We start from the raw sequence: 134,204 nt of genomic DNA, 5'->3' as shown, positions 1-134,204 counted from the left end.
GCCTCACTACTGTATATAGCCACGCTACTGTTATAGCCTCACTACTGTATATAGCCTCGCTACTGTATATAGCCTCGCTACTGTTATAGTCTCACTAATGTATATAGCCTCACTACTGTATATAGCCTCGCTACTGTTATAGCCTCACTACTGTATATAGCCTCGCTACTGTATATAGCCTCGCTACTGTTATAGCCTCACTACTGTATATAGCCTCGCTACTGTATATAGCCTCGCTACTGTTATAGCCTCACTACTGTATATAGCCTCGCTACTGTATATAGCCTCACTACTGTATATAGCCTCGCTACTGTATATAGCCTCACTACTGTATATAGCTTCGCTACTGTTATAGCCTCACTACTGTATATAGACTTGCTACTGTTATAGCCTCGCTACTGTATATAGCCTCGCTACTGTATATAGCCTCGCTAATGTTATAGCCTCACTGTTCAGTGCGTGATGACTTAGTTCAGTGCGCGATGACGTAGTTCAGTGCGCGATGACGTAGTTCAGTGCGCGATGACGTAGTTCAGTGCGCGATGACGTAGTTCAGTGCGCGATGACGTAGTTCAGTGCGCGATGACGTAGTTCAGTGCGCGATGACGTAGTTCAGTGTTGTTGCCATCCTGTATCTGTCCCGCTGTTCTGATGTTCGGATGTACTGATCGTGTGCAAGTCTTGTTACACGTGGTCTGCCACTGTGCGGATGGTTAGCTGTCCGTCCTGTCTCCCTGTAGCACTGTTGTAGGCGTCTCACAGTACAGACATTGCAATTTATTCCCTGGCCACATCTGCAGTCCTCATGAATCCTTGCAGCATGCCTAACAGGCTGAGTACACCACTAATTTATGAAAGTTGCAATTCCAATACAAAGTCAATAGAAGAAAAGGCCTGGAAGGAAGAGAGATGACTAGAAACGATTCGGTTGAACGTTTTATGTATGGATGAATTGGCGGAGTAGAGGACCTTGTGTATTTCAGGTAAAATAACAACTCGATGTTTATATCCCAGGACAAATTAGCTAGCAACAGCAAGCTAGCTAAATAGGACAAATTAGCTAGCTAAAGTGCCATACATGTTTAATGCTTTTCGACCTGTCCCCAAATTAATATAATTGGTTCAGAGTTTGTTTTGATATTTTAACCTACATGTTGTGATCGCATTTGGTGTGGGGTGACAAAATAAATTTATGCACGATGGCGCACACGCGCAGCCATTTTGGGTTCCATGTAAGGCACGTTCATCCAGATGAGCAGAGACTCTGGTCATCTTTCTTTTGGTGTTTTTCAGAATCAGTAGAAAGGCCTCTTTAGTGTCCTAAGTTTTCATAACTGTGACCTTAATTGCCTACCATCTGTAAGCTGTTAGTGTCTTAATGTCCCTTCCACAGGTGCATGTTCATTGATTGTTTATGGTACGTTGAACAAGCATGGGAAACAGAGTTTAAACCCTTTACAATGAAGATCTGAGAAGTTATTTGGATTTTTACGAATTATCTTTGAAAGACAGGGTCCTGAAAAAGGGGTTCTTTTTTTGCTGAGTTTATATGAAAAGTTATTATATCAATATTTGAGCATAAAGTCGTTTACACTGCCATTTCTCTCATAACTAATTTCACCGACATAAATAGATCCTACCATGTCAAGCGAACAAATGTTTCCCTTTTTTCATGTATTTTAAAAAAATATTATAATTATAATTATTTGTAGTATTTACAATTTAAAAAATCAAACGAATAAATTATCTGTCGGCCTGTATAAAATTGTACCGACACTTCCTCTTTCCATCACAGCTGTCGTGATTTTGTTTTAATAAGGTATAACTTTACTAGCAAAAAAACTCTGTGCGGAAACGTGGTTAGAGTTACAATTTGGGACATGCCGCAAGACAAACTGCAATGCAGTTAAACATGGTTTATAGCAATAAACCAGCATTGAACTAGATTATTTATAACGAGAAATTAGCCTACGCTAATTTGAGATGAAATAGGAATATTTGTCTTTATTTGATAAATATGAGTTATTCCAATGTTTACATAAAAAATACATACGACACTAAATCTGTCATCTACCCCCGCCAATCAAACTATGATCCAACCTCTTGCGCATAGGTGATTGGAGGATCTAGAAGAAAGGGCAGGTGCCTTTGAAAGTCCCAACATGATCAGTGGTGTACGTTGCGATAGCAGGCGACTCATGGGACCGAAGCAACCCCTTCCAAGTACCAACACTCTACATCAGGTATTTATTTATATACCAAGATAATTTAGAGGTATATAGCCTAATGTGTGTAGGCCTACTACATGTACATTACCTATTCATTACCACTTTAATAATAATAAGTGTGAACTACATGTAATTGTAATTGTGAACTACATGTACATGTAATTGAACTACATTTTGCAGTAGCTTGGTGGTAGTTGAACTAAATTCAAATATAAGTAGTGTTTCCAGTAGTTAACTTTTGTTGTCAAGTAGCAGTGTAGCTAACTAGGATACTGGAACTATGCACTACTTTTCATGCACAAATAAAATCTGGATGAAGTAGGCAATCATTTCCTTTCTTTTTTTGGCGTCAGACCTGCCTATTTTTTCTGTTTAATATGCTAAATTACACATTCTGTTTACATATGACCTCAAAGTGTCTTGCAATTTGTAGTCTATGACATTACAGATTTACAAAGGATAACTTTTCCCCAAAGTAGTTTGGATGTAGTGAACTACTTTTTCAAAGTAACTTTAGTTAGCTAAAATATACATTTTTAACAAGGGTAGCTTTATTTTCGTGTGAAATCATTTGTAGCTTGGTAAACTATATTTTTAGTGTAGCTTCCCCAACACTGATAAAAACTGTAAATGTATTGGTTATTTTTCCCAAAAGGAAAAATGCTTCATAAATTAAACGGAGAATTGCTCTGTCTCGATGATGGCATTCTAAAAAATATGTAAGGCATAATCAATGAGGGGCTATGCATTCTATATGGAAAATAATGAACAAAATGGAAGGTGTGTTCCACAATGCACTACCGGATATACCGTGCTGATATACTGTGCATTATACGGAAATGATGCATGCTGTAAAATGCCCTTTAAGCCAATCAGAAACTAGTATTTAACAATGCCATGGTATAAATCGTGGTTATCACACGACTCCATCAAACCGGGTTGTTGTATTGTAGGTAATGCAAAGGGAAACCTGTTTGAATGCATGTTAAAAGCGAGCAACCCATGTGTTGAAATGCTATGGTGAGTGAAATGATTGGTGTATTTCTTTTCAGAGTTTCACTTTTCTGGGTGCCAAGTGCAGTAAGCCAAAATGAAGAACCTCAAGACAAAATTGAAGAGGAATGAGGTAGGAGTTGGAGAATCTCTCTTACCATCCAACCATCCAACCATGCACTGATATCTACAATACACTGAGTCAGATTACATTTAGAGTTTGGAGGTGTATTCATGTGCAGTAAAACTTCTTACTCAAACTTTCTTTGAACCTGGTATTGATTGCTATGTGTGGTGCTAGGCTCTTCTCAGGTGGCTAATTGTGTGTAGGTCCCCGTGCTGACAGACGGTGTGTGTGTGGGTATCACTGAGCAGTATTACTGAGCAGCAGGAGAGCAGGCCAATCTGCTGTAACCAGAGCTCTTGTCACGGTTTTCATGTGGTGAAGGAGAGTCGGACCAAACTGCAGCGTGTATATTGCGATCCATGTTTAATCACACAACGTAACACGAATCCAAAACACAAACTCTACAAAACAATAAACGTAATGAAAACCGAAACAGCCTAAACTGGTGCAAACTAACACAGAATAAGGACGTCAAGACACTCAGGACAATCACCCACGACAAACTCAAAGAATATGGCTGCCTAAATATGGCTCCCAATCAGAGACAACGATAAGCACCTGCCTCTGATTGAGAACCACTCCAGACAGCCATAGACTTTGCTAGATAACCCCACTAGCTACAATCCCAAATACAGACACACCAAAACCCCAAGACAAAACACACCACAATACAAAAACTCCATGCCACACCCTGGCCTGACCCAATACATGAAGAAAAACACAAAATACTTAGACCAGGGCGTGACAGAACCCCCCCCTAAGGTGCGGACTCCTGAACGCACCTCAAAACAATAGGGAGGGTCCGGGTGGGCGTCTGTCCATGGTGGCGGCTCCGGCGCGGGACTTGGAACCCACTCAGTCAATGTCTTAGTCCCCTCTCCTCGCGTCCCTGGATAGACCACCCTCGCCGCCGACCATGGCCTAGTAGTCCTCACCCAGAACCCCACTGGACTGAGGAGCAGATCGGGACCGAAGGACAGCTCGGGAGTGAGAGAAAGCTCGGGAGTGAGAGAAAGCTCGGGAGTGAGAGAAAGCTCGGGAGTGAGAGAAAGCTCAGGCAGGTTGATGGATCTACCAGATCCTGTCTTGCTGGTGGTTCCGGCAGATCCTGGCTGACTGGCGAATCCTGGCTGACTAGCAGATCTGGCAGATCCTGGCCGACTGGCGGATCCTGGCCGACTGGCGGATCCTGGCCGACGGGCGGATCCTGGCCGACGGGCGGATCCTGGCCGACGGGCGGATCCTGGCCGACTGGCGGAGCCTGGCGGATCCTGGCCAACTGGCGGATCCTGGCCGACTGGCGGATCCTGGCAGATCCTGGCCGACGGGCACTTCTGGCGGATCCTGGCAGACTGGTGGATCCTGGCTGACTGGTGGATCTAACTGATCCTGACAGACTGGCGACGCTGGGCAGACTGGCGGCGCTGGGCTGAGGGGCTCTGGCGCCTCTGGGCTGAGGGGCTCTGGCGCCGGACAGGCGGGAGGCTCCGGCAGCGGCGCCGGACAGGCGGGAGGCTCCGGCAGCGCAGGAGAGGAGAAAGGCTCCGACAGCGCAGGAGAGGCGAGGCGCACTGTAGGCCTGATGCGTGGTGCTGGCACTGGTGGTACTGGGCCGAGGACACGCACAGGAAACCTGGTGCGGGGAGGTGCTACCGGAGGGCTGGGGTGTGGAGGTGGTACTGGATAGACCGGACCGTGCAGGCGCACTGGAGCTCTTGAGCACCGAGCCTGCCCAACCTTACCTGGTTGAATACTCTCGGTCGCGCTGCCAGTGCGGCGAAGTGGAATAGCCCGTACTGGGCTATGTAGGCGAACCGGAGACAACGAGCTCAAGGCTGGTGCCATGTAAGCCGGCCCAAGGAGACGCACTGGGGACCAGATGCGTATAGCCGGCTTCATGGCATTTAGCTCGACGCTCAGTCTAGCCCGGCCGATACGCGGAGCTGGCATATACCGCACCGGGCTATGCACCCGCACTGGGGACACCGTGCACACCACTGCATAACACGGTGCCTGCCCGGTCTCTCTAGCCCCCCGGTAAGCACAGGGAGTTTGCGCAGGTCTCCTACCTGGCGTTGCCATACTCCCTGTAAGCCCCACCCCCAAGACATTTTTGGGGCTGATTCCCAGGCTCCCGTCCACGCCGTCGTGCTTGCTTTGCCAAACTCACTCTCCTGTAACCTTCCGCGCACTGCTCCATCGAATCCCAGGCGGGCTCCAGCACTCTCCCTGGGTCGACTGCCCACCTGTCTATCTCCTCCCAAGAAGTATAGTCCATACTGTACTCCTCTTTGGGCTGCTCCTGTTTCCTATTCTCCTGCTGCACCTTTGGGCGGCTACACTCCCCTGGTTTAGCCCAGGGTCCTCTCCCGTCAAGGATTTCCTCCCATGTCCAGAAATCCTTAATACACAGCTCCTCTTTGGGCTGCTCCTGCCTGTCGACACGCTGCTTGGTCCGTTTACAGTGGGTGATTCTGTCACGGTTTTCATGTGGTGAAGGAGAGTCGGACCAAACTGCAGCGTGTATATTGCAATCTATGTTTAATCACACAACGTAATACGAATCCAAAACACAAACTCTACAAAACAATAAACGTAATGAAAACCGAAACAGCCTAAACTGGTGCAAACTAACACAGACTAAGGACGTCAAGAAACTCAGGACAATCACCCACGACAAACTCAAAGAATATGGCTGCCTAAATATGGTTCCCAATCAGAGACAACGATAAGCACCTGCCTCTGATTGAGAACCACTCCAGACAGCCATAGACTTTGCTAGATAACCCCACTAGCTACAATCCCAAATACATACACACCAAAACCCCAAGACAAAACACACCACAATACAAAAACTCCATGCCACACCCTGGCCTGACCCAATACATGAAGAAAAACACAACATACTTAGACCAGGGCGTGACAGCTCTCAGGTAGCCTTTAATTATTCAACTCATACACACTCACACAAGAATCCTTATTTTCCTTCTGTCGTCACCATCTCATTATGCAGGTGGTTTTAATGTGACATGTGAGAGTGAAAATAAAGTAATCAATCCCAAGACAAGAATTCTGTACAAATGCTGTGTATATACTAATGTCTTAAATGTCTACGCAATGGAAGCTGGTTGCGATAGCTTTGTGTGGCTATGCTATACGTTATAGTACAGTTAGCTCTACTGTAAGCTCTGAGTAGAAATGTAACTCCTGTGTGCCTTGACCTGTTTTAGTGAGAGATCCCCATAGCCAGAGTGATATGACTGCTTTTCTGGGGTGTAGCTGAGAGAGAACAGTGTAAGTTATTAATTAATCAATCAATGACTTACACTCTCACTGGGAGGGATGCTCAGATTTAGAGACTGGAAGAGAGTGAGAGAGAAGGGGGTGGGGGAGGGAGAGAAGGGGGCTCACACACCATATTGAAGAACCCCTTTGGGTTCTAGGTAGAAGTCTTTTGAGTTCCATGTAGAACCCTTTGTGTGGAAAGGGTTCTACATGGAACCCAAATTAGTTCTACCTGGATCCAAAAGGGTTCTACTTAGAACCAAAAGGGGTTCTTCAAAGGGTTCTCCGGGCTATGGGGTCAGCCAAATAACCTCTTGATTTTAGATAGCAACTTTCTTTCTAAGAGTGCAGCTTATCATCCATCTTAATGTTTCTCACAATGTTGGTCACACACACACACACACACACACACACACACACACACACACACACACACACACACACACACACACACACACACACACACACACACACACACACACACACACACACACACACACACACACACACACACACACACACATAATCACACTATAGGGAATAGGACCAGCCTACTTTACTTGCTATTAATGTTGGTATACCCTGTCCTATTTTCTGCTAACTTAACCATTTGATACAACGTTGTACACTGTACAAAACATTAAGACCCCCCCCCACCCTCAGAACAGCCTCAATTTGTTGGGGCATGGACTCTTCAAGATGTTGAAAGTGTTCCACAGGGATAATGGCCCATCTTGACTACAATGCTTCCCACAGTTGTGTCAAGTTGATTGGATGTCCTTTGGGTCATGGACCATTCGTGCTACACACAGGAAACTGTTGAGTGTGAAAAACCCAGCCGCATTGTAGTTGTTGACACACACTGGTGTGCCTGGCACCTACTACTATACCCCGTTCAAAGACACTTAAACCTTTTGTCTTGCCCATTCACTCTCTGAATGGCACATATTCACAATCCATGTCTCAATTGTCACAAGGCTTAAAAATCTTCTCCCCTTCATCTACATTGATTGTGTTGCTGCCATGCTGTGTTGTTGTCTTAGGTCTCCCTTTATGTAGTGTTGTGATGTCTCTCTTGTTGTGATGTGTGTTTTGTTCTAAATTTTTACAGTTGAAGTCAGAAGTTTACATACACTTAGAGTCATTAAAACTCGTTTTTCAACCACTCCACAAATTTCTTGTTTACAAACTGTAGTTTTGGCAAGTCGGTTAGGACATCTACTTTGTGCATGACACAAGTAATTTTACCAACAATTGTTTACAGACAGATTATTTCACCACAATTCCAGTGGGTCAGAAGTTTACATACACTAAGTTGACTGTGCCTTTAAACAGTTTGGGAAATTCCAGAACATGACGTCATGGCTTTAGAAGCTTCTGATAGGCCAATTGACATCATTTGAGTCAATTGGAGGTGTACCTGTGGATGTATTTCAAGGCCTACCTTCAAACTCCGTGCCTCTTTGCTTGACATCATGGGAAAATCAAAATAAATCAGCCAAGACCTCAGAAAATAAATTGTAGACCTCCACAAGTCTGTTTCATCCTTGGGAGCAATTTACAAATGCCTGAAGGTACCACGTTCATCTGTACAAACAATAGTACGCAATTATAAACACCATGGGACCACGCAGCCTTCATACTGCTCAGGAAGGAGACACGTTCTGTCTCCTAGAGATGAACGTACTTTGGTGCGAGAGTGCAAATCAATCCCAGAACAACAGCAAAGGACCTTATGAAGATGCTGGAGGAAACGGTTACAAAAGTATCTATATCCACAGTAAAACGAGTCCTACATCGATATAACCTGAAAGGCCGCTCAGCAAGGAAGAAGCCACTGCGCCAAAACCGCCATAAAAAGCCAGACTACGATTTGCAACTGCACATGGGGACAAAGATCAGACTTTTTGGAGAAATGTCCTGTGGTCTGATGAAACAAAAATAGAACTGTTTGGCGGTAATGACCATCGTTATGTTTGGAGGAAAAAGGGGGAGGCTTGCAAGCCAAAGAACACCATCCCAACTGTGAAGAACGGGGGTGGCAGCATCATGTTTTGGGGGTGCTTTGCTGCAGGAGGGACTGGTGCACTTCACAAAATAGATGGCATCATGAGGATGTAAAATGATGTGGATATATTGAAGCAACATCTCAAGACATCAGTCAGGAAGTTACAGCAAATGGGTCTTCCAAATGGACAATGACCCCCAAGCATACTTCCAAAGTTGTGGCAAAATGGCTTAAGGACGACAAAGTCACAGTATTGGAGTGGCCATCACAAAGCCCTGTAAATGGCTGCCGTCCAGGTCAGATGAGAGATTATTCAGGATGTTATTATTCTATCAGCGTGTCCTCTCTGCCCTACCCTGGCACTACCAGCCAGCTCTGTTCTCCTCTTTCTGCTGAGCCTTCGTCTTCTCCAGAGAGAGAGAGAGCTGACTAGCCCAAATAGGACAGCACAGAGAGGGAGAGAGCTGACTAGCCCAAATAGGACAGCACAGAGAGGGAGAAAGCTGACTAGCCCAAATAGGACAGCACAGAGAGGGAGAGAGCTAACTAGCCCAAATAGGACAGCACAGAGAGGGAGAGAGCTGACTAGCCCAAATAGGACAGCACAGAGAGGGAGAGAGCTGACTAGCCCAAATAGGACAGCACAGAGAGGGAGAGAGCTGACTAGTCCAAATAGGACAGCACAGAGAGGTAGAGAGCTGACTAGCCCAAATAGGACAGCACAGAGAGGGAGAGAGCTGACTAGCCCAAATAGGACAGCACCGAGGGAGAGAGCTGACTAGCCCAAATAGGACAGCACAGAGGGAGAGAGCTGACTAGCCCAAATAGGACAGCACAGAGAGGGAGAGAGCTGACTAGTCCAAATAGGACAGCACAGAGAGGTAGAGAGCTGACTAGCCCAAATAGGACAGCACCGAGGGAGAGAGCTGACTAGCCCAAATAGGACAGCACAGAGGGAGAGAGCTGACTAGCCCAAATAGGACAGCACAGAGGGAGAGAGCTGACTAGCCCAAATAGGACAGCACAGAGGGAGAGAGCTGACTGAAACAAATGGATAGACTGTGAGAGGAGTGGGAAGAGAAGACAGTACTAGGCTGGGGTGTGAAATAAGAAGGGCACAGAAAGCGGGAGGTGGTGTGTGTGTGTGAGAGAGAGAGAGAGTGTGTGTGCCAGGTTGAGACTGTAGACTGAGTATGTAGGTCCCTGACAGCATTAACAGCAGTGCAGGAAGAGGGGAGGGTGTTTTGGCTGAAAGAGCAAAGCACTGCATATGGAGAACTACATTGCTGTGAGACTAGAGGGCTAGAGCAGTGAACTTCTGTTTGTACAGGGATGTATAGACTTCATGTTTATGTAGCATCATCATGACTCTCCTATCGTACATTTCTTCTGTTCTGGATTGTGCAAGTGGGTTATTGGTTGTCTGTGTATTTATACTGTGTATTTATGCTTTGTCATTTAGTGCTAAGTTGGTGTGCAACTCTGACTGTGTGTTTGAGGCTTGTGGGTAGTTGAGTAGTGTATGTTTGTGTGTGTCAGTATTTTGGTCAGACAGTGGACAGCTCTATGGATCGTCAGCTCTGAGCCTGATGAAGCGTTATTTCTGTCCTTGTTTCATCTTAATGGTGGTAGGTATCCCTCTCTGTTTGACCTGAGCTGTCTTTTCATTGTTCTTTCTCTCAAAGGGTTACTTTCTCTGGAAAAAAAAGTTGAAAGTGATTTTGTGCACTGTGTGTAATGTTACCATAAAAGCAAACAGATGGTACTGTGTGTCCGTGTTCATTTCACTTCGATGAGATACGCAGTATTAGATTTAGTAGTGTCTCATCTAGACCGACTGTATGGTTAGTCATCACTCAGACCTTTGTACAGTGTGTAATCAGATAGGGGGTCAGGGTCTACTCTGTATAGTACAGCATGTACAGTCATTTGGTTAGCTCTGATCAGCCCCAGGTTGTGACCGGGTTATGATCCGTCTGTCCCTGTCCCCTCAGAGCCAGGACTGGAGTAAGAGTGATGAGAGATTACTGCAGGCTGTAGGGCAAAGTAGCTGCTCTGATCGTGAAGAAGGGACTCTTCCCCACCAAACTGGATGCAGAGGGGAAGTCTGCGTAAGTACCAAACACTTAGGGCCAGTTTCCCTGACAGGTTAAGCCTAGTCTTGGACTAAGAAGTACTTTCAATGGAGAATCGTTATTGAACTTTCTTGTTAGTCTCGGACTAGGTTTAAATGTGTCCACGAAACGTCCCTTTATGTTCAAACCGTCAGTGAGAGAGGGTAACGAGTTTAAATATTTTCTACTTTCTTTGTTGTCATTATTAATGTTGATGATCTTCTTGTTGGTTATATTCATAACCAGTGTTATTCTCTTCCTGGTATGTTCCCCCTCTGTGTGTCTCAGGGTCATCTGGACTGTCTGGAGGTCATCCTGGCTCACGGGCCAGACATTAACGTGACAGATGGCTCAGGTGAGACGACAGTCTCATTCAGTGTCACGGATCGCCAAGGTAATGCTTTGTGGCTACAATTGGTCAGAACAAAATATTCAAAGTTTATTATCTCAATTATAACATGCTCTCTCGCAATTTGTTTTTGTTAACTCATTCATTCCCTCTCTCGCTTGGTGATGGCCTTATCAACTTCAAGGCTTCAGTGCCATTCACCTAGCAGCCAAGAACGGCCAGCCTGAGTGTCTGAAGAGACTAATACAGGTACAGCAGACAGACATAGTTAACATTACTATGATACATGGAAAATAAGGTATGCAGTTATCATACATTTTTGGTGAATACGTCTCATACTCCCACAGGAGAAACCACAGACAGCTTTGGTCCGAAAGCGTTGCATCACACAGGTATGCAATGCTCTAGCTATAATGCAATTGATTACAGGACCATCTGTGTAACACTGTAAACAACCCAACCTTTTAATACCTTCCATTTGTCTAGCTATGGTGTCTAGCTATGGTGTCTAGCTATGGTGTCTAGCTATCTTCTTGCGGCTGCTTGTCCTGCACTGAGACTCTGTGGGACTTTAAGGCCAGTCTGGATGCCCCGGATGGGGTAAGTGGCGTAGGCTTCAGACTGCCTCTGTACAGCAACAATCACCAAGCCAGGTCCTGGAGAACTACAGGATGTGCAGGGTTTTGTTACAGCCAAGCACTAAAATGAGATTCAATCAAACATGTTAAGCCATTGTGGTTTCGTCTATCTCAGGATGGGGTGACCCCGCTGATCCTAGGAGCCCAGATGAGCAGAGTGGAGCTGTGTGCTTTCCTGTTGGACAGAGGGGCCAACCCCAACATACAGGACAACCGGTGCAGGTAATTCAACATTAGAGTGACTTATGCAAGACAAACTGTGAACACAACTGAAAGGTCAAGTTCACTTTGTTTTTGTAAAGACATGTTAGGTGTCCAGACAATGTTTTTGCGATTTCACTTGGTTTTGAGAAACTTACCCCACCGGCAATATACTTCCTCATGCTCCTTCTGCTGTTGCAGGGGCAGAGAAACATGAACAAAGGCTCCATAAACCCAATACATTTCCGTAGTCGAACGTGAATGGGTTTTCTCGTTCCCATTGTGGTGGTACGGGAAAAGAGAAACAACGTACACGGAAATGTATCGCTCGAGTCCAACAAAATGGAATATACTGTTGCGGATAAAGTTTGGAATGACAAAATGTCATATGTACAACATCTAAAGACCTGTGTCACTATACTGAGAGTGTTGCCATTTCTAAAAGGATGTATTTGGGTGTTATGTTCAGGATTGATCTCTGCCCCTGAAACTGTAGAACGAGCACGAGGAAGTCTATCACTGCTGGGGTAAGTTTCTCGAAACCAAATGAAATTGCAAAAAAGGGTCTGGACACATTCCATTTGCATCAAACATAGAGATTTGGTGAAAAAAAGTATGTCCTGGTTTTTGTGTTGTAGGTCAGCCCTGATGCTGGCCTGGTTTTTGTGGTGTAGGTCAGCCCTGATGCTGGCCTGGTTTTTGTGGTGTAGGTCAGCCCTGATGCTGGCCTGGTTTTTGTGGTGTAGGTCAGCCCTGATGCTGGCCTGGTTTTTGTGGTGTAGGTCAGCCCTGATGCTGGCCTGGTTTTTGTGGTGTAGGTCAGCCCTGATGCTGGCCTGGTTTTTGTGGTGTAGGTCAGCCCTGATGCTGGCCTGGTTTTTGTGGTGTAGGTCAGCCCTGATGCTGGCCTGGTTTTTGTGGTGTAGGTCAGCCCTGATGCTGGCCTGGTTTTTGTGGTGTAGGTCAGCCCTGATGCTGGCCTGGTTTTTGTGGTGTAGGTCAGCCCTGATGCTGGCCTGTGAGAGTGACAGTGCAGAGACAGTGGAGGTGTTGCTAAGGGGGGGGGGCTAACCCACCGATGGCCGACGCCTTTGGACACGACGCAGCCCACTACGGCATAACCGCCGGCAACCAGCGCATCGCACAGCTTCTGCAGAACTGTCTTCCAGGTGACCCACGGTAACCTCCTGCTGACTGAAGCAGGGTTGGGCTCAATTCCTTTTAAATTTGGATTTTGTTGAGTTGGAACTTCAATCCATTTCTTGACTGAACTGACTTGAAATTAAATTGAGCGAAACCTTGCTCTGCTACCCTTTAGGCCCAGTCTGGGGCTCCATTCTGGGCCCTGGTAGAATGGTGGATATAATTATAATTGATAGAACAGACCACATTCCCTGCTGGTTATACCAGGGGCCATATTTGGTGTACAATTTCAAATGTTCAATTAATTAACATTGGCAACTACTACAACACTTTGTATGCTATTTAATGTACTGTACCAGAATCCATGGATCATAATCCTTTCTATCAGTGGTAATTCTATGGCCGAGTCTATGGCCCTACTCTGGTCCCCCAGGAAATGGCTGTAATGTGAGGAAGTGGATGAAGTAAAGGGGACAGCTGGGGGTAATTGTAAAAGCCTGAAACAGAGAGGCTTGCTGCACTTTTATCTTCAAACAAAGGCTTGGTGATTTACAAAAAACAGATGTGTGCTTCGTTTGAAATGGAGATGAATGGAAGCAGAGCAGTTCCTGAAATGTCTCTGATGTATCTGTGATATATGAGGACTCTTGTGTCTTACAGCTTACAGTAGGGCTGTGTGGTGTTATACTGACTGCTACGTTATACAGGAGGATTTTTATGAGCCGGTATGCTTCTTAGCTAGAACTACAGTGTGTATGTGCGTGTGTGTGCAAGTATTGAATCTCAATGGACCAGAGGTTAAAAAGATTTGCCTTTTGTCTCTCCCCATGCATACATAGCCGCTGAGGACAATGGCGAGGAGGTACCTGACGACTCAGCTTTTCATTTTCACTCACTACACATTCAGTACATGTGAAAACATAACACAAATATTTCTAGATTGTACGTAATAGAATTTACAACATAAGAAGGAACACCAACTTATTATCCCATTTTCAATCTACAACAACATCTTTTGAACAACAACAGCTGAAGTAACATCACACATTAAAAGCTAATTTCACAACGTTTTGGGCTACAGTACTGCCTGGCTTTGCTTTTGTCCTTGCTGCTATTTCTCTCCTGTTCCCCTGTTCCTTCTGCTTGTCTGTGTCTCCAGAGGCAGCCCCCACCTCCCCCTCTTCTGCCAGGGGGGACCACCACCTGCAAGAGGAAAGCCCCTCTTCCACCTCGCTCCCCTCCCCAGGTACGAGGCCAACTCCAGAGATGGATAAAATACTTTATATATGATTCTTACTAACTCTAACTTATGCTAGGCTGTGATGATCATAATCATACTTACTTTAATAACAATGTTCCAGGACTCTCCACCCCTACCTTCTCCTGCCCCCCAGAGCTATCCTCCCCCTGCCTCTCCCTCAGCTCAGTCTCTAGAGACACGGCACTCTAATCAGGCCAACCTCGTGAGTTACTTCCCCTGCCACGGCATACTGTATGCATAGCACCTAAGCATACAGGAGATAAAATAGGCTTATATTTATGGTATACAACACAACTCAATTCAAAGGATTCATCTTTAGATATCAATTTTGAAGAGCACTATTCATGACTAAAGTAACAGACGATACATACATTTACATTTAAGTCATTAGTGAATCACTATCTACTGCATTACATTTGAGACTGCTAATGAGTATGGTGCTGCTGTTTGACTGTGATACCACTGATATGCATTTCCTTGTGTGTGTCTGTGAGACGGAGAATGAGGTTTTTGAGGAGATCCGAAGGCTGTGTCTGGAAAGGGGGAGTCTGCTCCAGAAGATTAAAGGTCTGGAGCAGCAGCAGAACAGCGCACCCACTGCCTTGAAGGAGGTACTGCATGCACGGTTCATTTCCCAGCCTGAGATAAAGCTCAAACCCCCATTCCTTGGAAACTTCTCATATATCTGAAAGGATGTTAGAAATCTGGTAATAGCTGTACACTCACTGTCTCCCTGTGCTAGCTGACCCAGCTGAGAGAGTGTCTGGAACAGGCGGAGGCAGAGCGGGACAGGCTACAGACTGAGCTGGAGGAGCTGAAGGCAGGTCAGGTTATCGGAACCAGTGTGTGGGGGGAGAGAGGGAATGCTGCTGGCAAATTGTTACAGATGCCGTATCTTAATTTTTGTCTTAATTTTTGTCCCAGTTTCTTACAGCAGAAAAAATAATCCTGCAGCAACAGGAAATGTGAATTATTACGTATGTGGATTATAATGAATGGACATTGTTTGTAGGGCTTAATACATTCTTTGTTTGTGCAAATCGTGTCTGAAATAAGGAGGAAATTACAAACGTGGAAGCCTTTTTAAACCCCAAATACACTACAAGCTTGCAATTCCTGCAACAACAGGATGATCAGATTAAGATACGGCATTTGTATATTTGTTAAATGGACCAAATGTTGGATGGATGTATGGACTAGGTTGTAGAACCCTCATGAGTCATACATCATAACTAGATGAATTTCACTCAAATTCTACTGCCATGGTAATGGCTGATGTTTTGCAATATGTTTGACAAAATATGACATTGATTTACCCCGTATATCTTGAAGGTGTTGAGAAGCTGCTCTCCAGGCGGTCCAGAAAGTCTCCCTCTGCTCTGGAGGAGGCAAACTTCCCGAACTCCACCTCTCCTGGTCCTGCAGACCCAGACACTGTGGCTGAGCTATGCAGACAGGTGGATGAGCTGACCACACAGAACCAGGAGCTGGTCCTCAAAGTGCATGTAAGAACACAAACACACACACACACACACACACATACACGCCATCAGCTGATTCATTGATAAAATGGGGTTATCAAAAGGTCATCCAGACCCAGTCAGCAGATGATGATGGACTGGTTCAAGGATGGCTGAACAGCGTCAGATTGGACCGTTTGTCATATCACCACTTTATAGGTCTATGATGAAGCAGTACCTTGGTATAAATAGAATAATAGCATCACACAGAGACTTGGTGCAGGCTTTCTTCACTAACTGGGTCATGGTCTGTACAAGTAGACAGAATTAGGACAAAGGGTTACAGCCAATGTGTAGTGAAAAGTATAGTGAACAAAAATATGAAGGCAACATGCAACAATTTCAACGATTTTACTTAGCTACTTAGCTTAGCTTTTACTTAGCTACATATAAGGAAATAAGTCAATTCAAATAAATTCATTAGGCCCAAATCTATGAATTTCACATAATTGAACAGGGGCGCAGCCATTGGCCCACCCACTTGGGAGCCGGGTCCACCCACTGGCGAGCCAGGCCCAGCCAATCAGATTGAGTTTTTCCCTACAAAATAGCTTGATTACGGACAGAAATACTCCTCAGTTTCATCAGCTGTCCGGGTGGCTGGTCTCAGACGATCCCGCAGGTGAAGAAGCCGGATGTGGAGGTCCTGGGCTAGTGTGGTTAAACGTGGTCTGCCGTTGTGAGGCCCGTTGGACGTACTGCCAAATTGGGGGCAGTTTATAGTAGAGCAACAGCTCTGGTGGACGTTCCTGCAGTCAGCATGCCAATTGCACATTCCCTCAAGAATTGAGACATCTGTGGTATTGTGCTGTGTGACAAAATGGGTCATTTTAGAGTGGCCTTTTATTGTCCCCAGCACAAGGTGCACCTGTGTAATGAGCTGTTTAATCCGTTTCTAGATATGCCACACCTGTCAGGTGGAAGGATTATCTTGGTAAAGGAGAAATGCTCACTGACAGGGATGTAAACAAATTTGTGCACAACATTTGAGAGAAATAAGCTTTTTGTGTATATGGAACATCTTTTATTTTAGCTCATGAAACATGGGACCAACATTTTACATGTTGCGTTTCTATTTTTATTCCGTGTATTTAAACCCTGGCTTGCTGATGCTATTTATTGGCCATTGAGAGGCTTTGAACCCACTGGTCGCCCCCATATTGACACTCCCCAGTACGTAACAGTCCTCCATAGGCATGAATGGAATTCTACAGTATTTCAATTAAATGCTTAAAGGTCAAAATTACATTTGTTTTTTGTTGTTGTAGTGAGGACAGTAACACTAGTTATCTCTAAAAATTATACTTTCAGGGAAATGTTTTAATATATTTAGTATTTTTTTATTTGTATTAAGGTGTCTGCAATAGAATAAACATGGCAAAAACTAATGTAGATATTAATACATGCATTTCTATAGCTTCCTATTTTCTACAATGGTGAGGGCTTGCCAAGATGGAGGCACAGTGGCTTCAACACATTGCCTCCTATCAACCATCTAGTGTACTGTATATATAAATAATTGGTTATAACCAGGCTAACATTGGAAGGTTTGTCTGTGACTGTGTGTGAGGGGCAGCAAGGATGGTGGTACAGCACAAAAGCTAACTATGAAGCTGTCATGAAGGAAGAGGAGAGGAAGCAGTTCTGTGAATGTTGAATTGTGACATAAAAATAGGATGCTTGACTTATGAGACACATCACAACTGTTAGCGAAGAAAGAAACACCTTACTGATTATTTCTGTACTGTGATTTTGTGTGGTTTGCAGATGCTGGAGATGTTTGAGAAGGATGACCCTGACATGCAGACAACCGGCCCAGACTTTGTCCCCACGGCCCTGTATGACTGACTCAGGAGGGAGTTTGAAGCTCTACAGGAGCGCTACTCCCAGGCCCAGGCTTCATCTGAGGCCTCCAGCATGGCGGGAGAGGGGTAAGGATTATCACCTACAACACCAGCCCCACTGTATACCCTCTGGATAAGAGTATCTGCTAAATTACTAAAATGTCACATTTACATCACTCACTAAGGTTAGAGTTCAATTTGTAGAGGTGCCCTGGGGTGGACTACAGTAATATATTAACATGGACACCCCCAGAAGGCTTCAACAGTCCTATTTTAGACTCTTTAAGCCCACTAAAGAGTCAATATGTAATTTGAACCCTGCCAGCCACAGTAAACTGGAAACCACAAATCCTAAGGCTACATTCATTGTAGCTGGGGGTTTTAACAAAGCTAATCTGAAAACAAGACTCCTTAAATTCTAACAGCATATCGATTGTGCTACCAGGGCTGGTAAAAAACTGGATCATTGTTATTCTAACTTCTGCGACACAAATAAGGCCCTCCCCCGCCCTCCTTTTGGAAAAGCTGACCACGACTCCATTTTGTTGCTCCCAGCCTATAGACAGAGACTAAAACAGGAAGCTCCCGCGCTCAGGTCTGTTCAACGCTGGTCCGACCAATCTGATTCCACGCTTCAAGCTATCACGTGGATTGGGATATGTTCCGCATTGCGTCAAACAACAACATTGATGAATACACTGATTCGGTGAGCGAGTTTATTAGCAAGTGCATCGGCGATGTCTTACCCACAGCAACTATTAAAACATTCCCAAACCAGAAACCGTGGATTGATGGCAGCATTCGCGCGAACCACTGCTTTTAGCCAGGGCAAGGTGACCGGAAACATGACCGAATACAAACAGTGTAGCTATTCCCTCCGCATAGCAATCAAACAAGCTAAGCTTCAGTATAGAGACAAAGAAGAGTCACAATTCAACGGCTCAGACACAAGAGGTATGTGGCAGGGTCTACAGTCAATTACAAAAAGAAAACCAGCCCCGTCGCGGACCAGGATGTCTTGCTCCCAGACAGACTAAACAACTTCTTTGCTCGCTTTGAGGACAATACAGTGCCACTGACACGGCCCGCTACCAAAACCTGTGGACTCTCCTTCACTGCAGCCAACGTAAGTAAAACATTTAATCGTGTTAACCCTCGTAAAGGCGGCAGGCCCAGACGGCATCCCCAGCCGCGTCCTCAGAGCATGCACAGACCAGCTGGCTGGTGTGTTTACGGACATATTCAATCAATCCTTAACCCAGTCTGCTGTTGCCACATGCTTCAAGAGGGCCACCATTGTTCCTGTTCCCATGAAAGCTAAGGTAATTGAGCTGAACGACTTCCGTCATCATGAAGTGCTTTGAGAGACTAGTCAAGGATCACCTGCACCCTACCTGACACACTAGACCCACTCCAATTTGCTTACCGCCCAAATAGGTCAACAGACGAAGCAATCGCAACCACACTGCGCACTGCCCTAACCCATCTGGACAAGAGGAATACCTATGTGAGAATGCTGTTCATCGACTACAGCTCAGCATTTAACACCATAGTACACTCCAAACTCATCATCAAGCTCCCTGGACCCTGGGTCTCGACCCCGCCCTGTACAACTGGGTAATAGACTTCCTGACGGGCCGCCCCCAGGTGGTGAGGGTAGGTAACAACATCTCCACCCCGCTGATCCTCAACACTGGGGCCCCACAAGGATGCGTTCTGAGCCCTTTCCTGTACTCCCTGTTCACCCACGACTGCGTGACCATGCACGCCTCCAACTCAATCATCAAGTTTGCAGACGACACAACAGTGGTAAGCTTGATTACCAACAATGACGAGACGGCCTACAGGGAGAAGGTGAGGACCCTCGGAGTGTGGTGTCAGGAAAATAACCTCACACTCAACGTCAACAAAACAAAGGAGATGATCGTGGACTTCAGGTAACAGGAGAGGGAGCACCCCCCTATCCACATCGACGGGACAGTAGTGAAGAGGGTAGTAAGTTTTAAGTTCCTCTGCGTACACATCATGGACATACTGAATTGGTCCACCCACACAGACAGCGTGGTGAAGGCGCAGCAGCACCTCAGGAGGCTGAAGATAATTGACTTGTCACCAAAAGCACTCACAAACTTTTACAGATGCACAATCGAGAGCATCCTGTCAGGCTGTATCGCCGCCTGGTACGGCAACTGCTCCGCCCACAACCGTAAGGCTCTCCAGAGGGTAGTGAGGTCTGCACAACGCATCACTGGTGGCAAACTACCTGCCCTCCAGGACACCTACACCACCCGATTTCACAGGAAGGCCATAAAGATCATCAAGGACAATAACCACTCGAGCCACTGCCTGTTCACCCCGCTATCTATCATCCAGAAGGCGAGGTCACTACAGGTGCATCAAAGCAGGGATCGAGAGACTGAAAAACAGCTTCTATCTCAAGGCCATCAGACTGTTAAACAGCCACCACTAACATTGAGTGGCTGCTGCCAACATACTGACTCAACTCCAGCCACTTATTAATGGAAAAGGTTATGTAGAAATGTTATCACTAGCCACTTTAAACAATGCCACTTAATATAATGTTTACATATAATAATAATAATAATAATATAATAATAATAATAATAATAATAATAAATGCCATTTAGCAGACGCTTTTATCCAAAGCGACTTACAGTCATGTGTGCATACATTCTACGTATGGGTGGTCCCGGGGATCGAACCCACTACCCTGGCGTTACAAGCGCCATGCTCTACCAACTGAGCTACAGAAGGACCACATTACTCATCTGATATGTATATACTGTACTCTATACCATCTACTGCATCTTGCCATCTTTATGTAATACATGTATCACTAGCCACTTTAAACAATGGCAGTTTTATATGTTTCCCTACCCTACATTACTCATCTCATATGTATATACTGTACTCTATATCATCTACTGCATCTTACCTATGCCGTTCTGTACCATCACTCATTCAAATATTTTTATGTACATATTCTTTATCCCTTTACACTTGTGTGTATAAGGTAGTTGTTGTGAAATTGTTAGGTTAGATTACTCGTTGGTTATTACTGCATTGTCGGGAACTAGAAGCACAAGCATTTCGCTACACTGTCATTAACATCTGCTAACCATGTGTATGTGACAAATAAAATTTGATTTTATTGTAATTGAAGATTCTAACACAATATGCCAACCATAGGTAAGCCTCTCACTTCACTTCAGTTCTGATGTTTATTTTTTTCACCTCCAGGTGTGAGGAGACTGTGGAGGGAAGAGGAGAGGGAGAGACAGGGGCAGAGGAGAAGGAGGGGACAGAGGGGAAGGGGAAGGAGGTGACTGAGGATGAGAGCAGTGATGAGCTGAGGGAGAGGCTGTGTGGCAAGGAGGAGCAGCTGGCCCACTCCCAGTCTGAGCTGGAGAGGCAGCTGGCCCACTCCCAGTCTGAGCTGGAGGAGCTGAGAGAACAGGTGCACCTGGGGTATATTCTGGGGAACAGGCAGGGGGAATGGGGGGTGAGAGAGAGACCCCTCCCCAGGGGCAGCGGCGAGGTGGTGATCCTGGAGACTCAGCAGCTGAGAGAGAGGGTGAGGGAGCTGGAGGAGGCGCTGAAAGAGAGAGGGGGACAAGGAGAGGGACAGAGGGAGGAAGCGGGCCTGAGGGAGGTAGAGGGGGAGGGACAGAGGGAGGAAGCGGGCCTGAGGGAGGTAGAGGGGGAGGGACAGAGGGAGGAAGCGGGCCTGAGGGAGGTAGAGAGGGGGAGGGACAGAGGGAGGAAGCGGGCCTGAGGGAGGTAGTGGGGGAGGGACAGAGGGAGGAAGCGGGGGAGGGACAGAGGGAGGAAGTGGGCCTGAGGGAGGTAGAGGGGGAGGGACAGAGGGAGGAAGCTGGCCTGAGGTAGGTAGAGGGGGAGGGACAGAGGGAGGAAGCGGGCCTGAGGGAGGTAGAGGGGGAGGGACAGAGGGAGGGAGAGCGCAGAGGACAATGACACAGTCAAACAGCTGGGAAAGAAAGTGGAGGAACTACAAGCGGCCCTGGAAAAGAAAGGGACAGAAACAGAGTTTGAAAAGGAGGACAGAGGGGAGAGTGAGAGGGTGAGGAGCCTCAGGGAGAGGGTGAGCGAACTGGAGGCCACCCCGGCGGAGAGCAAAGAGTCAGGGAGAGCTGGGGGAAAGAGAGAGAGAGTGGTAGAGCCAGACCGAGAGGTGTTGCGTAGGCTCCAGAGCCGTGTGGTGGAGCTGGAGGGGAAGCTGAGGGACTGTGTTCCCCATTCGGAGTTGGACGAGGTGCAGGTGACCCTGGTCTGCAGTGTGAGCAGCTGGCCAGGGAGAGATCCGAGGCCAGCCTGAGACTGAACGAGGCCCAACTGGAGCTGGAGAGACTACGGCCAACCAGCCCCACACACTGTCAGGGAGATGAGGAAGAGAGGTCGGAAGGGTCAGAGCCCGCCATCACATCAGGTATGTTTTTCCCTGGTGTCAACCTGGTGTCCTGTTACTAATCAGGTTTCCATCAAACCATTTCATGCAGTTGAATTACCTTATGCATGAAAAAAGTAATGACCGGGCTGTTGGAAACCGGAAATCCCGGAACAATTTCATAATTGTCTGCAGATTTTTTTTAAATTCGACATTGTGGGTTCTTTTTATGTCTGTAAAATTGATTATGCAAAAAACATCGGAGGAAAAGCCTTTATGCAAAAATATTGATATAATAACCATCATATCGAAATAAAGTTGGAGTCACGCAATGATATGTTGTGACTCTGTTTATTGCAGTTTATTAGGCTACAGATGAAATGACCCCCCAAAATGATCTTGCTTTTATCCATAATAATCTCATCATGTAGACTAGCCTACCAGCTCTGTATCTGCAAGCTGTTGGCTAGAGCACTTGTTCCAAGACCAGAGTGCGCACGTTTGCCATTTAAGGTTTTTGTGGGAAAAAAAACCTTGGTAGAGTTGAAAATGCGATGGAATCCCATTTAACTTTATCCGCAAAAGTTAGTTTCATGTGCACTACTTTATCATGCACAGCCGTTTATCTGCAGCAAGTCAGTATGATGGAAACACATCTCTGCTGGGAAATATGCATGAAATCTGTCGTCAATTGGATGGAAACCTAGCTACTCCGCTATTATAATGTTCTCTGTCACTTATCATAAAATGTTGCTCTCTTTGGGGCATAAGGACAAGTGATTTTACTGTAGTTAATTACGGTGGTAAGCTGTAAATAACTACTTTATAACCATTCATTTACTTTCACTTCCAACTGGGCACACACTGGTTAAATCAACGTTGTTTCCACATTATTTCGAAGAAATTACATTGAACCAATGTGGAATAGATGTTGAATTAACATCTGACCCCAGTGGGTTCTGTCCAATCAGAGCTCTTTCTTAGCTTTGCGTGGTGATACTTCTCACCAATAAGAGCACTCTCTACTTCTGTGATATTTCTTCTCTAATATCAGTGCTCCCTGAGACGGGTGAGAGAGGAACTGGAGGTGGCTAGGCAGGAAGCAGCTCAGGCTCAGGACTGTCTGTGTGCGGAGCGTGAGGGTTGGTCTCAGGACACCCTGCACCTGAGACATGCAGTACCCTTGTCCCAACACACAGAGGCGCTGACGGCTCTGTCGGAGCAGCTGGCCCAGACAGCCCAGGAACTGCAGGCGGAGAGGGCTTTGCGATGCCACGCCCAGACAGAGACGGCCAGGCTGGATGCCCAACTACAGGCCACACAACAGGACCTTATACCCTGGGAGGAGCATGACAAAGTTAAGGTTAGCTTCAAATGGTATTCTAGCAAATGGCAAGAATGAGCTGTTAGACTCAAATCATACTATGTTGAGGTCCTAAGTGAATGGACATTAGGCTTTTATTTAAAAATCTACAAATTGTAGATAAAAAATCAAGGGGTTGTGCAATCAATATAATTTGGCACTAATAACAACCCTTCTGTCATCATGTATGACCCACAATCAATTACTGTAGCCTAAAAGTACTAGGAAAGCACCCTCACGTTGTGTTTGTTGTCCCTGCTGTGTGTCAGGCGGAGCTGCAGCGCTCCCTGCAGGCCAGTGAGAACAGTGCGGCGGAGGCCAAGGAGGCTTTGAGTGTGAAGGAGACAGAGCTGAGAGACCTGAGGTCCCAGAAGGCTGTGGAACAGGGCCTGGTGTCCAAGGAGGACCACGAGTCCCAGCGCCTCTCACTGCAGGCCGAGATCAACGCATTCACCGCCCAATTCAACAACCTCACACGCAAACACAAGAAGACTTGTTGTATTTGTTCCTGTTCACCAAAATACAGAGAATTGTAACAAAGTTCGAGACTGAAACCTTAACTCAAGAGTTAACCACAAGCCACATGTTACTGACTACACATTGGACTGATGTGCACCAGGGCTTCCTTTCTCCTAGCATTAGTTATGTGTGTGTTCTATACAGGATCTCCTTGCCACCTTTCCTTTCATGGCCATCGACGTGCTCTCCCTCCTCCACTTGTCTTTATCTCTCCTCACTCCCCCCTCTTTCCCTCTCTCCCCTGACTCCCTCCCAACAGGTGTTCCAGGTGCAGCGTGAGGCTCTGTTTAAGAGTGAGTGTCAGGTGGCCGAGGCTCAGCTTGCCACGGCGCAGCAGCAGCTGGCTGACCTGCAGGCCCAGTCCAGCCACGTCCAGGAGCTCCACAAAGACATCCAGGACTCCCAGGCCCTGGTCAAGGAGAAGGACCGCAAGGTAAGACTGAGACACAAATGATAGAAGTCAAATTTTGCGACAATGTCCTTTATTCAAAATCAACCCCTAGCCCCTCCCCCTTCGCCTGGCTACCCATCCACATCACTCTGGTCAAACACCACACCAACTAACATTTATTCTACATGATGAGTCTGGATTTGATCTCCTCCCTGACGACTTTTCAAATGCGAACACATTGAAACCATTCTGATTGATCCCTAAAAAAACGATGGGTTGGGCCAGAGCCTGAACACACGTGGGAAAGCGTTTCGTAAATAGAAATAGGCTTTGATACTCTGATTGGTTACAGACGATCCAATCGCTGATGACTTGTTTTGTACAACGCCCCTCACTTTTACGTCAGCAGAAACAGCTTCTACAGTTGCGGTCACAGACTGAATGTACAGTGCATTCGGAAAGTATTCAGACCCCTTGACCTTTTCCACATTTTGTTACGTTACAGCTTTATTCTAAAATGTATAAAATAATGTTTTCCCCTCATCAATCTACACACAATAACCCATAATGACAAAGCAAAAACAGTTTTTTAGACATTTATGCACATTTACTTAAGTAGTCAGACCCTTTACTCAGTACTTTGTTAAAGCACCTTTGGCAGTGATTCAAATCTTCTTGGGTATGACGCTACAAGGTTGGTACACCTGTATTTGGGGAGTTTCTCCAATTATTCTCTGCCGATCCTTTCCAGCTCTGTCAGGTTGGATGGGGAGCATCGCTGCACAGCTATTTTCAGGTGTCTAGAGATGCTTGATCGGGTTCAAGTCCAGGCTCTGGCTGGGCCACTCTAGAACATTCAGAGACTTGTCCCGAAGCCACTCCTGTGTTGTCTTGGCTGCCCCAATCTGTGGTCCTGAGCGCTCTGGAACAGATTTTCATCAAGGATCTCTCTGTACTTTACTCCATTCATCTTTTCCTCAATCCTGACTAGTCTCCCAGTCCCTGCTACTGAAAAACATCCCCATAGCATGATGCTGCCACCACCAAGCTTCACCGCAGGGAAGGTGCTATGTTTCCTCCAGACATGATGCTTGTCTTTCAGGCCAAAGAGTTCAATCTTGGTTTCATCAGACCAGAGAATCTTATTTCTCATGGTCTGAGAGTCTTTAGGTGCCTTTTGGCAAACTCCAAGCGGGCTGTCATGTGCCTTTTACTGAGGAGTGGCTTCAGTCTGGCCACTCTACCATAAAGGCCTGATTGGGGGAGTGCTGCAGAGATGGCTGTCTTTCTGGAAGTTTCTCCTGTCTCCCCAGAGGAACTCTGGAGCTCTGTTAGAGTGACCATCGGGTTCTTGGTCACCTTCCTGACCAAGGCTCTTCTCCCCCGATGGCTCAGTTTGGCCGGGCGGCCAGCTCTAGGAAGAGTCTTGGTGGTTCCAAACTTCTTCCATTTAAGAATGATGGAGGCCACTGTGTTCTTGGGGACCTTCAATGCTGCTCAAATGTTTTGCTACCTTTCCCCAGATCTGTGCCTCAACAAAATTCTGTCTGAGCTCTACGGCCAATTCCTTCAACCTCATGGCTTGGCAATTTTGTTTCTGGTGTCCTTTGACAGCTCTTTGTTCTTGGCCATAGTGGAGTTTGGAGTGTGACTGTTTGAGGTTGTGGGCAAGTGTCTTTTATACTGATAACAAGTTCAAACAGGTGCCATTAATACAGGTAACGAGTGGAGGACAGAGGAGTCTCTTAAAGAAGAAGTTACAGGTCTGTGAGAGCCAGAAATCTTGCTTGTTTGTAGGTGACCAAATACTTATTTTCCACCATAATTTGCAAATAAATTCATTAAAAATCCTACAATGTGATTTTCTGGATTTGTTTTTCTCATTTTGTCTGTCATAGTTGAAGTGTACCTATGATGGAAATTACAGGCCTCTCTCATCTTTTTAAGTGGGAGAACTTGCACAATTGGTGTCTGACTAAATATTTTTTGCCCCACTGTATATATAGAATGTATGATACTGCACAAGTCATTTGGGAGGAAAGATATGAAACACCAAGTGTTAAGGCACTGAACTATTTTTTATGGGTCTTAATTATCTTTACACTGAGTCATTTGTAGTAATGTAGTCTGCCTTCTGAGAGCACAGGCTCTGACCAGTGTGATATCTTCACACAGTAGGCATGGTAACACACAACTTGTGTAGGTATTCACTGACGAGCTATGTCTGTCCCATACAAACACTTTGACAAGCATATGGTTATTATTGAACACAATGATATTTGGAGTTCTACCCATGTATTTTGGCCAACTGTATATTCCCAATGTTGTGTTATGCAGACTTCCTGTGGATATTGATGGGACAGACACATTTTCAAGGTTGGTGTCTGGCTTGTACTGTATCTCTGAAGCATATTTCAATTCATGCAATCAGATATTTAACGCCTTCAGAATTAGGTCCTGAGATTACATATGAATAAATCATGAAGCTGCAGGCGCTACTGCTGCAGATGAACAGTTTATAAAAGTCCATTAAAGCATCCCAATGTCTGAGCAGCAAAGAACTGCATTCTGATAAAACCATTTAGTGATATTTTGCTGCTAGGAGTTTCTCACATATCATATACAATGTTCACATTTGTCCGTTTAAAGACACAGGGAACCCACATCATTCTGGGACTGCGTATGACATCAGCAGTATGAGACTCAGTATGAGGTGCAACATCATCATGCACTCAAAAATGATGCTTTCCTATGGAACAACTACTGTATGTGACTGTGACCTCATATTCCATCCTTGTGATTGGCTGAGCTGTTCCGAGGCATCGGTTAGCTTAATGACTGTATACTGAGAGTTCAGGTGGAGATGGTGGAAAGTTTGTCGGCACTGTCGGAGGCAGCCAGGTACTGCAGCCATGCCCTTGGGTCCTGGACAGAGGGAGTTGCCTGTGTCATCCTACCCCTGCGAAAGCTCTGATTCTGGGGATATGACAAAGTGAAGATCTTCCTCCCTGGGGTTATATGGACACACCTCTGACTCCTAGTAAAACAGGCAAAAATGGAAAACTTTCAAAGGATATCATTCAAACACATACTAAAGAACTAGACCAGCAGAACACTAAAATCTAGAACATAAACTTAAATTAAAACACTATAATGTATCAATAAACTGCCCACACTGAAACAAAGGTTATCACAAAACAGTAATTCAAATAGAACTAGGCAGTGCTGAGCACAATCACTTTGGGCTGTCATTTCTGTCTCTTACCATTCCAGAACGCTGTCCCCTCTTTCCTCCGGACCACCTGTTTGAGGTGCAGCTCGCTCTCGGCTGCCACGATGGGCAGCTCGTTCTTCAGGTGGTAGCTGATCAGGTGACTGATACTCTCAAACAGCATGTCTTTGGTTCGTACCTGGCAGTGACGAGGAGGAGTGGGCTAACAGATGTTAGTAGGTCACAAAGAGATGAAATGGCTACTTCCTGATGCATGTTAACAGGGATGCTACCACCACCATTTTTTTGCATTCAACAATGCTCATGCTAGGCTGTAGCTAAGTTTTTAAGAAATGCAAGTATCAGCTTTCTGGAGAAATTGCTAAGAGGGGTGCTACCACTATTATTCTTTAGTATGTTTTGTACTAGCACAACAATGCTAATGCTTGACTGTAGCTAAATAAACAAATTCACATTTCAGGTGACTGACACATAATTTCAGTAAACTATATAAAATGCCTTCGGAAAGTATTCAGACCACTTGACTTTTTCCATATTTTGTTACGTTACAGCCTTATTCTAAAATTGATTAAATACTCTTCATCAATCTACACACATTACCCCATAAAGACAAAGTGAAAACAGGTTGGTAGACATTTTTGCAAATGTATTAAATATATAAAAAACAGAATGATCTGATTTACATAAGTAGCCTTGAGTCTTCTGTATACTCTCCAGCCCCCTAGACCATCATTTCCCCATCCAATATTGTTTATCACTCAGCGATTATCACTCACCATTCCCTCTGGGTCGACCAGTAGCAGGTGTTTGGGCAGACCGCAGTGCATGCCTGTCAGGACGTACTGGCCTGGGTTGGTGGCACTGTCTCGTACAAGGAAGTCCCCGTCTCGGACCAGCAGTTTCTCAGCGTCCCGGCGGCTCATACGGCCATGGTACCAGGCCTCCCGCCGAAGCTGCTCCTCTGTGGGGGCGACAGGGGCACGACGCCGGGGTGGACTGGGCCACTGGTCCTCCAGTACACACACCCCACCGTTACCACCGGCCTCGTGCATCTTCAGAGCATCCTCAAAGGGTTCTGCAGAGAACCAGGAAGAGTGAGAACACATGCATGGCACACACACGGAACCTGTAACATGAATGACATCATCCATACATGCCAACCCAATTGCCCAGATACTCCCCACATCTTGAATAATAATGGTATCTCTATTGTTTCAGTGGCTGTGTTCAGCAGATGGGTAGATGTTGATGAGACTCACTCATGTCAAATATGTCTTTCTTGGGGCTGTCTGGCCCCCTGGCCCCCCTATGGCCCTCTGCTCCCTGCTCCAGGCCCTCCAGACTCTGGGTGTTCACATACAGGTGCTCTTCATAGTCCCTACTTCCCGGGGGATGGCCGTCTGCCCGCAGGTACCCATCTGATGTCAGACCTGTCAATCACAACTCAGTTTACTAACATACACAATTACCAATTACCAAAAGTATGTGGACAGATGAGTGGATTTGGCTATTTCAGCCACAACCGTTGCTGACAGGTGTAGAAATCGAGCACACAGCCATGCAATCTTCATGGGCCATTCTACAGCCAATGTTTGTCTTACTGAAGAGCTCAGTGAATTTCAATGTGGCACAGTCATAGGATGCCACCTTTCCAACAAGTCAGTTCGTCAAATTTCTGCCCTGCTAGAGCTGCCCCGGTCAACTTTAAGTGCTGTTATTGTGAAGTGGAAACATCAAGGTGCAACAACGGCTCAGTCACGAAGTGATAGGCCACACAAGCTCACAGAACGGAATCACAGAGTGCTGAAGCGCGTAAACATTGTCTGTCCTTGGTTGCAATATTCACTACAGAGTTCCAAACTGCCTCTGGAAGCAACGTCAGCACAAGGACTGTTCTTGGGGTTTCATTGGCAGCTGCACGGAAGCCTAAGATCAAGCGTCAACAGGAGTGGTGTAAAGGTCACCGCCATTGAACTCTGGAGCAGTGGAAACACGTTCTTTGGAGTGATGAATCACTCTTCACCATCTGGCAGTCCGGTGGACGAATCTGGTTTTAGGGGATGCCAGGAGAACACTACCTACCCCAATGCATACTGAAAACTGTAAAGTTTGGTGGAGGAGGAATAATGGTCTGGGGCTGTTTTCATGGTTGGGGCAAGGCCCCTTAGTTCCAGTGAAGGGAAATCTTAATGCTACAGCATATGACATTCTAGACAATTCTTTGCTTCCAGCTTTGTGGCAACAGTTTGAGGACGACCCTTTCCTGTTTCAGCATGACAATGCCCCCGTGCACAAAACGAGGTCCAAAACTAAATGGTTGGTCGGGATCGGTGTGGAAGAACTTGACTCACCTTCTCAGAGCCCTGACCCCATCGAGCATCATTGGGATGAATTGGAACGTCGACTGCGAGACAAGCCTAATCGCCTAACAACAGTGACCGACCTCACTAATGCTCTTGTGGCTGAATGGAAGCAAGTTCCAGCAGCAATGTTCCAAATTCTAGTCGAAAGCCTTCCAAGAAGAGTGGAGGCTGTTATAGCAGCAAAGAGTGGACCAACTCCATATTAATGCCCATGATTTTGGAATGAGATGTTTGACGAGCACATACTTTTGGCCATGTAGTGTATATACTTTGATGAAATTATATGAGAATGAAAATGCATTATTTACCCAACCATTATAATGCCTATGACTTGCATTATTGTGTTCTGCAGTACCATATCAGGCCACATGGTGTCTCACCTGAGCTGCCGTTGTTCTCAGTGTCCCAGTGAAGCTCGTAGCACAGCTGACCTGAGGGGTAGGACACCGTGTCTCTCCTGGCCGGAGAACCGATCTAAAAACAGATTCCACAAAATCTCATTAGCATTACGAATAGTAGACATGTGCTTCTTTATGACTCTTCAGACCACCTGTTAATAAATAGTTCCTCTCTTGCCTACATAATACACTTCTACAGACACCATATGTTTGAATCCTCAGTATAGACTGTAGGGTATAAGGAAGACTTTTCTCTCACCAATTAGGCAACCCAGAGGCCTGGTTTCTATCTCCTGTGATGTCTATCTCTTGTAACTATGTAGCAGGGTAGCCTGGTGGTTAGAATGTTGGACTAGTAACCGGAAGGTTGCAAGTTCAAACCCTCGAGCTGACAAGGTACAAATCTGTCATTCTGCCCCTGAACAGGCAGTTAACCCACTAGGCTGTCATTGAAAATAAGAATTTGTTCTTAACTGACTTGCCTAGTTAAATAAAGGTAAAATGAAATCTACAGTTATTGAGTTCACTGCTATTGTAAGCCCACAGCTCTCTCTTATATACATTATGGGGGAAAGGCAGGCAAGGTCATCAGTCGTGTGTCCACAGATACTTGATCAAAGGGTTTATGTAGGTAATCCTGGAGGCTGGGGAATCACCTGTGCTGCCTTGCTCTGTGGTTGGCTGTGGACGTGGCCCAGCAAGGTCGTACAAGGCCTCAGCCTCGAGTCCACCACTCCTCCAACAGGAGGCTCCTTCCCTGGGATGCTGTTGTAGTAGTCATGCTCTGAGGAGTCCTCGTCATCACCCCACGCCGAGTCCTCTGTCCTGATGTTCCTGAGGTGACACGGTTAGAATAGAGGTAATTGAATTTCCAAATGTGACAAGGAAAAGGGATCAGACACATCCTCCACAGCCGATAACATAAAACACTAGGTTTGAATGGTTATATTGTTGGTAGCAGGAGATACATTTGAATCAAGAGCAGAGCAGGTACAGTAGAGTTCTTCTGTCTACCAGGTGACACAGCGAAACACATTACACTTTGAATAACAGTTTTGATTTAATTGGGATCAAAACAGGATGATGGGCTGAAATCTGAGCGCAGCATATCACATTTCTAACACCTGACCGAGAGAAAAAAGGACGAGTTTCATATCGAGTTGAGTGTGTGTCAGTGTAAAATGCAAGTCAACGCTTTAAATAGGACACCATGCTTGCACTGTACCAATGTGTGCTAACCACATAGGATGAATACATTGTGTGTATTTAAGTATTTTTTTGTTGTTGTAGTGGGGACAGTAACATTAGTCATTAAAAAAAAATGACTTTAAAAGGTGCACTATGCAGAAAGTCGCTACGCCATTTCCTTGTTGCTAAAACTCTAATAGTTTGCCTAATTTCAGTTTGTGACAAAACTAGGAAGTATGGTGTAGAGAATCATTGTACCATCTAAACAGCTGTGAAATATCTTTTTCATAACCAAAAATATTGTATTTTCAGCTGTTTGAAGCTGGTGTACAAAACCAAATAAAAAATCGCAAAAACGAAACATAAGAATGGGAAGTGTAGAAATAGTAAACATAGAACAGATCTACCACTTCTTAGACTTGCTTTCAATGAGAATGACAGATCTCTAACTTACTATGTGAATTTGGTCAGGTCGCCCAAAAATACATATTGTTTTATAGGTTTTTCTATACTTTATTTTGTTTAGCTCACATAATCTAATTTAAAAGTATGCACAAAGGCTTCTGTAATAGAATAAACATGGCAAAAACTAATGTAGACATTAATACATGCATTTCTTTAGCTTCCTAACTATTTTCTACAATGGTGGAGGCACGGTGGCTTCAACACAGCGTGTCCTATCAGTCATCTATTGCAGGGTTTCTCAAACTTGGTCCTGAGTAACGTTTAGTTTTTTTGCTCTAGCACTACACAGCTAATTAAAATGACCAACTCATCATCAGGCTTGAGCTAGTGTATATATAAATCATTGGTCTCACCTCTCCATGGTGGGGATGGCTTTGGGAGGGCTGTGGAGGTACTGTTTAAACTGCAGTTCAAAGGCCTGGCCGATGGTACTGATGACATTCTGGGCGAGACCGTCACCACACTCCAGGATATGGCATGCTGAAGAGAACACAGTGGATGTGAGTGCTGCAACGCCCCTGTGAGCATAACAACTTATATTTTAAAGAATAGTTAGAAAACATCAATATCTTTAACTTAAACAACTGTTAGTGAACCATATTGTCAGTAAACTCTCATGTGTTTAATGCCAGGAAGAAACTGCATGGACGTATAATAGACATTATTTCTGTTTATGAAATACCTCTCTGATTGACTGGATCTTTGGCCACATAAGCAACATAATCCGGCGTGTCCTGCAACGGAGGGAAAAACCTCAATAAACTCTGATGAATTAGGATATAATTGAATAAGATGGTCACAGGATTGGAAAACGGGGAAAAGCAGCCAAGTCAGACATGCAGTCTACCAAGCGGCCCATTTCAACAAACAGACAGAGGAAAACAGGGAAAGCCTAAAGTGCACTTATGCTACAAACTCTCACCGTGTCTCCCCCAGAGGCAAAGGAGATGGACTCCATGGGATGGTGTGCTATCACCTGTGAAAGAGAGAGAGAAAGAAAGGAAGGTGCAGACTTTATATCAGTCCTTCACCACATCAATATCACATCTTCTACTAATCAGCTATCCTAAAACAGGAAGCTAAAAATATAGCAATTTATTGCTTTGTGTTGCACTACCCTGCTGTGAGCTAGCCAAAGCCAAGTGTGTGATATGAAGTGTGATAGCCCCCCACCCACACCCCACTTTGTCATTCCCTAGCTTTGTCATTCCCTAGCTTTGTCATTCCCTAGTTTTGTCATTCCCTAGCTTTGTCATTCCCTAGCTTTGTCATTCCCTAGCTTTGTCATTCCCTAGCTTTGTCATTCCCTAGCTTTGTCATTCCCTAGCTTTGCTATTCCCTAGCTTTGCTATTCCCTAGCTTTGCTATTCCCTAGCTTTGTCATTCCCTAGCTTTGTCATTCCCTAGCTTTGTCATTCCCTAGTTTTGTCATTCCCTAGCTTTGCCATTCCCTAGTTTTGCCATTCCCTAGTTTTGCCATTCCCTAGTTTTGCCATTCCCTAGTTTTGCCATTCCCTAGCTTTGTCATTCCCTAGCTTTGTCATTCCCTAGCTTTGTCATTCCCTAGGTTTAGCTGAACTGACGCGCCTGATCACACCTTTCATATCACAGACCTGGCATTAGCTAACCCAATTGGTCTCACCTCTCTGTGGTGGAGGAAGTTGAATGTCATCTACTGCATTTCTACACAATTGAAAAACTCTAAAATGCTATTTGGAGAACAACAAGAACAAACAAAAATGACCCCAGACATTAATTCTCACCGCAATAATGGGTTTAAATGTCAGTGGAAATGCATACACAATGTCAACCGCATCATAAAATGATGCATTTACTTGTGGAAAGGCCCATAACGTGCTATGTGAAATAGATGCATAACAAGTCACAACAAGGCCAACTTCAAATGCCGAGATCAATGTGAAAGTAACAGATTCATAAAACAGCTGGCCACGAGGCTTACTAGGCCGAGGTCAAATGCAGACATCAAATTGAAATCATTTGGTGCATTGCCTGAATGACCGGCCATGCAAACTGTCTGGCACGGTCTCTGCTCTTTGCCTTCTTCAAGATTAACTGAAATATTGTAGTAAGTTAAGGTGATTTTGTTAACCAAATGTGATAAAGAAGCATGATGCTACCCTTAAAACTGCTAAAACTCATATTTATGTTAAAACGTTTGGTAATTGGCTCATCTGACTACTACGTGCCGCCATCTTGATAACGTATCACCAATGACATCCTTGAATGGTTCGTCTGACAGGCAGCACGGATGACAATGCATGTTAGGAGCCTCAATGAGAATGCTTTCATTTTGACAACAATAAAAACACAGTATATGAAAATAAGACGGATTTGGACGAAAAGATCGCAAAGCAGTTGGTGAGAAAAGTCCTTAACTTCGGCTAACACAGTATGATCCGATGCCCAAGTCAAAACTACTAGTAATGTTTAACACAGCTAGACCTTACTCGCTGAATGAACACAAAAACATGTGCAAGTGGGTTTTTGACTGGACTACCCCGGCTTATTCGATGCTAGCTATCAACTTTGTTCTTGTGGGCATCATGCATTTAGCTAGCTTACACAATGTCAGGTAAAAGTAGATCCACTGACCATGTGAAAATCACTGTAATGTAGCCTACAGCTTAATGAGCTCAAAAATGTATGCAAGTGGATTTTTAACCAGATTATAAAGGCTTGTTAACATGATTGTGTGTATTTTGTTGTTTTTCCATCTGAAATTGGTAGTTTTAACTTTAAGTTTATTCACTTCTTTATCAGAGTCTTGTTTAAAAAAAAAGTAGGCACACTGACGCTCTACCATTCCCCTGACGTTGTTTCAATATGGCTGCGGCCACATCTCTCTAAGCTTGTGCTAGGCGCTCAAAAAACGTATAATAATATGTTCTAAAAGCACATTCTACAAGAAAACCTAACATCGACATGTAAAACAATGATGTAGGTTGATGTGAGTGTTTCAGTTCCACTTTAAAGTGAGAGGAGGGCATGCAGGCTAGACTGGCAGCTTCTCTCCAAGCTATGCTCTGCATGGTCATAAAGCCAGCCAACTAATACATTTTAATCGGGATTGGAATAACTTTGGTCTACTTTTTTGTAGCGACTGCCATACTCCAATGATGGCCCTGGGTGTGATATCCTGTGCTATGTTCTGTGGTTAGTTGTAGAGAGGGGATCCCTAACCTGTCGTGTCGTGGGGATGAGCAGGTTGAGGCCCTCTATAGAGATGTTGACAGCGATGCCCATACCAGCGAAGCGCAGGTTACTCTTCCCCATGATGGTCTGCAGGGCCTTGTTAATGTTCTTCAGCACAGGAGCACAGAGCTTGGGTTAGCATCACACACACACAAACTTAACTACAGTGTTGCATCAACATTTTGTTTCGCCCACCTTCTTCCTCCAGGCCCCCTTACTCCCAGGCACAGCTTCACACAGTCTGTTGATGGCCTCCCTGGGTGGGTGGAGAGGGAAAGAGGAGAGGCAAAGGGGTCACAATGACAACACACTAAGACGAGACAGTTACAGCCATACTGAATCCCATATCTCCCCCTTAACCATACCATTGAAGAGTTCTAGATCTGAGCATCATGGTAATATTTAAATCTTGCCCTTTGATAGTCTAGAAGAGCATCTTGCCATGTTGGATACACCTAGCCAATCCACTCAGATCTACTAAATAGGATATGGGCTAGGGGTCCATTTAGAATTCAGCATCAAGCAGCTACATGGGAAAATGTTGAAGAGTCTAACTGTACTCCTTCATCTTCAACCTATAGACAGCCTATGGGTGAAGTGGTTACGTAAGCTATAGAGAAAGCAGGTCAGTAGCCCCTCCCTCAGCCTCAGGTCAGAGGTCAGGGGTCACCAATCCATCTCACTTCAAAAATTTTGCCCAAACAACTACCTCTTTCCCTACTGTATTTAATTTATTTATTTATTTTGCTCCTTTGCACCCCATTATTTTTATTTCTACTTTGAACATTCTTCCATTGCAAATCTACTATTCCAGTGTTTCACTTGCTATATTGTATTTACTTTGCCACCATGGCCTTTTTTTCCCTTTACCTCCCTTATCTCACCTCATTTGCTCACATTGTTGTATATAGACTTATTTTTCTACTGTTTTATTGACTGTATGTTTGTTTTCCTTCATGTGTATCTCTGTGTCGTTGTATGTGTCGAACTGCTTTGCTTTATCTTGGCCAGGTCGCAATTGTAAATGAGAACTTGTTCTCAACTTGCCTACCTGGTTAATTAAAGGTGAAATAAATAAAATAAAATAAAAAGGTCACAGGGAGGTCCCTCAGATCAAAGCAGGACAGAAGATGTCTAATCTCAGTTTACACAAGGCTAACAGGAGGAACACTTAATATCAATATCCTATTCAGCAGAGTTCACATAAGCATATTCTCCCCAGTAAATTCTGTTTGGGTAAGGAACAAAAACATCTCAGCATGATTGATGTCTTGGTCTGAGGATTTATGGCCTCATTAGGCTCTATTCAATTTAGCCTTCATTTTCCTCTCCATTTATTCTCCTGATTCAGAAGCAATGGGAGAGCCACATTTTGTGGTGTACTACTGCAGTGTATTCTATGCCATTAGGCTGCTCTAACTGTGAGCATGGGCAGCCTTGGGGACTAATGAGTGATGATGTCTGATGATGTTGTCCCCTTGTGTGGTGGCAGAGATAGCTGGAACACAGGGTCTGTCAGGGGAGAGAGGGGACAGGTGGTGGCACCAGCTAGAGTCAAGGATCAGCGTCCATCTCCAGTAAAGGACTTTTAAGAGAGTTTTGGAAAACAGCATTTGCATGTGACTCAACTTGAGGCCTGGGAGAATAGCAGTGCATGGATCCTGGGCGTGAGTGTTTTGGTGCGTTAGTCTACAGTCTCTGTCCTGGCCAAGTACAGTCCCATTGGAGCATATTGGTCCAAAACCATGACACTGCATGACCTGTCAAAGAGGACATTCAGACTCATGCAGAAGCAACAAATAATCAGTGGTTTAATCTCCAGGCAGTCTTTGAAGTTGTTTCATGGGGAATGACAGGATTTTTGTTAAGCTGCCAATAACAAACGACTGCACAAAATACACAACAGGAAAAAAAACTAATAGAAGCGGAACAGGAGAAACAGGACAAACTCATTTCATTAAATTAATTAATTCGGAATGCATGGTTAAATGTAAACATCCCGAACTGTTCTTCAATATCCTTAAACAATAACGGTATAGTGTAAACAAATGTCATTCTGAAAGCAATGATAACTGAGCTCGTTACTAAATTATTCAAACGGAGCACTGGTAAGTTCATTATATCATAGATCTTGCCATAACACTGTCATAAATACATCCATCTTCAATCTCTGCTCTTTAAACCATATAAACATTATATTTCTCCCACTTCCTTCATCCTTGTTGTTTTACTCTGTCTCCCACAGACAGGCAGGGTAGAGTCCATGTGGACCACTGCAGCTCAGCTCTCCACAGTCATTAGCGAGCATCATCAATAATAGATCTCTCCATCACTCCATCTCTGCCTCTCCCCCAGCACTTAAGCCCTGTGTGTGTGTGGGCTCCGATTACTGACAATCGATCATGGAGGAGAGAAATATAGGGAGGGACTACACTGCTCCAACTCAGGCAAGGAGCCCCGCGCATACAGACACACAAACACACATGTGAGTGCCAACAGTCACACACACAGCAAAAGCTCACATGTGCCATTGACATGCATAAATGGCTCCGTCAAAATGTCACAGTATTCTGGGCCTTCTGCAGGAACTGTTTCCCTCTAGTGATATCATTACAGGGGAATGCAGGACTGGCATGCCTGTGAATCTCTACCTGATTTGGTATCAGTGTGACTTGTGTTTACCTTCTCCCTCTGCTCAGATTGGGTTCTACTGACTCATCACAAGCAGGACATTCTCAACTCTCGCTTACCTCGTCACCTGGGTCCGAGTGTTGAAGTCCAGCGATCGCATCGACTTCAACACCTCAATGCAGCCCATGTACTGCAAAGACAGAAAAACAACATACTTTATCACATGACAGATTTCCAACCCAGATGTATTCTTCTATAGATTCCTTTCCTCAATCCAATTAGAGGGTCGTTAATACATACAGTACTTTACAAGACAGGAACTGTCATGACCGCCCTTTTCACTGATACATGGCACTACGGCAATGGGTCACACACAGTGTGGCATGTATTTCCAGAATGGTTAACACATTACTGTATAGTATGAAACATATCTATACCATAGTACTAATACCCCATATAGTAACATAGTCTGAGGCCCAGTCATTTGCAGGCAGTGTTAGGGACGGGGTAATGGTCTGGTTAAGGTGGTAATAATGGGTATTAGATTAGGGAGCTGCAGCCTCAGAGGCCCCAAAGGAGTGTGTGTGTGTGTTTTGTGTGTGGGTGTGTGTTTGTTAGAGTGTGTGTCACGGGAGACCCAGGAAAGTGCTCTGGGAGAGGTTACTCCATCACCAGGGCTCCCCTGGAGTCTGTTATTAGTCACACTGAAACTCCCATCTACTACCAAAAAGACTATTATACATCATACGTATGCTACGTATACTAGGACATTAAATGGGCTGTATTATTGAACCATATTAGCATCGGAGTAACATAAACATCATAGATCTAAGCCAATTTAAATTATGTTTAAATAGGCCACATCTCCTTTAAAATCCTCTTCGGTCTATGCATCACAGAAAAAGACACATTTTGTCATTTTGTATTTAATTTGTCTTGATTAGCAATTGAAATCCATGGGTGTTGTCGTGGAAAGTATTAAAACAAATATTATTCAGATACCGGAGCTTGTGAATTCAATTAGACTTTTATTGCAGAGAACAACAAAAGCCGAGCACCTCCATGGAAGACTGCCTTCTCATTCTTAGTACTTGGCTTTTATACATTTTTACCTTTACATAACATCATCGCCCCATTTGCTTTGTTACATAGTTTCCATTCTCTTATTGGCTCAGATATTGGGGCATAGATTCTATTGGTGGCGTGGCATGCATACCCCTTAGCTAAAGTTTCTATCCAAAGGTCTTTACAAGTTCAGACCTACATTATGAACGTATGCTTAACTTGTGTGTGTCCAGTAGCCTTCACAAGATCAGATGGCCCAGACCAGTCACGTCTTGTTAGTTTACCTTGCCTCATCTACACAGATTCTGCTTATGTTCTGTTTTTTTACATGTCCAACGGTCCATGTTGATCCAGCTTGGACACTCACATAGGTTCAGCCTTCATTCTGCTTGCATATGTCTAATATTTAAGCTTATATTGATTATTCTTTCTACTTCAAAGAGAACAGTGTAGGTTACTGAAAACCATCCGATGTGTTTAGGTGTGACAGAGCCAGGGGCAGAGTGGATGTGGCGAATCTTTCTTTTCTAATTAAAAACATGCCTCTTATGACATGTCCTCTAGGTCTAAGTGGGACAACCACACCCACGCAAAACCAAACACCAATATAGACAACAGATAAATCAGCCGAGTGAACACACACACACACCACACACACACACACACACACTTACGCAGACACATTTGCATTACTGTGCTACTTTAAAGAGCACACCAAGTTGACTGTGCTTCCACTATACAGTATCAACCTGCTGTATGTACATTGAGTGTACAAAACATTAGCAACACCTGCTCTTTCCATGGCATAGACTGACCAAGTGAATACAGGTGAAAGCTATGATCCCTTATTGATGTCACCTGTTAAATCCACTTTAATCAGTGTAGATGAAGGGGAGGAGACAGGTGTGACATGATATTTAAGCCTTGAGACATGGATTGTGTATCTGTGCCATTCAGATGGTGAATGGGCAAGACAAAATATTTAAGTGCCTTTGAACTGGGTATGGTAGTAGGTGACAGGGGCACTGGTTTGTGTCAAGAACTGCAACACTGTTGGGTTTTTCATGCTCAACAGTTTACTGTGTGTCTCAAAAATGGTCCACCACTCAAAGGACATCCAGCCAACTTGACACAACTGTGGGAAGCATTGGAGTCAACATGGGCCAGCATCCCTGTGGAACTCTTTCCACACCTTGTAGAGCCCATGATGAATTGAGGCAACCTAATATTAAGAAGAACGTTCTTAATGTGTTGAACATTCAGTGTATGGGGTAGGTCTACTGTAGTCTCCTTCACTTTCACAGATGTAGGAGCTTAGCCAACCTATGCATCCTCATTTGACTCAAGCTCAATCAATGTCTTGTTACTGTATGTGAAGTTTGTCTGGATCTGTTGTTGTGGCTGGCTACTGCCAGGAACAAGGAAAGAAATAATCAGGCTAACTCCACTGCCTTAGAGCTAAACAAGCACCTAACCAGATTAGGAGACAGGGGAAGTCTTCCATCAGACAGACAGTCTCCTCCTCTCTGTCCTTTTCCCTCTCCTTCTCTCTAGCTTCTTCTCAATGCCTTCATTGTCACTCTCTCTCGGACGATACAATGTGCTTTCGAGCGCTCTACTCTACTTCTGCCCCCCCCCCCCCCCCCCGACATAATCTCTAATGCTCCCTTCCGGAAACCTGTGATGCAGCGTTTCCAAGAAACATTCCAGAGAAATTCTGAAAATGTGTCCTTCTTCTTAGCCAGCTCTCTTCCTCTGAAAGACACGCCATCTTTCGCTGTTGCCTTGCCTTGAAGGAAGTGACTGTCAACAGAGGGTATCTATCATATTACAGAGGCAAATTTGGTCCCTCTATCCAAGAACATCCTGTTCCAAGTCTCCAGCCAAAGTCGATCTAATATCTATGCTGTTGATGCTCGGCTCTCTAGATAGATGCAGGGAGATACTGGCTAGGGGCTCATGTTTCTAGGTGGAAAAGTTATACTGCACTGTCGCTACCTTACAGTCCAACCAAGGTGCAAGTCTTTTTTTCTTTTCGCTGAATAACTCTCTTAGTATTTCTCATGATGCAGTTTTACAGGTCAGGGTGGATGGATGGCAGCTGTGTGGGTTTGGTTTCAGAAGGCCTGCATTGCAATGGAATGGCTGTGGAAGAGGCAGATGAAGGGCCACCACACCACAGCTTCTGCCTCAGCTTGCCGGGGTGGTCGGCTGGCTGCAGGGACAGGGAGGAAGTGCCTGGGAGGAAATGTGCACCATGGTGTCTGTCTGTCTGCCTGCCTCTCTGCCTGTCTGTCTGCCTGTGTCTCCCTCCAGCAGAGAAGAGGGAAGACGATGTGGCATTCATCTCACTGCTGGCTTGCCTCTGACGCTAAACAGAATTGATCCTGGTCAGTCCCTGGATGGGAGACCAGATGCTGCTGGAAGTGGTGTTGGAGGGCCAGTAGGAGGCACTCTTTCCTCTGGTCTAAAAATAATATCCCAATGCCCCAGGGCAGTGAATGGGGACACTGCCCTGTGTAGGGTGCTGCCTTTCAGATGGGACGTTAAACGGTTGTCCTGACTCTCTATGGTCACTAAAGATGACATGGCACTTATTGGCACTTATTGTGTCACCTAATCATCCCCAGCTTCCAATTGGCTCATTCCTCCTCTCCCCTGTAACTATTCCCCAGGGCTGTAAATGAGAATGTGTTTTTTTTACCTGGTAAAATAAGAAAATAAAAAACAACAAGAAAAACAATGGCAGCAGCACATCTCTTCAGTCGAAGACTCAATCATGGACACTCTTACTGACAGTTGTGGCTGCTTTGCGTGATGTATTGTTGTCTCTACCTTCTTTCCCTTTGTGCTGTTGTCTGTGCCCAATAATGTTTGTACCCTGTTTTGTGCTGCTATCATGTTGTGCTGCAGCCATGTTGTGTTGCCACCATGCTGTGTTGTTGTCTTAGGTCTGTCTTTATGCAGTGTTGTCGTGATGTGTGTTTTGTCCAATATTTTTATTCTTATTTTTTATTTCATTTATTTAAATTTTTAATCCCAGCCCCCGTCCCCGCAGGACGCATTTTGCCTCTTGGTAGACTGTGATTGTAAATAACAATTTGTTCTTAACTGACTTGCCTAGTTAAATAAAGGTTAAATAAAAAATAAAATAAATATATAAAGATATAAAGATGGCATAGAGAAAAGCAGAGCGCAGCAGAAATCTGCTGTCATGCAGACAGTAATATATATATATATATATATATATATATATATATATATACACTATATATACACACTGCCATCTTATCTGCCTGGCTGGCTGCAGGGGCCATTTAAATAGTATTATAATGGTAGGCTACAGCAAACTGCTAATGAAAACTGGTGCAGGGCGTAACAGGAATGAAATATTTCCTATAATGCTCTTAGGTATTTTTTCTCCTTGCAGCATGCTTAGCTGCAGACTATGTTAGGCATGTGAGGAAAGCAGGATTAGAGTTGAGGGAAACCCCTGGCTGGGTGTTCTCTCTCTGCTGTCTGCTACTACGGATGGACTAGAATACCCTGCTATGTCACGCTAGTTCTTCCCCAGTACATGTGATGCAAATGACTGTGATTAAATGTAATTGAATATAGGAATGAATGGTGCCTGTGTGTAATGTAATTACAAAGCGTGCTTGGGCCTAGACTGGGCTAATAAAGAGCCATGTCGTTGTATTGAGGCTGGGGGGAGTAAAGGAGGGGGAGATCATTGACATTGACGTCAAACACTCTGCCTCGGATGTAACCCTTTGTGAGCCAAAGTCACCAGCTTAGACCAGGAAATGATATCAAAATATTTGTATATTTGCTTTTTTGCAAAATAACCGTTGTCACTGATTACGGCGATGTAATGTATGTCTGTCTGAAGTAACATGGCATCCAATCCTTCACTTAGGCGCAAACAATCAGGCTAATCACAAAACATCCCCCTCCCACACACACACTTCATTGAAACTAGAGATGAACCTCATTAAATTATTGTGCTTTGTTATGCACATTCTATTAATATAGATTCTGACTCACTCCACATATCACTCATTCACCACATGCAATATTTGTTGTTCAGTTTACGATTCCATTATCTATATTTCACTCAACTGACATCCACCCACTCGAAAGCCTGAAGGCTGACGCAGTCTCCCCAGCCCACTACATCACACCACATAAAGCAGAGAGAGCCATCTAACTCCTCAGCCTCCATACATTGGCTGCATAACACACTGCCCGGCATCCTAATGTCCCATTGTATCCAAGAGACACACTTCGCGGGGTTTATCATCTTAACATTCGGATATTATTTCCAAGGAAGTAGATGTCCCAATGTCATCTGCAAACAGGATATCTTTCTGACAGTGTTGTCTTATTAAAGCTTTACTCCGAAAGGGATATAAATGATTCACTGTTCTACAGGTTTGTTTGTAAACAACATAACAGGAACTGGGTGGAAAGCATCAACAAGCTGTCAAATTATCCCTGACAGATACAGTATTTAACAGCACGGAAAACGACCCTTAAAAAAATGCAATGCAGAAATGCTTTAATATACACAGAATTAAAATAATATGTGGGTAATGCGGAGAGCTGTAGAGGGACTGCATGCATGGTGACTCACCCTGACAATGTAGGAGGCCCCAGGGCCTGTGATATTCTTGTCTGGGTGCAGCCATCCCTGGGAGGGCTTGTGGATGAAGCTGCCCTTCTGGTTGAAGTCCTCCCCTCCCAGCCACATGCCCTCCACCCTGGTCCTGCGATTCATCCCTGTCCTGTGGCCCACAAGGCTTCCTGTGCCCTCTGCAGCCCCTGCTCCATGGCCCCCTGGACTGGCTGAGCGCATTGCAGATCTCTGCCTGCTGATGGCCTGTAGGGAACAGGGGGTGACACACACAGGGTCACAGGAGTTCAAAACAGCAGCCAGACTTGCCACGGGACCACTGGGGGCCGAAGGGCCACTGGGGCCGTGCAAGCCCTGCGATGAGGGGGCTGCAGTCTTGCCGGAGTCCTTGCTTGAGCTGGAGCTGGAGCTGGAGTTGGAGGGGCTCCTGCTCAGCAGAGTGTTGGAGAACTTCCACTGAGGCATCCTGGGGATGAGCATGCAGAAAGTGGTGGTGGCGTCCTGCTCCCCGTCCAGGCAGGGGGAATCGGCTAGGGCCGGGGCTGCGGAGGAGGACCCAGGGATGGACTCCAGAGGAGGCAGGGGGGGCAGCGGCAGGCTGGGGGCGGAGGAGAGGACCACAGGGGTGGCCACCACTTTGCCGCTCATGGCTAAGCTCTGCATCAGGTCGTCGGAGGAGGTCACAGAGGCGTTGCGAAAGCGGCCATACTTTGGCTTAAGTAGCATGCCCGGAGGAGCAGCCTGAAGCAAAGGCTGAGAGGGGTTGACAGAGGATGAGGGGAAGGGGAAAGGGGGAGGGGGAGAGGTGCAATGGAAGAGAGGGGGGGAAAAAATCTGCAAAATCTTCTGGAAAGAGCTGTATCCCCTGTCAATGTTGAGTGAGTACTGTCCAGTGCTCTCCCACTCACACACGCTCTCTCTCTCTCTCTCTCTCTCTCTCTCTCTCTCTCTCTCTCTCTCTCTCTCTCTCTCTCTCTCTCTCTCTCTCTCTCTCTCTCTCTCTCTCTCTCTCTGCCTCTCTGCATCTGAGCTTCTCCCTTGCTCTGGCTCGCTTGCACGCACCCCCACTCTCTCTCTCTCTGGGTGATGTCATTGTGTTATTGTTCGTTTATTAGCCCTGCCCAGCTGCTCTCAGCCAGCATTAGCTAACACATATCTGCCTGAGCCTCCCTCCTAGCGCGCACACACACACACACACACACACACGCACGTGCACACACACGCATGCGTACACACAATCAGTATCTATATGCAGCACATAGACACCAACATTATAATGTCCCCACATGTGGGAATGACAGAAAGATAGAGAATTTCCCATCATAAGACATACCTTAGGCAATGGCTGCAAAAGCAAAACATACATGAATGCAATTTTTAACAAAGACCATCAATTCATGATTAAGTGAAAGAGTCAATAATCTCTTAGCCACATAATAATAATTTAGCCACGTTAACATCACATTTATGGGACTGAATTGTGCTGCCAGTAAAATAAGACAAAACATCTGTGACATTGACAAAATGCAATGAATTATCAGTGGTTGTAAAGAAAAATGCCCACTGTACCTGAAGTCTTATGTCAAATCAAAATGTAATTTAATTTGCCACATGCTTTGTGAACAACAGACTACCAGTGAAATAGTTACTTGCAAATTATTTTCCAAAAATCCAGAGTTAAAGACAAAAAAAATAAAAAATAAATAGAAATTGTAACAGAGGTAATAAATACATAGTGAACAAATAACAATAACAAGTAAAAATTACATGTCTATATAGAGGGAGTACCAGTATCGAGTTGATGTGCAGGGTGCGGAGGTAATTGAGGTACAGTGCCTTGCGAAAGTATTTGGCCCCCTTGAACTTTGCAACCTTTTGCCACATTTCAGGCTTCAAACATAAAGATATAAAACTGTATTTTTTTGTGAAGAATCAACAACAAGTGGGACACAATCATGAAGTGGAACGACATTTATTGGATATTTCAAACTTTTTTAACAAATCAAAAACTGAAAAATTGGGCGTGCAAAATGATTCAGCCCCTTAAGTTAATACTTTGTAGCGCCACCTTTTGCTGCGATTACAGCTGTAAGTCGCTTGGGGTATGTCTCTATCAGTTTTGCACATCGAGAGACTGAATTTTTTTCCCATTCCTCCTTGCAAAACAGCTCAAGCTCAGTGAGGTTGGATGGAGAGCATTTGTGAACAGCAGTTTTCAGTTCTTTCCACAGATTCTCGATTGGATTCAAGTCTGAACTTTGACTTGGCCATTCTAACACCTTGATATGTTTATTTTTGAACAATTCCATTGTAGATTTTGCTTTATGTTTTGGATCATTGTCTTGTTGGAAGACAAATCTCCATCCCAGTCTCAGGTGTTTTGCAGACTCCATCAGGTTTTCTTCCAGAATGGTCGTGTATTTGGCTCCATCCATCTTCCCATCAATTTTAATGATCTTCCCTGTCCCTGCTGAAGAAAAGCAGGCCCAAACCATGATGCTGCCAACACCATGTTTGACAGTGGGGATGGTGTATTCAGGGTGATGAGCTGTGTTGCTTTTACGCCAAACATAACATTTTGCATTGTTGCCAAAAAGTTCAATTTTGGTTTCATCTGACCAGGGCACCTTCTTCCACATGTTTGGTGTGTCTCCCAGGTGGCTTGTGGCAAACTTTAAATTACACTTTTTATGGATATCTTTAAGAAATGGCTTTCTTCTTGCCACTCTTCCATAAAGGCTAGATTTGTGCAATATACGACTGATTGTTGTCCTATGGACAGAGTCTCCCACCTCATCTGTAGATCTCTGCAGTTCATCCAGAGTAATCATGGACCTCTTGGCTGCATCTCTGATCAGTCTTCTCCTTGTATGAGCTGAAAGTTTAGAGGGACGGCCAGGTCTTGGTAGATTTGCAGTGGTCTGATACTCCTTCCATTTCAATATTATCGCTTGCACAGTGCTCCTTGGGATGTTTAAAGCTTGGGAAATCGTTTTGTATCCAAATCCGGCTTTAAACTTCTTCACAACAGTATCTCGGACCTGCCTGGTGTGTTCCTTGTTCTTCATGATGCTCTCTGCGCTTTTAACGGACCTCTGAGACTATCACAGTGCAGGTGCATTTATACGGAGACTTGATTACACACAGGTGGATTGTATTTATCATCATTAGTCATTTAGGTCAACATTGGATCATTCAGAGATCCTCACTGAACTTCTGGAGAGAGTTTCGGCACTGAAAGTAAAGGGGCTGAATCATTTTGCACGCCCAATTTTTCAGTTTTTGATTTGTTAAAAAAAGTTTGAAATATCCAATAAATGTCGTTCCACTTCATGATTGTGTCCCACTTGTTGTTGATTCTTCACAAAAAATACAGTTTTATATCTTTATGTTTGAAGCCTGAAATGTGGCAAAAGGTCGCAAAGTTCAAGGGGGCCGAATACTTTCGCAAGGCACTGTAGCTATGTGCATATAGGTAGGGGTAAAGTCACGACAGGATCGATAAGACTGAGCTGTAGCAGCAGCATATGTGGAGCAGCAGCAGCGTGTGTGTGTGTGTGTGTGTGTGTGTGTGTGTGTGTGTGTGTGTGTGTGTGTGTGTGTGTGTGTGTGTGTGTGTGTGTGTGTGTGTGTGTGTGTGTGTGTGCGTGCGTGCGTGCGTGCGTGTGTGTGTGTCAGGAAGCATGTGTGCACATGTTGTGTGTGTGTGGGCGTATGCAGTGTGTGTGTGTGTGTGTGGCGTCAGTAAGCATGTGTGCACATGTTATGTGTGTGTGTGGGGGTATGCAGTGTGTGTGTGTATCAGTGTAAGTATATGTGAGTGTGTGGGTAGAGTCCAGTGTGTGTGTGTATCAGTGTAATATATGTGAGTGTGTGTGTGTGTATCAGTGTAAGTATATGTGAGTGTGTGTGTGTATCAGTGTAAGTATATGTGAGTGTGTGTGTATCAGTGTAAGTATATGTGAGTGTGTGGGTAGAGTCCAGTGTGCATAGAGAGTTAGTTATCTCTCTGCTCTCTACACTTCTGGTTCCATAGTGGGATGATGATGATGACTGAAAGCCTGAACTTGACTGAGCATCATAAACTCTTTGACAATCTTTTCTTGCCTTGAAACTGTCACAGTAAACAAATAACAGGAAGTACTCTTTTCCATTGTGTGGTTGGTATATTTGGGGTGGCAGGTAGCCTAGTGGTTAGAGCGTTGGGCCAGTAACTGAAAGGTTGCTAAATCAAATCCCCGAGCTGACAAGATAAAAATCTGCCCCAGAACAAGGAAGTTAACCCACTGTTCCTAGGCCATTGTAAATAAGAATTTGTTCTTAACTGACTTGCCTAGTTAAATAAAGGTATAAAAAAATATGTTCTGTGTGTAGGTGTTTACCCCCTTATGGTAAGGTTGTTAATCTATAACAACTAAAGGATACAATAATTCAGCAAGTGGTTCCTGCACTGCAACTAAAGGTCAACAATAGCTGAGAAGATGTGAAAACATCTGAGTAGAAATGAAGGTGCAGAAATGAACTTCTTCTAACTAGCTAAAATTGTAAACAATTCATTCAGATTGATTATATGAGTGGTGATGGGGAAATTTTGCCACAGTCATGTGACTCATCCAAATGGTGAAGTATAACATCCAATTTGCAAATGCACACATATTGATTCCATGTCCTAAAAACAGGCAAAATCTAACAAAGCTAGCATTGCAGCAATACTCAGAATTACTCCCAGCCCATGTGACCTCTCCTCCCATGTACCCCCCTTCCCCACCCCTCTCCCAAGAGCTATCCGCCATCTTCTAAAGGAGCCTGCAGGAGGAGACCAGACCTTTTAGCTCCCCACTCTAGTCCCCTCATATTCTCTCAATTTCAGGTTACCATGGGAGGGGGAGAGTAGTCTACAAAAACCCTGACAAAGTGGGTTAAGCCGGGATTTGTTCTGCTCATCTTTCTGGGAAACTTTGGTCACGGCAGAAAAACATGTTTCGTCACGCAGCAGACAATCAAACCCAATGTCATATTATCAGACACACAGGAAGTGGACTTAGGATGATAATTTAAATCTGAAACCATTCTACTCTGGAACACACAGGACTAATCAGCTCTAAACGGTCTAAAATAATGGATGAGAGACGCAAAGTATCAGGTATGAAGGTAAGACCCAGATGCAGACCACGTCAAATAAACAATAGTTTAATATCCCAAACAGGGGCAGGCAGAAGACATGACAATGCAGGCAGGGGTCAGAAACCAGAGGTGGCAACAGTACCAGGCGGCAGGCAGGCTCAGGGTAAGGCAGAGGTCGGTAGTCCAGATGGTGGCGAAGGTACAGGTCGGTAGGCTAGCTCAGGGTAAGGCAGAGGTCGGTAGTCCAGATGGTGGCGAAGGTACAGGTCGGTAGGCAGGCTCAGGGTAAGGCAGAGGTCGGTAGTCCAGATGGTGGCGAAGGTACAGGTCGGTAGGCAGGCTCAGGGTAAGGCAGAGGTCGGTAGTCCAGATGGTGGCGAAGGTACAGGTCGGTAGGCAGGCTCAGGGTAAGGCAGAGGTCGGTAGTCCAGATGGTGGCGAAGGTACAGGTCGGTAGGCAGGCTCAGGGTAAGGCAGAGGTCGGTAGTCCAGATGGTGGCGAAGGTACAGGTCAGTAGGCAGGCTCAGGGTAAGGCAGGAGTCTACTAAGCTGTATGGAACTTTTAAGGCACTAAACTGTCTCCATATATACTTATATACATATATACACCCCCCAAAAAAATCAACTGGTACCGGGGACCTTCAGATGAGTCTGTGGGCATCCTAGAGCAAAACAACTGACATGTATGTGTTTGTGAGAGTCTCACCTTTCCACAGATGGGTAATATTAGTGTGTAGTCCAAACTGTTTGGACGCCTCAGACAGAAGTTGGCAGATCGGCTGTACCGATTTCAGAGTTCCAAGACGCTTGTGGGGCACATAGAGCAAAACAGAGAACACCATTGTGTTCTCTTTCAATAGAGGGGTCATAATAGTTGTGGGCCAAACTGTTCGAACGCTACAGACAATTCTGTGAGAGGACTGATTTTTGGGCTGTCTGACAAATACCGCTCTAGCTCTGACACCTTTCACCGCAGATGCGGAAGTGCGACATCGGCAGATGCGGAAGTGCGACATCGGCAGACGCGGAAGTGCGACATCGGCAGACGCGGAAGTGCGACATCGGCAGACGCGGAAGTGCGACATCGGCAGACGCGGAAGTGCGACATCGGCAGACGCGGAAGTGCGACATCGGCAGACGCGGAAGTGCGACATCGGCAGACGCGGAAGTGCGACATCGGCAGACGCGGAAGTGCGACATCGGCAGACACGGAATTGTGACATCGGCAGACGCGGAAGTGCGACATCGGAAGATGCGGAAGTGCGACATCGGCAGATGAGGAAGTGCGACATCGGCAGATGAGGAAGTGCGACATCGGCAGATGTGAAAGTGTGACATCGGCAGATACGACAGCTGATGCTTAAAGTAAGATAGGGAGATATCTCCAGCTTCAGTGATTTTTGAAATTCATTCCAGTCATTGGCAGCAGAGAACTGGAAGGAAAGGCGACCAAAGTAAGTGTTGGCTTTGGGGATGACCAGTGAAATATACCAGCTGGAGCGCATGCTACGGGTGGGTGTTGCTATGGTGACCAGTGAGCTGAGATAAGGCGGGGCATTACCTAGGAAAGACTTACAGATGACCTGGAGCCAGTGGGTTTGGCAACGAATATGTACCCACCATACAGGTCTCAGTGGTGGGTAGTATATGGGCTTTGGTGACAAAAATGGATGGCACGGTGATAGACTACATCTAGTTTGTGGAGTAGAGTGTTTGGAGGCTATTTTGTAAATGACATCGCCGAAGTCAAGGATCGGTAGGAGAGTCAGTTTTACGAGGGTATGTTTGTCAGCATGAGTGAAGGAGGCTTTGTTGCGAAACAAGAAGCCGATTCTAGATTTAATTTTGTATTGGAGATGCTTAATGTGAGTCTGGAAGGAGAGTTTACAGTCTAACCAGATACCTAGGCATTTATAGTTGTCCACATATTCTAGGTCAGAACCTTCCAGAGTAGTGATGAAGAGTATGCATTTAATTTGACTAACATTTAAAAGCAGTTGGAGGCCATGGAAGGAGAGTTGTATGGTGTTGAGGCTCGTTTGGAGGTTTGTTAACACAGTGTCCAAAGAAGGGCCAGATATATACAGAATGGTGGGGTCTGCGTAGAGGTGGATCAGAGAATCACCAGCAGCAAGAGCAACATCATTGATATATACAGAGAAAAGAGTCGGCCTAAGAATTTAACCCTGTGGCACTGCCAGAGGTCCGGACAACAGGCCCTCCAATTTGACACACTGAACTCTATCTGAGAAGTAATTGGTGAACCAAGCGAGGCAGTCATTTGAGAAACCAAGGTTGTTGAGTCTGCCGATAAGAATGAGGTGATTGACAGAGTCGAAAGCCTTGGCCAGGTCGATGAAGACGGCTGTACAGTACTGTCTTTTATAGATGGTGTTTATATCATTTAGGACCTTGATCGTGGCTGAGGTGCATCCATGACCAAGCTCGGAAACCATAGTGGAGAAGGTACGGTGGGATTTGAAATGGTCGGTAATCTGTTTGTTAACTTTGAAAAGGGGGATGACCGTGGCAGCTTTCAAATCTTTGGGGATCTCAAATGATATGAAAGAGAGGTTGAACAGGCTACTATAGGGGTTGCAACAATTTCGGCGGATAATTTCAGAAAGAGAGGGTCCAGGTTGTTTAGCCCGGCTGATTTGTAGGGATCCAGATTTTGCAGCTCTTTCAGAACATCAGCTATCTGGATTTGGGTGAAGCACGGGGTGCAGAGCTGTTGGCCGGGGTTGAGGTAGCCAGGTGGAAAGCATGGCCAGCCATAGAAAAATGCTTATTGAAATGATTGATTATAGTAAATTTATCGGTGGTGACAGTGTTTCCTAGCCTCAGTGCAGTAAGCAGATGGGAGGAGGTGCTCTTATTCTCCATGGACTTTACAGTGTCCCAAAACTTTTTGGAATTAGTGCTAGAGGATGCAAATTTCTGTTTGAAAAAGCTAGCCTTAGCTTTCCTAACTGACTGTGTATATTGGTTCCTGACTTCCCTGAAAAGTTGCATATTGCGGGGTCTATTCGATGCTAATGTAGAACGCCACAGGATGTTTTTGTGCTAGTCAAGGGCAGTCAAGTCTGGGGTAAACCAAGGGCTATATCTGTTCTTTGTTCTACATTTTCTGAATGGGTCATGCTTATTTAAGGTGGTGAGCGACAGCTAACGGTTTAAGGTTAGGCTTTGTATCCAACCGTGATAGGAGAGCATGCCCTTACGAAGAAAAAAATTGAATTTTAATGTGATCACGTGAAGTGCTCCAAAAACACGTTACATGATTACATGTGAAGTGATTATTATTATTATGATTATGAGAAGTTAATGTGGTAATGTGATAACCTTAAACTATGCATGTGAAAATGTGATCACGTGAAGTGTTACAAAAACACTTGTTTTCGCATGTGAATTTTTACATGAACTCATTTCCACATGTTTTTTCTGTAAGGGTGTTAACATGAATGACCAAATAATTAACTGAATCGCCTATTATCTAGGTAGAGGGCAATCAACCAACTAAAACATGCCACCCACTCATTAAGGCAGAGCATGACTCCATGGCTAGCTCCTCACACTGTAATACACAAGGTCATTTGAGCTCAAATTTAATAAAGACACGAAATTAACCTGGTGACTTCCTCCAACAACCCAGACTCTGAGATGAAATACACAAATGTTGTTTTCCCCCACAATATATAACCTCAGTCAGCAGTAGTTCATCAGAGGACATTGTTTTGTTACTGCTGATGACATGGAAGCATAGTTCAAAATAGTTCAAATTTGACACGAATTGAAAAGGCAACACAGGGAACATTTGATTACAACGCAAAAGGTCACATATAAATGTCAAGAAATAGCTTGGTTCATTTGCAAGCAGGAGAAGTCATCTTTTTGCAGCAGTGGAAGTTGAAAAGTTTCAGTGCATCATAAAATTACTTGTGGTGACAAAAATGACAAATGCACGAGATTTGAAGTGTGCGTGCGCTGTGATTTTTAAAAGAGCAAACAAATACAATACACTGTACATGCTGTAAACATAAGTCCTTCTGAGGGAAGCAATAGACTCACCTATATCACAGACACTTGGAGAGCGGAGTGAAGGTGCCCTGACTTGAAACAGTAACCCAGCAAACTAAAACAATAAGGAAGTTCAGAGTACGTGAGAGAGCATACCAGCATTGTGAGAATAAGACCCTTCTGCTCCAAAAATGGCAACAAGCTACAGTTAACCCCACGTCTTATACACACACACACACACACACCACCTCCTAAACAACCAATCACATCACTTGCTTGTTTGTGGCATAGGGGAATTGAGAAGTTACTTATAAACCAGATGTCATCAATATGTAGGATGTGACTGATATAGAGAGAGTAGCCTCAGATCTTGTTGAACAGTATCAGAGGTAAATGCATACTATCTAGGCCTACTGCTACTTTGAGTTGGAGGAGAGTGAAAACAGGTGCCACAATATATAGCCAGAAGAATTTAAATCAATCAAAAAAGTTAGCAACATTTCAGACCATACAGGCTTATTTAAGGAAATGTAGGCTATTGTATATTGACCAGAAACCAGTCTTCTGTGAGAATACAAAAAGTGTGTGTAGACTTTTTAATACACATCAGACACAGTGAAAAACCTTTTCTGATCAAATTGAATACATCTGTATCTGTAATACTTAGTGTCTTTGGCAATGCAACTAATTTGTTTGCACTACAATACAAGGAGCTAATGTTCTCCTGGTTTTCAGTGTGCTGTGCCACTGCAATCAGCAGAAGAATAAGTCAAGCTGTGCATGCACTACATCTCATTAGCAACCATTACAGAGCCCAGAGATGTGATTACAACTAGCAAAAACACACTCTCTGGGAATGCTGTTTCCATGGAACTAATTCCACAAGGGAAACTACCACACACGGGGCCCGTGTAAACAACTGGAAGTCAGAAAATCAATCGATGTAACAGAGGTTTAAAACAGTTGTTACATTACATTTCTAAACAAGACAATGTGCATGTATAATGTCTCAAGTTAATATTATTGAATAAGTGATGGAGTGCAGAAGTAAGATTACAGTAGAATATGTGTTTATCCATCTCTCTCTCACTCACTCTCATATGTCACAGGAACAATGTGGTAGACCAACAAACCATTGACATTTAACAGTGTTATTTAGCAACTCAAAACAAACACACTGTTGACTGTATTGAAGAGTGTGATTGGTGATATCAGTGGAAAAACTAGGATTCCTTACATAGTCAATGTAGAAAACCCTTACAGTGCTCCTGGACATTTTCTCTCAGCCAGGTCTAACCCCCAAACTCTGGGACACCATTTCACTCTGCAGAGAGGAGAGGTGCTGGGGAATGCGCTTTCCATTGTTTACAGACACCCAACTTTCACACATCTGCTTCTGGCAAACTTTGTTGCTTGGGGCAACTCTCTCCTGACCTGTGTCTTGTGACCTGGTCAGCCAATCTGTGGCCTAGACAGCAGCAGGCAAACCCCAGCACAATCTCTGAACTCTTCAATTGCATTTTGGAGCCCAGGTTGAGCACTATCTGTGTAAACCCCTGGCTCCATATTACGGCTGGGTGATATATTGAACTAAATCAATTAATTAATTGCTATTTGCATTTGAGGTTTGGTCCAACAGAATTGGTCATATGGACACCAAAACACACTAAACACAATATTTTACTGTAATAGAGGAGAAGTTAACCTTTCTACCCATACCCTGTTTATGATCCAACTTCTCAAATTTTGAGCAGAGCAGACACTACTAAAACGGATGTACCAATGAACATCGATTCTGGAAAATGAATACTCAGTTTGTTGAGCGCGCATTACAGTACCACGTATCGCTAGCAGTATTTTTGTCCAAAAAATATTGTTATACTAGCTATGTTTTATAAATGTGCAATAAGCATAAAACCGTTATATTTCATTTTAATTTTAATTTTACCTTTATTTAACCAGGCAAGTCAGTTAAGAACATATTCTTATTTTCAATGACGGCCTGGGAACAGTGGGTTAACTGCCTGTTCAGGGGCAGAACGACAGATTTGTACCTTGTCAGCTCGGGGGTTTGAACTCGCAACCTTCTGGTTACTAGTCCAACGCACTAACCACTAGGCTACCCTGCCGCCCCGCCCCAATATAAGGAATTGGCAACTCCTTCTCATTCTGGTAGGCCACTTGATTTCAACATCTGAACAAACTGGACAGGCCAGCATGCTGTTCAAACAGTTGGAGATGGACAGAAGGTTGTGTGCATAACAATTGAACTGTTTTGCCTTGTTAGCTGAATTCAGAGCATGTGATTATACCTAAATCCAAGTTGGCTAAATCTTGAAATATATATATTTGCTGGCTACTCACTAGCACGTGGGCTTGTGCTTGAGAGAATGTTTATGAGATTTGTGTTTATTTTCTATAATGTAGTATTAGTGAATGCGCATTGTGCATGGTTCTGCATGGTTCTGGTTAAATTGGTGGTTCTGCATGGTTCTGGTTAAATTTGGTTAAATTGGTGGTTCTGCATGGTTCTGGTTAAATTTGTAACAAAAAGGGATTTTTTATAGGCTGACCTTAAAGCCAGATCAGTGATTATTGCAACAACAAAAAAGCAGGTACAACTATTTTGATAAAATAATTAAATTATTAGTGGGTCTTATGGTTGTGGAAGGCTTATATTCAGCCTAGGTATAATTTACCAAGCTCTGAATTCATTAGATTATTGCTGACTGTTTGAAATGCAATGTATTTGACCTTTAATTGTATAACAAAGCCTATTGAGAAAACATTTTTTTAAATGTAGATATTTTTTTATTTTACCTTTATTTTAACCAGGCAAGTCAGTTAAGACTCAGGGGTTTGAACTTGCAACCTTCCGGTTACTAGTCCACCGCTATAACCACTAGGCCAGCCAGTCCATTCGGAAAGTATTCAGACCCTTTGACTTTTTCCACATTTTGTTACGATACAGCCTTATTTTATTCTTCAATCTACACACAATACATCATAATGACAATGCGAAAACAGGTTTTTAGAAATTTTTGCAAAATTATTACAAATTAAAAACAGATACCTTATTTACATAAGTATTCAGATCAATGGCGGTCGGTGCTGTTTACTATTAGAAGGACGTTTTTTTTAAATGAGTATGGCCTTATTTCAATTAAAGCATATTGGATGACTGTCATTCATATTCCATTCACCCAGCTCAATGTAACATCGATAGGTTTAGGCTACTACATGATACTTGAATTTGCCCAGGTCGAGAGGCAAATTGGAGTAATCAACGTAACAGACAGTGGCACATTCAATACTGCCTTGCACACTCTTGCCTGCATCTAGCTGATCTGAGGAGTAATCATTAGTCCAAAGAGTTCCAAATCAAATCAAATTTTATTTGTCACATACACATGGTTAGCAGATGTTAATGCGAGTGTAGCAAAATGCTTGTGCTTCTAGTTCCGACAATGCAGTGATAACCAACAAGTAATCTAACTAACAATTCCAAAACTACTGTCTTATACACAGCGTAAGGGGGTAAAGAATATGTACATAAGGATATATGAATGAGTGATGGTACAGGGCAGCATACAGTAGATGGTATCGAGTACAGTATATACATATGAGATGAGTATGTAGACAAAGTAAACAAAGTGGCATAGTTACAGTTGCAAGACTGAACATTTCTATTGTACTAAACAGGGTAGGTCCATCCCCGTTTCACTATATTTCAGTCCTCTGTGATGTATATAAAGTGTAATATTGGGAGGAAACTTAAAATGCACGCACCCCTAAGGGGCCCCTGTGTTGAGGATCAACGTGGCAGATGTGTTATTACCTACCCTTACCACCTGGGGGCGGCCCGCCAGGAAGTCCAGGACTTTAAAGTACTAATTAAGTAGTTTTGGGGGGGTATCTGTACTTTACTTTACTATTTAGATTTTTGACAACTTTTACTTCACTACAGTTCAAAACAGTTATTTTTACTCCCATACATTTTCCCTGACACCCAAAAATACTCATTACATTTTGAATGTCCAGGCAGGACAGAAATATGGCCCAATTCATGCACATTTCAATATAATGCGTTGTCATCCCTACTACCTCTGATCTGGTGGACTCAGTAAACAGTGTTGGAGCGTTGGAGTGTTGGAGCGTGCCCGTCGGTTTTTAAATGAAATTTAAAAAAAGAAAATTGTGCAGTCAGATTTGCTAAATATAAGGAATTTGATTTATCGCATTTACTTGTTACTTTTACTCAAGTATGACAATTGCGTACTTTTTCCACCACTGTACATAAGTACATTTTAGGGTCTAGTAGGGCAGGAAAATCAGGGCCTGACTGGGCAGGGGTCTTTGAACTTATTCACTGGACTAGTTATCAAGGCACAAGGCGAGACCCAGATGCAGACACAGGAAGCAGATGATTGGAGTCTTACAATGTTAAATAATCCAAAGGGGTAGGCAAGAGAATGGTCGTGGACAGGCAAAATGTCGAACCAGATCAGAGTCCAGGAGGTACAGAGTGGCAGACAGGCTTGTGGTCAAGGCAGGCAGAATGGTCAGGCAGGCGGGTAAAGAGTCCAGAAATAGGACTGTCTAGAGCATATCGGACTGTTAGCTGAATAGGTCCATCGGCCAATTTCTTGGTCCACTATACCTATTTTGCCAATTGTACTGGGCACCTTTACTACACGGAATCCTACTAATCCATCACGGATTGGAAGATGGAACTGCCAAGGGGGGGCGGAGAGGCAATCTACTGCAGAGATAGCCTGCAGAGTTCTATCATACTATCCAGGTCTGTGCCCAAACAATTTGAGCTTCTACTTCTAAAAATCCACCTTTCCAGAAACAAGTCTCTCACTGTTGCCGCTTGCTATAGACCTCCCTCTGCCCCCAGCTGTGCCCTGGACACCATATGTGAATTTATTGCCCCCCCATCTATCTTCAGAGCTTGTGCTGCTAGGTGACCTAAACTGGGACATGCTTAACACCCCGACCATCCTACAATCTAAGCTTGATACCCTCAATCTCACACAAATGATCAATGAACCTACCAGGTACAACCCCAAATCCGTAAACACGGGCACCCTCATAGATATCATCCTAACCAACTTGCCCTCCAAATACACCTCTGCTGTCTTCAACCAAGATCTCAGCGATCACTGCCACATTGCCTGCATTTTTTTAAATATATTTTTTTATTTCACCTTTATTTAACCAGGTAGGCTAGTTGAGAACAAGTTCTCATTTGCAACTGTAGGCTATTTACCGATAGACTATATACAGCTGCAGCAATCGGTTAGCTGCTCAGATAGCATATGTTTGAAGTTGGTGAGGGAGATAAAAGTCTCCAACTTCAGCGATTTTTGCAATTAGTTCCAGTTACAGGCAGCAGAGAACTGTAACGAAAGGCGGCCAAATGAGGTGTTGGCTTTAGGGATGATCAGTGAGATACACCTGCTGGAGCGCGTGCTATGGGTGGGTGTTGCCATCGTGACCAATGAACTGAGATAAGGTGGAGCTTTACCTAGCATGGACTTGTAGATGACCTAGAGCCAGTGGGTCTGTCGACGAATATGTAGCTAGGGCCAGCCGACTAGAGCATACAGGTCGCAGTAGTGGGTGGTATAAGGTGCTTTAGTGACAAAACGGATGGCACTGTGATAAACTGCATCCAGTTTGCTGAGTATAATGTTGGAAGCTATTTTGTAGATGACATCACCGAAGTCGAAGATCGGTAGGATAGTCAGTTTTACTAGGGTAAGTTTGGCGGCGTGAGTGAAGGGGGCTTTGTTGCGGAATAGAAAGCCGACTCTAGATGTGATTTTCGATTGGAGATGTTTGATATGAGTCTGGAAGGAGAGTTTACAGTCTAGCCAGACACCTAGGTACTTATAGATGTCCACATATTCAAGGTCGGAACCATCCAGGGTGGTGATGCTGGTCAGGCGGGTGCAGGCAGCGGCCGGTTGAAAAGCATGCATTTGATTTTACTAGCGTTTAAGAGCAGTTGGAGGCCACGGAACGAGTGTTGTATGGCATTGAAGCTCGTTTGGAGGTTAGATAGCACAGTGTCCAAGGACGGGCCGGAAGTATATAGAATGGTGTCGTCTGCATAGGGGTGGATCAGGGAATCGCCCACAGCAAGAGCAACATCATTGATATATACAGAGAAAAGAGTCGGCCCGAGAATTGAACCCTGTGGCACCCCCATAGAGACTGCCAGAGGACCGGACAGCATGTCCTTCGATTTGACACACTGAACTCTGTCTGCAAAGTAGTTGGTGAACCAGGCACGGCAGTCATCAGAAAAACCGAGGCTACTGAGTCTACCGATAAGAATATGGTGATTGACAGAGTCGAAAGCCTTGGCAAGGTCGATGAAGACGGCTGCACAGTACTGTCTTGTATCGATGGCGGTTATGATATCGTTTAGTACCTTGAGCGTGGCTGAGGTGCACCCGTGACCGGCTCGGAAACCAGATTGCACAGCGGAGAAGGTACGGTGGGATTCGAGATGGTCAGTGACCTGTTTGTTGACTTGGCTTCCGAAGACCTTAGATAGGCAGGGCAGGATGGATATAGGTCTGTAACAGTTTGGGTCCAGGGTGTCTCCCCCTTTGAAGAGGGGGATGACTGCGGCAGCTTTCCAATCCTTGGGGATCTCAGACGATATGAAAGAGAGGTTGAACAGGCTGGTAATAGAGGTTGCGACAACGGCGGCGGATAGTTTCAGAAATAGAGGGTCCAGATTGTCAAGCCCAGCTGATTTGTACGGGTCCAGGTTTTGCAGCTCTTTCAGAACATCTGCTATCTGGATTTGGGTAAAGGAGAACCTGGAGAGGCTTGGGCGAGTAGCTGCAGGGGGGCGGAGCTGTTGGCCGAGGTTGGAGTAGCCAGGCGGAAGGCATGGCCAGCCGTTGAGAAATGCTTGTTGAAGTTTTCGATAATCATGTATTTATCTGTGGTGACCGTGTTACCTAGCCTCAGTGCAGTGGGCAGCTGGGAGGAGGTGCTCTTGTTCTCCATGGACTTCACAGTGTCCCATTTTGGGATGCAAATTTCTGCCTGAATAAGCTGGCCTTATCTTTCCCGACTGACTGCATGTATTGGTTCCTGACTTCCCTGAACAGTTACATGTCGCGGGGACTATTCGATGCTATTGCAGTCCGCCACAGGATGTTTTTGTGCTGGTCGAGGGCAGTCAGGTCTGGAGTGAACCAAGGGCTATATCTGTTCTTAGTTCTGCATTTTTTGAACGGAGCATGCTTATCTAAAATGGTGAGGAAGTTACTTTTAAAGAATGACCAGGCATCCTCAACTGACAGGATGAGGTCAATGTCCTTCCAGGATACCCGGGCCAGGTCGATTAGAAAGGCCTGCTCACAGAAGTGTTTTAGGGAGCATTTGACAGTGATGAGGGGTGGTCGTTTGACTGTGGCTCCGTAGCGGATACAGGCAATGAGGCAGTGATCGCTGAGATCCTGGTTGAAGACAGCGGAGGTGTATTTGGAGGGCCAGTTGGTCAGGATGACGTCTATGAGCGTGCCCTTGTTTACAGATTTAGTGTTGTACCTGGTGGGTTCCTTGATGATTTGTTTGAGATTGAGGGCATCTATCTTAGATTGTAGGACTGCTGGGGTGTTAAGCACATCCCAGTTTAGGTCACCTAACAGAACAAACTCTGAAGCTAGATGGGGGGCGATCAATTCACAAATGGTGTCCAGGGCACAACTGGGAGCTGAGGGGGGTCGGTAGCAGGCGGCAACAGTGAGAGACTTATTTATAAAATTAGTAGTTCGAACTGTTTGGGTATGGACCTGGAAGGTATGACATTACTTTGCAGGCTATCTCTGCAGTAGACTGCAACTCCTCCCCCTTTGGCAGTTCTATCTTGATGGAAAATGTTATAGTTGGGTATGGAAATCTCAGAATTTTTGGTGGCCTTCCTGAGCCAGGATTCAGACACGGCAAGGACATCAGGGTTAGCAGAGTGTGCTAAAGCAGTGAGTAAAACAAACTTAGGGAGGAGGCTTCTGATGTTGACATGCATGAAACCAAGGCTTTTAACTACACACAGAGCCTGAGTGCGGCTGGGGCCGACAGATAAAACATAAACAAGCAGATGTCACGAGTCCAACCGAGGATGGCTTCCCTTCCCGGTCGGGTGGCGCTCGGCGGTCGTCGTCACCGGCCTATTAGCTGCCACTGCGTTGGTGCAATTAAAGAGCACAGCATTGCACTCTCTGTCTCCTGCGTTTGACTCCACACCCACGACACCCGGAGCATTACAGAATCCCGCACCTAAAGACTGAATGGAGTCAGCAGGAGCAGCAGCCAACCCTCTCCCATCGATGGAGGAACGGGTTCACCATCACACCACCGTCCTCCATCGGATCGGATCCGCGATGGATCAAGTAATGGAGAGAATGGACTGATGGGAGAGGAGTGGTCTCCTCTCTCCACATTCGGCACCCCCGGCTCCGGACTCCCCATCTCCCAAGGGCTTATGATGGAGCGGCGGCGGGTTGCCAGGGTTTTTTGCTTCAGCTGGAGCTATACGTGGCCACCGTCAGACCCACTCCCTCGGGAGCGGAGAGGGTGAGTGTCCTCATCTCCTGCCTCACGGGTCGTGCTCTGGAGTGGGCGAATGCAGTCTGGAATGGCCCAGACTCAGCGCGGGAGCACTACCCAGAGTTTTCCAGAACGAATATTTCATCTCAGGCAGGAGAGGAGGCGCGCCCAGGATTACGCGCTGAAGTTCCGGACCTTGGCAGCAGGATCTGGGTGGAACGACAGAGCCCTTATTGACCACTACAGGTGTAGTCTCCGGGAGGACGTCCGCAGGGAGTTAGCGTGTCAGGACACCGCTCTGTCACTGGATGAGCTGATTGACATGTCTATTCGACTGGACAATTTGCTGGCTGCCCGCAGGCGTTCGGAGAGGGTTCTGTGCGATCCACCACCCAGCCCCTCCGCTCCCATTCTGATGGAGTTGGGAGGGGCTGTGCCGAGGGGTATCGGAGGACGAGGCCTTCCCTGCACCAACTGTGGTCGGAGAGGACACACGTCTGATCGGTGCTGGGGGGGTCCGTCTGGGAGTAGAGGTGGCAGGCGGAACGCTTCTCGATCACCCCAGGTGAGTCAGCATCAAACTCACCCAGAACCCCTTGTTGGCCACATGTTTGTCGTAACTTTTTTCCTTAACTTTTTTCCCTCTTCCCAGCATAGGGCGCTAGTCGATTCAGGCGCAGCTGGGAACTTTATGGATCGCGGACTCGCCCTTAAGTTAGGGGTTCCGCTTGTGCCGATAGATTCTCCCTTCCCCGTGCACTCCCTAGATCGCCGGCCATTAGGGTCAGGGATGGTCAGGGAGGCATACATACATGGCAGGTCAAGAAAAGTAATTGTATCTTGTCCACACTGCAAACTTAAGTTAAATAAGACAAACTTCAAAACATATTTATGAAGAAAGCATACACATTGCTTTGAAACAGTGTCCAAGGAAAGAGTTTTGGCATGCGAGTGCATTGATGTGAGAAATGGTGTATTTGCATTCGAAAAATACATTTTCTGGTCCAGCAACACCCATACATGCTGTGAAAAATACTTGGGCTAATTCAGTTCCAACTGTGTTCAAAACTGTTATGCATGCTGGAGTATAAAATGCTGTTGAATTGTACTTTTCCTTCACTTTCACATACACTGTGTTCACAGAAACATTGCTCAGATCTTGTCCCCTGGACCTTGGAGGACTTTTGGTGTGGATGATGTTCAGGTTGGATATTCCTTTAAATGATTCCACTGAACTGTACCATTTGATTGTCATTCCTGTATTGAAAATGGTACCTTGTTCACACCACAGGGCCTATCAAAGCAAGGTTTCTCAAACAACTGTGGGGTGTTTGTTTTGATGGTAATATGTTATTCAGTATATTATATTAGTCCTATTTTCTGTTATTTTCTGTTATTCTTGAGGGACTGTCTTTTACATCCTGAAATATATTCCTGGGCGGAGTGGTATTATTATTATTTACTATTATTATTGTTATCATAACCAACAAACTTAACAACCTATTATTTCTTAACTTACAGTATGCCCTGTACATTGCAATGGGAGCAGAGTGTGATTTCACTGAGGTATGTATAAATTATGAATTTCTCATCACTAGTGGATGTAATGTTCTTTGGGATCCCCGAATGTGTGATTTTCTTTTTCAAAGGAAAACATGCAGCATATTAGGTGATGGTGGTGCCTAGTTCTCCTGCAGAACTTTCCCATGCCGTAAGTATTGAACATTATAAAACCTTTCATTTGCATCCTTAAAATCACTTGTTTCACTGTAGCCAGACTGATCTGAAAATATATTTTCATATTGAATGTATGTAATATGTGTCATTCACTCACTAAGGTCTGAAGAAGTGAGGTTGAAAGATGGAAAAAGGGGTGGCGAAAACAAAACACACTACAGGTAGGAGGTGTCATATGATGAGTGGTATAGTCTTAAACCAATGTTTAAAGACTTAAACCCCCCCTCTCATATGATGAGTGGTATAGTCTTAAACCTATGTTTAAAGACTTAAACCCCCCCCTCATATGATGAGTGGTATAGTCTTAAACCTATGTTTAAAGACTTAAACCCACCACTCTCATATGATGAGTGGTATAGTCTTAAACCAATGTTTAAAGACTTAAACCCCCCCTCTCATATGATGAGTGGTATAGTCTTAAACCTATGTTTAAAGACTTAAACCCACCACTCTCATATGATGAGTGGCATAGTTGATTGATACATGGCAAGATATAAGTTGTGATGACTTGTTGAGAAGTTATAGATATCACTGAAAACCCTTTTAGTAATAGTGGCTTTTTTTGCATGGTGGTATTGTGAAAGTGGGGTGTAAATTTGACTTGATCATCAGGCACTACTCTTAATATTTATTCTTCCTTTTTCTTCAAGGAAGCAGATGTTCTTCTAAGGGACACCCTAGGGGCAGCAAGGTGGTGCGAACTCCAAACATTTTAAGGAACTGTTTCCCTCCCTAGTGTAATTGGGATGGAAGGGGAAGACCGCATTACAATACTTAAAGAACTATGGTTGTATGATGGTCTGGATGAAGAGGAAAATATTCTCCTCAAGGAACCATTCCTGTTACAGAGAAATTATGAGATGATCTATGTGGAGGCAGTTGACAACAAGAAAATGACTGTCTGCCTCTTGAGGAGCAGGAGTGAAGCCATTTTTGAGGAGTGGTCAAACCTTGAGTTTGTCTGCTGTTTTAATTGTTAATTGTGTTTTTAGTAAAGATGATGTAAAGTCACCCGAGTCTCTGATCTCTGTACTGGAGCTGGTATAACTTCATGTACAAAACACATTCAGCTTGTCAGTATGTCTATATGGTATAGTCTGTCTCCATTCTCATGAACAAAGTAAATAGCATAATAAATCAGGATAGGTAGTAACTATATATATATATATATGCTCAATTAAATAATATAAATACAAAGTTCTAATATTTATTAACACAATTTTAACAGTACATGACATACATCTGTACTGTCTCACTGCAACAATATCAGTAGCTTGTCTCAAATATAGCATGAAGCAAAAAGTCTTACATCTTCAAAAATGAAATAAGTTTGTGTTCAACATGTGCCTTGCGCAAACGTGTGTTTGAATTCAGTGTGTGACTGTCAAACTTGATGGACACAAAGTGGGCGGGGTCAAACGCCTGACCCCGCCCGCATTGACCCCGGCCCCGAATTGCACACTCCAGTCAGGGGTACTTGTTGGAGTTTTCCAAAAAACAGTAGGTTATTCTAGCTGGAATTGTTACTCTCCTGTCATGCAAAAAAATACTTCCATGGCAGATTCGGACGTGACTAAAATTACAGGTGTGGACTTTTGTGTTCGTACACATAATTACATTGCACGACCACCCCCAGTAAAACGAATCCCTTAGATTAGGGCTATATACTATTTTTTGTTACATTCAGGCATTTGACAACGAATATTCATGATTGTAGGACGAAAGAAGCACGACAAAATGGTCATTGACATTAACTCAACGAGCAAACCAATGGAAAAATCTCAAGTCTAATATTGTAAAAATAACTCACCATGTGTACAGCTGTCAAAATCAGAAGGTGGGGGCGGGGCGCCACGCATTTAGTTTGTTTTGCCCACGCGCGGCTTCACCAATCCCGGCTAAGAGAGGGACGGTTTGAGTTTAAAATTTGCCGACACACTGCAGATGACAATTTGTTTTGTGTTTATAAAAATCCAGCCAGCTTTCGCTTGTCAAAACGGACAGCTATCTGAGAATACAAAAATTTCTCCAGAATATTGTGTTATATACTTCTGTTCGATTAAACATGTCGAAGAAACAAATTTACTACTCTGACAAGTACACAGATGAAGCATTTGAGTACAGGTAAGTTAGGTTGAAGTTGTAACGTTAGCTACTACTGTACTGTAATACTGTTAACGTTAGCTAGTAAGCAAGCAAGCATGTTAACTTGCTTTGCTACGGAAAGCAAGTTCACCCAACTCCCCCGGTTGGTTAACTAGCCAACGTTAGCTTTAGCCATAATACTGTATTTGGCAGAATAATATTAATACTGTTATTATATTTGTTGGCTGGCAACTGAAGGCTGCGGGATTCATTTGTTTAGTGGGCTAGCGAACTGTATCATGTGACTTGGTTAACGACCGCTAACGTAAACTAATACTATCAGCTGGTGTTGCCACAACATGTTCAAAGTTATATGGCCTACTGGTGCTAGCTAACGTTACATCTACTAGTAAAGTACTTTCTAGTTAGTGACGTTAACTAGATAGCTACGTTAACTGGGTGAATTCAATGTCCCTTTCCTACACAGGCATGTTATGCTCCCGAAACAGTTATCAAAGCTGGTGCCCACTTCTCACTTGATGACAGAAGATGAATGGAGAGGTCTGGGGGTGCAGCAGAGCCAGGGCTGGATCCACTACATGATCCACAAGCCAGGTGAGTTATTGACCGAAAGTTAGCAATCCAGTCTCAACAAGGAATAACGTTTCATACAAAACACATATTTTCTAAAGCTTTTACCTATGTCTCAAGTCTTCTCATGATTGGTTATGAAAAGATACATCAGGAATTCCTGCTTTTCTGACATCCTCTTTCATACATAATTTAAATGTACTAGCTAGCTTTCTATTCTAGGCCATATATTGTATTGCCTATTACATTACTTTGCCCCACACCAATGACCTCTTTTCCCCAATCTTCAATGTTGTCCTGATCACATCCCTACATATGCAAAGCCATTGTTATGCCATCTGCATGTTTGAAAATAATAGCCATCTCTACTAGCTTGAAGTCAGTACTGAATTAGCTACTTTCTGTTTTACATCTAGAGCCGCATATATTGCTTTTCCGAAGACCTCTTCCAAAGGATTGAGTGGAAATCATCTTCAACATCCCTGAAAGCCACCTTAGTTGAATTGTATGGTCTTTGTTGACTTAACACATGGAGAGATGTACATCTTGTTTTGGTGTATAGAATAGACCCTTAAAGTTTTTATTTTATTTTTAATCCCTCCCCAAAATGTTGGAGGTATGATAGAAGCAGACTGAGTGTTGGAAGGCTCAGATGATAAGCAGTTCTGCTTTTATTGGTACATGGCAACAATATGGATATGGAATTTCTCATTCATTAGACTTTACAGAGCTTGAATAACACTTGCTACACTTTTATTGATGTTTACTTACTTGTCAATATGTTGGATTAATGAACAGTGGTCAAATAGTTTTCTTTCTTGAACGTGGAATATTTTATTCAAAATAATAATTTAGCATGTTCTGAAAATGTTTTTTATTTTGTCTGCTTTCCTCTGTGTATATATATTTGTATCAGACAGTATACATTTGGACTGAATAGTCACATTTTTGTTAATTCTAAACAACACTTGTTGCTGGACAGAACGTAAATAAAATATATTTCTTTACTTTCTGTGTGGAAGTTTGTGTTGTGTATCTAAATGTCTTTCATTTCATATTTAATATTAAGCCAGCACAGCAGTAGAAATGGTTCTCTATTGTCATCTCAAGTTCTTTGTTTTGCAGATGAATCCAACCTAGTCCCATATGACATAGGAACATAGTTGTGAGAAGTGCTTTTCAGTCAGCTACATTGACCACCAGTGGGGTGACAAATTCAGAGTGTCTGATGCCCAGAGAGAAGGCAGGAGCCCGGGGCTTGTGGACAGTCACCTTCTCAGGATTATGAGTTCCAGGGCCAGGCTTCAGAGTGGCATCGTTGGGAAAGCCATGGCGACCTAGCATGGAGAAAGCTGGTTGCCTGGGCAGGTAGACACTTGGATCTGTACTGTTGTATCTACCAGGGCCTGGGGTCTTGGCCAGGTCTTCTGAGGGACCCCCCTAATTTGCAGTGCCCTGACATGGTGTAGCTGGCACTGGCAGGCTTGGTGGGAACCTGGGGGCCCATGAGAGCAGGAAGACAGTACTTGTTGGGGGCAGGGACTGAGTCGATGGTACGGTAGCGAGTGCGGGAGCCCATAGTGTAGGATGGGGGTCTGCGCTGGGTGTTGCATGGAGGAGCATTCTCAGGGCTGTATGCCCCAGGTCCAGGAGTCTGGAAATGCCCTGCTAGTGGGAAAGCTGTATTTAGCTTTGGCTTTATGTGAACACGCAAGATTCATAAGTGGAATGCAGTAGATTCATTGTCAATTTAGAGATTTAGAGTGTATGCATATTTGTTGAGTGTTCATGAAATTCAGTTGCAACAGCTGACAGCAGAAGGCAAGGCTTGAGCTGTCACATCCAGTGTCTTGTTGCCATACTACTGTAAGTGGCTTAAACTGCCACACACAAGGTCCTTGTGTAATTAATTTCTCTTAAGAAAATCAACATTTTCACGTCTAGTAATGAGCTTTTGGTATTTGACCATATAAAAACAGTATTTTAATACAACTTTATAGGCACATTAAAACATGATCAGCTCTGAATTGAAAGTGTATTTACCTGAAGTTTGTGGGAACTTACTTGATGATCCTCTCACTCTGCCCAACATGGAGTATGCGGGGTTGCCATCCCTGCCGAAACGGGTGATTTTTGCATCAATGTAATACCGAGGCCCAGGACTGGAGTCAACACCATACACTGCACAACCAAACAAGAGAAACAATCAAATAACTGACATACAATACTGGTTAGAGCGTTGGGCCAGTAACTGAATGTTTGCTGGATCGAATCCCAGAGCTGACAAGGTTGTTCTGCCCCTGAGCCAGGCAGTTAATCCACTGTTCCCCGGGCGCCAAAGACATGGATGTTGATTATAGCAGCCCCTCGCACCTCTCTGATTCAGATCGGTTGGGTTAAATACGGAAGACACATTTCAGTTGAATGCATTTGTTTCTACTGACTAGGTATCCCCCTTTCCCTACTGTAGTAAGTTTGCCAGTATCCTAAGGACAGTGTCACATTTGGCTGATAAGTTGTATACTGTACTGTAGTAACAGGGTCCACAACTAGTGACAGGTATTTGTGGTGGTGTTTCCCCCCAGTGGCTTTACAGTTACATTACAACATTCAATATTCTCTTTCATGATCAACTAATACTAGTTGAGGTAGTTTTTTATTGACCATTAGAGTAGCGTGTCATGTTCAAATCTTGGGGGCTCTTTAGTGACTGCTGTAGCACTCACAGTTGTTGCTCATTCTGCCGTGGAATGAGTAAGCAGGGCTGGTTGGCTTGGTGAAGTCATGGCCGATGAAACCAATGGTTGGTGGCAGAGCGTAACGCCCCGGTCCTGGCCCTGTGGGGTAGATATTTTACACAATAGGTTGAAGACCTGTGTGTGCACATGGAAGGATTTGGGCTACTTCACACATATGACATTATATACATTATGGTGTAGTGATGAATAAGCTGAAAAGGTTCATAAAGACGTGCCTGAGGATATAAACGACATATTTACATCTGGCTGGTGTAAATTAGACATGCTAGATCATCCAAACAGCTGACTTTCACAGCCAGAGACAGTGCGGCACTAAGACACAACCTGGGAAATGACTTTTTTGGAAAGTTACATTTTTTGTTGTTGCACCAATTCTCTTGCACTAGCTCTATGCACACTCTACCAACACATTACACTGACACTCCACCAACGCACATAATATACACTCACACAAAACACACACTTTCACGTTATTTTATTGTGGTACTATTGCCTTATTTAGCCTTTTTTAAAACCTTTTTAACTGCATTGTTGGGAAATGGCTCGTTAGTAAGCAGTTCATGGTAGTCTACACCAGATGTATTCGGTGCATGTCCTTTTTCATTTTGAGTTGACATTACATCAGCATTCACATTTTCAGATGCCTGTGCACACTGCACAAGCAAAGTTACTATCTGCGAGTTCTGTCAAGTCCAAGCTCTGAGAAACAATCAACTCCTCCAGTCAGTGTCCCCTCTCTGACAGGATAATGCATTCAATTATTAGCTAGACATGTTATGTTTACATGTTACATTTACTCAATTCAGAATAGATGAGTGATCTATCTGTATTGAATAAGTACCGCAAAGGTTGTTCCATTCAGGAAGCTCACCTTTCTCTCTGCCAGCAATGATGGGGCGCTTTTTCACTTCCTCCCCCATGTTCAAATAAATGTATGGTCCTACAAAAACATCCTCCAAATCATTACACAAACTGCTCAATTCAATCAATAATAAGAGGGAATTTGACAATACACTATGTACAAAAACACAGGTAGGAAGCATACTACTGTAAATGTGGACACAAACAGGCTCCAGCAATGCATCATAGCCAGCAGGTTCCTCTCTCCTCCGTGTGGTAGAGGTGATCTTCTGTATCAGATGAATTCAAGCTCTCCACTCATCAGCATGGCCTTCCTTTATCCATCCATCATCTCCCAAGTCCTGAGTGAAATTCAGTTTGGAGTTCGCCTATTCAGTCATGCATACCTTAACAGCCTGCGCAGTTACACACTCCAAAATAAGAACCACTACCATCAAAGACCCATAAACATTTAGCCTCTTGGTTAGAAAAGCCCTTTAAAGGACCAAATGTTGGATCTCACACCAACTGTGTCCAACTAGTTCATCATCTCAGCCAGTTAAATAGTAGCTCAGCCAGAGGAGCTCAATCCGCTGGTGCTTAGAAACCATGTCATTACTTGGATTCACTCTAATGTAACAATATCTCCACAGAGCAATGCATGAAACCAAGATCCCCTCTCCCTCCTTTCTCTTTTCACTCGCTGTTCATCGCAGCGTGGAGGCAGAATATCACACTTCAACCATGCATACAGTTGCCAGGGCGACGTTCCAGGATATTCAGTCTCAGCAACCAGGCCTCCCGCATCGCTCAGTCAGCGAAGCGAGTGTTCTCTCTCTGTCCCTACAGTACCTTCCCCATTCATACAACAGACCTTCCACTCATACAGTACAGATCCCATTCACACTGTATATCAGAACTATCAGTGTCCCTTACAGAGATCAGCAAAGCCATGGAGTGAACAAATATTCTCCTTCTTGACATAGTGCAGTATATGGTAATACACTGAAAGCGAGAAAGACTATGCACATCATAAGACATGTAAGACACGTTATCTGACACTTTTCCACCACCACGCCTGTAGTTTGATCATAGGACTCATTGCCCTCTCAATAACCTCTACATTGAAACGACATATCCACGGGCTGTTTGGAACGTAGTCATTTTAAAACAGCAGCAGAAGAACACACTGAAAGATGCCAGAAGCTATACGGTAACTGACAATGTCGACAAGTGCCTTAACCATGGTCTGCCGAAAACAAACATTAAACATTTACAGGCTCTAACTCTCTCCTGGCTGCTGTTTAGGTAACCTGAGTGAGTTGTTAACAGGGACAAACACACGTTAGCCGCGCTGCACACAGCCATGCCAGGGGTCACAGTCACAGAGGGCATTCTGAAGGGCCACAGTGTTTGACAGTATCACAGCTCATTGCTTACAGGATGACAGGAAATTCTCCTCAGGCTAAACTACAGTTGCAAAGGAAATGTACCAACACAACTCCTTAATCACCAGGTCTGCTCCTCGTTTCCTATGTAACATATAGGCTATACATATAGGGAATAGAGTTACTGCTACCCGGGGAGAGATAGTAGCATGAAAAGTTAACTGCAAACAGAGACATGGATTGTATACAAAGTTTATTATTTTTCAAAAGCAATTGTATTGGAAATGGATATGGGGTTACACTGGTTTAAATATGGTAAATGTACAGTAATTCCAAACCTTTATTCTTGTTTTAGGATATCAAGAGTCAAAATTTAACAAAACAAAATAGCTTATGCACTGTACAATCAAATCCCTGTGTGTTCAACAGTAAGGAGACAGCTATACCTAAATATGACTTATTATGTGGAGATATTGCTAGCTTGGTAAAATATCTAGAATTGAGCTTATCTTAACGTCTAGTTTAAGGCTGCAGAAATGCAGTCTCGATCTTTAGCAGGTTAAACACCAAATAAGTATATAAAGATATCAACTGTACACCTCCGTGTTTGAGCTAAGGCTTCCTCTGAATAAGAATAATAGGTGCATCACATCTGGTTATTTTTGATGAATTAAATGAAGACATTGGTGTAGGTGACAGGACAAGAAGGCAATAGGGGGCGGCATTGGAACAAATAAAACAAAAGCTCTAGCTACAAATAAATACCACAGATAGAAAAAACAACAAAACATTTGTTTTAACTCAGGTGTAATTACAAACATAAATACTTGATTAGAGATTACAGAAAAACAATAAGGCACTACAGTGAATATCAAAGACGCTATGGTGTCAACTGGTGTCTAGGAGATATACAAGAGAGAAAAACAAAGAGGGCTAGAGGGGGACTAGCTTACCAAAACACACACACACACAACACACACACACACACACACACACACACACACACACACACACACACACACACACACACACACACACACACACACACACACACACACACACACACACACACACACACACACACACACACACACACACACACACACACACACACACACACAGCTTCCTTTCAGGCTGCAGTCCCCACTCTTCCTTCTCTCTCCATTCACTAACATATTCACAGACCATGTACAATTTGGAGATCTGGCTGGTGATGCCGTCAGGGGCAGTTTCTGTGGAGGAGAGGAGAACAGGACACTTAATAAGATCTCTGATAAGGTTCTTCATTGCAATCAGATAGATAGGTACAGATATGCTATCTTTGATGTAGAGGTATCTGAATACTCTTTGTTATTAGAGTGGATATAAACTGACACAGGTTTGAGGATACAAAGTCACAGTTGAGTTAATTTCAAGCCCTATTCACATTACCACAGTGTTAATGGTTCAAACCACAGGAGGTTGGTGGCAACTTAATTGGGGAGAATGGGCTCGTGGTAATGATTGGGGCGGAATCAATGGAATCGTATCAAATACAACAAACAGGTGATTGATGCCATTCCATTAGCACCGTTCTGAACATTATTATGAGCCACTCTTTCCTCAGCAGCCTCCTGTGGTTCAAACTCGGTGTTGTTGTTCATAGAGACAGAGAGGTGAGAGGGCCGTACCATCGCTCAGGGGGGTCCTTTGTGTCCAGTGTGGGTAACTGGATATCTGATGGACTCTCCTGCTCTCCCCCCTGCTCCCCTGCCTCCAGCTCCAAATGGTCCTCTCCCTCTGCAGGGAAGGGTTCTGGGTCATACTCATAGGAGTAGTAGGACACCTCAGCCATGGAACCCTGCTCTTCCTCGCCTACAACACAAGAAAGAGGAACAGAGAGAGAGAGAGAGTGACAGTGAGAGAGAGATGGAGGGCAGGTGGGATGGTGAGAAATATCCTTAGAAATAAGATGAGACAATTGTTCACAACAATTATTTTTATGAGAACACTAACATTGGCTAAAAAGTCAAGGGGCATAACAATGTTTCCACTGAGAATATCTACCAAAATAGTTAATTGTACAAGGTGACCAGTAGGGGTCACTATGTCCTAATGTTCAGCCTCATGTAAAGCACTGCATGCACACTGCTCCTTTAGAAAATCATACATTGCAGATGAATAAACACAATACACTCCATTTATTTTCATCAAAACAAGTGTGTTTTGTTGAATTAATCATGCCCTCAGCTCTGATGCCATTTCACCACTAAGGGACATGTCCACAGAGAAACTGATTCCAAAGCCTCAATGTTTTTACTAAAGCTGTTGAGAATGCTGTCAGATTCTTGGCACACAAAATCACATCCATCACAATCTACCTAACCTAAAGCTCAGTGGAGCTCAGCTCAACAACATTTATTAGCTCAGAAATACACAGCTGTTCATTGAGTGTAATAATCTGGTATGATACATGTTTTCTGTATGTGTGTACCGCAGTCCATTTTTAATGGCATTCCTGTGGTGAGGTCTTTTCCACTGTGAAGCATCAGTCTTTGTACTGAGGAGACCTTTGACCTTTGTGGAACTCCATTACAGCTACAGTGAGCTGCAGGCAGGGAACAAGTCAGCGCAGGCATAGGCCACATCAAATACACACACGCACGGAAGTACACACACATCGACGTGAGCCTACCCTACCACAGCCACGACTCCTGCTACAAACCAACATAAAGAGTGATACATCTTACCGGGAGTTCTGTAACAGCAAGTTATTTAAGCATGACATCTACGTGAACCCTGTGGTGGAGCAACAAATATCCCCTTCAAGCAAAACTATCCCCCCTAAGGAAAGCCTATTCTCCTGTTTATCAGAATGTGACAGTAGCCTGTCGATGTGATCTGCTGAGGCGTCAGTGCTCTACTTCCTCCTCTCCTCTACACGACTACAGACAGCTGGGGCAAGTCCCAACAGCTCCCAGCACACTGCAGGCAGACAGACTGATCAGACATGGAGGACAGGAGGGAAGGGAGGGCAGTGACTCTTTCATCTTCACCTCCAACTCTTCTACAACACAGATTTTTTTTATTTCACCTTTATTTAAACAGGTAGGCCAGTTGAGAACAAGTTCTCATTTACAACTGCGATCAATCTCTTTATACTTATTTGTATATATCCAGACAAGCAAGAAGAAGCCGACGCATGGTGGTGGACCTCACAGTGGGTATAGGTTATAGCAAACTACTGGAGGCAGTCTGTATGGGGATGCTCTCAGAGCGTTGCATGTCTGTAATCTGAGCTGGAGTAATCTCCAATCCCTCATACAATACAGATCCATGGATGTATGCAGATAGACATATTTACAGTGGGCACTAGAGGTCTGGTCTTCATCTGTCAGACTTGTATACAGTGTCTCGGAGTAGGAACGGAGCAGAGCAGTGCATGAACCTCCTCACATGCCTGCACGTCAACGCCAGCTTCACTCAGAGGTGAACTCTCCAGCTCTTGCCTTTGACTGGCACTCACACACACACACACACAGACTTCACAATCCTCACATACACACTCCTGCAGCCGGGAACAGCTGGCAACCAATGAGAGATGGGAAGATAGGGGTTAGAGCGGGGGTATAGAGGGGAGAGAAGAGGTGTGTGTTTTAACATGCACTGTATTTACCTGTGTGTATAGGCACAGGAGTTTGCTCAGGTTCCTCGCCTGTTGTGTTCTCTCTGTCCTCCGTGGTGGATTCCACTGTGTGAACAGACACAACACAATCACAACAAGCCAATGTTACACAGACCACGTACTGTACGGTTAGGGTAAAAGCATGATATACTGCTTATTTCCTAACCAGACATACACAAACAATGAGAAGGTCTAAATATGGATCCGGTCCTTTGATAATCTACTGTAAACTTGGCGCAGGCAGCCTCGTTTTCCCACACAGGTTTTGATATGTGCTTTTTCCCAATCCACTCCACAACAAGAAGGCTCCTTTATTGTTGGTTTGTGCGTCAGAAAGGAATGTGACAGGATTTTAAAAGGCCTGGACAAAAGCACTCTGTCATTTGGGGTTCCCTGTAATATAGTAGCGCTGGGCAGAGGGGGGAGAGAAGCTCTCCTCACAAACTTCACCCAGCAATCAACCTGCACCTGAACAGCTGTTACCACAGCCACACACACACACACACACACCTCACTCTTTCTTCTCCTCCTTGCGTGTGTGCGCGTGTGAGAGTATGTGCACGTGCATGTTGGGCTACCCTGCACCCTCTTCTCAGCACGTCCTCTCTTCAATTCCTCAAAGGGTGTTTCTCATAATCAAAACATTTTGGAGACATTTTTTCAGTGGATGTAATGTTTGACTATGAAGTATATTGTGTTTTTAGCTCTTCGAGGTGTGGTAGCTGACCGATAAATCAGAGCCACATGTGACCCTGGCTGGCAGAGACACTGGGAGGGGTTCAGAGCCTGGCATGCTAGTGTTAGGAGCAGCCAGTGGGTGTGGTGGCACAGCTGTAGCAGCTTTCATTTCAATCATTCAGAGGATGAATTGACATCAAACTCATGAATTGATTCATTGGCCATTACTGTCATTGAGGATTTGTCAACTCATCAACTGAATTTCAAATGGAATGGAGCCCATCCCTAGTAGAGTAGTCTTACTCTGAGGACACTGGGACATGGGCATTTGTTCTATGCGGGTCCCGTTGCGGCAGGCGAAGACCTCCATCTGACACTGGTTCTGGTAGAGATGTCCGTCTGAGCCACACACAGGCTCTCCGTCATAGCCACAGTCCCTGTAGCAGGTGCAACGCTCAAACTGCTCCTCCTCCAGACAGCCAAACACCTTGTTACATTGGTTCCCCTGGACAAAGCCTGGGTCAAAGGAAAAACACCGGACAGGAGAAATTATATATTTTTCAACTTTGGGGGATCTTGAACTTTTGCTTTTTTCTAACAATGTGTATCAACATTGTGTGACTTTAGTAGTGGAATGCAACCATAATTACTTCATAGTAAAATACACAGGACAAAAAAAATATATTCCAAACATGGGTCAGGCAAATAAAGAGATGACATCTTTCATAGGAGGGAAAGTGTTAGGAAAGAGAGAGAGAAAGATTATGTGTGTGAGAGGATGTGTGTTGATGAGCGCTGTTCCCCAGGGTCTGGGCATGGCCTTGGTTCCAGCTGCATGGGGGTCCCAGCCCCTCAGCCTCTCTCTCTCTCAGCCAAGCCAGCAAAACACAGCATCAACACAAACAGGGTCATCCACCCGTCACCACGGTGACAGGGGCAAACTTTGCCATTTGTTGTAGCAACATCGGTCCCCGCTAATGAGAGTGTGTGTGTATGTGTATGTGTCGCTGAAGCGGAAACACTCGGCACGATGACAACCAGGGCCAGTGGGCATTCCTGTGTGGGCCTGCTTTTCTGTTTCTTCTCTTCCCAACATCGGCCCGTGCCAATAACAGTTTAGGCACGACACACACGCTCTTTGAAAGTCAAGGGACAGGAAATGGAGGTTTACAGAGGAGCCCCGTCAGACACAAGTCACACCTTCACTTGCTCTCTCTCTCACTGCTTCATTAGCTGGGATAAATGGGGACGAACACAAAGAGAATGTGGTAGTTCCGTTAATGGACATACAGTAGTGTTGTAACTTTTACCTATCCACTGATTGGTTGAGCTCTCCACTTCGTTGCACGTGGTGCCGTCACACAGCTTGCGGGCCAGGGGACTGCTCTCGCTCACATTGTAAAAGCGGGTGGCTTCAAATGCTGTATAGCGAGAGAGAGACAGAAACACACAGCTTTGTAGGAGTAGTGGACAAGTCTCTCCACAAAACAACTCTGTACTTGCATTTTAAACCACAGACCAGAGAATTCCAATTTCCTCTGAGAGAAGGCTGTCAGTTAATCATCGTGAAGACGAAGGAGGGTTTTCTTGCTCGCAAAGTGAGGTGCTGTTGAAAATATTCATCACGTCAGAGGCACACCTGGTTCGTAGTAGTCGTACACCTTGACCGGAACAGGCGCTGTCTTGCCCATTATGTACTCCCTGACAGCCTGGAAGGCCACACATGTCATACACTGACTGGAGATCTGCGTTGTGGGACAAGCACAGAGACAGTGCAAACATGTAAAACAGTGAGAACTGATCACAGTACAGTACACCACAGATTACAATGGTGATATACCGGTATGGCTAACTCACCTCATCAAAGTAGAAGAGGACCTTCCTTCCATCCACTTCGTACCTCTTCAGACCAACCCTCTTGTCCAGCAGCAGCTTTATGATAGGAAAAGGGGGATGAACTACTCAAGAGTCCGACTCAATTCTAAGCTTTTCTGTTGTCTCACTGATGGCCAGTTAGAATTCTGGTGACCTTTCAGTCCAGTTGTAGGTAGGTCAAGCCAAGCCTGTTTACAAGGCAAAGGGAGGGAGCCAGCTTCCAATAACAGTACCTGTGTCGACTGTCTAAGAGGGAGTTTCTGTTTACTGGCTAAGGGGATAGGTGTTGTGGGAAGTATGGTTGGGGGGGGTAATTCCTCCCATAGGGCTCTCTAAAAGGTAGCAGTCCTACGGACAGATTAAGTTTATGAGGTGCTCAGCCTGAGCTGGCGCCACTGGGAAACACACACACACACGCACACGCACACGCACACGCACACGCACACACACACACACAGAGGGAGAGAGAGCTTGATAGTGTGTGTGTGTGTGTGTGTGTGTGTGTGTGTGTGTGTGTGTGTGTGTGTGTGTGTGTGTGTGTGTGTGTGTGTGTGTGTGTGTGTGTGTGTGTGTGTGTGTGTGTGTGTGTGTGTGTGTGTGTGTGTGTGTGTGGTAGGCTGTGTGTTGGCCGTGTTGTTTTCTCTCTTGACAATAACTATAATTATAGTAACAACTTGAAATGTATTCCATTCACTTTCTCTGAGCACTTAAAGTAACATAAAGTAGGTAGCATAGTGTGAAAGGCATTTTGCTCCATTCAGCTCAGCTCATTTTATGGATAAAAAGAGCAATAAAGGCCAAAGTATGTTGTATAAGGATTCCAAGTAACATCTATGAAAACAACAAGACATGACTGCATAAGCGAGGCTCCGTCTCATGATGTGAGGAATGCTGCTAGTCAGGGCAGCCAGGCAGTCGTACAGCAGGGAGGTGAGCAGGGCTGGCTCTGTAAAAGGAGCTTGTAAGCCACTTCAATATACAGGTCAGCACCGACTCCCTCAAATCTCAGGGACATAGTGTGTGAGTGTGTGTGTGTGTGTGTGAGTGGTTGTAAATCTGTCCCCCCAGGTAGGTAGGTCTTTATGAAGGTGGGTAGTTTGATTTTGGGGCCCATAACTCTGCAGAAATGAGGGAGACAAGTGTTTTGAAGAGGACCTGGGGAGATGACTTCAACTAACCTCTCACCCCCCTCTCTAAGATGTCTGCCATGCGTCCCTGGGTCCCTCTCCCCTGGCTCTCAGAGTGGGGTAGTTGGAATAAACAATGGCAACCCCCAGTGGCCCAGCCCTTCCCTGGTGGCTGGGTAATAGCCCCAGAGAGGGTCTGTGAGGGTTTGTGTTGGCTCCTTGTGGAGCCCCATAGAAACAGTAATGTCACTGGGCCATAGCTGGCCCTCATCCAGACACTGCAGTAAAAATACCCTCTCAATAGTGATTACCCCACTGCTGTATAAACAAACACACACACACCCAGTCACACACACACACAGTGCACAATTCCCAGTAACATTCAGCATGACCCCTATGTTTACAAGAGAAGCAGAGCGGATACTCAGTACAGTGGCGCAAATGTTTTGTCTATATCTGCCAAGAGTAGCAGCACAATGGCAGAGCCACTCAATGTCCTCCTCCGTTAATAAACACACGTCCACAAACACCTCTCTGAGACAGGGGAAGAAGCATGAGCAGCATAGGGGACTGAGCAAAACAGAAGGGGACTGATCAATTCCGCACTACACCTCTGAAATGGCCTTCATGGGGGGGGGGGGGATTGTTTTATTGTCACATACACAGTGAAATGTGTTGTATTAGGATCAGCCATAGTAGTACAGCAAATGTGTGTTAAGTACCTTGCTCAAGGGCACATCTACATACTGTCGGAATTCGCACAAGTGACCTTTCGGTTACTGGCCCAACGCTCGAACCGCTATGCTACATGCCGTCTGTCTGTATGACATTGTAATGTGAGTGTATGTTTATGTCCTACCCTCTCCAAACTTTCCACATCGGCACGGAAACCTGACAGCAGAGGGACCTCCAAGACAGCCATGTTGGAAGAACCTGTGTGGAGCCACCTGAAGAGAGAAAAATGCTAAGAGAGTTAGATGCTAAACTAAATACTATTAGAACTAGGCCAACCACCAGGCTAAACGCTAGCAGAACTAGGCCAAATGCCAGGATAAATGCTAGCAGAAATAGACCAACTACCAGGCTAGATGCTAGCAGATCTGGGCCAACTACCAGGCTAGATGCTAGCAGAACTAGGCCAACTACCAGGCTAAACTTTAGCCTAACTACCTAGCTAGTTAGGCTAAAAGGCTGCTGCAGTCTCTGCAGTACCTGGCGCAGGCTTCCAGGGTGATACGGTAGTCTAGGTCGTCTTGGTGGGCTGCGGGGTCTTCATCGTCGGTGGCAGCCCGGCGTTTGCGGCTCAGCTCCGAGCGGTTGTCGGAACGGGATCGCGAGCGAGGGCTGGCGTGGCGGGGGGAGGGCGGGGCTGGCGGGTGGCGCTCCTGCCTGGGCTCCTTCAGGTCCACCTTAAGCTGGAAGGCTGGCTTGGCCACGGGGTCAGGCACGTTGTAGGATACATCAATCTGAGGCGAGAACACAAGCAGAGCTTGGAGAGACAGAATTTATTCCTGATTCCAGAGGTAATAGAAAGTGCAGAGAACCTATGTTGTAGAGCTAGTACAGGCACACGCAAGCACACGCTCCTGCACATAGGTATGCATGTACACACACACTCTCTCTTTAATCATGCCTATCTTGTCATCTCATTACAGTCCAGGTGCTCCAGGCCTCAGGCACTGGCAGACTGGAGAGAGGGATGTGCTGAGGGAGGGAGAGGTGTGAAAGCTGGAAAAGTGGTGTATGTGTAGAGGTTTGCAGGAATGTGTGGATTGAGAAGGGGGACAGAGATAGGCTGAACCCTCTTAATTCTCCCATTTCTCCCTCTCTCCCCTCCCAGAGAACCTGAGCCCTAGGACCATGCCTTAGGACTACCTGGCCTGACGACTTCTTGCTGTCGCTGTCCCCGGTCCACCTGGTTGTGCTGCTGATCCACTTTCTGCCGTTTTGCCTGCGGCTATTGAACCCTGACCTGTTCACCGGACCTGCTACCTCATCCTGAACCTGCTGTTTCGACTCTCTCTCTCTCACCTGCTGTCTCGACCTCAATGTTCGGCTATGAAAAAGCCAACTGACATTTACTCCTGAGGTGCTGCCCTGATGCACCCTCTATAACCACTGTGATTATTATTTGACCCTGCTGGTCATCTATGAACATTTGAACATCTTGAAGAACGTTCTAGCCTTAATGGCCATGTACTCTTACAATCTCCACCGGCACAGCCAGAAGAGGACTGGCCTCCCCTCAGAGCCTGGTTCATCTCTAGGTTCCTCTCATGGATTGTGTATGTGTGCAATTCAGAGAGTGAATGGGCAAGACAAAAGATTGAAGTGCCTTTGAACGGGGTAAGGTAGTACACTATATGACAAAAAGTATCTGGACACCTGCTCGTCGAAAATCTCATTCTAAAATCATGGGCATTAATATGGTGTTGGTCCCCCCTTTGCTACTATAACAGTCTCCACTCTTCTGGGAAGGCTTTCCACTAAATGTTGGAACATTGCTGCAGGGATTTGCTTCCATTCATCCATGAGAGCATTAGTGAGGTCAGGCACTGTTGTTGGGCATTTAGGCCTGGCTTGCAGTCGGCTTTCCAATTCACCTAAAAGGTGTTCAATGGGGTTGAGGTCAGGGCTCTGTGCAGGCCAGTCAAGTTCCTCCACACCGATCTCGACAAACCATGTATGTAATGTCCTCGCTTTGTGCACGGGGGCATTGGAGCAGGTTGAGAGCTTCAAGTTCCTTGGTGTCCATATCACCAACAAACTAGAATGGTCCAAATATACCAAGACAGTCGACAAAGCCTATTCCCCCTCAGGAAACTAAAAATATTTGGCATGGGTCCTGAGATCCTCAAAAGGTTCTACAACTGCAACATTGAGAGCATCCTGACCGGTTGCATCACTGCCTGGTACGGTAACTCTTCGGCCTCCGACCGCAAGGCACTACAGAGGGTAGTGTGTACGGCCCAGTACATCACTGGGGCAAAGATGTCTGCCATCCAGGACCTCTACACCAGGCGGTGTCAGAGGAAGGCCCTAAAAATGGTCAAAGACCCCAGCCACCCCAGTCATAGATTGATCTCTCTACTACCGCATGGCAAGCGGTACCGGAGAGCCAAGTCTAGGACCAAAAGGCTTCTCAACAGCTTTAACCCCCAAGCCATAAGACTCCTGAACAGGTATTCAAATGGCTACTCTGCATTGTGTCCCGCCACCCATCACCCACCAACTCCTCTTTTACGCTACTGCTACTCTCTGTTTATCATATATGCATAGTCACTTTAACCATACCTACATGTACATACTGCCTCAATTAGCCCGACTAACCGGTGCCTGTATATAGCCTTGCTACTGTTTATAGCCTCGCTACTGTTTATAGCCTCGCTACTGTTAATAGCCTCGCTACTGTTATAGCCTCGCTACTGTTATAGCCTCGCTACTGTTAATAGCCTCGCTACTGTTATAGCCTCGCTACTGTTATAGCCTCGCTACTGTTATAGCCTCGCGACTGTTAATAGCCTCGCTACTGTTATAGCCTCGCTACTGTATATAGCCTCGCTACTGTTATAGCCTCGCTACTGTTAATAGCCTCTCTACTGTTATAGCCTCGCTACTGTTATAGCCTCGCTACTGTTATAGCCTCGCTACTGTTATAGCCTCGCTACTGTTAATAGCCTCGCTACTGTTATAGCCTCGCTACTGTTATAGCCTCGCTACTGTTAATAGCCTCGCTACTGTTATAGCCTCGCTACTGTTATAGCCTTGCTACTGTTATAGCATCACTACTGTATATAGCCTTGCTACTGTTATAGCCTCGCTACTGTTATAGCATCCCTACTGTATATAGCCTCGCTACTGTTATAGCCTTGCTACTGTTATAGACTCACTACTGTTATAGCATCACTACTGTATATAGCCTCGCTACTGTTATAGCATCACTACTGTATATAGCCTTGCTACTGTTATAGCCTCGCTACTGTTATAGCATCACTACTGTATATAGCCTTGCTACTGTTATAGCCTCGCTACTGTTATAGCATCCCTACTGTATATAGCCTCGCTACTGTTATAGCCTCGCTACTGTTATAGCCTCGCTACTGTATAAAGCCTCGCTACTGTATATAGCCTCGCTACTGTTATAGCATCGCTACTGTATATAGCCTTGCTACTGTTATAGCCTCGCTACTGTTATAGCATCACTACTGTATATAGCCTTGCTACTGTTATAGCCTCGCTACTGTTATAGCATCACTACTGTATATAGCCTCGCTACTGTTATAGCCTCGCTACTGTTATAGCCTCGCTACTGAATAAAGCCTCGCTACTGTTATAGCCTCGCTACTGTTATAGCCTCACTACTGTTATAGCCTCGCTACTGTATATAGCCTCGCTACTGTATATAGCCTCGCTACTGTTATAGCCTCGCTACTGTTATAGCCTCGCTACTGTTATAGCATCACTACTGTTATAGCATCACTACTGTATATAGCCTCCCTACTGTATATAGCCTCGCTACTGTTATAGCATCACTACTGTATATAGCCTCGCTACTGTTAATAGCATCACTACTGTTATAGCCTCGCTACTGTTATAGCATCACTACTGTATATAGCCTCGCTACTGTTAATAGCATCACTACTGTTATAGCCTCGCTACTGTTATAGCATCACTACTGTATATAGTCTCGCTACTGTTATAGCATCACTACTGTATATAGTCTCGCTACTGTTATAGCATCACTACTGTATATAGTCTCGCTACTGTTATAGCATCGCTACTGTATATAGTCTCGCTACTGTTATAGCATCACTACTGTATATAGTCTCGCTACTGTTATAGCATCACTACTGTATATAGCCTCGCTACTGTTATAGCATCACTACTGTATATAGCCTCGCTACTGTTATTTTTCCACTGTCTTTTTACTGTTGTTTTTTATTTCATTACTTATCTATTGTTCACCTAATACCTATTTTTTGCTTACAAAATTGCACTGTTGGTTAGGGCCTGTAAGTAAGCATTGTATTCGGCGCACGTGACAAATACACTTTGATTTGATTGTCATGCTGAAACAGAAAGGGCCTTCCCCAAACTGTTGCCACAAAGTTGGATGCCAAGAATCATCTAGAATGTCATTGTATGCTGTAGCGTTAAGATTTTGACCGGACCATGAAAAACAGCCCCAAACCATTATTCCTTCTCCACCAAACTTTACCATTGGCACTATGCATACGGGCAGGTAAAGTTCTCCTGGCCAAACCCAGATTCATCCATCGGACTGACAGATGGTGACGCGTGATTCACTCCAGAAAATGCATTTCCACTGCTCCAGAGTCCATGGCGGCGAGCTTTACACCACTCTAGCTGACGCTTGGCATTGCGCATGGCGATCTAAGGCTTGTGTGCGGCCATGCAAACCCATTTCATGAAGCTCTCGACAAACAGTTATTGTGCTGATGTTGCTTCCAGAGGCAGTTTGGAACTCAGTAGTGAGTGCTATAGCAATCTGTGGTCCCGTTCTGTGAGCTTGTGTGGCCTATCACTTCGCAGCTGAGCCGTTGATGCTCCTAGATGTTTCCACTTCACAATAACAGCACTTTAAAAAAAACCTGACTAGGCAAGTCAGTTAAGAACAAATTCTTATTTTCAATGACGGCCTAAGAACAGTGGGTTAACTGCCTTGTTCAGGGGCAGAACGACAGATTTGTACCTTGTCAGCTCGGGGATTTGAACTTGAAACCTTTCTAGCCCAACCCTTTAACCACTAGGCTACCCTGCCGTCACTTACAGTACAGTTGACCGGGGCAGCTCTAGCAGGGCAGAAATTTGATGAACTGCCTTGTTGGAAAGGTGGCACCATCATAGTATACTGGGGCTATACCCCAGTGTATATATGTAATGATAAAATGTATAATCATTTGGTGGGCACTTATACCTGTCCTATTTTACACATGTACAAATGTGTATTAATTACGCATGTGTGAATTGGATTTTTTTTTTTGCATATCCCAACTCTCCCTGAAACACCCTTGGAGAGTGGGGTCACGACCAGTCTACCATTATCAATGGCAACCCTGTAGAAATTAGGGTTAAGTGCCTTGCTCAAGGTCACATTAACATATTTTCACCTTGTCGAGGGATTCGAACTAGCGTCCTTTCGGTTACTGGCCTAACGCTCTAATCGCTAGGCTACCTGCAGAATTATGCTTATAAGATTTCTGTCTTTTTTCAAAGGATCCAATAACTGTTAGTGTTATCTGAAGGATCACAGAACCCATTTGAGACCAGTATAATGATCACCTGTCATGTGAAGACTGTTAAGGTTGACAGGCTCTTCTAAACATGACGGAAAGGCAAAGTGAGGAGAGGAGGAATGCTGTGTTCTATCTAGAGCAGGAAGCTGAACAGAGAAACTCCCCCAGTAGTTGTTTATGCACCCTGGCCTCAAATAGCTTTCTGTTTTAGTGACAAGGTACAGGAAAAACAGCATCCTATCCAGTGTAATTGGGGAACGAACAGTCCCTGCTGAACAATTCCCTACGTTTTACAAGATCATTCCGATTTACAGTCAGGAATTTGGGCATTAGAGCAATGAGTCATGGGAATGCACTGGCTTTTCCCCTCTGGAGGATTCTCTGTGAGTGAAAAATAAAATTATAGAAGGGGGAGATCAGAAGTAACGTACCTGCATGAGACAGCAGCCCTCGCCTTTAGCACTGACAAACAACCCTGTGGGAATACTGGGAATCTGCAGCGAGAGGAGGGAAGGGAGAGAGAGACAGAGCGAGAGAGAAAGAGGAAAAAAGGGAGAATAGGGTTGAGAGAGAAAAGGGGTGGGAGGGAGGAGACAGAGGTGGTTAGAGAGACAAACCATCAAACAGGCAAAGAGTCAAAACAGGACTAAAATCGAATCCTACTACACCGGCTCTGACGCTTGTCGGATGTGTCAGGGCTTGCAAACTATTACGGACAACAAAGTTAAACCCAGCCGCGAGCTGCCCAGTGACGCAAGCCTACCAGATGGACTAAATGCCTTTTATGCTCGTTTCAAGGCAAGCAACACTGACGCATGCATGATAGCACCAGCTGTTCTGGACGACTGTGTGATCACGCTCTCCGTAGGCGATGTGAGTAAGACCTTGAAACAGGTCAACATTCACAAGGCTGCGAGGCCAAGTGTTACATCTGTTGTCGGAATGAGACCAAAGCGAAGCGTGGAAAGTATACATCTTCTTTGAATGAACACCAAATGAACACCAAAAAAACCCAAATAAAGATAACCGAAAGTAATTGTCATCATTTTCCTCATATTAGCTAAAGTAACGTCCTAGTCAACATAGGTAATAGGACTAATGTGTTAGTAAACTGCTCCAATCATGCATTAATGTTACAGTGTACAGTCAGTAAGCAGTTTACAGTTACACCGCAGGCCCCGCCCCGGTGGCAATAAATTAATAAAACCAAAAGCTTACATGGAAGGGTTCCAGTGTTGTGTTGGATAGTCATAGCCAACTAGCTAACATAGCATCCCTCTGTTTGAGCAGGGTGTTTCAGTAGGCTAAACTAACTAACGTTAGCTGCATTTGCAAGTAAGTGAAACTGAAAGTGAAAAGACAAGATGAAATATCTCTCTCTCTTGCTTCATCTTTTTTTGAAGAAGTGAATTTGTTGAAACGGTTCAACTATTATCTTTCTCTCTCTTTGAGTCAACTACTCACCACATTTTATGCACTGTGCTAGCTAGCTGTAGCTTATGCTAGCTAGCTGTAGCTTATGCTTTCAGAACTAGATGCATTTTTTGATTATTTGATTGGGTGGACAACATGTCAGTTCATGCTGCAAGAGCTCTGATAGGTTGGAGGACGTCCTCTGGAAGTTGTCATAATTACTATGTAAGTCTATGGATGGGGGTGAGAACCAAGAGCTTCCTAGGTTTTGTATTGAAGTCAATGTACCAAGAGAAGAACGGAAGCTAGCTGTCCTCTGGCTACACCATGGTGCTACGCTACAGAGTGCTATTGAGGCTACTGTAGCCATTCATTGCAAAATAGTGTGTTTTAAACAATTATTTGGTGACATATTTAGTATAATTTTATCTAAAAATGATACATTTTAGAATGTTATACAATTTCTTTTTAAATGATATAGTCTCATTATTGTTATTTTATTGTGTTACTTTCTTATATATATATATTAGTGAATATTTTCTTAGCTCTATTTTCTTAAAACTGCATTGTTGGTTAGGGGCTTGTAAGTAAGCATTTCACGGTAAGGTCTACTACACCTGTTGTATTCGGCGCATGTGACAAATAAAATTTGATTTGAATGCTGTTGATGTAAGCAGCAGCAGTCAAATAGCCTGGCCACTATCCAGCATAGCTAAATTACCCCCAATTAAACTTGACACAGCTAATTAGGGCAGATAATTAAATGCCTGGCAGAGGGAACAAAAGTTCAAGCCCTTACCTGAGCTACTCCCTTGCTATGGGGATGAGAAGGAAATGTAGACGTACAGCCTGAACACACTCACTGGTTTATTCACTTGGAAACACATGCCATTGCTTAGATAAAGTCTCCTAGTTATCCTCAACTGCATTGACTTAGTGGATGTTATTTAAGATACCCATCATTGAAAATGGACAATTCTGTAATTTTTGCTTCTGTGTGTAGTGTGTATCTTGGTACCGTAGGGGTCCCTTAACTACTTGAGCAAGAGTGTTTACCTCAGAAAGAAGATGCCCTTAGGCACAGATCTAGGATCAGATTACCTTCCTCCAATCCTAACCTTAACCATTATGAGAGTCTAAGGGCAACGTGACCCTACTCCTTACCGAGGCGCTCTGCAGGATCTTTTGGTTGTCGCGGTGCAGTTCAAAGCTCTCCTGGAAGTCCAGGTTGGTAGAGGCCAGAGAGATGGTCAGGTTGACTCCTCCCACATATGACAGGATAGCGTACTCAGACAACGCCTGAAGAGCTACACACGTGTCCTAGAAAAGAGGACAGACACACAGTTATTAGAAGGATGCTTTGGACACAGTCTGACCAGATGAACAGTTACCAGTTGTTTCAAATGTACTTTGCTGAGCTCTTCAAAAAGAGATTTGAAATGTCAGTGAGGCTAATCTAGTAATATAAAGGAAAAATACAACCATATTTTGGAGAATGCTTTGGACAAATAGGCGGAGAGGCTTGTGAGGGGTACCTGTGTGGAGGAGAAGCCCCCGAGGGCGTTCCTCTGCTGGGAGAGCCACTTGACCACAGGCAGAGCGGAGGCCACGTCACCCAGTAGAGTGTAGGTCAGCAAGCCGTATGCTGTCATCTCCACCTCCGCTGACACCACTGGGACATGGAGGAGACTATTAGTATGCAAACACTAGACAGCCACCAGACATTCACACTAATACTCAAAGTCAAGATGTGAGAACATCATCAGTCATAGAGGATAGTCTAGCTGTGGCCACAGGAGGCGAGACAGTGTGTTCGTCTACCTGACTGAGAAAGACCGTCACTAAAGCCCATGAAAGTGTCCTCATCGGTCACCCTGCTGCCCGTCAGACTCCAGTGGGTGAAGCCGTCTGATTGAGACAGAGAAGAAAGAACAGTGAGTGATGGAGAGAAAGGAAAGTGTAAGGAACAATGTGAGAAAGAACAGTGCCATGTTAGTTTAGTGTTTAATATGAATTGGTAGGCAACCAAACTGATATGAGATCAGTTCCTTACAGCTGAGTACCTTGTGTGATGGCCATGTGGTTGAGGCGTCGGAGGCCGAGGGAAGCGTAGGGGCTTCGTAACAGAGCCAGGGCGTAGGAAGACAGGGCTGTGGTGTACGGGTCATCAGCTGTGTATGTGTTACTCTCCAGGAAACCCTTTGCCTTGGCCACAGCAATCTTCTCCTCCTGGGGAAGAGTACACATATTTATATAAATACACACACACGTGCGCTAACACATTGTACACACAGACAAAACCTTCGTACGAGAAATGGATACACCTCTCTCCACAACGCCTTCCCTCCATCCGTATTCATCTTTCGCTTAAGTCAGGCATATTTGACCTTTGCTGAATGTTCAAGATCTGTACTGTTCCAACTCATACTCCTCAACTCAGATGTGCTGCTTATCAAAAGGCAAATAAACATTCTCTGAGGCATTAAAGGTAGGAGCACTTTCATCTTTTCCAGATGTGCCCCGTTTTCTTGAGCGCACTCAGATATGACTTCAGCAGCCACTCACTTTAGTCTGCCGAGTCATCTTTTAAATAACTGCATTTGTAAGAGGGAAGGAGTTTTGCTTTGATGTCAAGTATTCCTTTTATAGTTGGCATCAGTTTTAAAAGGTCTGATTCTCTGGAGAGCCCTTCAGGATAGATAGGGAAATATAGGAAGACAGGAAGAGAAAAGGGGGGTTTTGTGAAGGGGGAGGGAGATGGATGGAAGGGAGCCAGAGTGAAGAAATACTTTGTGAATACCTTGTGCAGAGCTGTGCATGAATGAATTGAGAGCTGACACAATAACAAACTGGGGTTTAACATTGGTATTGGCAACACGCTCAAAGTAGGACAAAGGATAAACATGACATGGACTCACTCCCTGAACACACAAACAACAACATTCTTTTGTAACAATGACTTTGGCAGATAAAGGGCACTGCTACCTTTCAATAGCCAAATATATCTTTATACTAGAGCGACCATGACAAAATGTCAGTGTCACTGCCAGTGTGTTCAAAGGTGTTGCTTCAAAGAACAATACAGAGGGTTTAACTGGCCGGTGAGCATGTCGTCTCGGGTTCAGCACCAGGGTAAGAGCATGGCGAGGTACCCCATGACAGGAATGTGGCCGAGGTGTACTACCTTCCACAGGCATCATTGTCTCTGCATGTCCTCCTCATAAATATCTTGATGCAGTCAGCCAGGTATTAGATATTAGATGACTGCCACTGGAGCATAACAAATATGAGGGGGCGCCGTGCCAGAACATCCATATTTTGTGCTGATGGGAATGTACCGGCAAACACACAGTAACGCACGCACACACACCAGAGGAGGCTGGTGGGAGGCGCTATAGAAGGATGGGCTCATCGTAATGGCTGGAATGGAATAGCATCAAACATATCAAACATATGGAAACCATATGTTTGACTCCGTTCCATTGATTCCATTCCAGCCATTACAATCAGCCCGTCTGCCTATAACTCCTCCCAATAGCCTCCTCTGACATACACACATACACACACATATTCTGTTATTAGGTCTGAGCTTGAAAGATTCACTGAAAGTCCAATTTTCATCCACATATAAATGTCAGGTTAGGATTCACTGTGCTAAATAATGCTGTTCAGGAGGTGCGGCTGATTGGTAGGAAAGGTCATGGTCCCACCCATTGTTCCTCTTACCTCTGTAGTTATTCCTGTCTCCAGGAGGGCTGCAACCACGTACGCTGTCAACGAGATCTTTCCATGGATTCCTCCCTTTAGATGGAGAATAACACTGGTTAATGGTGCCTATGAAAACACACACACCTTGTCCGTGTACATCCCACCACACTGTCTATTGGTCTGGGTCACTATGTCAGGCATCACCACAGGCCAGTCTCCTGTTACACAACACAGGTACACCTACGCACGCACCTGCAGGTCTTTGTTGAGGATGCGTCCCATGGCGGGGAAGGAGCCCTCCTCCCTCTGGTGGTTGATGAGCCAGGCCTTGGCAGCACGCAGCTCCTCTGGGTCAATGAAGATGAACCCACGAGACTGAGCAAAGGATTTCAACACAAATGCTGTCAGCCTGGAGGGGAGTGAGAAAGAGAGAAGAGAGGGAGGGAGGTAGGGAGGGAGGGAGGGAGGGAGAGGGAGAGAGGGAGGGAGAGAGGGAGGGAGGGAGGATTGGGTTTCTTTCAAGCATGTGCTGACATATCGTTCAAAAAGACTTATCAAACTTCCCATCAGAGTTCACATAAACCATTTGAATGGGGTGGAATGTTTTAAATCTCTAAACAGAAACAAGGTTGAGTGAGATGGCAGCTGTTACATGCTACGTCATGGTGAGAAAATCAAACTACATAAAAATAATGTTAGGCAAAAACAGACTGACAGAGAGAGGGATGGAGGGGTGGTACAGAGCGAGGGGAGAGCAGATGAAGATGGAAGAGAGGAAGATGAAGGAGGCGTGGGTGGTACAGATCGAGGGAGAGCAGATGAAGATGGAAGAGAGGAAGATGGAGGAGGAGTGGGTGGTACAGAGTGAGGGAGAGCAGATAAAGATGGAAGAGAGGAAGATGGAGTAGGCGTGGGTGGTACAGAGCGAGGGAGAGCAGATGAAGATGGAAGAGAGGAAGATGGAGGAGTGGGTGGTACAGAGCGAGGGAGAGCAGATGAAGATGGAAGAGAGGAAGATGGAGGAGGAGTGGGTGGTACAGAGCGAGGGAGAGCAGATGAAGATGAAGATGGAAGATGGAGGAGGGGTGGGTGGTACAGAGCGAGGGAGAGCAGATGAAGATGGAGGAGGAGTGGGTGGTACAGAGCGAGGGAGAGCAGATGAAGATGAAGATGGAGGAGGAGTGGGTGGTACAGAGCGAGGGAGAGCAGATGAAGATGAAGATGGAAGATGGAGGAGGAGTGGGTAAAACGCAGATAGTCACCACAGGATCGAGCAGCTTTTCAGTGTCAAGAACGAGGACTGTCACAAAGCCAAATCAAGTATGTTTCTGCATGCTGGAATATAAACATTCTGAATGTATAAAAAACAGTCATCCCCAGGGTAGGTATTCCTAATGTCCAGAAACAGTGTATGACCTGGAGTTTCTGAACTGGAATCACAGCGGGAATCAAACCCCAGATCCACAGAGAGGCCAATGGTGAGGGACCCGTCCAGGCTAATAAACACACGGTCATACATAAACAACTGCCCTTAGTGAAACATGCACACTGGCCAATGCTCTTTAATTACAGACCGGCATTCCATTACAGCATCCTCCCCAGAGCAGCCAAATGATGAGACAAGCTGCTTACCATAAAAAAAGGGGAAATAAATAAATAAACCATGTTTTTTTCTTTCAAACATACATTTGGGCCGTAACTCAAGGAACAAGCCAAGAGAGAGTAAGAAAAAAACCTCTCCCATAAACCACGGTATTAAATCTTCTCTTGCTGTGCCCTGGAAGTTATGTCTCCCCAGAGAGGCAGCAAGAATTTTTATAATGTTAAGTAATATTGTGTCACCGGCTTTAACTGCCAGGCCCCAGAGAGAGTTGCTGGGTAGCGTAAAGATGATTTAGTGGGCGAGTAAACGCCAGAGACCGGGCTGCTTCCTCCACTCTGGCTGGCTGAAGTCACTCCGTCCCTCCCTGTGGGCTTCCACTCCCTCACTGGACTTTGAGGAAGTTGTTGACATGTTGTTATGAATAGCACACAGAGGTCATTCAGAACAGCACATTGGAGCTGGATCCTGGAACGTCAATAGAAGTTGGAACCAAGTTTTTTTTATAATTGCCTAAAGGAACGACCAAGACTTCCTGACAAGTAAGTCCCGTGTTAACAACGCCACAACATGATAAATTCCCTGGCTACTGGTTATTTTGATGCAGGTTTAATAACGGATGTATTGTTTCGGAAGTACTTGCAAAAAGTTGGTCAAATAGACAGAGGTCTTCTAAATAAGTCCAAACACACACACACACACACACACACACACACACACACACACACACACACACACACACACACACACACACACACACACACACACACACACACACACACACACACACACACACACACACACACACACACACACACACCAGGGCTATGTGAGAGGGAGGAGAAGGGGTTACCATGTCCAAACACATAGCGATAACAACCATTCTCCATTTCAACATGTAAACATCTATCAATCAAGGATCCAGTTATCTAAGATCTGACTTGATACAAACACCATATTCCTGCTATATTCACCCTCGTTCCTCACCATGCCTGTTTGGCATTGGAGTAGAAATCGATTGTTTAACACAACACAGTATTAGTTAGTTCTTTTAGTTCTCTCAATCTCTGCTATCAGTTCCAGTTCATGCCAGCCTCAACATGTCCCGTGTGTATCTAACCAGGCATCACTAACAGGCCCAGAGTATGGAGCTTCCATCAGGCTACATATTTACCCCAGGCCAGGATATTAAGTAGGCTACAGGGATTGAGGGGTTGAAGGGGCGGTGGTGGTGGTGGCAGGGGTTCTGCAGATTACACCAGCATGTGGCTCTCATTGGATCCAGACGGAGGCTGGTATGCGAGCGATGCCGGAAGAGGGGCTGCCAGGTCCAGTCCAGGGCCCACCACAGCACCCCCACCCCCAACCCTGCAAAGACATCTTGACATATCCCAACACCACTCCACTAAACACACAGAGACACAAGCACTCACAATCACACACACACAAACAGAATCACACATACACGCACACACACACACACACACACACACACACACACACACACACACACACACACACACACACACACACACACACACACACACACACACACACACACACACACACACACACACACACACACACACACACACACACACACACACACACACACACACACACACACACACACGCACAGAGCATCTGAATCTGCATGAGAAGCAGGCAGGGGGTAGTGATGAAAACCAGCCCATCCTCATCCTTAGCTCTGTGTCCCAATATTCAACCCACAGGGACATACACAGAGAGCAGAGCAGAGTAGGGCTAAAAGCCTTGGCATCACCCAGACCAGGCATTAGCGGATGGAGCCTGTGTCATTATGTACAATCTTTTCATTAGGCCCTGCAATGTCCGCTCAGATACATTTTTACAAGCTGGAATACATTAACACTGCATTAAGAGCACTGTCAACCTACCCATAAATGACCTGTGCTAATGATCAACTCTAGAGGCCAAACAACAGGTGGGTTGTTCTGACATATAAACACCAAGCTGATGGATTAAAACAGTGTATGTTGCTACAGGTTTACATAAGGTTTAACATCTGGGTCCTGCCATGTGGCCCGTGGCTCCAAAACCAATGCTTACACTATTATGGCCGTTACACTTCATTTCGTCTTAATATCCTCTTCCTGCATACAGAGGTTTGAAGGGTTTTTATGTAAAAGTTTAAATGTTATCACTAATTACACCGGAGCAGTAATTAAATTGCTTTATTTTTTATACTTTTTTAAATTGGTGTAGTTCTTTCCTTGAGCTGTTCTTGTGTATTAATGTCATGTTTCATGTTTTGTGTGGACCCCAGGAAGAGTAGCTGCTGCTTTTGCAACAGTTAATAGGATCCTAATAAAATACCAAACACATGCCCCAGTTCCAGTTTGTAGGGCATGTCGAAAGGCACAACACATTTCCGTTAAAGGGCAATTCCACCACTTTTCAACTTCATTTTCATTACCTCCAGCACAATAACAGTGTATCATATGTGGAAAAAAAAGTTATATACGATGACATTACATTTACATTTTAGTCATTTAGCAGATGCTCTTATCCAGAGCAACATACAGGAGCAATTCGAGTTAAGTGCCTTCCTCAAGGGCAGTAGTGCTTAAATTTGTAAATTGTGAGAGACGGGAGTGACCTGGGGATCTCTGAGCTCCCGGAAAATCACCTTTATAATAAAGCATTGCATGCATATCATCGCATTTGCGTAGTGGTCTAGACTAGATCAGTAGAGACTATTTTTGTAGCCTTTTATAAACGCATTTCATGCAATTCTGTCATTTTATATGACTAGAGACTTTAGCATAATCTTTTTTAATACCGCACAAATGGTTGAATTGTCAGGCTACTTTGACACTGACAAACTGAGAATCTGAGATCATTAAAAACGACCTCGTCTTAAATCCATCAATAGCCTAGGTCTAGGTGTGTGGAGACACATATCGTACAATATGAGGAAATTAAAGTCCTAAAAAGCTTCCAGTTTCACTGACTCCAATGATGAGCAGCTTACTCACCGGCGATGGCCAATGCTCTCGTGCCAAAAGCCTATCTCTCTCGTTTTAGTTTTAGTTTGTAAAAACAATTCTGTTCGCTTAATAGGCCTATTTGGAAGACAGATAAGTATTTTTGTTTAAGCAGGAGCCTGTGAGCGATAGGCTACAGACACGCTTGTCTCTCGCACCACAGCACCTGCCACGAGTTGGTCTCTAGGATACAATGTTGTGCAAATCATAAATCCGGGCAGGCCCAACCCAAATCAATTCTTAAAATATCAGGTGCGGGATGAAAATCTACATTTTCACAATAGGCAATGTTTTTTTTTAGGTGGCAGGACAATTACAGAGGAGGCAACTCAAATTAACTCTCACTTTTATTCCAATTTTTACATTGCAAACAGCGAAAATTACGTTTCATGCCACGAGAGGTACCGGATCCTGGCAAATAGGATCTAAACAGTCCAAAACTGAGAGGTGCCGGATGCTGTTCTGGCAGGATCCGACTCAAATGAAGCACTGGCACAGACAGATTTTTCACCTAGTTGACTGGGGGATTCAAACCAGAAAGCTTTTGGTTACTGGCCCAATGCTCCTAATCACTAGGCTACCTGCCACCATCAAAAGTTTAAATATTTCACAAACAGTCCTTTTCAAACACTATGAGGTTCGCAGTGACGTGGGGAGCAAGAAAATACTTTCCCATTGGCTAGAAACGCATTGCAGGTTTAAAAAATATTTTCCCACTGGATAGAAACGCATTGCAGGTTTAAAAAATACTTTCCCACTGGATAGAAACGCATTGCAGGTTTAAAAAATATACTTTTACTCCTACTCTGTGATGTCACAGAGAAGCGTTTTTTAGGACCTTAATCTTTTTAACCACAGATCATTGAAACGCTCTGTTTTCACATATGTATATATTGGTATGATGGAGATAATGAATATCAGGTTGAGAAGTGGCGGAATTACCCTTTAAGTGGTCTGGAGCCTAGCAAGCTCCTCTGTCTCCAGTGGTAGTGTGGGTGTGAGGACGGAGGGAGTGTAATGTAGTCTACAGACAGAGGTGGTGCCTTGCCCATGGGGCCAAAACAACCAGGGGCCATTCTGTACCGAGTGCATTAACCCGCTTTAACAGCAAATAACTCACTGGAGCCCCATTGCTGCCTGGGGGAACCAATTACAAGTTTGTGTATGATTCTCCTGGGTATATTTAACCTGCTGTTTCACAGTCTGAGCTATATTAAATATCATAATACCCACATCAACTAATAAATCACACTGAAGGTATGCAAGCGGCCCGAATATGCAAGCGGAACATTGGAGCCTCTCATAAACTCCGTATTCACTATTCCAAATATTATGACATGGTTGTGGCCTCTTGCCTGCCTTCAGCGATGTGTAAACATTAAATAAACACTCAGCGAGCCTAAGTCGGCCGAATTAAACACAGGGTTATGAGGGTATGAATATGTATTCAAAGTTACTGATAAGAGCTTCATTGTTTCTGCCAATAACACGCCGGCCAGGGTACATTGAGATGCAATATGCAGTTTTTTGTTGTTGTTTTTCAAATTAAATTTTACCCCTTTTTCTCCCCAATTTCGTGGTATCCAATTGTTTTAGTAGCTACTATGTTGTCTCATCGCTACAAATCCCGTACGGGCTCTGGAGAGACGAAGGTTGAAAGTCATGCGTCCTCCGATACACAACCCAACCAAGCCACACTGCTTCTAAACACGCGCATCCAACCCGGAAGCCAGCCGCACCAATGTGTTGGAAGAAACACCGTGCACCTGGCAACCTTGGTTAGCGAGCATTGCGCCCGGCCCGCCACAGGAGTCGCTGGTGCACGATGAGACAAGGACATCCCTACCGACAAAGCCCTCCCTAACCCGGACGACGCTAGGCCCCACGAACCTCCCGGTCGTGGCCGGTTACGACAGAGCCTGGGCGCTAACCCAGAGTCTCTGATGGCACAGCTGGCGCTGCAGTACAGCGCCCTTAACCACTGCGCCACCCGGGAGGCCTTGCAATATGCAGTTTTAATCTATGTACCATACAGAGTTAACTGACGTGGGATGTAAACTTAAAGGAACAGCAGATGACTTACTGAGGGATGTAATTCAAGGGAAGAGTAGAGGACTTACCACATGCTCCCAGAGAAGTCCCTCTCTCCAAAGGCACTATAAGATCCATCCTGGCGCTTATAGGTCAGTTGTCTCTGGTACCCTGGGAAGGTACAGGGGAGAGGGGATCAGTGGGTGGATGCTATCTAGACCAGGTGAATATCAGAGAACGTGTACACTGTGGATTTAGATCTAAGTGAATAGTAATGGATTGATTTTGTATAGTGATCTTCAATAGGGGCCACTTGAGATGTGATTCATAACTCGCAGGAAAATCTCCAGACAGGTCTCAAAGCCCTTGAACCATTGGTGGTTTACCTTGCAGCAGGTAGTCTGTGGCCTCGGCCTCCACCTCAGGGCTGAGCTGACTTGTCTTCTGCAGGTACTTGAGGACAAAGACATTGGGGGCAAAGTGGATCATGTTCTGCTCCCCACAGCCGAAGGGCAGCCGTAGCAGCTTGTCCAGGTTGTTGAGGGTGGGGCCCATCACGTCCCCTGAAATCACAAAGCACAGCGCAGAAACAGATCAGCAACACTGCCTCGCATAAAGGTAGTTTTATTGAGTTACAATCTCTTTTTAAAAACAGAATTGGTCTTAAAATAAATTAGCTGCAGGATCAACGGGATTGCAATAGACTATGACCATATCATCAAATGTCATTTAGAGAGAAATTGCCGATGCTTACTATGATTAACCACAAGGACAAGGTACTGTATGTCAAAGTGAACAGGATGTTTTCAGAGTGCATGGGTGAAGAGTAGCAGCAGACATTCAGATAATTAAAATGATTGAGCTATGAAAAGGAAGTGGAAGAGAAATGGATGAGAAATAAATGGTGTCCCTCCTCACCTATCATGGATGCAGTGGCAGTCTCAGAGCCAGGCACCACGTTGTGAGGAACGCCCAGTGTGAAGGCCTCGTTGTGGTTCTCATCAGAGTCCTCCTTCCTCCAGATCTTAAACTCACCGACCGAGCCCCAGCCCGTGGAGAAACCAATGTGATGCACCTGCCCATGGAGGGGGCTGGACCACTGCAGGATCACCGACTCATTGGACGGCTGCAAGCCATGTCCGACCTATCAATGATTGATACGAGAGATTAGAGGTTTTTGACTAGAGTAAATGGGTGAAGTTGTCCCTAACCACTGATACAGGGTCAGATGTCCTTCATTGACCTAACGGTTACGATTAGGATCGGGAGTAGAGTATGTGATTTGAGATCTGTGGCTCAAGTGCTGGTTAGAGAAATAGACCCAGCACTTTGTTATTCTCATTTATAGTAGTTAAAACAATGTGTAGTGCTTAACATTTTACATACATACATACATTCATACATACATTCATACATACATACATTCATACATACATTCATACATACATACATCATACATACATACATACATACATACATACATACATACATACATACATACATACATACATACATACATACATACATACATACATACATACATACATACATACATACATACATACATACATACATACATACATACATACATTTCAACAAACATGAATGACATCACACTTGCTCAGACTCACATTCCCACCGTATCCACAACCAATGTTGTTTCCGATGCTTGTAAGACTCTGCCTCGCATTGTGTTGTGTTGTTTCTGTCTGTAGCCAGATTTTGTTCCAATATTTCAATAATAAAGCATTTGATTCTTCCATGCATATTTTAAGTTGTCGATTGTTTTTTTTTCTATGTATGTTTTTTGTTTATTGTATAAAAAAATAATAAGTAAAATACAATATTACAAAAAAAATACAAAATGTGCCTTAGGTTTTGCAAGGTTCCAATAGAAGCCTGATACAATATAAATGTGGTCCTGAATTTCTTACTGATCAGAAGACTGAACTAATGAGAAAATGGTTAAAAAGGTGTTTGCTCAGCTGTACAGAGGAAGTCCCTGTGACTAGTCCCTGTCAATAGTAAAATACTAGAACCCAATAAGATTCTACTTAAAAAGCGGTTTGGGTTGATTTTGCATGTACAAATCCGAGGCACACATAAAGTCCATTACCAAGAGTTGGCAAGAGGAGTCTTCATCACATATTTCCAACATCCACATGCAAATTAACAGATTGCCCCCTGGGTATTGCTAAGCATTTTTTAATCACATTAAACCAAAGACCATGCAGAGATGAACATGGCTCATCAAACCAAAATGCAATCGGTCACTAGAAAAATACATGAATCTTATTGGGCCATACAGGGTTCTAGAGCAGGCTTTTAATTGCTCCTTTTGGTGAATGGTGCGAGGCTAATGCAGGGTTCAGGCCTGTGTGCCAGGCAGCGCCATGCGGACGCCACGGATCACTGAGTGTCCTCGCTGACATCAGCCAGTTAAGCGTGACCTCACAGGCATGTCATTAAAAGTGGCGCCAGTCCTCTTGACTACACAGCCCCTGTGCCTGCCCAGTCTAATGCTCCCTGTTTAACTCTGTCACTACCCCAACTCATTACTATACTCTACCTCGTGCCATGACTGACTGACAGACTGACTGACTGACTGACTGACTGGGGCTCTATGTTGAAGATGACACGGTGGATCTGTATAGGATTCATAAGGAGACACAAATCCCAAAACTCATTATGTAGGATAGATGCTCCAATATCCAAACGAGAACTAGGTTTGACCATCACCCTACTCTCACCTGCACCCCACCACCATTCCAGCTGACCCAGAAGCTGCGGAACTCATCCCAGGAGAGGATGCCCGGAGTGGGGGCGCTGACCACTGGCTCGCCCATCTTGCCCAGGGAGATCCAGGAGACAGTGTTCTGTCTGCCCCCCAGCACAATCTCCAGCATCTCAGCACTGTCGTGGGGGCTGGGTGAAAGGGCAAAGTGGGCGTCGTTGTGGGTCTTCACTGCCACCTCAAAGTGGGTCATCTTGGCCGGCTTCTTCACGTACTGGTACTCATACTTGTTGGGTGTAGAGATGTGGATCCGCTCTGAAAATGGAAATGTCAGATTTACATTCAATTGTGGCCCAGTGAGGAAAATAAATCAGACTGTATAGAGGCAGATTGGTGTTGGGTAACAGTCAAAATGTATTTGCTCTGAGACCTGTTTTGTACTATAGTACAACATATAAGTCTATACTGACCGTTGGGGCAGAAGAAGACACTGTAGGTGTAATGTCTGGGCAGGCCCTCTGGCTGTAGGAGGGAGAAAGAGAGAAACATGTTAGAGCTGACATCACTCTACTAATGACAGCACAAGGTACAGCGAGCATCTGCTCCCCATCTCAGCTCTCTTCCCAGGCAGTCTCTCTCCCATTTCTCATACCTCCACCAGGACACTCCTCCGGACATAGTCAAGGCCAATGGGGCTCCTCCGATCCTCTAGGTCATCTGTGTTTTTGCTTGTTTTCGTTGACTGGAGTCCATCTGAGCAGCAGCCCGGTTCACTATATGCAATGGCCCGTGCTATGGCAGGAAAAACAGAAACACACTTCACCTCACCAAATATCAGCATTGTTGTTTTTTTGCTTGTCATTTCCCACTAAGCAGGACTTAGAATGCTATTTCAAGAAAATTATTTTTAAAGTACATATAAAACCACCAAACACACTTTACATCTATCAACAACACAATCCCACGTTGCACAGCAACACAAAACATGTTTGTCAAAGAACATGTAGTTCCCTTTGCAGAGAAGCACATTGGAGTCGTGGCTGTGAGCCAATGTCTTCTCTTTGTGTGTGTCTAGTGAGAGGGAACGACTAGGGGCCAGAGCCGCGGGGGGCCCATTTATTGCCAGTGACCTGAAAACTCATCAACATGCCACTGAGTGTCAGTGCAAGGCCCTGGCTGCTCCCCTGCTGGTGGCCTGCTTTGTTCCCAGATGTACTTTTGAGGGGACTGTTTGTATCGCTGGATGACCAGATCACATACGCATCAGGTCTTTCAGCTGCATGGAACGTCTTAGACTTACAGTACAGACTTTAAAGGCCTCATGGACTTTGGGACGGCTGGATAGGAGAGGCAAAAGGCAGGTGTTACTCCTACACCATGGAACAACAGGGCAGTGTACCATACCAACCTGCAATATCCTAGAAATCAAATCCAAAACTTCAAGAGCTATTAGCAAGACGCCTAAGACATCAGCAAACTTTTAGGATTTCAGGAACTTGAATAACTATGAGAGAACTTGGAACTCTTCCCAGGGGGTTCCCCAGTAATTGACTAGCTGGAATAACCTGTAATGTTGGCAGCACCCAGCTCAGTGAAGGACAACACTATGGATGTGGGTGTGGCTTCTCCAGGAGCGACACACTTCTTCCTGGTGAGGTGATGCTTCCCGGGGTGGCCCACAAACTTGATGCCTTTGGGAACGGTCACTTTGACATGGACCTGAGGAAGTCAGAGAGAGCGAGAGCGAGAGAGAGAGAGAGAGAGAGAGAGAGAGAGAGAGAGAGAGAGAGAGAGAGAGAGAGAGAGAGGGAGAGGGAGAGGGAGAGGGAGAGGGAGAGGGAGAGAGAGAGAGAGAGAGAGAGAGAGAGAGAGAGAGAGAGAGAGAGGGAGAGGGAGAGGGAGAGGGAGAGGGAGAGGGAGAGAGAGAGAGAGAGAGAGATGAAGGTCCTGCTTTAACACAGCAGAGGTGGAGTTTTTCTGACAGGACATGATTGCATCATATCTGCTCTACGCTCCGTTCTTTCATGCAGTGTGACCTCCTCAAAGCTCTTAAAGGATTTTGGGGAATTTTCTAATCACATTGCACATTTTCCATGCAGACTGACTCATTGCTCTCAGGCTCCCTGAAGGATTAAGTTCCAGTCATTGTCCAAATTTCGCAGAGGACCCAGTAATGCTGTCAGATCGTTTCACTGTTCTTTATCCACATGCCACAAGTCATAAATAACTTTCCAGAAAATATAAGAATCACATGTTCAGGCGGACATCAAAGCGAGGGCTCCATGGCCCACATAATCACCTAACATGACATTACAGAGCAGCACGCACAGCCCTTTAACAGGCTCATCTGCCAACACCATGATGGAGGATGGACATACTTATGGTCATATTAGGACTGGATTGCTCTGCTCCAAGCGCAAATAATTCTATTTGATGGTCATGGTTTAGATCCGCCCCTTTCCTCAGCCCCTCACCTCTGCGCAGCTAGACAAGTAGTTGTAAACGGTCAGCGGTACTTTGGTCTGCTCCCCCTGTATCACACTGTAGGGGAGGGTGAAGTCTACGAAGAAGGGCTTGAAGGTACGAAGCTCCACCCTCTTGGAAAGGCCCAGCCCCTTCTCCTCTGACAAGCCAATAGCCTCCGTCACCCAGGTGGTAATGGAGTCTGGAACGTCCAATCGCAACTCAGCTTCCCCAGTGACATCACTGTTAAAACAGATTTTGGGGAAAAACTGAAACACAGACGATAATGCAAGATTCCAACAAAGCAATTTTCTCTAAGCATGACCCCATAGCAAACAGTGCTTCTGACCAATGTTTGGAACAAGAACATTATGACACTAATGGGATTGATCGAATACCGTATGTGTCTTATTAGGACAACAGCTGTAACTAAGTAATATTCTGCCCATAGCAATACATAGGTTTAAAAACAGGCAGTTAGGTGTTCGGTATAGATGGGTGAGATCATTGTTACTCATACTGATGTTGGTTTTGGCCAACTTTCACAGAGCATAATAAACGTTCTCGGAAATTACTAATGCCCTTCTTTTTGATGAAAGTCACCCAAAAACTACTTTGATACACTCAATAAGGGAAATCAAAGCGTTGGATTGAATAGGAAATTAGGCAGAACACAACTCTGCCCAAAGGAATCAAGCATATGGAAACATATGGCCAGTTAATTTATATTGGCTGGAAATGAATGGAAGGAGCTGTTGAGAAAGCCGGTGCGTGTTCCAACCCTGCTTAAATGAGCCACATTCACACCCACTGGGAGAAAATACTGGACAGTCAACGAGTGGTGAAATATCCCCTCTCAAATATGTACTCCCTTACCCCTCCTTCCCCACCCACTCCTCCATCTTCCAAGTTTTACAGATCTGGAACGCCACCAAATCCCCACAATCTGATGCAGCTGAGACCTTCCCCACCCACCCACCCACTCACTCAAACACACACGCGCGCACACACACACAGAGATGATGTAGCTATTCCAGTACCTGACATTGACGCAGTGCCACACCCACGTCTCCGGGAAGAATGTCCGTCTGCGCTTCTCTGCTCTGCAACCAAAACACAACACAACCTGACATCAATAAAGGCCTTTCATTATGGACCTGGATGCAATAACCCGGAATTGGAAAATGGATTGTCTCTAAACCCTTGCTGACATGTGTTAAGGCACACCATGTGTATAATGTTTATCTGGAGGATTAAAGATATAGGCCCAGTTTATACTTCAGATACTAGTGGGGCACAGTGGTTAGCTCCAGGGGGCAGAAACCTGGCTCTGTGCCTGTAGCTACCTGGGCATGGTGCGAGAGTTCATGGCTGCCACCAGCGTGGATGTGTGAGGCTGGAAGGCGGGAACGGCCTCGTCCGTGTACATCCCTCCACTCTGTCTGTGGTTCAGGCTCACCATGTCAGTCATCACCACCAGGCCAGTCTCCTGTTACACAGACACACATTGTAAGAGCGATCTACACTGAAGATCTTATGCCACGTCAGGTGATTGATTGGTGACGGAGTATTGCCCTTACCGTGAAGGCGAAGCGGGCGTCTTTAGTGATGTCCCAGTGCCATGGGAACACTGAAGAACGCCTCCGTCGGCTAGACGACAGCCCCGGCCACCAGAAGTGCCCGTCGTCTTTGGGGACTCCGAAGGCATCGGACACGTCAAAGTCCGCCAGTTCTTTAAACACCTACAGAACAGTGGACATGGATGGCTTCAATTAATTTCCTGTCTTAATATAGATTAGTTGTACTATAGATTAGATATAAGGTAAGATGGAGGGAGACAGACCTTGTCTGGACTGAGCTGGAAGTCTGGCTTGAGGAGATAGAGGCTCTTGTCCACGGTGGCGACACAAACGCAGGAGCCCTTCTCACCACTGACACGCAGACTGATATGGTCACCTGGCATCGACTCATTGGTGGACAGAGAGACAGACACCTACAGAAAATAGGTGATACAAAAAAAATATACAGATCACATTTTAATGTCACATGCACAAGTACAGTCAAATGCCTTGTTTGATTGGAGACATCATCCACAGAGACTTTCAACTGAACTGTGAGTGCTCCTGTGAGAACCATAGCTGAAGCCGTGATGTCTTTATGGTCAGGAGTCAACAGTTAAATGCAGGGCTTGAAGACAGAGAATGACAGCCCTAAACTGTCACACCGCAAACCGGTTTTCACACACGAGCCCAAATTAGCCCTGGTAATGTGTTCCACTGGTCTCCAAATCCAACCCTTCATCATCCTGCCTGTCATGACCCCACTCATCGCCACACGCACGCACGCACACACGTATAACGGATGCGAAATGGCTAGCTAGTTAGCGGTGGTGCGGGCTAATAGCATTTCAATCGGTGACATCACTTGCTTTGAGACCATGAAGTAGTGGTTCCCCTTGCTCTGCAAGAGCCGTGGCTTTTGTGGAGCGATGGGTAACGATGCTTCGAGGGTGACTGTTGTTGATGTGTGCAGAGGGTCCCTGGTTCGAGCCCGGCGAGGGGACGGACTAAAGTTACTCACAGTCTCTGTCTCATCATGTCCATGCAGGTAGCCACACACACACCTCCCCCTACCTCACTGATTGCATACCAGGTTGCAGTAAAAACTTCAGGGAAGGACTTAACACACCCCACCTAATGCAGCCAGCAACTAGGGAGTTCATGGGCCAACACAGCTGGTTGTTTACAGGGACTCACTGGCAATGGGGATCCCACTGTAGTATAGAATGGGACTTCAGTCAACTATGGTACTCAAGTCAACTGGAAACCGCACAAGAATAGTGGGCAACGTCTCTGTCATCCCAAACTGAACGTGGTCTGGTTGCCTGTGTGTTTCTGTTTAGCCAAGTCACAGAGAATGGGTGGACTGTGTGTACAGGCAGGACTGTGTGTTCAGGGAGGACTGTGTGTACAGGGAGGAGTATGTACAGGCAGGACTGTGTGTACAGGCAGGACTGTGTGTAACAGGGAGGACTATGTGTACAGGGAGGACTGTGTGTACAGGGAGGACTGTGTGTACAGGTAGGACTATGTACAGGTAGGACTATGTACAGGCAGGACTGTGTGTACAGGGAGGACTATGTGTACAGGGAGGACTATGTACAGGCAGGACTGTGTGTACAGGGAGGACTATGTACAGGCAGGACTGTGTGTACAGGCAGGACTGTGTGTACAGGGAGGACTATGTACAGGCAGGACTGTGTGTACAGGCAGGACTGTGTGTACAGGGAGGACTGTGTGTACAGGGAGGAGTATGTACAGGCAGGACTGTGTGTACAGGCAGGACTGTGTGTAACAGGGAGGACTATGTGTACAGGGAGGACTGTGTGTACAGGTAGGACTATGTACAGGTAGGACTATGTACAGGCAGGACTGTGTGTACAGGGAGGACTATGTGTACAGGGAGGACTATGTACAGGCAGGACTGTGTGTACAGGGAGGACTATGTACAGGCAGGACTGTGTGTACAGGCAGGACTGTGTGTACAGGGAGGACTATGTACAGGCAGGACTGTGTGTACAGGCAGGACTGTGTGTACAGGGAGGACTATGTACAGGCAGGACTGTGTGTACAGGGAGGACTATGTGTACAGGGAGGACTATGTACAGGCAGGACTGTGTGTACAGGCAGGACTGTGTGTACAGGGAGGACTATGTACAGGCAGGACTGTGTGTACAGGGAGGACTGTGTGTACAGGCAGGACTGTGTGTACAGGGAGGACTATGTACAGGCAGGACTGTGTGTACAGGGAGGACTATGTACAGGCAGGACTGTGTGTACAGGCAGGACTATGTACAGGCAGGACTGTGTGTACAGGCAGGACTGTGTGTACAGGGAGGACTATGTACAGGCAGGACTGTGTGTACAGGGAGGACTGTGTGTACAGGGAGGACTATGTACAGGCAGGACTGTGTGTACAGGCAGGACTGTGTGTACAGGCAGCTTCTATCTCAAGGCCATCAGACTGTTAAACAGCCACCACTAACATTGAGTGGCTGCTGCCAACACACTGTCATTGACACTGACCCAACTCCAGCCATTTTAATAATGGGAATTGATGGGAAATTATGTAAATATATCACTAGCCACTTTAAACAATGCTACCTTATATAATGTTACTTACCCTACATTATTCATCTCATATGCATATGTATATACTGTACTCTACATCATCGACTGCATCCTTATGTAACACATGTATCACTAGCCACTTTAACTATGCCACTTTGTTTACTTTGTCTACACACTCATCTCATATGTATATACTGTACTCGATACCATCTACTGTATGCTGCTCTGTACCATCACTCATTCATATATCCTTATGTACATGTTCCTTATCCCCTTACACTGTGTATAAGACAGTAGTTTTGGAATTGTTAGTTAGATTACTTGTTGGTTATCACTGCATTGTCGGAACTAGAAGCACAAGCATTTCGCTACACTCGCATTAACATCTGCTAACCATGTGTATGTGACAAATAAAATTGGATTTGATTTGATTTTGATTTGATTTGACTGTGTGTACAGGGAAGACTATGTACAGGCAGGACTGTGTGTACAGGGAGGACTATGTACAGGCAGGACTGTGTGTACAGGCAGGACTGTGTGTACAGGGAGGACTATGTACAGTGCACAGTGAGGGATGCAAGGACTCAGAGAGAGATGGAGGTAGTGTTAGGGTACCTGGTTCTCAAAACTGGGCTGTACAGGGATCTGTAGACTGTCAGTGACGCCCTCTCCATTCTCCCTCACGTAGTAGACCAGGAGGCGGCTGAGGGGCGCCATGGCGTGGGTCACGGGGAAATGCAGCACCGACATACAGCTGTCTGTCTCGTCCTGTGGGTAGGAGGCCGCCGGATCTGGAGGGGCGTGGGAAGAGAAAGAGGGGAAGAAGAGGGAGAGAAGAGACTGAGGGGGGATTCAGAGCCATATATCTACAGAGTTTGACAAACTATTCTTAGCAGAATGTATTGGAACATTTGGTACAAACATTGTGTCAATTAGTCAAAATACTCCGCTCTTCATTATGGAACAAAATAGACTTCGCATCTGGGACTCTAGTACTGACCAGAGCCACTGGGCTGCTGGGTTGTGTGGACGTTCTTGTCGAAGGTGACCGCTGCCCTCTTGCTTCTTTGGGCTGTAGCGTTGGACTGCTGCTGGCCAGACTGGATGATGTTCCCTCTGGAGGCAATCTCATAGTGGAGGGTGAAGTTACAGGGACAGGTGGACTTCAGAGTGACCTCAGCTTCCTCACCGATCTAAACACCACATTCAGAATAAACCTTTACAATATGGGCATCATAATGATTATAATAGTATAAGTAGTACTCTGTTATTACTCTTAACATACAATCCATATATGATATGTGCCCCATGTTTCAATGGTGGTGTTGGAGCCCTGATTATGTGTAATGATAGTAAAGTGGAGTAAAGTGTAGTAAAGTAAATAGTAGAGTAATGATAGTAGAGTGGAGTAAAGTGGATAGTAAAGTAAATAGTAAAGTAATGATAGTAAAGTGGAGTAAAGTGTAGTAAAGTAAATAGTAAAGTAATGATAGTAGAGTGGATAGTAGTAGAGTGGATAGTAAAGTAATGATAGTAAAGTGGAGTAAAGTGGATAGTAAAGTAATGATAGTAAAGTGGATAGTAAAGTAATGATAGTAAAGTAATGATAGTAAAGTGGAGTAAAGTGGATAGTAAAGTAATGATAGTAAAATGGAGTAAAGTGGATAGTAAAGTAATGATAGTAAAGTGGAGTAAAGTGGATAGTAAAGTAATGATAGTAAAGTGGAGTAAAGTGGATAGTAAAGTAATGATAGTAAAGTGAATAGTAAAGTAATGATAGTAAAGTAATGATAGTAAAGTGGAGTAAAGTGGATAGTAAAGTAATGATAGTAAAGTGGATAGTAAAGTAATGATAGTAAAGTAATGATAGTAAAGTGGAGTAAAGTGGATAGTAAAGTAATGATAGTAAAGTGGATAGTAAAGTAATGATAGTAAAGTAATGATAGTAAAGTAATGATAGTAAAGTGGAGTAAAGTGGATAGTAAAGTAATGATAGTAAAGTGGAGTAAAGTGGATAGTAAAGTAATGATAGTAAAGTGGATAGTAAAGTAATGATAGTAAAGTAATGATAGTAAAGTGGAGTAAAGTGGATAGTAAAGTAATGATAGTAAAGTGGATAGTAAAGTAATGATAGTAAAGTAATGATAGTAAAGTGGAGTAAAGTGGATAGTAAAGTAATGATAGTAAAATGGAGTAAAGTGGATAGTAAAGTAATGATAGTAGAGTGGAGTAAAGTGGATAGTAAAGTAAATAGTAAAGTAATGATAGTAAAGTGGAGTAAAGTAGATAGTAAAGTAATGATAGTAAAGTAGATAGTAACGTAATGATAGTAGAGTGGATTCAAGTGGATAGTAAAGTAATGATAGTAGAGCGGAGTAAAGTGGATAGCAAAGTAATGATAGTAGAGTGGAGTAAAGTGGATAGTAAAGTAATGATAGTAAAGTGGATAGTAAAGTAATGATAGTATAGTGGAGTAAAGTGGATAGTAAAGTAATGATAGTAAAGTGGATAGTAAAGTAGTGATAGTAAAGTGGAGTAAAGTGGATAGTAAAGTAATGATAGTAGAGTGGAGTAAAGTGGATAGTAAAGTAATGATAGTAAAGTGGATAGTAAAGTAATGATAGTAAAGTGGATAGTAAAGTAATGATAGTAGAGTGGATTCAAGTGGATAGTACAGCAATGATAGTAGAGTGGATAGTAGTAGAGTGGATAGTAAAGTAATGATTGTAAAGTGGAGTAAAGTGGATAGTAAAGTAATGATAATAAAGTAATGATAGTAAAGTGGAGTAAAGTGGATAGTAAAGTAATGATAGTAAAGTGGATAGTAAAGTAATGATAGTAAAGTAGATAGTAAAGTAATGATAGTAATGTGGATAGTAAAGTAATGATAGTAGAGTGAGTGGTGTGCCTACCTTCAGAGGAGCACTGAGGCTCTGGATCTGGATGTGACACTTGCTGGGGGAGTACCAGCTGCTGATAGACAGGTAGCTGGGGAGGTACTGGTCTCCAGCCGGACGGCCATCTATAGCTGTCACCTTGGTCTGGGGCACAACACCACAGGATTTAACCCAGCAATACACTCCACTCTCTAGACTATGACATCAAGCAAAATCCTGATTGCACCTAACAGCCTCAGCCCACTAAGCTTAGCTGATAAATTGTTCAACTTTGTTGACTAGCACCCGTTTACAAACATTTTAACGGACATTTCACTGCATCTTCATTTCACATTTCTCTGTTCTGGCAGATCATAACCAACTCTCCAGCGCTCGGTTTTATGAAAAGCTCTGACTTGCCTAGTTAAATAAAGGTTAAATAAATCAATAAAAAATGATGGGAAGCTAACTAAGCCCTAACCGTGTTCATTTACACCTCTCTCTCCCTCAAACTCTCCATCTCCAAGGCCTACTGACCTCCAGCCAGACGTATTGGGCAGCAGTGGGGATGGAGGGGATCTCGAATGTTGCCTGGCCGTCCCTGGACGTCAGCTCGCTGGTGTACACGTTGTCCTTAGGGGTCAGCTCCGCCTTCACACGCACCCGCACCCCATCCGCTGGGCTACCGTCAGGATAGGTTACCTCTACCTGGTGGACAGAAGGACAGGGTGGACAGACAGTCAGGTCTCTCGCATGGAGAAGCATAAGTGAACCCAAGTCTTGTACAGTCCAGCTTCCCTTGATAGAGGCCATGTGAAGTCAGTGGTATGAATACCTTTGGCTGTCTCTTACCTTTCCCTTGTAGGGCAGACCAGGCTTGAACTGTTTACGAGTGTCCTTTGAGTATTTGATGTCGATACGCTGCTTGTGAACTGGGGTGGAATCATCGAACATGGTCTGCCGCCCTCCGTCCACGCTGGTCACTGACACCCACATGCTCACCGTGCCCCGGAAGTGATCAGCCACATCCAGGGGCATCATGTCTTTGACACACAGGCTGAAGGATACTGAGCCTTTGATCTAATAATAGTGGATGAAACAGACTTAAATATCTTAAATTAATCCTAAAAAGGGGAAACTCAGCAGATTTGAATGTGATTCCATTTTCCTGTTTTAGATTCTTCAACACTAGAGCTGGGTTGACTCACCTCCATGGTCTTGACCACAGGATGGCCCACCTCATGTCGGTAGTACCCAACTCCATTCACAGTCATGTTCAGTGTCATCTTCCCGGTCACAGGCTTCCCAAAGGTATACCTAAAGAGAGAAAAGTAATTTGTGTTCAAACAGGAGTAGAGCTGCTACTTTGCCTCTCTAATGCTTAAAGAACAGTATGTGTTAGAGCATCACATTAGGATGAGGTGAATCCTGTGAGTTAGTCACTCACCTGGCCTTCACGGTGGCCTGTTCACACGTGTTCAGGTCCCGGATGTACCGTGGAGGGTCTATCACCAGCTCAAACTTGGGCATCACTGTGTGGAGTAGAGGAAGAGGTAGAGGGGTCCACAACATGGTTATACAGTCCCAGTTCAAACCTATAAATACCACCTCAAACAGAAGGGTCTTTGAACATACACTACATGACCAGAAGTATGTGGACACCTGCTCGTTGAACATCTCATTCCAAAATCCTGGACATTAGTATGGAGTTGGTCCATGGTTCGGGCTAGGCCCCTTAGTTCCAGTGAAGGAAAACTTAACGCTGCAACATACAATGACATTCTAGACAATTCTGTGCCTCCAACTTTGTGGCAACAGTTTGGGGAATGCCCTTTCCTGTTGAGCATGACAATGCCCCTGTGCACAAAGCAAGGTCCGTACAGAAATGGTTTGTCGAGATCAGTGTGGAAGAACTTGACTCGCATGCACAGAGCCCTGACCTCAACCCCACCGAACACCTTTGGGATGAATTGGAACGTTGACTGAAAGCCAGGCCTAATCGCCCAACATCTGTGCCCGACCTCAATAATGCATCATGGCTGAATGGAACCAAGTCCCCGCAGCAATGTTCCAACATCTAGTGGAAAGCCTCCCCAGAAGAGTTGAGGCTGTTATAGCAGCAAAGGGGGGTCCAACTCCATATTAATACCCATGATTCTGGAATGAGATTTTCGACGAGCAGGTGTCCATATACTTTTGATCATGTAGTTTACCTTCTATGCTCACTTCGAGGAAAGCAAACCTGAAATATGCATGAGAGCACCAGCTGTTCCGGACAGCTGTGTGATCATGCTCTCCATAGCCGATGTGACTAAGACCTGTAAACAGGTTAACATTCACAAGGCCGCAGGGCGGCAGACAGATTACCAAGACGTGTACTCAGAACATGCGCTGACCAGCTGGCAAGTGTCATCACTGACATTTTCAACCTGCCCCTGACCCAGTCTGTAATACCTACATGTTTCAAGCAGACCACCATAGTCCCTGTGCCCAAGAACGCCTAGGTAACCTGTCTAAATGACTATTGCCCCATAGCACTCACATCTGTAACCATGAAATGCTTTAAAAGGCTGGTCATGGCTCAGATCAACACCATCATTCAAGATACCTTAGACCCACTCCAATTCGCATAACCGACAACAATGAGACAGCCTACAGGGAGGAGGTCAGAGACATGGCAGTGTGGACAACAACCTCTTCCTCAACGTCAGCAAGACAAAGGGGCTGATCGTGGACAAAAGGAAACCAAGGGCCGCGCACGCCCCCATTCACATCGACAGGGCTGTAGTGGAGCCGGTTGAGAGCTTCAAATTTCTTGGTGTCCACATCACTAAGGACTTATCATGGTTCAAACACCAACACAGTCGTGAAGAGGGCACAACAGTTAATCAAAATGGCTACCCGGACTATGTGCATTGACCTGCTATTCTTGCACTGGCTCTATGCACACACATACTACACTGACACACACGCACACACTCACACACACACACACACTACATACACTCACAAAACACACACACGCACGCATGCATATTGACGCCACACAAACACACTCACATATAGACACAAACGCTGTTGCAGCTGCTACCTAATAGCCTAGTCACTTTTACCCCTACCTACATGTACATATTACCTCAACTACCTCGTACCTCTGTCAGGATTTGGCCAGGGTTGTTCCGGTTTTTGGTCACTAGATGCCCCCATTGTGCCTTTTGACCTTTTGTTTTCCCTTGATCCCCATTATTATTTGCACCTGTGCCTTGTTTCCCCTGATTGTATTTAAACCCTTTGTTTTCCTCTGTTCTTTGCTCTGTGTTTGTATGTTAGCACCCAGCCCTAGTACTCTGAGAACTCTTGTTGATCCCGGTGGACTCTCTTGTGGAATTCTGTTTTTTGTTCTTGTTTGTTTTGTTTTTTTGAGTATCTTTTGAGGCTTTTTGTGCTTTACCTTCCACCTTGTGGATTTACCTTTTTTGTCTTGTAGGATTCCTTTTGAGGTTGTGGAGTTACATGTTTTCCTGAAGAACTTCATTTTTTACTTCATTAAATACACCGTCTCAAGTACTGCTGTGTCTGCCTCATCTTCTGGGTTCTGCCGACTATTCGTGGCTCAGTTGGTTAAGTGACTGTTTCTCACTCCGGAGACCCGGGTTCGTAACCGGGTCCTGACCATCCTCTGCACATTGACTCAGTACCAGTACTCCTTGCATATAGCCTCGCTATTGTTATTTTATTATGTTACTATTTTATTTTTCTTGTTATTTGCGAGAAAAAAAATGTATTCTTTCATTTAAACTCTGCATTGTTGGGAAAGAGCTCGTAACTAAGCATTTCACAGTAAAGTCTAGACCTGTTGTATTCGGAGCATGCAACAAATAAAATGTTGTTTGATTTGATAAAAGGTCACTTTCAGGTAGCAAGTAGCAACTCACCATACTTCTGCACTTCAAAGGACTTGTTGTAGGTGTGCCCCTGCATTTCTACAAAGATGAACCACTCTCCAAACACGGGCTGGTCTGAGAGAGGGAAACTCATGTTGATGACCCCTGAGGAGAGAAGCAGGGGTCAAAAAAGATCAACGCCACATGAACTACAGCAGTCACTACACAGTAGATGATGATAATGATGACATAGGGAGTTTCTCACCACAGCAGAGGGGTTTAAGCCCTTTCCACTGGACCACCCGAGAACCTCTTGGGTCCTGCAATGAATGAATACACAGTTGATCGAGAGATTCTACTTTCATCAAAGTATGCATTACTCTGTTTCTCCCTACCTGAAAGATGTGAACTTGCATAAGTACTCATGAGTAAAGTTATGTAAGGGTTATGCTAATAAATATATTGGGGGTAACCCCTGCGTGATGAAATCCTACAGTAAGCTACTTCTTACATACACTGACCTGGCTCTGACTCAAGGGGAAAGACTATCACTAACGGCTATCAATCAGTTCATTTCAGCCACTCGCACAGACACTTCCCTGACCAAGAGGGGCACGGGACTGCAGGCTGCAGGTGACAGAATAACACAAACAGCTACACAGTTTCTTAGTCACTGAGCTGAGCCCGTTTCCAGAGCTTCCTCAGACATTTTAACACCAAGCAGCATATTTGCCCAGAAAAGATACCGCAGACAGAGCACAAGAGGATGTGAGAGGGACAGAGAGAGATTGAGAAGAGAGAGAGAGATGGAGAAGAGAGAGAGAGGAGGTGTGCAGCATTAGCTGGGCAAGATGTAAGGGCCAGGCTGGAGCTCAAAGCCCAGGCCTGTTATCAAATTGAGCCCTTCCCTGCCCTGTAATCTCCTGCCTGGGGTTGGGAGACAAAACCCCCAATGTCCCGTGGCTCTCCCTCTAGGTCCGGGTGGTCCCTCCCTCCACTTACCAAAACGTAGGCCTCAATCTGCAACCAGGAGAAGAAGAAGAGTAAAAAAAATGAGTCAAGGACGGCACACACATTAGACAAACTGCACAGCCACATGACAAAATATCTCCACCTCCTCCCCCCTCTCCAACAATCATCCATCTGTGAGTGCGAGCGTTAGCCTTTGCCAGCAGCAGACCTTTATAGCTCCACCCATCAATAAACACACTGTCTACACAGCGGCAACTATATATTTGGAGCCATTTCTAAAAATTGTAGCAGAAATGGCAAGGTTTGTGATGGTAAATAGGTTACTGTACATTTAGTGTGCATTCAGGCTCAGGCCAGGTTTCCCCCACTTCACCACCCTCTGACAGAATGTTGGAAAAATAGGTGTGTGAAAACTAGCTTGATGCCACCCTTCATTAAAAGCCATAACACATCAAAGGAGAGGAGGCCAGCTGCTTGGAATCAAGGCCCACTGATAAACATTAGGTCAACACACCTGATTCTCATATTTCACATCTCATTAATTCCCTGTAAGTGGGTGTGATGTCTTGGCTTTGATGTGAGAGACTGGGTGCATTACCTTGTCATTGGCCGGCCTCAGATCCGGAGTGACAGAGTACACATTGATGAGCACTGGATTGAGAGAGGCACAGATTATTACCCATTTCAATGCATTTCTAATGTAGAGTGCAATAAACAATCCATGTCATGTCATTAGCTTTCTCCTGGGCTGCTATTAAGACTGGCTTCTTACAACACACAATGGCCGATGAATAAATCTATCTACAGTAGAGGTTTATGAGTAGGACAATGGCTGCTACTGGAAGGGCCTGGAAGGCTGAGACCTTTGTGTTTGGGCTTGTAGACTGGCTTATCCGTCTGGATGAAGACGGCTGTGCCCTTGCTGTCCACAGTGACAGTGGTGTAGTTGTGGAAGATATACCCCCGCTCAGTGATGTGGCGATTCCCCCACACCTTCAGATGGGCCTGACCTCTCAGACCACGAGGGACCTGAAACCAAGAAGGGCACATATATCTTCAGGATGCGGTACCTAACACAACACCACACAGACCCGTGTCAAACCCCCTGCTAAAGTGCCTACCAACCACAGTGGACAATACGAGACTATATTTGATAAAGACAGGGGTGGGGGTTAGAAGAGTGGAGGAATCAAGTCGTGAATGTTGGATTGATCCATTCCAGCCTTTGGGGCCTGCAGACCCTTACATGCACATCAACAGCTGTTGCATATTATATTTGAGGCTATTACCTTATTCCAAATGAATGTGCAAAAAGGCAGATGTTCACATACAAATGATGTTAGTTTTGTTTTGCATGTCATCTGTGGAATATGGACAAACTGACTGGGATCTCACTACTGTGCAGCTGGAGCCGCAACCATTTTACACTCTTGAAACAACAATTATGTTTTTATTCACAACACAACACAACAAAGATAAAAAATCAATTAACAAACGATAGACAGAAATGCCGTTAAACACAATGACGTCGCTCTCACCTTTAATTTGATTGTGCCTTTGTCTGAAATGGAAAAAAATGAATGAAATCACACAAAACAAGGCAAAATATTCAGATCAAAATTATTTGAGTTCTTGTGATTGTGTGGTTTAATCAAGGAACATTAACTTGTGTCAACACCGGGCCTTGAGTGCCACAGTGTATACTGGTTTCCGTCCTTGCAGTTTACAGTAATCAAGAACCATAGTTATATACTGCCTGGTTAAACCTTTGATACATCACAATAAACAGTTCTGTTGAATCTCTGGCCAATCAAGGGGTCGTCACTAGTTACCACAGCCACAGATGACTAATTATGGCTTAACCCCACCTATTTCTACAATTACTATTAATAAATTCTGATTTTAAACCAAACCATAACCACACTACATACCTTATGCCTAACCCTGAAAAGGAAACATCATGAATCTTTACGATAAAGCCAATGTTGAGTAAAGAAAGACCAGTGGAACTGGAGTGGTGCACTCTCTGCAGGAGATACAGCTGCAGGCTCTTTCAATGAAGCGCTGAAGTCCCATCTATTTGTACTGCTGTCAAACAAATCCCACATAGATACACAATAGCCAGGCTTAACAATAAACCCCATATCGAACGCGACATCCGTTAAGGGCCCTGTGGGGTCAGAAGTATACACTGCACCCGACAGGTCAATCAGCCTCATGCTGTGTGTTCCCCTGGATGTGTGTGTGCACTCTCAGTGTAAGAAATGGTGGTGTGTGCTCCTATGTTAGCTTGTGTGTGTGGGGGGGGGGTCCTCACCTAGCACTGTGCCTTGGCTGTACGCCACTGTCTCACCCTTCACAGAGAGCTGGACCTGGACGTGCGTCTCCTCCACAGCGTTGAAGATTGTGACACTCAAGGCCTCCTCCACACCAGCACGGAACACTGAGGGAGCAGCGATTAGGTAACCCCTAGTGTCCAGGAATGAGAGGGGTGTTGGTCAACAGACAGGGCATCGTGGAAACGTTCAGCCAGGGCTTCACAAATTTGGTGTTTGCTGTTTTCTTTCTCCATTTTCTGATAGGTAGATCATTCTTATTCCAGTATGCTTCGAGCAAGCAGCAACACCCAATATCAACACACCAGCGGCCCCAACTTCACCCTCCTCCTGGCCTCCAAATATGGCTGTTTATGATGTTACACAAGACAGTATCTATACACACACACACACACAGAGTCCTCAAGGGATTTGCAAAGTGAGATCAGGTTTAATTGCGAGGATAGTAGGGACACAGTACCTGTCAGAGCTCTGCTCTAGTGTTCTCGTTGTGTGGTCTGGCACCACTTCATATGTAACCTAGTTGTTTTTTAAACATAATGACCAAGATTAAACACAGTCAACTCTGACATTTAGTCGAGGGAAGACGGCTGTCAGAAGGGTCGGAGGCCAAAGGTCATCCGCAGAAGTACATAAAACATTCTGAAAGTACAATTACATTTTTACAACTGGTTGGCAGAGGACCACCATAAATGAGAGCGGCGCGAGGGGTTCACTGGCAGTTGCATTTCCAGAAGTTCACTGAACTTAGTTTGGAGGCATATATAAGGTTCCATATGGAACTTTAATCAAACTATTACATGACTGTTACTACTGCAATATTACATGCTTATTTCCCTTTTTTCACGAGTTAAAATTAACAAAAACATTTTCAAAAAGTAATGATAGTTTGTTTTCCAGACATGGGAGCTCCCATTTTAAACTTTCCTCAATATCAACCAAATTAGAATGAGCATTGAATCCACCATCCCAATTGTATGTCTTAGTATCAGATCAGGTGGTTAACATTACAGTGCTTGGGGGCCAGATGCAATCTAAGTCACACAGAGTCATGAGAAAATCCCTTGGAAAATGGGGCTTTGGGAATAGAAAGATAATAGGAGGAAAATGACTCTCAATGTTTGATCTGCAGCAAGTTCAAGCAGCTTTTTGATAAGCTTGCGTCAGGTGCTGAGGACCTTATTTTAATGATGCATTGAACGTCACAGTGGTTTCTGCATGCCTCCTCAGAGCTCAGTCTCAAGTGCTTGAGGACTGACGTTCTTTTGTTAGGAAAGCTGGTATTAGTCCCATAGCGATCTCAATGGTGTGGTGGGCTGGGCTCCGCTCTGGAGCATTTGGCAGCACAGCTTGTAACCCTTTGAAATTATTAACACAGCAGACTTCTCCACAGTTAGTCTCTGGAATACTGTTGACAGCAGCCCGACAGATAGCATCCTTAGGGCCTCTTCACACTACATCACTTTGACAGCACAAACTAGGTCCAGGAGAGATACGTGTGTAGCGTAAAGAGACGGATCTAGATTCAAATCTCTATTTAAAAGATGTCTCCCACACTACAGTGCATTTGGAAAGTATTCAGACCCCTTGACTTTTTCCACATTTTGTTACGTTTACAGCCTTAATAAATGTTTCACTCATCAATCTACACACAATACCCCACAATGATAAAGCAAAAAACGGTTTTTGGAAATGTTTGCTAATTTATTACAAATAAAAAAATGAATACTTTATTTACATAAGAATTCAGACCCTTTGCTATGAGACTCAAAATTGAGCTCAGGTGCATCCTGTTCCCATTAACCATCCTTGAGATGTTTCTACAACTGGATTGGAGTTCACCTGTTGTAAATTCAATTGATTGGACATGATTTGGGAAGGCACACACCTGTCTATATAAGGTCCCAGAGTTGACAGTGCATGTCAGAGCAAAAACCAAGCCATGAGGTTGAAGGAATTGTCCGTAGAGCTCTGAGACAGGATTGTTTTGATGGTACAGTACTGGGGAAAGGTAGCAAAACATTTGAGCAGCATTGAAGGTCCCCAAGAACACAGTGGCCTCCATCATTCTTAAATGGAAGAGGTTTGGAACCACCAAGACTCTTCCTAGAGCTGGCCGTCAAGGCCAAACTAGGCAATAATGGTAGAAGGGTCTTGGTCAGGGAGGTGACCAAGCACCCGATGGTCACTGACAGAGCTCCAGAGATCCTCTGTGGAGATGGGAGAACCTTCTATAAGGACAACCATCTCTGCAGCAGTCCACCAATCAGGCCTTTATGGTAGAGTAGCCAGACGAAAGACACTCCTCAGAAAAAGGCACATGACAGTCTGCTTGGAGTTGCCAAAAGGCACCCAAAGACTCTCAGACCATGAGAAAAAAGATTCTCTGTTCAGATTAAACCAAGATTGAACTCTTTGGCCTGAATACCAAGCGTCATGTCTGGAAGACACCTGGCACCATCCCTACGGTGAAGCATGGTGGTGGCAGCATCATGCTATGGGGATGTTTTTCAGCAGCAGGGACTGAGAGACTCGTCAGAATCGAGGGAAAGATGAACGGAGCAAAGAACAGAGAGATCCTTGATGAAAATCTGCTCCAGAGCGCTCAGACCGGGGCGAAGGTTCCCCTTCCAACAGGACAACGACCCTAAGCACACAGCCAAGACAACACAGGAGTGGCTTCGGGACAAGTCTCTGAATGTTCTTGAGCCAGAGCCCGGACTTGAACCCGATCGAACATCACTGGAGAGACATGAAAATAGCTGTGCAGCGACGCTCCCCATGCAACCTGACAGAGCTTGAGAGGATCTGCAGACAAGAATGGGAGAAACTCCCCAAATACAGGTGTGAGGCAGTGATGGCGCCAGGGATGCTATTTGGTTTGTTTTTTCGCGTTGTTCGTAACTTCTTTTGTACATAATGTTGCTGCTACAATCTCTTAAAACCGAAAAGATCTTCTGGACATCAGAACTGAGATTACTCACCTCAGATTAGACTAAGAGTTTTTCTTCAATGAGTCGGACGGGGGGGATATATTACAGACACCTGATCAGGTCCAGATCCCTGTCATAGGCTGGAGAAGAAAACTGAGATTTTGCGGAAAAATATCAGGGAGCCTTGTGAGGATCAGGCGACAAGTGGCTAATCTGCCTTTGTCTTCCATCCTGCTAGCTAACGTTCAATCGCTGGAAAATAAATGGGACAAACTGAAAGCACGTATATCCTACCAACGGGACATTAAAAACTGTAATTTCTTATGTTTCACCAAGTCGTGGCTGAACGAAGATGTTAACAACATACAGCTGGAGGTTTATACACTCTACCGCCAGGATGGAACAGCAGCCTTTGGTAAGACACGGGGCGGGGGCCTATGCATACAGCTGATGCACAATATCTAAGGGAGTCTCAAGGTTTTGTTTGCCTGAGGTAGAGTATCTCATGATAAACTGTAGACCACACTATCCGCCTAGAGAGTTTCCATCTGTATTTTTCGTAGCTGTCTACAAAACACCACAGACCGATGATGGCACTAAAACCACACTCAATGAGCTGTATACCCCCATAAACAAACAGGAAAATGCTCACCCAGAGGTGGTGCTCCTAGTGGCCGGGGACTTTAATGCAGGGAAACTTAAATGAGTTTTACCTCTTTTCTATCAGCATGTTAAATGTGCAACCAGAGAGAAAAAAAAATTCTAGGCTACCTTTACTCCACACACAGAGACGAGTACAAAGCTCTCCCTCGCCCTCCATTTGGCAAATCTGACCATAATTCTATCCTCCTGATTCCGGCTTACAAGCAAAAATGAAAGCAGGAAGCACCACCGGAAGTACTGTGGGTGACATATATGGCAGGGTAGCCTAGTGGTTAGAGCGTTGGACTACTAATCGGAAGGTTGCAAATTCAAACCCCTGAGCTGACAAGGTACAAATCTGTTGTTCTGCCCCTGAACAGGCAGTTAACCCACAGTTCCTAGTTCTTAACTGACTTGCCTAGTTAAATAAAGGTAAAATAAAAAATACACTACGTAGCCCCCTCTGAGCGGTAGTGTAAAGTCAATGGCTCTCCCACACCTAATGATTTTCTATATACACTAGATGACTGAGAGGGGCTCTATTTTGAAGCCAACACAGCTCCATCGCGGCACTTCCCCAGCGTAAAAATATTTTGTAAGCAAAAAGTAATTTTTATGTCTACATTTGTTTTTGCCATGTTTATTTTATTACAGACACATAATACTTAAATTATATTATGTTAGGTAAACATAAACATAAAAAAAAACACATTAAAACATTTACCTTAAAGTAAAAGTACTAATGTTACTGTTCCACGGCAACAACAAAAGTACTTATATACCTGTCATTTTGTCCTTGAAACATTTCATTGAAATACTGTAGAATTAAATTCATTCCTATGGAGTCATTGAACACGGGTCCCTTTAATAATGTTTACTGTTTTACCCACTTTATATCTATATACTGTATTGTAGTCATGGATCATCCTATATAACTACAGCTTTTCACAACTTTACCATTCACATACATATAGTGCATTCGGAAAGTATTTATACCCCTTGACTTTTTCCACATTTTGTTACGTTACAGCCTTATGTAACGTCTGCTTCCAACTCACACTCTCAAACACGTAGATCCCCTGAACGCAGCTCACTCTCCAGATCCCAATCACCTGAATTCTGATCACCTGTTCACACACCTGTATGTCATTATCACACACCAGATCATTCAGTTAATTGCAAATCAAATCAAATCAAACTTTATTTGTCACATACACATGGTTAGCAGATGTTAATGCGAGTGTAGCGAAATGCTTGTGCTTCTAGTTCCGACAAGTAATCTAATAACCAACGAGTAATCTAACCAAACAATTTCACAACAACTACCTTATACACACAAGTGTAAAGGGATAAAGAATATGTACATAAAGATATATGAATGAGTGATGGTACAGAACGGCATAGACATGATGCAGTAGATGGTATAGAGTACCGTATATACATATGAGATGAGTAATGTAGGGTATGTAAACATATAAAAGTGGCATTGTTTAAAGTGGCTAGTGATACATGTATTACATAAAGATGGCAAGATGCAGTAGATGGTATAGAGTACAGTATATACATATCAGATGAGTAATGTAGGGTATGTAAACATTATATTAAGTGGCATTGTTTAAAGTGGCTAGTGATAAATGTTTTACATGAATTTTTCCAATATTAAAGTGGCTGGAGTTGAGTCAGTATGTTGGCAGCAGCCATTCAATGTTAGTGGTGGCTGTTTAACAGTCTGATGGCCTTGAGATAGAAGCTGTTTATCAGTCTCTCGGTCCCTGCTTTGATGCACCTGTACTGACCTCGCCTTCTGGATAATAGCGGGGTAGACAGGCAGTGGCTCGGGTGGTTGTTGTTCTTGATGATCTTTATGGCCTTCCTGTGACATCGGGTGGTGTAGGTGTCCTGGAGGGCAGGTAGTTTGCCCCCGGTGATGCGTTTAGCAGAACTCACTACCCTCTGGATAGCCTTACGGTTGTGAGCGGAGCAGTTGCCGTACCAGGCGGTGATAAATCCCGACAGGATGCTCTCGATTGTGCATCTGTAAAGGTTTGTGAGTGCTTTTGGTGACAAGCCAAATATCTTCAGCCTCTTCAGCGCTGCTGCGCCTTCTTCACCACGCTGTCTGTATGGGTGGACCAATTCAGTTTGTCCGTGATGTGTACGCCGAGGAACTTAAAACTTACTACCCTCTCCACTACTGTCCCGTCGATGTGTATAGGGGGGTGCTCCCTCTGCTGTTTCCTGAAGTCCACGATCATCTCCTTTGTTTTGTTGACGTTGAGTGTGAGGTTATTTTCCTGACACCACACTCCGAGGACCCTCACCTCCTCCCTGTCTTGTCATTGTTGGTAATCAAGCCTACCACTGTAGTGTTGTCTGCAAACTTGATGATTGAGTTGGAGGCGTGCATGGCCACGCAGTCGTGGGTGAACAGGGAGTTCAGGAGAGGGCTCAGAACACACCCTTGTGGGGCCCCAGTGTTGAGGATCAGTGGGGTGGAGATGTTGTTACCTACCCTCACTACCTGGGTGCGGCCCGTCAGGAAGTCCAGTACCCAGTTGCACAGGGCGGGTTGAGACCCAGGGTCCAGGGAGCTTGATGACGAGTTTGGAGGGTACTATGGTGTTAAATGCTGAGCTGTAGTCAATGAACTGCATTCTCACATAGGTATTCCTCTTGTCCAGATGGGTTAGGGCAGTGTGCAGTGTGGTTGCGATTGCATCATCTGTGGACCTATTGGGGCGGTAAGCTAATTGGAGTGGGTCTAGGGTGTCAGGTAGGGTGGAGGTGATATGGTCCTTGACTAGTCTCTCAAAGCACTTCATGATGACGGAAGTGAGTGCTATGGGCGGTAGTCATTTAGCTCAGTTACCATAGCTTTCTTGGGAACAGGAACAATGGTGGCCCTCTTGAAGCATGTGGGAACAGCATACTGGGATAAGGATTGATTGAATATGTCCGTAGACACAACAGCCAGCTGGTCAGCGCATGCTCTGAGGACGCGGCTGGGGAAGCCGTCTAGCCCTGCAGCCTTGCGAGGGTTAACACGTTTAAATGTTTTACTCATGTCGGCTGCAGTGAAGGAGAGTACGCAGATTTTGGTAGCGGGCCGTGTCAGTGGCACTGTATTGTCCTCAAAGCGAGCAAAGAAGTTGTTTAGTCTGATTGGGAGCAAGACATCCTGGTCCACGACGGGGCTGGTTCTCTTTTTGTAATCCGTGATTGACCCTGCCACATACCTCTTGTGTCTGAGCCGTTCACCCCATCATTGTGAGGTATTGTTTGTTTTGTGACACACTTCTTTTCGGAGCTCGGTTTTTCCCGTAATTTAATCCTCCCGTGTATGACTTTTTACCTGTCTCACTAATGAAGCCTTTTGCTTTTTCCCTGACTGTACTTTAGCCTATCGGATTTCCTGTTATCAACCTATTGCCTGATCTCCCGGACAACGTTACTAACCTTTTCCCTGCCTGTACTGTTGCCTTTTTGGACCCCCTGTGTATGTGTCATGTTTGTCATTTATTATCATGTCTCGTCCCTGTGCTCCCCATTCTATTCGTTTCCCTCTGCTGGTCTTATTAGGTTCTTTCCCTCTTTCTATCCCTCTCTCTCCCCCTCCCTCTCTCACTCTCTCGCTCTCTCTTCTCTCTATCGTTCCGTTCCTGCTCCCAGCTGTTCCTATTCCCCTAATCATCATTTAGTCTTCCCACACCTGTTCCCGATCCTTTCCCCTGATTGGAGTCCCTACTTATTCCTTTGTGTTCCGTTCCTGTCCCGTCGGTTCCTTGTTTAGTATTCACCGTGCTGTGATTGTGTTTCGCCCTGTCCTGTCGTGTTTTTTGCCTTCATCAGATGCTGCGTGTGAGCAGGTGTCTCTGTCAACTACGGCCTGACACCCGAAGCGACCTGCAGTCTGTGGCCGCTTCTCCTGTTATTCCCTCTACAGACTAGAGGATGTCTGTTATTCCCTGTTTGGACTTGAATAAACTCTGTTTCTGTTAAGTCGCTTTTGGGTCCTCTTTCACCTGCATGACAGAAGGAACCGACCAAGGAATGGACCCAGCGACTTCAGACGCTCGTTACACTGCCGTCGAGATCCAAGGAGCCATGCTCGGCAGACACGAGCAGGAATTGTCTGCTGCTCGCCATGCCGTGGAGAACCTGGCCGCTCAGGTTTCCGACCTCTCTGGACAGTTCCAGAGTCTACGTCTTGTGCCACCTGTTACTTCCTGGCCTGCCGAGCCTCCAGAACCTAGGGTTAATAACCCACCTTGCTACTCCGGGCAGCCCACTGAGTGCCGCTCCTTTCTCACGCAGTGTGAGATTGTGTTCTCTCTCCAACCCAACACATACTCTAGAGAGAGAGCTCGGTTGCTTACGTCATTTCACTCCTTACTGGCCGGGCTCGAGAATGGGGCACAGCTATCTGGGAGGCAAGGGCTGATTGCTCTAACAAGTTCCAGAACTTTAAAGAGGAGATGATTCGGGTTTTTGACCGTTCAGTTTTTGGTAGGGAGGCTTCTAGGGCCCTGGCTTCCTTATGCCAAGGTGAACGGTCCATAACGGATTATTCTATTGAGTTTCGCACTCTTGCTGCCTCTAGTGAGTGGAACGAGCCGGCGCTGCTCGCTCGTTTTCTGGAGGGACTCCACGCAGTGGTTAAGGATGAGATTCTCTCCCGGGAGGTTCCTTCAGAGGTGGACTCTTTGATTGCTCTCGCCATCCGCATAGAACGACGGGTAGATCTTCGTCACCGGGCTCGTGGAAGAGAGCTCGCATCAACGGTGTTTCCCTGCTCCGCATCGCAACCATCTCCCTCCTCTGGCTTTGAGACTGAGCCCATGCAGCTGGGAGGGATTCGCATCTCGACTAAGGAGAGGGAACGGAGGATCACCAACCGCCTGTGCCTCTATTGCGGAGTTGCTGGACATTTTGTTAATTCATGTCCAGTAAGAGGCCAGAGCCCATCAGTAAGCGGAGGGCTACTGGTGAGCGCTACTACTCAGTTCTCTTCATCTAGATCTTGTACTACTATGTCGGTCCATCTACGCTGGACCGGTTCGGGTGCTACATGCAGTGCCTTGATTGACTCTGGGGCTGAGGGTTGTTTCATGGACGAAGCATGGGTTCGGAAACATAACATTCCTTTCAGACCGTTAGACAAGCCTACGCCCATGTTTGCCTTAGATGGTAGTCATCTTCCCAGTATCAAATTTGAGACACTACCTTTAACTCTCACAGTATCTGGTAACCACAGTGAGACTATTTCTTTTTTGATTTTCCGTTCACCGTTTACACCTGTTGTTTTGGGTCATCCCTGGCTAGTATGTCATAATCCTTCTATTAATTGGTCTAGTAATTCTATCCTATCCTGGAACGTTTCTTGTCATGTGAAGTGTTTAATGTCTGCCATCCCTCCCGTTTCTTCTCTCCCTACTTCTCAGGAGGAACCTGGCGATTTGACAGGAGTGCCGGAGGAATATCATGATCTGCGCACGGTCTTCAGTCGGTCCCGAGCCAACTCCCTTCCTCCTCACCGGTCGTATGATTGTAGTATTGATCTCCTTCCAGGGACCACTCCTCCTCGAGGTAGACTATACTCTCTGTCGGCTCCCGAACGTAAGGCTCTCGAGGATTATTTGTCTGTGTCTCTTGACGCCGGTACCATAGTGCCTTCTTCTTCTCCGGCCGGGGCGGGGTTCTTTTTGTTAAGAAGAAGGACGGTACTCTGCGCCCCTGCGTGGATTATCGAGGGCTGAATGACATAACGGTTAAGAATCGTTATCCGCTTCCCCCTTATGTCATCAGCCTTCGAGATTCTGCAGGGAGCCAGGTGCTTTACTAAGTTGGACCTTCGTAACGCTTACCATCTCGTGCGCATCAGAGAGGGGGACGAGTGGAAACACGTTTAACACTCCGTTAGGGCATTTTGAGTACCGGGTTCTGCCGTTCGGTCTCGCCAATGCGCCAGCTGTTTTTCAGGCATTAGTTAATGATGTTCTGAGAGACATGCTGAACATCTTTGTTTTTGTCTATCTTGACGATATCCTGATTTTTTCTCCGTCACTCGAGATTCATGTTCAGCACGTTCGAAACGTGTCCTACAGCGCCTTTTAGAGAATTGTCTCTACGTAAAGGCTGAGAAGTGCTCTTTTCATGTCTCCTCCGTTACTTTTCTCGGTTCCGTTATTTCCGCTGAAGGCATTCAGATGGATTCCGCTAAGGTCCAAGCTGTCAATTGGCATTCCAAGGTCACGTGTCGAGTTGCAGCGCTTTTTAGGTTTCGCTAATTTCTATCGGCGTTTCATTCGTAATTTCGGTCAAGTTGCTGCCCCTCTCACAGCTCTTACTTCTGTCAAGACGTGTTTTAAGTGGTCCGGTTCCGCCCAGGAGCTTTTGATCTTCTAAAAGAACGTTTTACGTCCGCTCCTATCCTCGTTACTCCTGACGTCACTAGACAATTCATTGTCGAGGTTGACGCTTCAGAGGTAGGCGTGGGAGCCATTCTATCCCAGCGCTTCCAGTCTGACGATAAGGTTCATCCTTGCGCTTATTTTTCTCATCGCCTGTCGCCATCTGAGCGCAACTATGATGTGGGTAACCGTGAACTGCTCGCCATCCGCTTAGCCCTAGGCGAATGGCGACAGTGGTTGGAGGGGGCGACCGTTCCTTTTGTCGTTTGGACAGACCATAAGAACCTTGAGTACATCCGTTCTGCCAAACGACTTAATGCCCGTCAAGCTCGTTGGGCGTTGTTTTTCGCTCGTTTCGAGTTTGTGATTTCTTACCGTCCGGGTAGCAAGAACACCAAGCCTGATGCCTTATCCCGTCTGTTTAGTTCTTCTGTGGCTTCTACTGATCCCGAGGGATTCTTCCTTATGGGCGTGTTGTCGGGTTAACAGTCTGGGGAATTGAAAGACAGGTTAAGCAAGCACTCACGCACACTGCGTCGCCGGTTGTCCTAGTAACCTCCTTTTCGTTCCTGTTTCCACTCGTCTGGCTGTTCTTCAGTGGGCTCACTCTGCCAAGTTAGCTGGTCATCCCGGTGTTCGAGGCACTCTTCGTCTATTCGCCAGCGCTTTTGGTGGCCGACTCAGGAGCGGACACGCGCCGTTTCGTGGCTGCTTGTTCGGACTGCGCGCAGACTAAGTCGGGTAACTCTCCTCCTGCCGGTCGTCTCAGACCGCTCCCCATTCCTTCTCGACCATGGTCTCACATCGCCTTAGACTTCATTACCGGTCTGCCGTTGTCTGCGGGGAAGACTGTGATTCTTACGGTTGTCGATAGGTTCTCTAAGGCGGCACATTTCATTCCCCTCGCTAAACTTCCTTCCGCTAAGGAGACGGCACAAATCATTATTGAGAATGTATTCAGAATTCATGGCCTCCCGTTAGACGCCGTTTCAGACAGAGGCCCGCAATTCACGTCACAGTTTTGGAGGGAGTTCTGTCGTTTGATTGGTGCGTCCGTCAGTCTCTCTTCCGGGTTTCATCCCCAGTCTAACGGTCAAGCAGAGAGGGCCAATCAGACGATTGGTCGCATACTACGCAGCCTTTCTTTCAGAAACCCTGCGTCTTGGGCAGAACAGCTCCCCTGGGCAGAATACGCTCACAATCGCTTCCTTCGTCTGCTACCGGGTTATCTCCGTTTCAGAGTAGTCTGGGTTACCAGCCTCCTCTGTTCTCATCCCAGCTTGCCGAGTCCAGCGTTCCCTCCGCTCAAGCGTTTGTCCAACGTTGTGAGCGCACCTGGAGGAGGGTGAGGTCTGCACTTTGCCGTTACAGGGCACAGACGGTGAGAGCCGCCAATAAACGCAGGATTAAGAGTCCAAGGTATTGTTGCGGCCAGAGAGTGTGGCTTTCCACTCGCAACCTTCCTCTTACGACAGCTTCTCGTAAGTTGACTCCAGCGGTTCATTGGTCCGTTCCGTGTCTCCCAGGTCGTCAATCCTGTCGCTGTGCGACTATGCTTTTCCGCGACATCTTCTGTCGTCCATCCTGTCTTCCATGTCTCCTGTGTTAAGCCCTTTCTTCGCACCCCGTTCGTCTTCCCTCCCCCCTCCCGTCCTTGTCGAGAGCGCACCTATTTACAAGGTACATAAGATCATGGACATGCGTTCTCGGGGACGGGGTCACCAATACTTAGTGGATTGGGAGGGTTACGGTCCTGAGGAGAGGAGTTGGGTTCCGTCTCGGGACGTGCTGGACCGTTCACTCATCGATGATTTCCTCCGTTGCCGCCAGGATTCCTCCTCGAGTGCGCCAGGAGGCGCTCGGTGAGTGGGGGTACTGTCATGTTTGTCATTTATTATCATGTCTCGTCCCTGTGCTCCCCATTCTATTCGTTTCCCTCTGCTGGTCTTATTAGGTTCTTTCCCTCTTTCTATCCCTCTCTCTCCCCCTCCCTCTCTCACTCTCTCGCTCTCTCTTCTCTCTATCGTTCCGTTCCTGCTCCCAGCTGTTCCTATTCCCCTAATCATCATTTAGTCTTCCCACACCTGTTCCCGATCCTTTCCCCTGATTGGAGTCCCTACTTATTCCTTTGTGTTCCGTTCCTGTCCCGTCGGTTCCTTGTTTAGTATTCACCGTGCTGTGATTGTGTTTCGCCCTGTCCTGTCGTGTTTTTTGCCTTCATCAGATGCTGCGTGTGAGCAGGTGTCTCTGTCAACTACGGCCTGCGCCTACCCGTGTATGACGACCTGCAGTCTGTGGCCGCTTCTCCTGTTATTCCCCTCTACAGACTAGAGGATGTCTGTTATTCCCTGTTTGGACTTGAATAAACTCTGTTTCTGTTAAGTCGCTTTTGGGTCCTCTTTCACCTGCATGACAGTATGACCTTCTGCCTCCTCCTGTGGTCCTGTACAAATAAACACCTGCTGCGCCCTGCGCTTGAAACCAGCTGTCTCTCATCGTGTTCATTACACCTTATTGTAAAATTAATTACATTGTTTTTTTCCTTCATCAATCTAAACACAATACCCCATAATGAAGCCAAAACAGGTTATAATACATTTTTGCAAATGTATGAAAAATAAAAAACTGAAATATCACATTTATATTCAGACCCTTTACTCTGTACTTTGTTCAAACACCTTTGGCAGCGATTACAGCCTTGAATCTTCTTGGGTATGACGCCACAAGCGTCGCACACCTGTATTTGGGGAGTTTCTCCCATTTTTCTCTGCAGTTCCTTTCAAGCTTTGTCAGGTTGTATGGGGAGCCTGTGCTTAGGGTCGTTGTTATGTTGGAAGGTGAACCTTCACCCCAGTCTGAAGTCCTGAGTGCTCTGGAGCAGGTTTTCATCAAGGATCTCTCTGTTCTTTGCTCCGTTCGTCTTTGCCTCGATCCTGACTAATCTCCCAGTCCCTGTCACTGAAAAACATCCCCACAGCATGATGCTGCCACCACCATGCTTCAGAGATGGTGCCATGTTTTCTCCAGATGTGACGCTTGGCATTCAGGCCAAAGAGTTCAATCTTGGTCTCATCAGACCAGAGAATCCTGTTTCTCATGGTCTGAGAATCCTTTAGGTGCCTTTTGGCAAACTCCAAGCAGTCTGTCATGTGCCTTTACTAAGGAGTGGCTTCTGTCTGGCCATCTACCATAAAGGCCTGATTGGTGGACTGCTGCAGAGATGGCTGTCCTTATGGAAGGTTCTCCCATCTTCACAGAGGATCTCTGGAGCTCTGTCAGAGTGACCATCGGATGCTTGGTCACCTCCCTGACCAAGGCCCTTCTACCTTTATTGCTTAGTTTGGCCAGACGGCCAGCTCTAGGAAGAGTCTTGGTGGTTACAAACTTCTTCCATTTAAGAATGATGGAGGCCACTGTGTTCTTAGGGACCTTCAATGCTGCTGAAATGTTTTGGTACCCTTCCCCAGATCTGTGCCTTGACACAGTCCTGTCTTAGCTCTACGGACAATTCCTTCAACCTCAAAGCTTTGTTTTTGCTCTGACATGCACTGTCAAATATGGGACCTTATATAGACAGGCTTGTGCCTTTCCAAATCATGTCCAATCAATTAAATTTACCACAGGTGGACTCCAATCAAGTTCTAAAAACATCTCAAGAACGATCAATGGAAACAGGATGCACCTGAGCTCATTTTCTCATAGTAAAGGGTCTGAATACATATGTAAATAAGGTATTTTTGTTTTTTATTTGTAATAAATATGCAGAAATTTCTCAACCTTTTTTTTGCTTTGTCATTATGGGCTATTGTGTGTAGATTGATGAGTAAAAACACATGTAATACATTTTATAATAAGGCTGTAATGTAACAAAATGTGGAAAAAGTAAAGGGGTCTGAATACTTTCCGAATGCACTGTACGTATAGATTACATTTAGATTACTGTTACAGTGCTATTTAAGTTGATAATTGGACAATTTCCAACGTTTCTTTATTTCTTAGATTTATTTAAGTACATGTTTTTATTATGTGTGTACTTGTTTGACATTATACAGCATTGTGAGGAGCTAGTAACATAAGCAGATGTTGTAGAGGGTGCAGAGAAAAATGCTTAATTATGTACACTACCAATAAACTTTGATTTGGAGGACTTCTTTTTCTGAGTAGTGCCAATATGGCCGACCAGTGGCTTCAAAGCCTGTCATTGGCCAATACATAGAGATGTCCCTGAGATAATTAACTCAATACCAATAATTGAAAGTTAAAGGCTTAAAATACCCACACGTTTGTGAATCATTGCACCTTTAAATTGTTTAAAAATGAGAAGCTCCTGTATAGTTAGAATTTCTATCCTTATTTTGTTTGTCTTTTTACTATGGTATTTACGGTATGCTTACTGCTGCACTCAAATGAAGCAGGAATGAGTTTTTAGCCGCATCATATACAAGGATCGTCACTAGTTACCATAGCCACAAAGTCATAATTATTTTCAATTTATCTTTTTAAAATCACATTTTAAAACTAACCTTAACTCTAAATTCCAGTGCTCTACTTGGGCAGGAGCTCACTGGAGCGGAGTACCGGCACCTCAAATGATCAACTGCTTGAGCGACTTTTCGTTTTATAGAATATTAGCTCAAAAGTATTGTGGAGTTCCTGCACCTAAATATAAACGGTACTGGCACCGAAAATGTGTACCGGAACCTATTTCAGTCCAAGTCTAGCACTGACGAACACACTGCTAACATTATGTCTAACCTAACCTTTCAAAAAAAGAGCTAATTGTTTTCATTAATTTTTAGGATATAGCCTATTTTGACTTGTGGCTGCGGTAACTAGTGAAAACACATCCAAGACTAATGTAAACAGAAAAGTTGCATATCTGACGATCTTTTTATAAATGAGCTCTAAAACACGTCTTGCAGTAGAAGAGCAGTCATAGGGACCTATATACAAACGACTTCATTTTTAAACTCCAAGTGAAAACGGCCGGATAGCACCATCAAACCAATCGCAACTAGGGCTCTGAACATGTAAAGTGAGTTTAATACATTGTTTCACATTCATGGAATAACGAACAAACACCCCTGATAAATGCATGTCATTCCAACAACCCAGTATTCATTCCTTAAATGCAAAATGCAGCTTCTCGTTAATGATAAAAAACGATAGAAATACAAAACAATGCTATTTGTAAAAGTAACACACTAGGCAGTGTTTGATCTGTTAAACTTGGTGTGAACAGAGGTGAAGCATGGTGGTTTTGCTTATTACAGTAAAAATGGCAACATGTTAATTTACAATAAAATTAGGTCAACCACTTACTGTCTTTCTTGTGCATAACTTCTGCAGATGAATAAAGTCCACGACAGACTCAACGCTGTCCAGTAGGACCTCAACATTTTCAATAGTAGCCTACATTCAGTTTCCCGTGGGGTGGGTTATAAAGTCGCTCTCAAGAGTTCAGAATTAACTTTTTCTCAAATCTTCAAATGTACAGTAGCTTCGAACAGCCTATCATTCTTACGTAGCCTATCCATTGAAGCACTGATGTGTGGGCGCCAATTTTTGCCTCGAATCGGCAAGCGAGGATCAAGTTATCATCCCACTTCGAAAAATCCCGTTTGGGGGCAATTGGCTTTGTTCCAGTGGTGTAAAAAGTACCCAGTTGTTATACTTGGGTACCTCAATAGAAAATGACTCAAGTAAAAGTAACCCAGTAAAAGTATACTTTAGTAAAAGTATCAAAAGTAAAAGTACAAGGATAAATTATTTCAAATTCCTTATTTTAAGCAAAGCAGACGGCCATATTTTCTAGGTTTTTAAATTTACGGATAGCCAGGGGCACTCTAACTCTCAGACATGATTTACAAACGAAGCATGTGTTTAGTGAGTCCGCCAGATCAGAGGCAGTAGGGATGACCAGGCATGTTCTCTTGATAAGTGTGTGAATTAGACCATTATTTTCCTGTCCTGCTAAGCATTCAAAATGTAACTTTTGGGTGTCAGGGAAAAAGTACATTATTTTCTTTAGGAATTTCGTGAAGTAAAAGTAAAAAATTCTCAAAAATATAAGTAGTAAAGTACAGATACCACATTAAAAAGACTTAAGTAGTACTTTCAAGTATTTTACTTTAAGTACTTCTGCAGACCTCAATGCGCATAGTCCTCAATGCTGAAATATGAGAGAACGGAATTGAGGCAGATGAATAAAGCAAGCAAAAGCTTTATTCATCTGCCTCAATTCCGTTCTCTCATATTTCAGCATTACAGATTATTAGTGTCCTCCCACCCCCTCAAATGTCGCACACAGAAAAGAGATGTTAGATCATGTTTATCAATTTATTGGCCTGCTTTCCTTCTCCTCTCCAACTGTGCCTCCTCGCCTCTTTGAAGTTCCAAAGCTTTTGTTCCTGCTTTTCAAAGCTTTTGTTCCTGTTGGTGCGAGTCAGAACTGCTCCTAGTAGCCTAGTTCATGCAGACTCAACAGTTCAGACAAGTCACTCTTTGCCCTGGCCTCGGTGGCCTTAACGCCAATACAAATACAGCTAAACTCCTTTCCATCAGGTGAATGTCTAGTCAAGAGTAAGATCTCCTGGCAGTTGGCATTACATTTTGTACGAATCAGTGTTCAGTTTACTTAGCAGCCTAATTAACCCAGGCGTGATCTTTGATTAATCTGAAATAATAGAGCCAACTATTAATTTAATTTAACCTTGTTTGCATGCAATATTGCATGGAAAAACCTCTTAACATGGGGATGTGTAATAAGGAATAGTGTTAGAATAAATAGCAGGTTCTTTCAAATTAACCTGTCAAATTCATAATCTGGGTTTCAATGCTTGTGGAGTATTCCTACTGCTCAGATAAACCTTTGGCCCCCTCAAGTGGCAAACTGTCAGCACTGACAACTGTAATAGAAATCAGTACACTCATCTCCCCTGAATGAGCACTTGCATGCTTCCATACAGTCGATCGGAGCTTTACACAATTCACAAGTGTAACCACGCCAGCCCAGGACCTACACTTCCGGCTCCTTCACATGTGGGATTTGAGGAGTATTACTGTCTGTAAGAAAGCCCTTTTGTGGGGAAAAACTCATTCTGATTGGCTGGGCCTGGGTCCCCAGTGGCCTCTCTCAGGCCCACCCATGGCTGCACCCCTACACATTCATTTGAAATCCACAGATTAGGGCATTATTTATTTATTTAAATAGACGGATTCCCTTTTATAAACTGTATGCAGTAAAATAAAAGTAAGGCATGTGAAAATATTGTCATATGATTATAAATAGTTTATACAGGTTTTATACAAATGTATCAGATTTATTGGAATTATCAGATTTATCAGATTTATTGGAAAGCTGTGAGTGCTATTATATGATACAATATCAGTTGTTGCATTTACAACTTGTCTAGATAGACTGAAGTGTTTGAATGGAATGTTGGCATATTGGCAAACAATTTGAAACGTTTATGGACGCATGCCTATAAAAACTAGTGGTGCACGAATTTTGGAGTCGACTCCCACTCCTTTGATTGGAATGAAAGGAGTCGACTCTTGCTCGAAACGAATGTGCGCACACATACACACCACCTCATTATTGCTGAGTCGTACTAGGAAGACTACATTAGCGTTCTAGAGGACTGACATGAGCATGATGCTGGCCATTTGGCTATAAAATGTCTATTTTGTTTGAATACAGAAGGTGATGTGTAGGAACTAGAATATTTCAGTGATATTTCTGCTGTGTGCAGGCTTGACAGATCTCATGGGATGATGCGGCGCACTCTATGCAGATAAGCCTATTCTTTGACACGTTATATCCCTATTCGTACGGGTATAACTAGAGACGTTGGTTTTGTAATTATTATCCAAGCATGTGCGTTATTCCAGAGGACGATTCACAAAGGATACGTTGTTACAAACTGACACCTGTAATTATTTTCCCCCCAACTGAATAGACTGTTACGACGGAAGCCTGGAGGTTTTTATTGAAGGCGTGGAGATATTTCAACGTCATGTCTAGGCGATATTAGGCTACACTGATAACTCGTGTTTGACTGCCAAATGTATAGGTCTCCCTTCCACCTAATATTTAAGTTAATGAAGTGTGATCATAATCATTACTGTAGCGATCCATCCATGGTAGACGTCCTTCCTAATAAAAAAAATGCCCGACTTCATGCTGATTTGCACTTGGCTGTGTTTATGGACGAGAAAGTGAACTTGCCATTTTTTAAAGTTTAGCGGGGATGCTGCTTTGCGATCTATTGCCTTGGACAGGGCTCTCCAAACCTGTTTGTGGAGAGCTACCAACCTGTAGTTTTTCACTCCAATCCTAGTCGCATTCGATTATGGACAGCCCACATCTCGCATTCGATAGCGCATTCGATTTAATAATTAGCTGGTTGATAAACTGAATCAAGTGAGGTACAAATGGAGTTGGAGAAACCCTACAGGAATGTATAGCTCTCCAGGAACAGGTTTGGAGAGGCCTGACCTAAGAAACCAACAGCCAGCCAGGGTTTAATTAAATAAGCTATAGGCAATACTTTTTATTGCACATTTAGGCCTAATTAAACTGATGCATTTGGCGATTTGACAGTTGACAGTGCATGTCGGAGCATAAACCAAGCCATGAGGTGGAAGGAATTTTCAGTAGAGCTCAGAGAAATGATTGTGTCGAGGCACAGATCTGGGGAAGGGTACCAAAACGTAT

The 134,204-nt window shown here is 44.8% G+C and overlaps 6 protein-coding genes and 2 long non-coding RNA genes across 10 annotated transcripts; 5 read left to right on the top strand and 3 right to left on the bottom strand.

The window, feature by feature from the left end:
- Positions 1-10,643: 10,643 nt before the first annotated feature.
- Positions 10,644-11,500, top strand: LOC124037410. Its single transcript, XR_006839174.1, has 4 exons — positions 10,644-10,752; positions 11,044-11,149; positions 11,289-11,353; positions 11,452-11,500. It is a non-coding gene; the product is annotated as an uncharacterized LOC124037410 (long non-coding RNA).
- Positions 11,501-14,495: 2,995 nt separating this feature from the next.
- On the top strand, positions 14,496-17,757 carry LOC124037051 (ankyrin repeat domain-containing protein 24-like). The gene is made up of 4 exons (XM_046351678.1): positions 14,496-14,958; positions 15,090-15,171; positions 15,680-15,852; positions 17,635-17,757. Exons 1-4 carry the CDS (start codon positions 14,776-14,778, stop codon positions 17,713-17,715), a joined length of 519 nt encoding a protein of 172 aa, XP_046207634.1. The 5' UTR covers positions 14,496-14,775; the 3' UTR covers positions 17,716-17,757.
- A 3,956-nt stretch (positions 17,758-21,713) lies between these two features.
- LOC124037050 lies at positions 21,714-24,970 on the top strand. Its single transcript, XM_046351677.1, has 3 exons — positions 21,714-22,179; positions 23,192-23,500; positions 23,770-24,970. The coding sequence occupies exons 1-3, from the start codon at positions 22,135-22,137 to the stop codon at positions 24,034-24,036; spliced, it is 621 nt and encodes a 206-aa protein (XP_046207633.1). The 5' UTR covers positions 21,714-22,134; the 3' UTR covers positions 24,037-24,970.
- Positions 24,971-26,293: 1,323 nt separating this feature from the next.
- Positions 26,294-52,932, bottom strand: LOC124037680 (SHC-transforming protein 2-like). Of its 3 annotated transcripts, XM_046352634.1 has the most exons (14): positions 52,798-52,932; positions 43,602-43,847; positions 38,020-38,090; positions 35,465-35,525; positions 35,258-35,377; positions 32,979-33,032; positions 32,739-32,790; positions 32,410-32,536; positions 31,060-31,237; positions 30,386-30,479; positions 28,902-29,072; positions 28,419-28,717; positions 27,676-27,844; positions 26,294-27,447 (listed from the first exon to the last, which is right to left on the bottom strand). In XM_046352634.1, exons 2-14 carry the CDS (start codon positions 43,821-43,823, stop codon positions 27,425-27,427), a joined length of 1,641 nt encoding a protein of 546 aa, XP_046208590.1. In that variant the 5' UTR covers positions 43,824-43,847; positions 52,798-52,932; the 3' UTR covers positions 26,294-27,424. The 3 variants fall into 3 exon arrangements, with proteins under 3 accessions (XP_046208590.1, XP_046208587.1, XP_046208588.1); XM_046352631.1 differs by lacking the exon at positions 52,798-52,932 and having other exon boundaries at positions 43,602-45,442; XM_046352632.1 differs by lacking the exon at positions 52,798-52,932 and having other exon boundaries at positions 27,676-27,820; positions 43,602-45,441.
- Positions 52,933-62,342: 9,410 nt separating this feature from the next.
- LOC124037349 lies at positions 62,343-64,067 on the top strand. Its single transcript, XR_006839169.1, has 5 exons — positions 62,343-62,530; positions 62,848-62,892; positions 62,976-63,037; positions 63,165-63,224; positions 63,714-64,067. It is a non-coding gene; the product is annotated as an uncharacterized LOC124037349 (long non-coding RNA).
- Positions 64,068-64,885: 818 nt separating this feature from the next.
- cks2 (CDC28 protein kinase regulatory subunit 2) lies at positions 64,886-66,746 on the top strand. Its single transcript, XM_046351675.1, has 3 exons — positions 64,886-65,187; positions 65,636-65,763; positions 66,156-66,746. Exons 1-3 carry the CDS (start codon positions 65,129-65,131, stop codon positions 66,197-66,199), a joined length of 231 nt encoding a protein of 76 aa, XP_046207631.1. The 5' UTR covers positions 64,886-65,128; the 3' UTR covers positions 66,200-66,746.
- odf3l2b (outer dense fiber of sperm tails 3-like 2b) lies at positions 66,400-69,943 on the bottom strand. Its single transcript, XM_046351674.1, is given in 5 exon segments — positions 66,400-67,179; positions 67,181-67,404; positions 67,783-67,920; positions 68,466-68,576; positions 69,370-69,943. Coding segments are annotated over 5 exon segments (906 nt in total). The 5' UTR covers positions 69,542-69,943; the 3' UTR covers positions 66,400-66,918.
- A 1,023-nt stretch (positions 69,944-70,966) lies between these two features.
- Positions 70,967-131,121, bottom strand: cpamd8 (C3 and PZP like alpha-2-macroglobulin domain containing 8). Its single transcript, XM_046352630.1, has 43 exons — positions 130,808-131,121; positions 115,482-115,633; positions 114,703-114,725; positions 114,028-114,193; positions 113,763-113,815; positions 113,195-113,212; positions 112,458-112,512; positions 112,244-112,357; positions 109,756-109,840; positions 109,517-109,625; positions 109,161-109,388; positions 108,846-109,016; positions 108,345-108,473; positions 106,433-106,625; positions 106,048-106,223; positions 103,146-103,295; positions 102,883-103,044; positions 102,649-102,791; positions 102,343-102,405; positions 101,314-101,545; positions 100,405-100,558; positions 99,492-99,631; positions 99,310-99,361; positions 98,856-99,154; positions 97,024-97,249; positions 96,492-96,668; positions 96,195-96,276; positions 89,701-89,857; positions 89,467-89,541; positions 87,804-87,969; positions 87,562-87,648; positions 87,276-87,412; positions 86,905-87,060; positions 84,759-84,821; positions 79,283-79,536; positions 78,930-79,017; positions 76,926-77,000; positions 76,708-76,813; positions 76,379-76,489; positions 75,372-75,584; positions 74,382-74,456; positions 72,397-72,580; positions 70,967-71,958 (listed from the first exon to the last, which is right to left on the bottom strand). Coding segments are annotated over exons 1-43 (5,577 nt in total). The 5' UTR covers positions 130,885-131,121; the 3' UTR covers positions 70,967-71,957.
- Positions 131,122-134,204: the final 3,083 nt, after the last annotated feature.

The sequence above is a fragment of the Oncorhynchus gorbuscha genome, linkage group LG06 (assembly GCF_021184085.1).
Source record: "Oncorhynchus gorbuscha isolate QuinsamMale2020 ecotype Even-year linkage group LG06, OgorEven_v1.0, whole genome shotgun sequence".
NCBI lineage: Eukaryota > Metazoa > Chordata > Actinopteri > Salmoniformes > Salmonidae > Oncorhynchus > Oncorhynchus gorbuscha.
The sequence above is the reverse complement of the archived record's forward strand: the minus strand, read 5'-3'. Positions and strand labels throughout refer to the sequence as shown.

Bases quoted from the DNA above. Each gene is read 5' to 3' on its own strand.
- cks2 (XM_046351675.1), top strand. From the start codon at position 65,129: ATGTCGAAGAAACAAATTTACTACTCTGACAAGTACACAGATGAAGCA. The intron at 65,188-65,635 runs GTAAGTTAGGTT...TTTCCTACACAG, and splicing joins GATGAAGCATTTGAGTACAG to GCATGTTATGCTCCCGAAAC. The intron at 65,764-66,155 runs GTGAGTTATTGA...TTTTACATCTAG, and splicing joins CTACATGATCCACAAGCCAG to AGCCGCATATATTGCTTTTC.
- LOC124037050 (XM_046351677.1), top strand. From the start codon at position 22,135: ATGAGGAAGAGAGGTCGGAAGGGTCAGAGCCCGCCATCACATCAG. The intron at 22,180-23,191 runs GTATGTTTTTCC...CTCTAATATCAG, and splicing joins AGAGCCCGCCATCACATCAG to TGCTCCCTGAGACGGGTGAG. The intron at 23,501-23,769 runs GTTAGCTTCAAA...GCTGTGTGTCAG, and splicing joins AGGAGCATGACAAAGTTAAG to GCGGAGCTGCAGCGCTCCCT.
- LOC124037680 (XM_046352631.1), bottom strand. From the start codon at position 44,327: ATGCTACTTAAGCCAAAGTATGGCCGCTTTCGCAACGCCTCTGTGACC. The intron at 35,378-35,464 runs GTGGGCGAAACA...CCTGTGCTGAAG, and splicing joins AGGGGGCCTGGAGGAAGAAG to AACATTAACAAGGCCCTGCA. The intron at 27,845-28,418 runs GTGAGTGATAAT...AACATCTGTTAG, and splicing joins TGGTCGACCCAGAGGGAATG to CCCACTCCTCCTCGTCACTG.
- LOC124037051 (XM_046351678.1), top strand. From the start codon at position 14,776: ATGAGTATGGTGCTGCTGTTTGACTGTGATACCACTGATATGCATTTC. The intron at 14,959-15,089 runs GTACTGCATGCA...TCCCTGTGCTAG, and splicing joins CACCCACTGCCTTGAAGGAG to CTGACCCAGCTGAGAGAGTG. The intron at 15,853-17,634 runs GTAAGAACACAA...TGTGGTTTGCAG, and splicing joins AGCTGGTCCTCAAAGTGCAT to ATGCTGGAGATGTTTGAGAA.
- cpamd8 (XM_046352630.1), bottom strand. From the start codon at position 130,884: ATGTTGAGGTCCTACTGGACAGCGTTGAGTCTGTCGTGGACTTTATTC. The intron at 109,017-109,160 runs GTAAGAGACAGC...TCTGTCCACCAG, and splicing joins GTCTGCCCTACAAGGGAAAG to GTAGAGGTAACCTATCCTGA. The intron at 108,474-108,845 runs GTCAGTAGGCCT...GTTGTGCCCCAG, and splicing joins CCCAATACGTCTGGCTGGAG to ACCAAGGTGACAGCTATAGA.